The following is a 137,954-nucleotide window of genomic DNA, read 5'->3' as shown; positions in this document are numbered from 1 at the left end:
ACTGCTTAACTCATGTATGTCTCAGTCTTCCTGTTCACATAACAGTGTACCAGTAAACTTGATTTGGAATATTGGAATAGTATCAATCCAAGGCAATGGAGGAAGTTCTAAAGATTTCTGCAAGTAATATTGCTGAAAACAGAGTAGGAAAAAGTATTGTAAGATGCTTTATAGGAACAATCACTTATTGACAGATATTTTCTGATAAAAGCTTACATTTATTAAGTACTTACCAAATTCCGAGCATTGTGCTACTTTATTTGCATATCTCATCTAATTCTAAGAACTCTAGGACTATATGTTCTGTATGTGTGAGAATATTGGGATTCAGAAAGGTTAAGTGATTTGGCATTGGTCACCACCTAATAGGTGCCAGGCTGGGATTTGAACCTAAGCAATCTGCTTTAGAGTTCCTGTTCTGTGCTATAGTAAAGAATGATTTGGACTTGGTTACACAGTATTTTTTCCCATCGAGTCAGGAATCCTTTTTTAATATAGAGTAGCATTAGAGTCTTGGCATTTGGAAAGTAATTACTTTTAAATCTACTCTTTTTGATTGTTTTTTTCAGACGGTCTGTCAGTTCAAACTGTGGCAGGAATGCTCTACAACCCCTTATCAGGTTACTGGCATTGGAGTGAAAATACCAGCCTCAACTATGCCGCTCATGCTGTGAAATCCACAGGACAGGAACACCCAGTGCCTGCTGAGTTTGTTTTCAAGGGAGAAACAGAAGAGCTCAGAGATAAAGACTCCACCAACCCAGGTGTGCAGGAAGAGCTGAAGAAATGAATTGTTTCTAAGGACTGTATAATATGGCTTGGAAGTCTGATGTTTACATATGTAAAAAATATACACTTTGTCTTTTGTGAGTGGATCAAGAAGAAAAGAAAGTCAACAAAAGGGGCTAAAACGTTGGATAAAAGTTTTTGTTGTTTCATCTAATAGCCACTTTCAAGGGATTATTCTGTGGATAAAAAGTTTTGGCAAGGTATTGTGTAATCTAGGCATTTAAATTCCTCAGCCTTTGTTTTATAAATAGGGTCTGCATATTTGACTTCACTTTACAGATTATATATATTCCTCCAGCATGTATGCACATACGTATATGCCGAAATGTGTTTTAATTTAAAGGAATCTGCATTATCTATGTTCTTTATTGGGTTTTAGCTAAAGGCAGTTATGCTTCTAACTTATGAAAACCAAATATAGTTTTATGCCACTTATATTTGGGAAGACAAAATGTATTTTTTCCTTTAAATTTTAGTTTGTTGGAAAGCAAATGGATTGTTAAATATATGTCACATTTGGATTCAAACATTAAAATCAAGAAGTTCGGATAATGTTGGACATACTTCTATACAGTTCCATAAATGTTTTATTGTGACTTTTTTTTTTTTTTTTTTTTAGGTAGAAAGGACTTTTTAAAACTCAATTAAAAATTCAGTATGGAAATTTTCTTCTTTGGCTAACATTTTTATAATTGAGGGGACTGACTTGAAATGTATTTTTATGCTTCTTGAAGTATGTGAGTCTCTGGCTTTTTCTGAAAGTCCAGATGCTCTATATAAAGACATTCACAGAGGCCACTGACCCAGTGTGACAAACATGGATTGAATGCGTTGTGACCCAGGTGGAGGGTCGGCTTTTTACTTCCTATCATTTTTCACTTTTATACTCATGTTTCCTGTATTCCTTTGTCAGTGTCTATTAGAATTAGCTCCTCAGGCCAACAGTTCCCAGCCACCTTAGCTTATCATGTGCTCGTTCTCAGCAGCATTTCAGGGGAGGAACCTGAAATTTAAAGAATTAAAAGAGGAATTTTAACTTCAGTTGTTATTGTGTAATTAGGGTACTAAAATTTAGGAGCTTCCATTGGCCTCCATTTAAAAAGTTAGATTCTTAGTCCAAATTCTAGTAGTTTTATTACCAACACAAAGCTTCCTCATTCTATCTGTTAGAAAAAAAAAGTGTCGGTATGAAAGAGTAATCTAAGAACAATGTAATGGAATTGATTAAAAACAAGTGTCCCCCAAACAAGTGTATTTATCTTAGAGAGAAAAACACTAACTTTCAGTTGTTAAAAATATATTCGTTAAGTGCTGAAAATTCAGGGTGATTCAGTAATAGCTACTTCTGTTTCACTTGACTTCCAATGGGATGAAAGATGAAAATTTCATGCTTCCATGTATAATCTAATTTGATCTTTCAGGCCAATTTCAACCAAATTTCGGGAGAAATAGGTTCAGGAAGATAGTACAAAATCTTTTAAGTGTGTATTTGTAGATTGAGGATTGTTCAGCTGAAAATTATTAATTCTGAGCACTACCAACTTTTGAAAAGCAGTAATCTAGCAATTAGGGCTATGCTGGGGAGTTTCACCTGCAAGCCTTCCCTCAGGAACTCTGGGTTCATGAGAGTGCCCTGCAAGAAATGATGATGGAGACTTTATGCCTAATGATCCAGCAAAAGAGACTGTAAACATGACTTAGAACGAAAAAGAACAAGGCTCAGAAAGCAAGAAGGTGAATTTGCAGGCAATATTAATTTGGGGTGAGGGGAACAACCATGGGAAGCTGGGCAATGACCTTGACCACCTTGTGCTCATGAAGGGAGTCAGATTGCTCAATTGGGCTGTAATTATAAAAACTGCTGGACCATTTAAGGTTGGCTCAAAGGGCTAAAAGCACTAGGAGAGCAAAACTTTCAGCCCTTAGAAGTAGCTATGAATGGTGGTAGGAAGGGTCACACAGCAAGGCAGATGGTGACAAGAGAGAGATCAAGGTGTGTAGCTTTTCCCAAAACTTCTGCAAGGAACAGTGGGATCCAGCACCTAGCACGTACATGCAAAACTGCCTGGGAGCCTGGAGGAGCCTTCTGGAAGCAGGATTCTAGAAACTAGCCTGTTTAAGAGACTAGAATAAAAAGCAACTGCAGTTGTTACAAAAGCATCCGTTTTTTCCCAAAGTTGCCGTGTTCTGGGGAAAATAAGTGCCATGCAGACACATAAAACATTGTTATATTTGTGTGTTCTATATTTTTCCTGAAGACAAAACATCACAAAAGAATTGTCTTTAAGTCTTTTATTTTATGGGGCACCTGGTCAGTTGGGCATCTGCCTTCAGCTCAGGTCATGATCCCAGGACCCTTGGGATCAAGCCCCGAGTCAGGCTCCCTGCTAGTCGTGGAGCCTGCTTCTCCTTCTCCCTCTGCTGGCTGTTCACCTGCCTGTGCTCTCTCTCTCTCTCTGTCAAATCAATAAAATCTTAAAAAAAAAAATTTATTTTATGTCTAGACGTATACTTGAGGCACTAGAAATGCTATCACATTGACTTCCCTGTAAATCATGCCTGAGTGCTCTCAAATGAAAATGTCAATATCATTGCAACTTGTGATCTCAGGAAACTTTCTATTTTTTGATGAACATGTTTGAATTTGGAAAACGGGTGTCTTTTGGGTACTAAAGTTGAACATTTTATTTGATTATGATTGTTAACAGTGTCATTCTGTAGATAAGCTTAAGACTCAACAAAGAGCCATTCTTTGTAGTTGTGTTGCTTTGGAGAATTTGTTAAAGGTGTTCCCACTGTTCCAGATGATTTCACAATGGATAATTGGAAAGCTTACAGAACGACATGTGTCCTATGTTTCCCCTCTGCACCACAGCCAAACATATCAAAAGGGTTGTATCTATTTTGTCATTCTCTCACTTCTCCGCTCACTCTCGTGGGCCCTGCTCCATTATTGTTTCATTGAGACCACATGACTCTACCCAAAGGCTCTTATCTCACTCTTTGACATTGTTAATTACCTCCCTCCTTTAACCGTTCTCTATTTCCACGACTTTATCCTTTTTTGACTAACCTCTCCTTGTCAGCCTGAGTTCCCTTTTCTTGCTCTACCCACCCACCTGTTGGCTTTAATTGAATGGTTCCCTATACCCATACTTTTATAGTCTCCTCTAAATAATCTTCCTCAAATTATCTTATTTCAAGTGAGCCATATGCTTCCATTGGGGCCCTCACTGATAAACTGACCCACTCCCAACCTCTTCTTAAAACCCTTCAATGGTTTCTCATTACTCTGAAGGTAAAAGACCTAAGTCCCTTAACATGGCTACCAAGTCCTGACATTATCTGGCCTGCCTACTTCTCAAGCCTCATCATGTATTTTTGACAAGTATGCTGGATTATTTTTTAAAGATTTTTATTTATTTATTTTAGAGATATATGTACAGAGAGCACAAGTGGGGTGAGAAACAGAGGGAGAGGGACAAGTAGACTCAGCGATGAGTGCAGAGACTGATGGGGGCCTGGATCCCAGGACCCTGAGATCATGAGCTGAGCAGAAATCAAGAGTCGGATACGTAACTGACTGAGGCACCCAGGTGCTCCAAGTATGCTGGATTTTAATAACAGAAGAGTTCATTAGAGTTCTTTTGCATTATTTTAAACTTTATATTTAAAAATAATTATAAAATAATTTCAGATTTACAAAAAAAGGGCCAAAGGTAACTCAAAGGGTTCCCATATACCCTTCATTCAGCTTCCCAAATGTTATCTTTAACCACAATACAATGATAAAATGCAGAAAATTCACTTTGATACACCACAATTATCTAATGTACAAACCTTACTTAGTTTATTAATTATCCCACTAGTGTCTTTTTTAGGGGGAAACAAGATCCCACATTGCGTCAAATTGTCATGTCTTAGCCTCCTTTAATTTGGGACAGTTCCTCATTCTGTCTTTGTCATTCATGACTTTGACAGTGACAGAGCACTGGACATTTGTTTTAAATGTACCTCAACTTGTATTTTTTTTTCTTATTTTTCTTCACAATTAAATCCAGGTAATGCAATTTTGGCAAGAGCACCACAGAAGTGATGTTGTGCCCTTCTCAGTGCATCCTGTCAGGAGACTCGTGATGTCAATACGGCTTGTTACTGGGGTTGCTAAGTTTGATCACGTGCCTAAGGTGGTGTCTACCAGATTTCTTCACTGTAAGTTACTGTATTTTTCCCTTTATAATGAATAACTACCATATAGTAAGCTACTATGAGAATATGTAAATGCTGGTTTTTTTCGTGCTCTTGCCCACTAGTTTTATCATCTGGTGATGGTTATTGCTTGAAACAATTCTCACTGTGGTGTTTGTCTAGCAGTAATTCGCATCTTTCTTTCTACACTATTAATGGAATTCTGAAAGGAAGAACTGTCCCTTCTCCCCCATTTATTCCTTTATTTAATTACTTATTTTTATTAGAATGGACTCACGGATGTTATCTTCTATGGGTTATAACCCACTGCTATCATTTTCATTAGTCAGGTTGTCCCAGATTTGGCCATTGGGAACCCTTCCCATGTTCTTTCATGTCCCTATAATTTTTCAGGCACTTTCTTACTTTCTGGCATCACATGGTACTCCAGGCTCAACTTGTATTCGTCTTGATCCAGCCCAGGAATTCAAGGAACCCCATTTCCTTTTATTAGAGAATAATATTTAGAAACCAAGAGCTGAGCACTGAGTATCCTTCTCCTGCTGGGCTGACAGTGCTTCTAGGCCCTCTCTGCAGACAGAGCTAGGAGGCATATGAATGCACACACCTGCACACGTCTATACTTGTTTCTCCCCACCCCATGTGTGTGAGTGAATTCATACTGATACCTCTGATTGAGTCCAACATCACAGGGTTTATCCCACCATTCCTGCTTTCTTTATTTTACTTATTTGCTCAATCCTAGAATACTCATAGTTTCACAATTGCTAAGCAAATTTAATTTAACTTTAGTATATATAGTTAAAATACTGTGTTCCGAAGTTATATTGAGTTAATTCTTTTCTTCCTCATCCACGTCAATCTGGTTGTGTTGTTCATTGTAATTAGTTTGTAATTTGTAATTCATTTGTATTCAGTTAGGTTCATATGTTACTGTTTGTATTTCTTTTTGAATTCTCCCTTCTCAACAACCTGGCTGATTTAAATTTATTTACTTTTGGGTATGTACCACTAACAGGGTTCTGAAAGTCAGAAGTATACAAAAAGTTATACTCCGAGACCTGTCACTGCCCCATGTCTCTTCCACTCCCATATCCCTTACATCCTATTCTTTCCACTCCATTCCTCCTTACTTGCTGTAGGTAACCAATCTCATTCTTTTTCTGGTTTCTCACATATGTGTGCGCATGTGCATTTTGCACAAATAAACAGATACATGCGTAGTTTCTTATTTACTGTCTTGCTTACCAGAAAGGTAGCAAACCATAGTACCTTTTCATGCTTTTGTCTCAAGTCTTGTATTGTTATATTCTGCTATTGGAGCTTGCACAGTTCTCCTCCACTCAAGAATATTCAAACCCCCTATTAGCCAGCATCCTCCCTCCCCCCCACTTAGTTCCCTGTACTTCTCCTTCAGACCTCAGCCCAAGCATCACCTCCTCTGGGAAGGTTTCTTTGACTACCTTGCCTAGGGCAAATACCACTTTTAACTTTATACCATATTTCCCCCATCACTTATCACAATTACAGGTTTAGATTTATTTGTGTGAATAGTTGGTTAGAATCCGTCTCATACAAACACTATGTGGGCTGGACCATTGTTCTGTTTTCACTTTTTTTCACAATTATATCCCCCGACCAAGGTCAGTGCCTGGCACTTGATATTTGTTTGTTGAATGGGAAAATGAGTGAATGAAATGCTGGTAATATATTTCAGTGGCGTTTCAATAAAGTCAAGTAATTTGGATAATCCAATATGTTATTATAGGTTATTTTAAAATGATAGGCCACTTACATATATTTCACTATGGGACTGCTATCTTCATAAAAACCCAAAGAAATAAATTCAGTTTTTCTTGAAGTTCTGTAAAGTATTTAATCTGCTTGTCTTTATTCTCAATTCCCCTTTTTCTAAGAATAGGTCCATTTTCATCTTTTTAAACAGTAAGCCATGCCATTTCCAATGCCTGAAGAGCCTCCATTTTTTTTTGTTCCCCAATAATGACTTCTCAGTGACCCTTTTGACCACCTGCCTGATAATAGACTTGGCCAAGGCTGGTAGATGTCCCCTAATCTCTTCTTCCCTTCTGTAGCAACAGAGCCTCTTATTTTAGCTACATTTCTTGACCTTCCTTGAAGCTAGATGTGGCCATATAACTTAATTATGGCCAATGAGATGTGAGTGGAAATGGTCTGTGTACCTTTCAGGAAGTGTCAGTAGGGAGCGTGCCCTTTTCCTTCCCTTTCCTCCCTCCTGCTGGCTGAAAGGGGGACATGATAGCTTGAGTGGGAACCGTCAGCTCAGACTTAGAGCTGGAGCAACAAGACAGGAACCTGATACGTGCTTAGTACGTTACAGGAGGCTGTCTACCTCCAGACTTTGACAGAAAAGAAGGAGAGGGAGAAGGAGAGAGAGAGAGATGTAGGGAAGGAGAGAGGGAGAGAGAGAAAGAGAAAGAATGACTATCAGCTTGCTTAAGCTGTTGCTGTTTGGGTTTTCTATCACAGCCAAATCAAATCTTAACTTATTATAGTTTGTCTAACCACAACATCCAGATGTAGAGTCATTATTACCCTTTAGTGGATGGGGATAAATAACCTAAACAAACATGTATTGAATGGAAGATCACACAGAAAGGAAAGCAGTGATGTAGGGACCCTTACAAGAGTGGCCCACTTGAGGTATAGGAGGTCAGGACTCTGGGGGAAAGAGGAACTAGCTAAAAGAAACTTTCTACAAGGGAAAAGTTGGACAAATCTCAAATGTGAGACATACACAAGTTACCTGACCCAAACTGGGATGTGGATCAATGCAATGCAAGAACTTGGATCGGTTTCTGGGTAGAACAGCCACAAAACAGCTGTAAAATATTTTTGAGACCATTGCATAAATTTGAGCATAGACTAGATCTGAGATAACTTTGTGGAATTATTATAAACTTTCTTATGTGTGATAACACTGTGTTTATGAAAGACAATGTCCTTATTCTTAGGAACTGCATAGAGTTGGGAATGTAAGTACTGAAAAACAAGATATCTGCAACTCACGTTCAAAGGGTTTAAAAATGAAAACAGGCCATACTGTTAGAAAAGGATAAGGGGAAAATGAGAACAGTTAGATAAAGGTAGATTAAATACTTTTTAGGGCTTTGGAAACAGCTGTATTTATTTAGGTTTCTGGGAGAGTGTGTGTGCTTGTGTATAAACACAGAGAAAGTATATGCAGTAATGTTACTACTTGGTGAATTTTGGTGAAGGGTGCACATGCTTTCATTGTACTAGTCCATCAATTTTTCTGTTAAGTCTGAAAGTCTCAGACTAAAAAGAGAAAATGTTAGTGATATTGTGATACTGAATTGGCCTAGAAAAGAAGTACTGCATCAGTTAATGTAAATTCTGTCTTATACTGTTTTTTACAAAGATTTTGTAAGTAATATTGGCCACTTACTGTCTAATCTTTTGCCAGACCCTGTGCGAAGGGCTCTGCACGCCTTATCTCATTTAAACCTCACGGCAGCCCCGGGAGGTGGGGACGACTGTCCACTCCACTCCACAGGGCTGCTTAATGTGTTCAGCGTCACACAACTATTAAGACTCAACCAGGATCTGAACCCAGGCAGTCTGATTTGTGAGCCTGTGCAATTCACTGCTTTTTACTTGTACCCGGTGTCTGTGCCATCATATGGTCAGGGTAGTAGCCTGACCACACACATCTTAGCACATCTCTGAATTGTCTGTATGCAAGGGAACGTCTTCAGAGCATTTAAACCCAACAGAGCGTCACAAGGTTTACAGTCTGGGCTGTTCGCCTCCATTCTCTTAGAGTGTCGTTACTTTTCTATGGCTAAAACAACTACATGCTGCTAATTGCAATTTGATTAAATGCTTTAAAGACCCAGAATAAAATGATATCCTTACTTTCTATAGTATAGTCGTAGGTTTTGCTATTGCATTAATGATAAATTGAGGAAAAGAATCAAAATACTACACATCAAAAGTATCTCAGTCAAGCAAAAAAGTCAAAATGTTGGACACTATTTGAAGTGTATTTATGATGTCTACTAGGGACACTCCCGAGGGCTTCTGTGCTGTGGTCGACCAGGACCACACAGCATTGAGACGAATCAAATAGAGATTTAGAGAGATTGCTTGGTACTCAGGCACAGGGGCAAGTTGTGCTTCCTGGAAATATTTTTCAAACTTGGACTGGCGAGGCCCCTGTAATTCCATAAAACGTATTTTTATCATTATAAGCTTACAGAAATAGGCCTGAAAAATCTAAGAATCTTGAGAGAATATCTATGTAAGAATAAAGTTGGAAACAAGACCAAATGCAAGAAAGTGTTAGTATAACCAACGCATAATCGCTTTTATTAACTTACAGTGTGACTTTCTTAGAAGCTTCTTCATTGATTACTACTAATGAGATGCAAATGGCATGCTAGTCTTCTCTGTATCAAAAAATAAATAAATAAATAAAAAGTCCTGACACTGAAGGTTTGCATAGAAATCAAGCAAAATAATTTATTGTGATTTCAATAAACCTCTTGTATTCCAGCAAGAAAAGGATGAGCACTTATAAATGAGCCACTGTTTAGGAGCTGAAAGGCACCAGTTGGACCCAAAGAAAACAATATGTTCTCAAGATGATGTGGCAGAGCTGAGAATGGGGTGGGGAGGGAGAGTTACAAAGTAAATATGGACACCAAATGTTTCCATTTTGCTCAATCTGAATTTTTGTTTCTTTTTTCTCTTTATTTATTTTTTTAAAGTAGGCTCCGCACCCAATGTGGAGCTTGAACTCATGACCCTGAGACTAAGAGTCCCACACTCTATCAACTGATTCAGCCAGGCACCCCTTGAATTTTTGTTACTTGTTGACAGACGGAATCTAATGGACATAGAACTCACGGACATCATGTGAGATCTCCATTCATTTTCTGGGATCTACAGACAGGCTTCTGAGGTTCCAGAAATCCCTTGAAATAGGGAACAAAATTGTTGGGGCACCTGGCTGGCTTAGTTGGTAGAGCATTCAACTCTTGATCTTGGGGTCATGAGTTCAAGCTCCATTTGGGCATGGAACCTTTTTTCTTTTACCTTAAAAGAAATAAAAGTGTGTGTGCGCATGTATTTTTTTTTGCTGAGAACGTCCCATAGCTCTCATTAGAGTCTCAAAAGGATTTATGACCACACAAAAAGGTTAAAAATTACTGTACTAAAATACTGCAGTGGGAAATATAGTCTTCACTTGGCAGAGTATGTCAGGAAAAGAAAAATATGGTCACTCTATATTTTCCTGTGGTTTGTAAAAGTGAACATGAAGGCTGTCCAAAGTTGTGAAAGGCAAAAATTGGGATATTTAAATTGCCTCTTTTAGGTCATTTTTTTTTTAAGTAGGCTCTACACCCAACATGGGGCTTGAACTCATAATCCCTATATCAAGAGTCACAGGCTCTACTGACTGAACCAGCCAGGTGTCCCATTTTTGGTCATTCTTTTTTATATTGAGTTGGAGAGATGTTCTGGGATTCTGTTCTTAGACTTAGTTTTATCAGGATGGCATGGTGGAAGGCCAGCCTGAATTAATTAATAATCAGATTTATTCAATGTTTAAAGAATTTCAACTCATAGGGGTGCCTGGGTGTCACAGTCAGTTAAGCATCTGGTTTTGATCTCTGGGCCGTGGGATTGAACCCCATGTCAGGCTCTGCACTCAGCTCAGAGTCTGCTTGAGATTCTTTCTCCCTCTCCTTCTGCCCCTCCTCCCTGCTCTTTCTCTCTCTCCCAAATAAATAAATAAAATCTTTAAAAGAAAGAATTTCAACTCATAATGCTACTTTTAAATAGAGATAAATAGATTAATAAGTAGATGGCCTGGTGAATGATGGATGGATGATGGGTGGATGGATGGATAGATGGATGGATGATAAATATTCAACTATGTTATCAAAGAGCTTAAGGGAATGGCTTTAATCTAGTGGGATATCCAAGCAGTTTACCTCCCTGCCCTTAGCTACCCCCTCCCTCACACGTACCATGAGGTGGCCCCCAGACCCACCTCATAGTGACCAGGCCTTTGCCTTTACCGCCTTTGCTTATTTACTTGACCACCTGCAGACCTGGCAGTTTGCACCCAGAACTTTCCCTGAGAACCAGTCAAAGGAGGCTGAAACTTAACTCTTCTACAGGCAGATCTCTCTGTGCTCCTGAGATGACATCTTCCTTTGAAATCGATCAATTCAGGCCAGATGACTGGCACTTCAGGGACCTGCCAGGGCCCAGTGTTTCTGACATTCTTGTAGCCCAGTAAGGATCCCTGCTAACCATAGTCACTGAGCAAGATTTGGACACCCCATGCTGATTCTTTTCTACAATCTCTCCTTGAGACTCCTTCTTGAGTTCTTCTTACATGACTCTACCTCCCACTGCTCCCTTCTTCTACATTTCCTGCTGCAACCTCTAGAAGCCCCATTTCATGATTTACCAATGACACTACTTCTCAAGTCTTCATTGAAATTTTCTTTACCTGCTACCTTAACTGGCTGCTCTCTGAGGATATGATTTCATCTGGAGCCATTTTGAGAGGAAGTTTCAAATTCTCAGAATTGAGAGATGGGGTTTGTGTCCTCTTTACTCATAGACATACTCTTGTGTAAAAGCTATTGTGTCTCCAAGCCTCAAGTCTGGCTGTCCTGTCCTCTCCTTCTCTATTGCCAACCCTCTATTCTCATCACTCCCCTCAGTCACAGCATCTCTTTTGTTCTTCCCCTTCTCATGTTCTCCCATCTTTCTGAGAAACTCTAATGTCTACGTGGATGGTTTGTGTCCTGCATCGTCAGCAATGGGACCTTGTCTCTAGAGGTTTCTATCTTTATGGACATACCTAGCACTTGAGGTGACCTAAGAAAATCTGAAATGGTGGCTTGAAACACCCTACTCAGAAGAGGAAGGCTCTCTAAAACTATGATAGAAAACCAAGAAACCAGAGAAGGAAAAAATAGAAAAATAACAAGCTGGGGAAAATATTTGCAAATCAATTCACAGACAAAGAGTTGTTTTTCTCAATTAGAAGCTCATATAAATCACTAAAAAGTACTTGTACCCAGTAAAAAATGAACAGTTCACAAAAAAGTCAATACAAGTGCATTTTAAAGAAATGCACCCAAGTTCGCACATAACAAGAGAAGCACAAATTTAAAACTATAGTGAGACACTTTTCTCACCAAATTAGGAAAGATTAAACATTTAAGAATATGTGTGGTAAGGGTATGTATGAGGAAACAGACACTTTCAAAACTATTGAGAATGTAAATTAACCGCTACGAAGGGCAATATATATCATAATATATATACCACAACGCATGGCTCCTTTGACCCAGAAATTCCACTTCAAGAAATATATGTGTGTGTGTGTGTGTGTGTGTGTGTGTAACCACTATTTTCTATGCAGCTATAAAAAAATCAGGAAGCTTAGAAGTTCTATATTTAAGATAAGAAAGAAAAGAAAGTAATGTGCAGGACAGGCAGTTAATGATGCAATTTTGTGTAGAAATAATTTAAAACAATATATACATATGTATATATACAGGTACATGTGTATATAGAAAATGATTTTATAATGCATAGAATATCTCTGGGAATAAACACAGAAGCTGATGGCTGTATTTGTCTCTGGGGAGGAGAACTGGGTAACAAGAACAAAGCTAGGAGTCTCTTAGAGTCCCAGAAAGAAATTGAAGGCGCACTTACAGTGGGTATTTTGAAGAGGAGCAAAAAAAGACTATTTGCAAAATGGCAGCAGCAGAAGTCTGCTGAAGGAGGGGTGTATGGCCTTGGTTCCTGAAACCCACGGAAGGTGGCAATGTGGAGAGAGCTGTCTGATGGGAGCCATGGCCCAGGTGACTGGAGGAGAAGACCCTATGGCTTAGTCATCCCTTCCTTATTCTCCTCCTGTCCTCCAACCTCTGTCATGGGGCAAACTGCATGAGGGACGTTCCAGTGCATACAATCAGAAGCCACAGTGCAAGGAAATCACTAATGTCCTTCATGCAGTCCAGCCTCTGGGGCCAGGAGCAGGGTGGAGAGGAGTCAGAGCACATCTGGAGGCAAGGGGAGAGTATCGGGCACAGAGATCTACTTTTCATTGCATTCTTCTTTGTAGCCATTGAATTTTGTACTGTCTTCATATATTTATATTAAAAATAAATTACACAATCTCTTTTTTAAAGAATGAGCAACTATTTATATTGCCCCCTCCAACTATCTGTCACCTTTGGTTTCCTTTTCACAGCCAAATTCATGGCTGGTGTTATCAACACTTACCATCCTTCCCTTCATTTTTCAAGCCTAGCTTCCGTCCCCTTGACACTTGAATGTGCTCAGCCACCAAGGTCAGTAAGGCCAGCTAAATTTATTTTACTCTGCTTTTTGAGAGCATGTCACACTACTGATCCCACTTCACACTTTCTTGAGACATCTTGGTTTCTGTTACCTCAACACCCATCTGGCTTCCCTCCTGGCTCCCTCTCCTTCTCAATTTCCCAGGTGGGCCTCTCTTCCTTTGGCCACCCTCTAGATGTGGTGTTCTCAGGGTTCTGTCCTTGGCCCACTCCCCTCTCACAAAGCACTGACTCTCACATTCTCATGCCTACTCCCTTGTCTTTAATGACCCCCAGCCATCTCAATCCCGGGCCCAAATCTCTTCTTTAAACCTCACACTTGGAGACATCTCCATTTGGGCCTTCTATCAGCTGTCTGATAGGGGATGAATTGTTGCCCCCCTAAAATCCATATATTGAAGTATTTCAAACTGTGACTGTATTTGGCGATAGGCCTTCAAAGAGGCAATTAAAATAAAATGAGATCATTAGGGTGAACCTAATCCAATATGAATGGTGTTCTTATAAGAAAAAGACATATATATATAGGAAAAAAAAAGAAGAGGACATTAGGACACAGACATACAGAGGAAAGACCATCTCTGGGTACAGAGAGAAGATGGCCATCAGAAGTAATCAACCCTGCTAAAACCTTGATCATGGACTTCTAGCCTTTGGAACTGTGAAGAAATAAATTTCTGTTGTTTAAGCCATCCAGGCTATGGTACTTTGCTATGGCAGGCCTAGCAAACTCATGCACTGCTCAGGCTCAAAGTCTCCCAAACCCTTCTTATGACCCGCCTTCTCAACTTCCCCTCACTCATCTGAGCCTGATTATTATTTGCATATATTTTCTCAGCACCAACTCCATTTTGCAGGATATGTTTTCTAGTAGTTGGAAAAGGTGCACAAGGCCAGCCAATCAGAAAATAGATAGTCAAAGTCACCTTATGGCGATATACTAGCTGCCAGCTCTAATGTTGTGAGGATTCGGGATGCCTGAGTAGGGTAGTATTAGATCTATTCTCCACAAGTCAAGCCAAGAAAGCAGAAGCTTTACAATAAAATCCAGGGTAACATTATCAATTAAATTGTTTATTCTTTGAATAACATTTTAATTTTTAATATTTAGAGATATTTTAATAAAATGGCATCTTAAATTTTATTATATAAAACCAGCAATAGTACCAACATCAAATCCACTTATTATTACCACAGTAGCAAGGCCTTAAATCTTTTAAACTCTATTTTGAAACATGAAGTATAGTATAAATTTTTTCAAGTATCAATGAAATTTATAAAAGAATTGTATTCATTTGTTTATGCTCTTTGTGTTGGCACTTGGAAAGTTGCTATGCTAACACTCATCTCCCAGGATCCTCTGTCTTCTCCCCCCCACTCCCCTCCCCCACTCTCCTGCCCCATGGTTTCCTCTGTCAGCTCCTAGCACTTAGACTAGGATCTCTCAAAAGGGACATGCATTCCTGTCTCTTCTAATTGCTCCTCTTGAGTCTTGATTCATTTTCTCTCCATGTCCGATTCTGCTGCACCAACCCATTTATCTGTATGTCTGGTGTTCAAACTCATCAAGAACTGTGACTTGATTGGGCTGGTTAAGAACCATCCAACATGCAGTGTGTGTGTGTGTGGGGGGGTCCTTTTGGGCAGAGTCTTTGATCCTTTTCATAAGCTGGTGGTCTAGACCACTTTTTTTTTTTTTTAAGATTATTTATTTATTTATTCTACAGAGATAGAGACAGCCAGCGAGAGAGGGAACACAAGCAGGGGGAGTGGGAGAGGAAGAAGCAAGCTCATAGCGGAGGAGCCTGATGTGGGGCTTGATCCCATAACGCCGGGATCACGCCCTGAGCCAAAGGCAGACGCTTAACCGCTGTGCCACCCAGGCGCCCCGGTCTAGACCACTTTTATTTTTTTATTTTTTATTATTTTATTTAAATTCAATTAATTAACATATAGTGTATCATTAGTTTCAGTTGTAGAGTTCAGTTGGTCTAGACCCCCCCTTTTTTTTAAAGACTTTATTTATTTATCTGACACAGAGATAGAAAGAGCCAGAGAGCACAAGCGGGGAGGGAATGGTAGAGGGAGAGGAAGAAGCAGGTTTCCTGCTGAGCAGGGGGCCCAATGCCCGGCTGGATCCCAGGCCCCCGGGGATCATGACCCGAGCCAAAGGCAGATGCTTAACCAACTGAGCCACCTAGATGCCCCTGTCCAGACCACTTTTAATCAAAGTATGGTTTAATCTTACCAGGAAGCTTGTTAGAAATACAGAATTTCGAACTTCACACCAGAACTACTGAGTTAGAATTTGTGTGTTAGAAAGATCCCAAGTGATTCATACGCACACCAATATTTAAGTAGAACTGACCTAATTGTCCCTTATTTGATCATTATGGCAGAGCTGCCGCTGATACATGTACAAGTTTGGGAAGCACCAATTTACTTGTCCCTTGTTATATCATCATAGCCAGGCATAAATAGGCATAGCAGTATTAGCATAAGGAACTGTCTGAATCCACCTTTTTCTAAAGGTGACAGTATAACTGGTAGGTATTTGAGGCTTTATAGTTATGGGAGTTAGACATAGTTCAGAATAGAATGGTGCAAAGGCAGAATACCATGGACAGCGCTCTAGTTTGGGTATAGGAGAGATACTGTATGTAGATGGTGCAAAGCTCAAAGGGCTGCTGGTTTAAGACACAGTGGATTTGAACCCTGGCTATATCATTACTTAGCTCTAGGAATTGAACTTGTTAATTTACCTTCCTTAGCTTCACTTTCCTCATTTGTCAATGGGGATGGCAATACTTATCTATTATGGGTTGTTTTGAAAAGTTACTGAAAAAAAGATCACCAGACAGGCAGGTCTGGTGTACAATAACTGTTAGTCCCTTCCCTTTTCTTGACTTGTAAAACCTCAATTAGAGTTAATAAGACAAAGTCCTTGGAAAAGAAAAATGACAAGATCCCTCTAGGTTGGAGCTAATGTCCGTGGGTATGACATCAAGGCTGTCAGAATTGGTGGTGGTGGTCGAAGAGGTGGAGTGAAGATGCCCATCTGGCGTCTGTAGTCTTCATACCATTTCAGTAGCTGAAGGAGCGCTGGGAGGGGAGCTGGAGGGCAGACATACTTAGCTCCCTACACCTTCACCCTGCAGGGCAGGGGTCCCGCACAGCCACTGGGGGCTCAGCCTGGGATCTGCTCTACACAGGGGATTGTGAGGAGGCATTCGTGGAAGACTCAGTTGTTGACCCAGTTCCGTTCAGTTCCCCTCTGGCTGTGAGTTACACCACCACCACTCCTCTGGAGCTGAGCCCCTGCCTCCGAGCCATACTCTCCTTCTCTTTGTGGCTGGATTGCATCCCTTTGTGCAGCAGCTTGGCCACGTAGGGCTCGCCTAATCTCGCCTGGCTGGTGTGCCTTCACAGCTGTAGCTGTTTCCTTGTTCCGCATAGCTTTCTTCCGACATTCTCATACCAAACTTTTGTCCACCTCTTATGTCTACTGACTCCTCAGAGATTACTCTGCCTCCTTTCACTTTTATACAAGCTGAGTTTTCATAATCTTTCTTCTATGCCACATCATCATAGTCTAAAAGTTAAATTTTAATCCGCATCAGATTAAAATGACATTTTAACTTTTCTCGTGAAATTTTATTTTATTTACATGTGCACCTAAAAGACATTCACTTCAGGGCGTCTCTGAAGATCTAAACCACATTTGAACTAAAGACCAGGTAATGCTTGAAGATGATCTGATAGGACCAGGAAGCAGCAGTTGGCCACGGGAGTGGGTGGGGCAGGGCTGCCTCCCAGAAGAGCTGTGAGCCTAAAATGCAGCAAGTGGCTCTCTGGGATCAAAACATTAAATTCATCTGGTTTCTAACTTGTTTCCTGGACATCGAGTTTGCCAGTATTGATTCTCCCTTTTGCCTTCCATATTGTTTCACTGCAGGTAATTTATGCTTAGCCCCATGACTGAACCTGGGCACTCAGGCAAATAATTCAGTACCAAATAACAGTCACTCTTTAAATATTGTCTCAACATTGAATGAGAGCAAAGGCTTAGTGCTATGTGGGAAGGGCGTAGAAGAAGAAGGAAGAATCGCTGGTGCAGAGCTCCTTGTCTTATCTCTGCACAGAGCATTTCTTTCTTTCTTTCTTTTTTTTTACATTTATTTATTTAAAAAATTTAAAAAATAAAGTTTATTTAAGCAACTGCTACACCCAACGTGGAGATCGAACTCACCATCTGGAGATCAAGAGCCCTATGCTCTGCCCACAGAGCCAGCCAGGCACACTGGCACACAGCATTACTGCTCTGATTCCAAACTTGCCCACTCTGCTTCCTGAGAACAAGGCCCTGAAGCCTTCTGGTCCCTCTCCCTGGAAGAATCTGGTGACCACCTCCGTCACTCCAGCAGGCCCTTGGGTTCCTTGAAACCTGCTCATGAGAATTTCGCTTCCAAGCGCACACACTACTTCTTCCAGGCAGGTCACGCGTCCCGACGCGGTGGTGTATGGGACTCTGCAAGAGCTGGTGCATGGTTAGCACCTTCCGTAGCTCCTTCACACTGGCAAAAAGCCCATATTTTAGGAGCGTGACAGCATTCACTGCTGTTCTAAGGGCCTGGTGTGGTAGAATAGAAAGGGAGTCCCCCGTTACCCCAGTGTCGCCCCCTCACACAAAAGGCTGGAGGGTTCCTATATCTATCTTTCACCTTTGGAGTGATAGATAAATCCCTTACTTGATTTTTTTTTTCAGTTCCTCCAAACAATTTTAAGCTATTGATGCTCTTGCTAAAATGTGTGTGTGTATCATAAAACTATGAAACATGGCCCTATTGGTTTTTTTTTTTAATTTTTAAATTTTAAATTTTTATTAGAGAGAGAGAGAGAGAGAGAGAATGAACGGCGGGGAGGGGCAGAGAGAGAGAGAGAGAGAAGTAGACTCCCTGCTTAACGGGAAGCCAGACCCTGGGATCATGACCTGAGCAGAAGGCAGGAGCTTAACCGATTGAGGCCCCCAGGTGCCCTGGCCCTATTGTTTGGACTTACTAACTTTTCAAAATGAAATTAGAAATGAAGTTAAAGGGAAAAAAAAATTGAACACACACACGCACACACACACACTCACGTTTGGCAGATTTTCTGCACCAAAAAGAAAAGGAAAACAAACCCGAACACCCCACATCTACGAGTTTCCTGATAATTATTTCAAAGGGGAAAGCCTTGAGCGGGGTCAATCGGAGGGGAAATCTCTCTAGAGTACATTTTTGTTGTTATTTGTCAAACCAACCATCTCTCCGTGAGCACCCGGCCAAGACCCAGGTAACTGTGCACTGTAATAAGAGTGTTTTTATAAATTATGCAAATACACTTTCCTGATGGCCCGAACAATCTAATTCCCGACCTTAATCCGGGCCCTCGTTCCCAGCCCCCGCCGGGTGGCGTTTCCAGCCTGCCACTCCGCGTGGCCCCAGGTGAGTCCCGCGCGCTCCGCGCTCTCGGGCCTGCGGGAGGGGCTGGAGCGACAGCGGAGGGCGGGCCGGGGCTTGGGGGGGACGGAGATCCGGGCCCTGACTGCCGCTTCCTCCCGGTGGAGCCGCATTTTCAGGCACCTCCGCAGCCCTAGCCCTAGCGCGCCGAGCCGTTCCCGGGCGTGTCGCCCGGAGGCGCGGAGCCCGCCGGGCGCGCCCAGCCCTGCAGCTCCGGCCGGGGCGGAGGCCGCCGGACCGCGGAGATGCGGGGCGGGGGCAGGGCGCGGGGTAGGTGACTTTATCCCGCCTCTGTTTCCCTGCCCCGGGGAGCAATGACATCACGCGGCCTTCTCCAGGCGCCGACACAAAGAGCGGCGCGGAGAGGCCGCTGCGGGGGGAGCCGGCGGCCGCTGCTGCCGCCCCGGGCCCTGGGGCCCCGCCGGCCAGGCCCGCCGCCCGCGGCCCGCGTCCTTCCTGCTCCTCCTCCGCCGCCGCCGCCGCCGCCGCTGCCGCCTCGGTCGCCGCCGCCCGCGCCGCCCGCGCCCCCAGCGCGCCGCTGAGCCCGCGCCGGGCCGCTCCGGCCCCTTCCGATGCGGGCGGCGCGGGCCCTGGGAGGGGCGCCCGCAGCCAGCCGCGCAGCATGCACTGGGGGGTTGGCTTTGCCTCGTCCAGGCCGTGCGTGGTGGATCTGAGCTGGAACCAGAGCGTCTCCTTCTTCGGCTGGTGGGCCGGGTCCGAGGAGCCCTTCTCCTTTTATGGGGACATCATCGCTTTCCCTTTGCAGGATTACGGTGGGATCATGGCAGGGCTGGGCTCCGATCCCTGGTGGAAGAAAACACTTTACTTGACCGGGGGAGCTTTGCTGGCCGCAGCTGCGTATCTGCTCCACGAACTCCTGGTCATTAGGTGAGCCGGAGAGAGGGCCCCGCGCACGGGCGCCGAGAGGGGCACCTGGCCAGGGCAGGGCTGGCGCGAGGGGGGACCGTGCCAGCCTCTCGGTCACGCCGCGCAAATGCCCAAGAATCCTGCCCTTACCTTTCCCTAGAGGCAGTCCGTGGTCACCTGGCCTGAGGGGCAGTTTCCAGTTGACAGGAGAATTAAACTGGTAGTGGGAGGGGAAAACATTTGTCTCCCAGTCCTAAGGTGCTAAGAGCAAAAATTCTCCGGGTTGTTGTGGAACAAAATAGTCTATTAGGAAATGCCCTTAGTAAGATGCTAAGTGCAGTGTTTGCAACAATAGAATGAGGCCTGGTGAAGATACTAAGTTACACTTTTACGAAATGCCTTATTTGTTTATAGGTAATAATGCTGGAATATTAACCACTAACCTTATCTTTTAGTTAAGGGTTAGTTCTCCACCATCCCTACCCAAATTTCAACATCATCAAAAGGCTGAAATTGCAAAAGCTCCAGAGACCTCTGGGTCCCTGTTTAAGAGGCATGGTCAGGTAGAGTAGTGTGCGGTTTTGATGCAGCCTTAATCTGGTGATCGGCTGCTCAGGTATTTCAGGCTAAGCACCATCCTGGGGTTTCAGTGCCATTGTTGTGTGAACAGTAGGAGATCCGAGGACAGGACTAGCACATGGGCGTGTTTGACAAGAACACGGGAGTCACCCAGGGCCGTAAACAGTTGCATCGGCTGCCTGCCGCAGAATGTTTACAGGACTGACTGGGAAATGCCAGAAAATGGAGGCCCCTGCTGTTGGTACATCCAGAAGGACATGAGATCTTTGTTTGAATAGGGTAATGCCATAGGCTCCTGGGATGGTCCTTTGGCTCACTGATAACATCAATTTATGGTTAAAATTTCCATGCATTGGAGCCCTCTGTCCCTGGGAGATGACCAGAAGCGGGCAGCTTTCAATAGCTCAGTATATCCCTGTTGGCCAGTATTTTTTAAGTAGTGACAAATGTGTTCACAGTGTCCTACACAATAGCTTATAAACAAAGACAGTGATAGGTGACCTTTAACAGGCCTGCGGGGATTCCAGGACTTTGTGACAGGCTAACTTAGGTATTTTGAGTATTTCTAATCTCCGAGAGGGTGGGAGATCATTAGGATCTGAGGAAATGTATTGGCTTTCACTATTATTTAGCCATAATTGAGAAGTTTCATTTTAAGCTTATTATGTGCACTAAATTCTCTCACTTAGCAGGTGCCTCGAATCATCTAGTTGAACCACATAAAGATTTTCAAAGTGAATTTTGAGTGAATTTCTCTAGATTATTTCCTATTTTTGCTAGTTTTAGAACTCTATTTCAAGTTAGATTTTAAGCTGTATGAAAAAACCAAAACATTTGTGCAGTACTTTAAATGGTAACCCAGTTGTTTCTTAATTATATTTCAGTCCAGAACCTTTTCAGGATCCAGAACCATGTGGCTTCTTGCCGGTTTAACCCTTTCTGGAGGGAGTGAAGGCACAGCTTCATAGGACCAAGTCTAAACCTTGCTTAAATGACCTTGCAGAAACAGCAAGGAGCGCAGAGCTCATCCTGGGAGCAGGCCACGCCCTGGCAGGTGTGGTCGCTGGACACAGAAGAGCCCTCTGCCCACAGATGTGTCCTTCTCCGCTTAGCGGACTACTTGAATGTTTATTTAGATAGAGATGTTTTTAATCCTTGGCTTATTCGCTTTTGTTTCTTGACGGATGTCTAAAGCCTGGGTAGGAAATATGTTATAATGGAGTAGAAGACCCTGTTATCATGCAAACAATAGAAACGGCTGCCCACCTTTGATCCCTTAGTAGGGACTCCGTATAGATGTGCTTTACTTGCGTTTATCCCTCTCCGCTGTGGTTGGATGCTTGATTCCCCTTTCATAGAGAAGGCAGGTACAGCTGAGGGAGGGAGGTTAAACCACTTGCCCAAGATCACACAGCAAGCGTAGTAGGATCCAGACCTGGGAAGGTGTGTGCCGAGTCTGCACTTTTTCCCGCCGCCGCCACCACTGCCTCCTAGAAAGTAGCAATGACGAAATAAGCCTGGGGGGGGGGGCGGGGGAGAAGAAGAGAAACGTAAAGAATTGGGGCATGGCCCAGGGAAGACAGGCCTGTGGCAGGGACCTGAGTTTCTGACAGCCTCTAGAGGCACAGAAAGACAGGGGGAGAGACTGAGCAAGGTCTGGGACTGCCATTCAGAGGTTACCTGATGGGGACTTCCATTTAGGGTGAAATCTGAGTGTCAGTTGTCTCCATAGTTTAGGCAAAACAAAACAATCCCAAATCTGCAAGATGGAAAACACACCTTGAAATGATCACAGTGTCTGAGGATATGGACAATGGTAAAGTCGTTACCACTTGACTTGGATTTTCTGCCGGAGAGACTTAACCTGAGTGTGTGGCCAAGTCTCTAGCGTGTAAAGGACAGTTGCCTGGTGAGAATTACTTAGGAAGGTTCATGAAGGAGTAACACCAAAGGAGGTATTTTGGATTTTATGCTTGCTTTTCCCACGGCAGTATTTTTAACCCAATATTGCCTCAGCTCTCTCCTTTACTTCCTCTGAGTGGTGACAGCCTAGCAGCTGTCTTAAAGCCAATCCATTTGAAAATGTGTTGTTTGTAAATTGAATGACTAAATAATGGTTGTGGTGTTGGTAGCTCTTTTGCACTTGGGGCCCTTGGGCCCAGCCTGTCCTAGAGAACTTAGGGAATCTGAGCAGCCCCCAGTCAGCCAACCTCTGACCTCCATAAACTAACAGCTCGTCGGCCGCACACAGGAGCATGGTCCTCTGTGGTCTCCTTCATGATGGGAGTAGGGGCTGGTCTTGTTGCTCCATAGGTGTTCTCTTATATAACCCTCATTATAAAGCCACTTTGGAAAGTACAGCTGTCCAGGTATTTTATAAAACACCTGCTTCTCTGATCCTAAGTTAGAGAGTAGTTTCTGATGTGTGGGAGGAGGGCGCTGGAGCCAGAGTGGCTTCACATGCACTTTGCTTTTAACCATGGAACCTTGGACATGAGAATAAGCTTCTTGGCTACTTGGTTTTCTCGTCTATAAAATGGGGGTAATCATAGTAGCCTTCCTCATGGAGTCGACTGAGTTAGCACATGTGAATTGCTTAGAACGGTTTGACATGTCAGTGAGCATTCAGTAAAAGTTGGCCACCATTAGCTATTATAACTTTCATCAGAAAGTTGGAGACTTGAATGGCCCGGGTCAAACTGGCTGTTTGGATAGAATTAACTGAGAAATTGCCCATTTCAGTGTTGTTGAAAGGCTTAGAGCTTGGGATCTGGAGCTATTAATGGCCTGATCTTAGAGTGATATCCCTGGGACAAGTTATTTAACCTCCCTGAGCTTCACTTTCCTTATCTGCTGTATAATATAAACTAAATTCAGACTATCACAATATCCACGCTGTGGTGTTACTTCAGAATGAAATAGAGGAATATGCATCATGTACACAAAGTCATTGGCATACGCTTGTCACATCCATTCTTATTATGACATGGCCCAAGTTAACAGAATTAAATGTTTCTGGCAGTGGAGCAGATTTTATATTTATCTCCTCTCTTTCCAGTTCTTAAATTTTTGCCTGGCTACTTTACATGAAAATACCACTCTGTGACTTGAATTATTTGACTGGACAAAGTCAGTTAATTGCCAAATCTAGTTTGCGCTCTCTGGGAACAGTCTAAGAGGCGTCTTGGTTTTAGGATCTGACCTCCCCAACATTTCATCTAAATGGAAGTCTTTGTTTTATATAGCAAATATTGCTGGAAAACAGCAAATATTTGTATTCTTTTGACTTGAGCAGTGTTTTCAAAGTGAGTCATTCTGAACTCTAAGTGGAATGGGCGCTCTGGTGGTAAACTTCTCCGAAAGAGTTTGTTTTACTGAACACAGACGCTGCAGGAGGTGAGCTCCATGGGCGGAGGATAGAAAGAGCTTGCACTTGCTTGGGTGGAAGTAGGAGTGGGATTAAACTGGGAGTGATGTGAGATTTTTAAAATTTAATCCTCATGCTAATTGACGCAGAATGGGTACTGCTCTCGCTTGCTGTGGGTGAGAGGAAGAGAGGCCTAGGGTAATGTGGCTGGTAGGAAGCAGGGCTTGGATTTAACCCAGGTCTCCATACTTGGAATCTAGCATTTTCTCAATTATAAGGTATCCATTGAAAAGCTGGGAATCCTCCCAACCAGAAAAGTAGCCAAGGGAAAACTAGACGTGTGGCTGAGACAGAAGGGAAATCCTCCCACCCAGAAAAGTAGCCAAGGGAAAACTAGACGTGTGGCTGAGACAGAAGGGAAGAGGGAGGGGTATTAAGTTATATGCTGTGTGGCGAGAGTGGGGACCCTGGGAACCTAGAGAAGATGAAAGAGAGCCCGGAAGCCATCTTCCTTGGCATCACACAGGTGAAAGGCCAGGTGAGGGCACACGGAGTTTGGAAGGAGGACCAGAATATTCAGGGTCTCAGATTCCCTGCAGACTTGGTTCCTAGCAGAGTAAACCTGCGCTGTTATTCCTGGGGTCTAGGGACAATTTCATGGTGCAGTCCAGGGGTCAAGAACATAGACTCTGCTCGCCTGATTCAGTCCAGGGTCTGCTATATACTAGCAAGGTGACCTTGGGCAAGGGAATCCTCTCTGCCTCAGTTTCCTCATCTATCACCCATGGATGACAGTAGTAGGTCCCTTGTAAAGTTATTGTGAAGATTAAATGAAATAATACCCGTGAAGCCCTTAGAACAATGCCTGACACCCAGGAAGCACACACACTCTCATTTTTATCCTTTCGGCTTGTGCCTGGCCGCGAAGCATAGCCAGCTGGAGGAGGGATGGGCCTGTACAAGTGCTCTTCCTGCCCCAGAGGCTATAGTTATCCCAAGGAGGTTGATACATAGTTACTCTCTAAGCCCTTGGGGTCACCGTGATCATTTGTGCGGTTCTCTGGTGTTTTGGCTAAGCTTCCACTCTGCTTCTGGGTGGGGTGAGCCCCCGCAACAAACAGATCTGCTTCTTCATTGAGGAGATACAACCCACCGGGGACCTCTGGGGAACAGAGGGAATTGAATGTATAACACGTGGATTGCTGTTCATGTCTGTTTTGGTTTTGGCAGGAAACAGCAAGAGATTGACTCCAAAGATGCTATTATTTTGCATCAGTTTGCAAGACCTAACAATGGTGTCCCCAGTTTGTCTCCTTTCTGTTTGAAAATGGAAACTTACTTAAGGATGGCTGACTTACCCTACCAGGTACTTCTGTACACACGTGTCTTATTCTCACGACAGTAATGTCAGAGGGGGAGTTCCTCATCTCACACGGTGGGAAGGGTTTCCTCTTGGTGTTGGGGGAGTGGGTATGAAATTAGCAGTGCCTGGTCGTTAGCAGATACTTAGAGGAGAGACTGGATTCTAGGGTCTGTTGATTTTTACATCCAGTTTAATGGGGGATCCAGAGGGTGTGGACTTTTGTAGGTTTCAGGGTCATGTATTTTTTCCCTGTCGTAGAATTGGCCTAGGTTAAGCTGGGCTAGGCCTCCTAGGCAGCTATTCATAAAGGTGGGTGTACCATTGCTCTGCGTGGTTTTTCCCTTGAGATTTCTGTTAGAAAGCGTTATATTTTGTCTCTCTTGAATCCTGGGGGGCAGAGCACCCAGCAGGCCACAAGGGAGATAGCTGTAGATTTTGTGAGAGCTTTTCCACAGTGCTCCATGTTCTGTTTGGGTGACTTTTAGGGAAACATTCGCTCGTGTTGGCATCAAAGAATGAACAGAGCAGTGTACTTAACAGAGGAATGTTTTCCTGTGAGTTGTGTCTCACAAATTTGGTGAGTTGTGTTTTCATTGTTATTCAGTTCCTTGTTTGTTTGTTTTAATTTCCCCTTCTCTTTTTCTTTTTCACCTAATATCTAGCTATATACAAGTTTTTAAAGCTTTGATTTTTGTTACTGTTTTTAATTTTGTGATCAGAACAGATAGTCTCTGTGATATTAATTCCTTGAAATTGACTGAGGCTTTAGCCTAGAGTGTGGCTGGTTTTTATGAACGTTGAAAATCGTTCCGTATTCTCCGTTTGGGCGAAGAGCTGTCTAGATTTCCTTGCTTGAGCGTTTGTTTACTGGGTTATTTAGGTCTTGTATATCTCTGCTTATTTTTTGTTTGCCTGTTCTAGTAGTTTCTGAAAGAAGTGGATTCAAATATCCACGGGTATTTGTTGATTTATCTTTTCTTCCTGCCGTCAGTTCTTGCTTTATGTAAGAGATCACATGGTTAGCACATATCGTGTGAAAGATCACATTTGTACTCTTTTGTTTCTTTTCCCGGTACATATAGCACCCGGCTGTGTCCCTGCTTTTTTTTACTTCTTGAATTTTATATTATCAGATACTGAGATTGATTCTCCAGCTCTCTTGTGGTCCATATTTGCTTGGGATACCCTTCTCCATCCTCTTTCTCTATTTTTTTGTGTATCTGTCTCTCATAGGCAATGTATTACCTGTAGCCAATCTAAGAGTCCTTATTCGGTGCGTTTTTTCATTTACACTTGTAATTATTGCTTAACTATGAGTTATCTCTAACATCCTATTTATTTATTTAACTTATTTTTTCCTAACATCTTATTTAATATTTTTTCCTCCTTATTATACTTGGTTTTTAATTTTTTCCTTGTTTCCTGCTTTCTAATGGATAGATAAAAAGAAACTTTCTTATCATTTAAAACAAATTCTATTTTTGTTGTTAGGGTTTTTGCTCTTACGATCCAAATTTGAGTTTATTCATCCCTATTATCATTTCTCAAATGCTGTGTTGGTCCTCTGATAATATCAGGATCTTATAGGTTCACGTGAATCTTGGGTCTCTCTTTTCCCAGCCCGGATCCCAAGTGTGTTGTTGGCTAATTTTTTTTTTTTTTCTTGTTGTCTAATGTTTTAATTCTGGAATTTTGGAAATCCTTTCCTTTTCTTCTGGTTCTTTTTTTAGGCAACAAAGCTTACGAAGTTTCTGATTAGCCTTATTTCCCATATATCTTCTCCTCCAGGATTATTTATCCTTTTATTTGAGCACTTTCTTGATGCATATTTTCGCATTGAGACTTCATGCAGCAAACCTCCAGTGGCTTTGCACGCCTGATAGCGTCTTTATTACGCCCTCATGTTTGAAACATCTACGTTCAAAGTTCTTTTCCTTCAGGGCTTTAAAAATATCACTCCCTCTTTTTCTTCATCAGTATTGCTATTGAAAAATCTGATGTTAGCCTGATTTTCTTCTCTCTCTTTCTGGAAGCTTTTAGAATTTGCATTTAATCTCAGTGTACTTCAATTTCACTATGGTGTGCCTTGGTGTGGGTCTTTATGTATCTTGTTGGGTCCTTTCTAAACTCTTGTAGTATGAAGTCTTGAATCTTTTTTTAATTCTGGGGAATTATTAATTTTCTTCAAATAGTTCCATTTCTTTTTTGTTTTAGCCTTCTTCTTTCTTGTCCCTTATTACCTGGATACTGAAATCTCTGCTTTTATATTCTCTATCTCTGAACATACTCCTTCATTCTTTTCTTCTTCCTTCTGGGTGGATTTGTCTTTCTGACATTCCGTTGTGTCTCTCTATTCTCTTCTTGTGTCCATCGTGCTGCTTATCTGTTGTGTTCAACTTCTATATTTTTCTTCTTAATATTCCCCCTTGGTTTGTATTGCAATTTCTTCTTTTACACCTTACAGGATATCTGTTATGCTAATTAAAATGGGTCTGTCCCCATAATCCTGCTTCATGGTGTAGACATTCCGTCTGTTGCTCTTGTGTGATAGCGGTTGTATGAGTCCCATGTCAACTTTGGTCTGAGATTTCCTTTTTGCCAGAGATGTCTGCTCCCCTGCCTGGGGATTTGTACGGGACAAGGGCCAGAGCTTAGGCTACAGGTTGGGTGCCTCTGAGGGGATGTAAGAAAAGAGGTGAGCCCCAGGTACCCCAAGCCACTATAGTCCCTATGGTTTGCTGCCCCTTCTCCAAGTGGCTCCGACTGGTCAGGGGTTCACCCGTAGGCTCTGACAAATTAGCAGCTCCGGGAGGAGGTGGTCTCCCTTGCTGGTAACAGAGCAGCTGGGCCAGGCTTTTGGGTGCCGGGGTAATGATGTCAGCCCTGCAACTCCCGACGCCCCCGGCCTGTGCTTTCTGAGCCAGTTTCTCTGCAGCAGAGGGGATGGGGCGGCAGTGGCCCTCCTAAGGCAGTGCTGGGATGAGATGAGTGGCCTCGCCTTGGCTCGGTGGGTGCTATTATGGAGGCCCCACTGGCGGTACGATGGCGTGGCACCTAACGGGGCTGCGGGCGCAGGGCTCTGGGAGGGCACGGTGTTTCTGGGGACCAGAAGGAGGTTGTTGATGATTGGCGACTGGAACGCAAGGGCTGTCTGGAGAGAGGAACAGGGCGATTATTCAGGACTTTCTAAGTCAGGAACAGAGGAGAAAACAGCACTGAAGACGGACAAAGCCTGAAGCAGCTAGACGCAGTGGGTCACGTTTGAAAGCCCATCGTGGAGCTGGGCGTTGGCAGCCAGCGCTGGGAGATACGGTCACCCAGGGGCTCCCGTTGAGGAAGAGGCTGCCGCCCAGCAGCTGCCGTCTCTGTTGCGTCCCCACTCCTGACCCAGTCCTGTTGGTTAGCCTGACAGCTTTGGGGCAGTTAGGGCGCCGGACCGAATTTTGTGCTCTGGAGTCTGAGCGCTTTCTAGATCTCTCGCGCCCCCTCCCCTTGGTGAAGGGATCCCGCCGGCCGTTTGCAGGGGCCGGCCCAGCGGCCCGGGCTGTGCTCCCCTTTCCCCTCTTGCCTTCGAGCCTGCAGCCTGACTGCCGGCCCGCAGCCCTGCCTTTGCTGCAGCCGGGCCCTCTGTTCGTGTCGCAGAACCGCTGCTTTCAGTTCGCGTGACCCGAGCAGCAGGACGCACGTCTCCCCAGGAAGCCGGAAGCTAGTGCAGAGGCCTTCCAGGTGACCACTTACCCCCTTGCAAAATTACTATTTCTTATTAAGTGTGTGTGTGTGTGTGTGTGTGCGTGTGTGTATTTTTATTTTTTATTTTTTATTTTTTTAAAGAAAGGTGTAGGCGTGATTTTTCTTCTGTGAGGTCTCTGTGGAAAATAAATGAAGGGGGTGTTCAGCTCAGGGCAGAGATTTAGGTAAGAGAAAAATGGTTCTGTGGTTTAGAAGGCAGCTCTGTGCCTGCGCTGGGTGCCTTGGGCCCTGCGTGCCCTTGGTGAGGGTTTGGGTTGCTGCATGTGGCGCCTGGGAAGTGCTGGGGGGCGGGCATCGCCTGCGCTCTGAGTGCAGAGGCGTTTTGTCAGAGATCCAGAGAACTCTACGCTCTGCCCCTTCTTTCCCTGTGCCTAGAACAAGAAAACATTAAAGTGGTATATTCCTAAGGGCACGACTTTATATTTGAAGCTTTTTTTTTTCTTTTTACTTTTTGACCAAAGAGAGACTGGAATAAATATTTGATGGCCATTAGTAGAAACTCAAAGGCTTTTTAAAAAAACCTTGGTCTGTTGGTCACAGTTACTATCTTTGCATCTTTTTAAAATCAGAATACACATATTGCTAGGTCAATTTCGAAAACTCTTCATTTTGTAATAATTATAGATTCATAGGAAGTTGTAGAAAAGGTACAAGGAGGTCCTGCAGATATGGTTAATTTTTTTTTTTCAAAATGAAAATAGCTTTACCTTTTCTTTCTGATTACGTATAGGTGATGTTTTGTCCTTATAAGAATTTCAGACAATACAAAGTGTAAGTGGGAAATGAAAATCTCCTGGCATCTTACTCGGTAGAGATTGCCATCACTAATACTTCGGGCCGTCCTTCCGTACATTTCTCCAGACACACAGAAAGATACCTACATCGTTTGCTCTAACTGGTTGTATAAGGAGCCTGTATTTCACACAATAACTTTTTTTTAAATATGAAAAAGAAAAAGGCTCCTTTGCAACTCTCTGCTCTGGCTTTCAGCCCCCTTTTTTTTTCTTTTAAATATTTTATTTATTTGAGAGAGAGAGAGCACTAGAGAGAGAGAGAGCAAGTACGAATGGGGGGCAGAGGGAGAGGGAGAGGCAGGCAGGAGCCCTCTGTGGGGCTTGATCCCAGGACCTGGGGATCATGATCTGGGCTGAAGGAAGATGCTTAACGGACTGAGCCACCAAGGCGCCCCCAGCCCTAACTTTTGATGTTCTATTTATTTGCTGATCTTGGCTGTTCCCACCCCCCATCTTTTTGTGTTGAAATTTTCTAAGCTACAGACAAGTTGAGAGCCTGGCACTGGGAATACCCATATGCCCTTCCCCCAGATTCACCAATTATTGCCTTTCTTGCTTTATTTCTCTTTATAGAAACCTTTGTGAATATTTTTTTATGAACCATTTGAAAGTAAGCTGCAGAAATCATGACACTTCACCCCTTAATACTTCAGTATGAATCTCCAAAAAAGAAGGACATTTTTTTCTACAAAACTACAATACACAATTGTAAAGGGAAGTACTCTGTTTTTTTCCTGTCTACATGGGAGAAAACCCAGTTTTTCCCTACTGTGTGTTTCTTTCCTGTGAATTGCCTTTGGTACTAACATAAAACACTTCATTTCTGACACTTCTGGTCACCAAATGTGTGGATTTTTTCCCCCCACAGGAGGCAGCTGTCTGTGACACGATCCGGGTGTCCTACAGTTTCATTCAATTCTGATGCTCGCTACCCAGAGACAGTGTCATATCCCACAGGTTAAGGGCTCAGTCCCACAGACTGTATCCTTCCCCCTCCGCAGAATTCAGGGAAACACTTATGTTCACCAATTTATTAAAGAATACGTTAAAAGGTACAAATGAACAGCCAGATGAAGTGGTACATAGGGTGAGGCCTGGGAGGCTCCGAGCGTAGGAGCTTCTGTCCCTGTGGAGTTGGGGTGTGTCACCCTCCCCATATGGATGGATTTGGCCATCTGGAAGCTCTCTGAACCCCATACTTCTGGGATTTTATGGAGGTGTCCTCACATAGGCATGATCAATCATTAACTGCATTTCCAGCACCTCTCCTCTCTCTGGAGGAATGGGGGGGGGGCTGAAAGTTCCTGGCTGCTAATCAAGGGTTGGTCTTTCTGGTGACCAGCTACCACCCAGGAGCCATCCAAGGAGCCCACCCAGAGTCCCCTCATTAAGACAAAAGATGCTTCTAGTGCTTGTATCACTTAGGCATTTTCATAAGGCTTTTAGGGGCTCTGTGTTTGGAACTGGGGGCAGAGACCAGCATATGTATTTCTTATGTCATAACAGTGGATACATGGATTTTTTCCCCCAGTGTGTTATAATCCACTAAAGTTGCTCAAATTATCTCAAATATAGCCAGTGGGAGACCTTTCAAGATGGCTGCAGGGGTGCAGTGAATGTCATGGATATATATTTAGCTGAAAATTGAGGGGACCATGGCTAGTGTAGCAAGTCAGTGTCCCAAGACTTTGGGATTTCTTTTAAGGTCTCGCATTCTCCATTTCAGAATGCTGATGGTGGTGTTCATACTTCTGACGAAGGCGCTTGTCAAACACTTCATGTGCATTTTCTCACTTACTCCTGCAACTGTTGTTATCCCCATTCTGTAGATGAGGAACTGAGGCCCAGGAAAGATTAAGGGAGACCCAGGGAGGACCAGGGTCGCACTGAATAAATGATGGAATGAGATTTTTAAACTCGAAGCCTATGGCTTTCACTGCTGTGCTGATAATATAGTGTAAGTGTGAAATAATCTCACCTATGGCAGACTGACGGGGAAGCTTCAGCTTGGAAAAAATAGAGGATTTACCTCTTCATGTTTCTTCTCAAAATTACTTTCAGAAACTACCCTCAGTGGGCCAGTCAGACTCCAGTTGCTTGAATAAAACAGGCCAGGAGTTCCTGACTATATTTAAAGAAGTTAAGGAAAATTAAGGAAAGTGAAGTATTAAAAAGTATGTTTTGCTTTTAACAGTAATATAACCAATTCTGAAAAATTAAAGTTCATGGAAGGATCATCGGCATCTCATAGTCTTGCCAATTACTTGAAACATTTTTGTGTTTCTTTTTTAAATATTTTTTGAATTCATCTAATTTTTAGTTAGATACGATCACAGTGTCTCTAAAATGTTGTCTCCTACTTTTTTATCTGGGAAGCAAAATACATTTTTTTCAGTTGATCTTTTTTATTTTTATTTTTATTGCCGTGTAGTTGACATGCAGTGTTTTGTTAGTTTCACTTACCATAATACTCTCTGGCTCTATGAATGGTGCTGCAAATGGCAAAATTTCATTCTTTTTTATGCCTGAGTAATATTCCATTCTGTCTATCTATCTGTCTGTCCATCCCACATCTTATTTTTGCTTTCACCTATTGATGGACACTTGGGCTGCGTCCATACCTTGGCCATTGCAAATAATGCTGCAGTAAACATACGGGTGCATATATCTTTTCAAATGAGTGTTTCGTTTTCTTTGGGTAAATACCTAGTGGTGGAATCACTCGATTGTATGGTGTTTCTGTTTTTATTTTTTTTTAAAGATTTATTTATTATTTATTAGAGAGAGGGGGAGAGAGAGAGAGAGAGCACGCACATGGGGGGAGGGGCAGAGGGAGAGAAAAACTCAAGCAGACTCTGCAAAGAGCACGGAGCCTGACACAGGGCTCAATCTCATGACCCTGAGATCACTACCTGAGCTGAAACCAAGAGTCAGACACATAACTGACTGCGCCACCCAGGCGCCCCTGTTTTTAATTTTTTGAGGAACCTCCATATTGTTTTCCGTGGTGGGTCTACCAATTAACATTCCCACCAACAGTGCATGAGCGTTTCCTTTTTCCTACATTCTTGCCAACACTTGTTGTTTCTTTTTCTTTCTTTCTTCTTTTTTTTAAAGATTTTATTTATTTATTCGACAGAGACAGAGATAGCCAGCGAGAGAGGGAACACAAGCAGGGGAGTGGGAGAGGAAGAAGCAGGCTCATAGCGGAAAAGCGTGATGTGGGGCTCGACCCCAGAACACTGGGATCACGCCCTGAGCCGAAGGCAGATGCTTAACCGCAGTGCCACCCAGGCGCCCCAACACTTGTTGTTTCTTGACTTTCTGATACTATTCTGGCTGGTATGAAGTAATATCTCATTTAGTTTTGATTTGCATTTCCCTGATGATTAGTGACATTGAGCATCTTTTCATGCATCTGTTGGCCATCTACATGTCTTCTTTGGAAAAATGCCTGTGCTGGTCCATTGACCTTTTAAAACTCTTATTATTATTATTAATTATTATTTTAAAATGTTGAATTGTAGGAGTTCTTTATGTGTTTTGGACATTAACTCCTTATTGGATATATCATTTGCAAATATTTTTTCCCATTTGGTAGGTAGTCCTTTTGTTTTGTTGATGGTTTCCTTTGCTGTGCAAAAACTTTTTAGTTTGGTGTAGTCCCAATTGTTTATTTTTGCTTTTGTTTCCCTTGCCTGAGAAAACAGATCCAGAAAAATATTGTTAAGGCTGATGTCCAAGGGATTACTGTCTGTTTTCTTTTAGAAGTTTTATGGTCTCAGGTCTTACATTTAGGCATTTAATCTATTTTGAGTTTAGTTTTGTGTGTAGTGTAACAGAGTTGTCCAGGTTCATTCCTTTGCATGTAGTTCTCTAGGTTTCCCAGCACCATTTATTGAAGATACTGTCTTTTTTCCATTGTATATTCTTGCCTCCTTTCTCATAGATTAACTGACCATATAAGCATGAGTTTATTTTTGGTCACTCTATTCTGTTCCATTGATCACTGTGTCTATTTTTATGCCAGTTCCTATACTGTTTTGATTACTGTAGCTTTGTAGTATAGTTTGAAATCAGGGAGTGTGATACCTCCAGCTTCATTCTTCTTTCCCAAGATTGCTTTAGCTATTCAGGGTCTTTGATAGTTCTGTACAAATTAGGATTATTCATTCTAGTTCTTTGACAAATATTAATAGTATTTTGGTAGGGATTGCTATGGGTAGTATGGACATTTCAATAATATTATTTCTTCCAATCCATGAGCATGGTATATCTTTCTATTTATTTGTGTGGTCTTCAGTTTCTTTCATCAATGTCTTATAGTTTTCAGAGGTTCAGTCTTTCACCCCCTTGGTTAAATTTATTCCTATGTATTTTTTTCTCTTTTGATGCAATTGTCAATGGGATTGTTTTCCTAATATTTTTTTTCTGCAAGTTTATTATTAATGTATAGAAATGCAACAGGTTTCTGTGTATTAATGTTGTATTCTGTAATTTTACTGAATTCATTTATTCTAATAGATTTTTGGTGGAGCCTTTAGGGTTTTCTATATATAGTATCATGCCATCTACTAATAATGACAGTTTTACTTCTTCTTACCAATTTGGATGCCTTTTATTTCTTTTCCTTGTCTGATTGCTGTGGCTAGGACTTCCAGTACTATGTGGAATAAAAGTGGCAAGAGTGGACATCCTTGTTTGTTCTTGATTTTAGAGGAAAAGCTTTCAGCTTTTCACCATTGAGTATGATGTTAGCTGTGGGTTTTTCATATGGCATTTATTCTCTTGTGGAATGTTCCCTCTATACCCACTTTGTTGAGAGTTTTTATCATGAACGGATGTTGAGTTTTGTCAAATACTTTTTCTGCATCTAAAAATAAAATTTTTGATGACAAAAACTTACTGGAACTTTCATTTCCGTAACAATCAATTATTAATTTTTGTTACTCCAGTTTTCAAAAGGGGTCTAGATAAAAATGTACCAAGTACTCAGGGAGGGGGTGGTCTAGAGGGAAAGGCAGATGTACAAACAGTAGTATTATAAGAAGAGGGGAATATACACTGTACAGTGGAAGCATGGAGGAAAGGAGGTGATGGTTGCACCTTGGGGAAATAGTTCACCAACAAGATGAAATTTGAACTAAATGTTTTAGGGTGGATATAACTTGGCAGAGGTTGGGAAAAAGGATTCCTGTAAAAGGTAAGGCATGTACAAAGTCAGAGAGGTGGCAGAGACTCTGATGTGTTTGGGTGTGGGCAGTTGGAATTCATAAGTCTGGAGGGATTGATAACAAGGAGGCTGGGCAGGTGGGCAGTGGCTAGATGGTATAGGGCTGGACTGCTATGTGGAAGGGGTTAGAATAGACCCATTAAAAACCACTGGATAATTTTGGGCAGCAGAGATCTTGTGTCTCATTTGCACTGCAGACAGTTTCAGTGTGCAGGGTAGAATCCGTCTGCAGATGACAAGAGTCCTGAAGGGTATGTGTTAGGATGATATGGGTGGTATCAAGAGTTAACCTGAAACAGGTGCTATGTTATAGGGTAAATTGACATCTTTAGTGTACAAATTACAAGAATGTCTGATGTACTAACAACTTTTAGAGGTATGTGACATTTCTCCTGGTCACATCAGGGGGAATGTCTAGTGCCGGGCCAAGGAGTGGGGGCAGCAAATCCCACTCTAATTCCCAGTGTTCATAAAGTGTGTGACTCCCTCACCCCTGCTCCACCCCATATGGGACCGTGTCCTCTGAGACACCGTAAGATTCTAGCACGGGTGTGAATCAAAGGGGAACTTACCACGGATACAGAGTTCTGGGCACCATTCCCAGGATTCTGATGCAGAGGTCTGGGATGGGGCCCAGGAATCTACATTTTAACCCACATGGGACTTGAATCTATTGGATGCACTTTCTTACACCTAAGTGTTATAATTTCTGGGACCACTTGTTTGCAGTGTAGTGGTATTAAGCATTATTCAGGCATTAGCTGGTGGGTTTCAGATGAGGTCCTTGTAGTAGCCTGGCCAATGTGAGCCTCATCATGGTTTATTTTCACTGTTTTGCATCTATGGTTTGTTCTTACATTATAACTAGACCAACTGTTACCAGGATCATTTCAACACTACCTCTCCTCTCTGGTCTTTTTTGTAATATACCAGAGCTCATGATAAAATCTGTGGGAGCAAGTAATGTCTTCATGTGAGGTCAATCCTTTTTTTCTGTTCCTCCAAGAGTAACTTTATAGTCTTAAAGAGTTTATGTGCTGAGTTCATTCACTTCAACAGTACAGTCACTATCACATATAAGGTTGGAATGTTTGTTTCTGTTAACCATAGAGTGAATTTAAATAAAACATTGCTTTTCTCTTTTTAAAATTTACTCTGCTTAGAATTATTTTGGTGGAAAACTTTCTGCTCAAGGGAAAATGCCTTGGATTGAATATAATCATGAAAAAGTTTCTGGCACAGAATTCATAATTGACTTTCTGGAAGAGAAACTTGGAGTGAATTTAAACAAAAACCTTGGCCCTCACGAAAGAGCCATCTCCAGAGCAGTGACCAAGATGGTGGAGGAGCACTTCTACTGGTGAGTCCCCCGGGCATGCTGGGTGAGTGCCCAGGGCCTGTCCCCGGCCTTTGGACTAAGCCTAAGTTCTGTTTCACTTTTCAGACACTCCCCAGTCTTTTCAAAGTTTTCTACATTCTGACTGACTTTGGGGTCAAAGTCATGACCATTAAGTTTCCAGGAATCTCGACCAAAGGTTGACAGACATTTTCTGTGGAGGCCCAGCTATCACATAGTTAAGGCTTTGTGGGCCATGGCTCTGTTGCAGCTCCTTAAACTCTGCCATTGTTGTGCAAAAGCAGCCATGGATGACCTGGGAATGATGAGCAGGACTCTGTTTCACCCAAACAATAAAAACATTGACATTTGAATTTCATTTAATACAAAATATTATTCTTCTGATTTTTCCCCCCAGCCATTTAAAAATGTATTTTAAACAATTTTTTACCTTTAAAATTTTTATTATTTATTTATTTATTTATTTGAGAGGGAGAGCGCAGGTGAGCGGGGGGAGGGGCAGAGGGAGAGAGAGAGAGAATCTCAAGCAGACTCCCCACTGAACACAGAGCCCAATGTGGGGCTGGATCTCACGACCCTGAGATCATGACCTGAGCCAAAAGCAAGAGTTGGACACTTAACTGACGGGGCCACCCAGGCGCCCCTCCAACCGTTTAAAAATGTAGAAACTTCTTAACATTTGGGCTGTGTTTTGCTGGCCTTTGATCTAGACTGCAGCCCACTGAGGTGAGGAAGATATTTCAACGGACTCTGCTCTTCACCAGTACAAACCGCTGAAGTAAAATACTGTTACATCAGACACTCAGAGGAGGGAACAGAAGACTGAGTCAGGATAGAAATCTTGAGTGAAATGAATTACTCGAGCTTGTAAGATTATCGTCAGTTTTCCTTAGACGGCAAGAGCTTCTCTGTGTTCCAGAAGTCAGGTGTCCTAGAGCTTGCTGAGCGTCTTTGCCCCACCTGGCTGACTCCTGGTTAAGTCCCTTGTCTGAACCATCACCAGCTGTGTGGAGGGGTTGCCCGTGTTCTGCGTGTGACGTGGTGCGGGCTAGGACTGTGAGTTAAACAGCCACAGGTCTACTTGGTTGACAAACTCCTTGTCATGTGGGCTTTTTCTTTGCCTTTCATCCATTTTCTGGAGTTTTAGCACCTTTCTGGACACCCCAGTAGATAAGAGAAGTTTTCTCCCTGATTTCTCTAAACTTACCTTGTTTCAAAGATTTAATTAAGAATCATTAAACCCACTGTTCTGGCGTTCACTCTTGCTCCTGGGTCAGTTGCTCACCCAGTAGCTTTCCCCTCCCCCACTGAGAGATACACACTCAGTGTGGGGTTGATTGTAGAAGGTTCTTCCCCACCACCTTCTTTCTAAATGGAAACTAACTTGTTCTTTCTAAACGGAAAACTTGCTGTTCCCTCTCTTGGATTTTAAGTGACTCTCTATTTCTCTTTTCCTCTTTCTGCTTGCAGTTCTTGCTCAGTTTATTCCAGGGGAGACCTGAAGCACCGCTTCTCTTCCCCTTCTCACTGTAGAGGTGAGGGGGTGTGAACAAGGAGGGAACCTGGCAGAGAGTGGGGGCAGGGGTGCAGATTAGCCTGGAAGTCATCACAGACTCCATGTTCCTGGAATGAACCCGGGTCTTTTCTTGGGGATACCTGCGGAGAACTGTTGGGATTCCCATCTTCTAGAGGGCAGGGGTTGTGGTGTGGGCCAGATGGATGACTGCACGTGATGTGCTGGGCCTCAGGGAAAAGCCTGTGGCACAGAGCCCATCTCACCTCTTGCCAGGTTCTGGTCCCCACTTTGCAGCAATTGAGGGAAATGCAGAACCAGCACAGGGCCACCCTGACCCTCTGTGCCTTCTTCGGATGCAGCATTCCAAAGCACTACCTGGTTTGACTGATGGGCCCATTAATGCGGAGAGCTCTTGCTTTGTGAGCTGCCTGAAAAGAAGCTGCCTGACATTTCCCTTAGTACTTGTGCTACAACTCTTTGGTTTTTGTAGTGGTTCATAAAATGTGTGTTCCAGTTCGAAAGACTTTGATCCAGCAAGACTCCCAAGTACCACCTGTCCGTGGGTGTGCAGACGTTCTATATATGTATTCCCTGGTAGAAGTTTGTCTTCTGCTCTTTCCCTCCCCTTCTCTCCCTGCACCAGCCCCAGCTAATACTTGATGGGAGGCAGCTCCTGGTGGGGGAAGGGAGGGTGGGGAGGGGTGAGTGAAAAGTTGGGGGGTGGTACCCTGGTGGGGAACAATCTTAATTTTATGGACCATAAACACCCAAGTGCTTGGAGGACTTGCTTAGGTCTCATATAGACTCTAATAAGGATAATTTTGTTTCTCTAATCAAGTTTTTGATTACAAAATACATTTTCGGGGGTGGGAGTTAGCTACTGTGTCTCATGTGTGTCTCCTCAAAGGCTAATTTGAGAAAAAAATAGTGAAGGGGGGAGGTCGGGTCTTGATAGAGATACAAATATCTAGTGAACTTTCAAAGAAAAATTCTTAATTCCTTCAATTCCCTTTGGTCCCTAGCAGCAGAAGGAAAAATAAGCCTTCCTCTGTTTCATATGGTTTCCTAACTTTTAGCCATGTTCTTGCTTTGGGGAGACCTTGAACAGGCTTTCCTTAGAGCTCTGAATCCCAAAGTAGAAAAGACCGTTGTTCCCCTGATAAGACAATGCTTGAGACAGAGAGTCTGTGGACCCTTTTCATCAGGTTCCTCTCCTACTCCTTCCTTTCTTGTCTCAGAGGCCATACACAAAATGTGCACCCATGGAAACTGAGGCCAGCATGAGGAATGGACCACCATTTGTAGAAATATTACAAGGATGAGCTTTTCACGAGAGCTTGTTAAATTCTGACAATGCGTGAGCTCCAAGTTTGTGTCTGTGTTTACAGTGGTGGAGGAGACAAAATCAATTGTTTGACTTAATCGATTTGAATTATCTGGAGTTTTCAGATATGTTTATTTTGGTCTGAAACTGTAAAAACACTCCAGGTATGATTTTCTGAAAAGGAAAGACAATGGAAAGCTGGCACTGTCACATAAATCCCATCCTGTCATCCCAAGGTTCTGATTCTGCTTTGTTCAAATAAGCACACTCAGTAGAAGAAGGTTTGTCTTGAACTTGAAATCCATACCAGCATGTTCCACTTGCATAACTATTATTGAACTTGAAGAAGACAGGTTTTTGTCTTCTTTGTTCCACTGAGTGCTTAAGTTAGATCCAACGCAGGCAAGTTGGTATAAAGGGCAGTACGAGAGACACGGGGTCAAATTCGCAGAATGAAATGGAGCTTTGGGGACAGACACTATGGCTTCTTCTATATGACACACTAGTGTGGGAAGAGTCTTGTAGCCCCTTAGGGAGGCATGTAGGGCACTGTGGGCAAGCCATCTAGTCATACCACTTTGACCCATTAAAATATAGATGTTAGAACAGGGAATTCAAATTTGCTTCTAGGTTGGCCGTGATTTTTAAATTTTGCGTTTGGCCTTTGGTAGAGTGTCACTGAATGGGGGAGGTAGGATCCTTACTAAAACGACCTACCCAAGATCTTGTCTAAAAGCCAGGGGTCTCTCTTTCCCTGATGACAACTAGATTAATGTGTTCCCCTCTTCCCTGCTCCCCCTGCCCCAAATTTCAGATGTAGTGAGAGGTCCTGTTTGGAGGGGTTAGTCTAGGGCCTGTGCAACTTGGTGAAATCACAGAAGCTTATCATACGCTCGTGCACCCCCATGCGTTTAGAAGACAAGCAAACAATGATGGGATGGAGCAGGACACAGAGAAAGGCGCCCATGGTCAGGAAGGCCACAAACAGTAGACTGCCATGGTTTGCACTTCCCCACATGTTAATATCTCCGCTTTGGGCCAGGCCTCTTGCTAGGTTATAACGAGAGATATCTTCATCGAAACATCAGGGGTCGGCTCTTCTTTCCTGTCCTCTTGATCTCCTTTAAAAATGTTGAACAGTATTTATTCTTCTGTTCTGACTAAGATAATCAGTCTTCAAGAGAAGCCTTGAGCCCATTTTGCAGAAGAGATCAGGTACGTCAGTTGTTTAAAGGAAATGAGTATCAGCTTTCTGAAAGAGGTTCTCAGAATGATGACTTAATTGTTCAGCCTCATCTGGTTTCCAGACTGGCCCTCCCTGCCCTCGCCAGTTCATGATTCACGACTCCTTGTGCAGTGGGCCTCTTCCTAGTAGAGAGTGACACGGATCTCAGGAGAGAACAGTCAGCCCTTTCTTCATTCTTCAAAGGCATTTCTCCTTTTCCTTCATTCCATTTAAATTCCATTAAATATTGTGGAGCCACATAATGGTGGGTGCTGGGGGACAGTTTGAAGAACTGAGGACAGGCAGCCGGCACCTGCTGGAGTGATGAGGGAAAGGCTTTCCCAGAGGTGATGGCATCACAACCACAGCGAGGGACTGTCAGTGGTGGGTGAAGGGGCTGGGCGGCTGGGGAAGATTAGGATATCTAGGCAGAGGGGGAAGCATCTGCAAAAGTTCTGAGGCAAGACCGAGGAGCCTGGGGAGGCACATGTAATTCTGTGTGGCAGGTGCATAGGAGGCCATGCGGGGGCATGGGGCTGAAGAATGGCCAGCCGAGTGTGGGTCAGACCGTAGGGAGCAGGGGGTGTCGCGCCGAGCTCAGGAGCTAGGGGGAGTTCATGAATGACTCCGAGAAGCAGCCTAATAGGAATAGATTTGTGTTTTAGGAGCTCTTTGTGGCTGGCTTGGGACAAATGGATTTCTGGAGGGCCTTGAGGGGATGTCAGGAGACCTGCTAGGAGGCCACTGTGCTCAGGGTTGAGAAATGATGAAAGGCTAAACTACATGCTAATTGAGTGGGAGAAAAGGGCAAATTCACAGGGTGACTGGCTGTCAGGAGCGACGGATAGAGAGCAGTGAAGAATGAGTCCTGGAATTCATTCTGGCTTGGGTGAGGGGAAGCAGATTTGAAAGGAAGGAAGATCATGAGTCCAAGTTTGGAAATATGCTTTTTTTGCAGTTCCCGAGGACCCCTCACATGGATCCCTGGGTGTCAGGACAAAGGTCTGGGCTGGGAATGGTTTTGGGAGTCATCAGTTTAAAGTGATGGGTGTGAATTAGATCATACTGCAAGTGTGGGGTAAGAAGAAGGAAGAATAGCGATGAAAAGCAGTAGAGATGTAAGCTAAGGGAGAGCTCTTTTACCAAAGACATGGACAGTGTTACATGTTGCAGACAGTTCAAGAAAGATAAATACACAAAGAAAGAATGTTTAGGGACACCTGGGTGGCTCAGTCAGTTAAGCGTCTGACTCTTGATCTCAGCTTAGGTCTTGATCTCAAGTCATGAGTTCAAGCCCCAAGTTGGGCTCCATGCCCAGCATAGAGCCTACTGGGAAAAAAAATTATTTGGATTTTGCAGCAAGGAGGTGTTGTTGATTTGGTTGAGAGTAGTTTCGGTCAAGTGTTAATAGTTTGCCGGACGCTTGGTTATGGAAGGAGGTGGATTCTTGGTTGTAAGGATTTGGAAGCATGTGTAAATGAGGTTTGCTGCCTGTAGTGATTGATTTAGGATTCCATGAATTACCCATTTTCTTTGGTATTTAAAGTTTGTTCCCACTTCATAGGGGTTGACCGTTACAGAGCCTGGCTGGCTCATTTGCTTCTCTTCACTCACGCTGGGCTACAGTATTAGGCAACGGAAGTGAAAGAGAGGAGAAGTCAAGAGCAGGGTGGGAAAGAGAAGAGAGGAAGGCCAGACAGTTTCTTAGGTTACCTCTTGCTGCAAAATTCCAGATCAATCCATTGTTCCTCCCTCTGTGCCCTCCGTTCAGCCTGCTAATGGAGGCAGAGAACCTTATGCCGTTGCATTGGCGGGGTTTCCTCCAGCTCAGATGTGCGACCCAGAACAGCCACCTCTTCCATCCCCATCTGCTGCTTGAACCCATTAGTCGTGCAAGTTCTCTGTCCATCAGTGCATCCTCATCCTGTGCACAGGCCCCCATTTCCTGCTCTGCGGAGGAAACGGAAGTCACTAGGCAGGAACTCTGAACCGCTCTGCAGCCCCTCACCTCTCCTCCTCTCTATCTCAGAGCAAGTGGTGTCTCTGCTTCTCTCCAAGCTGGCCCTTCCAGCCTGGCCTTCTCACCTTCTAACTTGCCCTTGACCTGTGGATTTCCTAAGACCCCTCCTTACTCTAGCAACTTCCTTAGGTGACCCTCTCCCCTGACAGCTTTAGCACTCTCGCTGCCGTGTCCTCACCCACAAGTTCTCTGTCTTGAGTCTAAACCTATCTCCTGACTTCTCAACCTTCTGGACGTTCTCACTTGGGGGTTCCATGGGACCTTCAAGTGCAACAGCTTGATGCGTCTTTCATCATCTAAATCTGTCGCACCTGGTGTGTGCCTGCCCATAATGGTTAATGGCATTATCATCCACTCAAGTCATCAGCCTGAGAGAAAAGACTTAATCTCTCTTTATACCTAATCCATTGGTCAATAGACTCTTTTTCCCATATCCCAGAGTTTCCCCCCTGCATTCCTTGTACCCGCCACCCGCCACCCCTCCCATTGCCCTAGTTCTTAGGTCTTGCCAGAGTCTTCTAGCCAGTCTTCCTACTGGGGGATTCTCCATTTCCAGCCCTTCCTTCACAGTGCCACAAACCTGTTTATGTTTCTTGTCTGCTTAAAACCCTTCAGTGGTTCAATGTTGCTTCCAAAATAGAGTTCAGCACCCTTTGTCTCAGGCGCACCCAGATCTGGTCCTGGCCCACCCTTCCAGCCTCTGCCCCTACGTGCTCCCCAGGCATCCTGTGCCACCGGCCGGTGCTCCTCACACACACCCTTCCTCCTCTGCTCTGCCTGGTGAGCTTCTGCTCGTCCCTCAGAACCACTTAGGCTTATGATGAAACCTGTGTAATTCGTCTACAAAGAATATATATATTTTTTCACACCAATCTGTCAGTTTAGATCCACCACATTCCTCATTTTTACTCTTTAGACACTTTCTGGATGCTCTTAAGACCTGGTCATGCTTATTTTTGGATAATTTAGTTTTATTCTCAGTTCACGGACTTGCAAAAAAAATCAAGGATGGTCTAGCTCTTTTATGATGCTTTTCAATCCAGTACAATTTGAAGCAAAGTGCTGAATTATTCTAATGGAATGTGAACATTGATACCTTAATTACGGCAGGTGTAAAAAGAAGAACAAATAGGAAAGTTTTTGGTTTGCATGTTTTTAAAAAATTTACTAAAGTAAATAAGAGATCTTTTATGTCAAAATATCCATTGACTTCTCTGTCCGTATGTATTAGTTACCGTCGCGATATACTTTTTCCTATTTTCAGCAAAATCCATTTCTTGACTCAATACTTTATTTTGAAAGATTTATAAAAAAGAAGTACACAAAACTTTCTTTTTTTTTTTTTAAGATTTTATTTATTTATCAGAGAGAGAGATCACAGGCAGGGCTAGCTGCAAGCAGAGCGGGAAGCAGGCTCCCCGCTGAGCAAGGACCCTGGGATTATAACCTGAGCCAAAGGCAGCCACTTAACCAGTTGAGCCACCCAGGCATCCCTACACAAACCTTTCTAACAAGATTTGTAGGCATTATTTTAAAAATGTAATAAAGAAGAGTTATGGGTACAGTGCAGAGAGTTACGTTGAAATTGGTTGTAGGAGTTTTTAGTAAAAATCAGGAATGTTTAAAAACTTTCAGAAAAAAATCTGTTATTTTCTTTTTTATAGAGGAAACAGTGAAAAGAGTAGAACTATATAAAATAATCAACATCAAGGACTTTTTTTTCTTAAAATTTGAAGTGAGAAATAGCTATAAGATATTATAATTCCTTGTGTTTTCTCTGTAAAAATATTTTTCACTCTTTTGATTTTTTCGAAGTGGCCATTATTGCTCTATGAGTCAACACTAGGAGGAGAGACAACTGCTAGTACATCTTTTATTGCTTGTTATGGGGAAAAACCAAAATATCTTCTGTTGGCACTCCCACAGCTACATTCTTCTCAGCCCTCAGTAGGAAATCCTTTTAATTTCTGTCTACCGACACTATTAGCATAGAAACATTCCTGCAGTTGCAAAGGTTCAGAGCCCCAAATCAGCCCAGGCCCGAGTGTTGTAACCAGCAGCCCACAGGAACTGAATCACTGCTCAGCTGTCTCTGCGTGTCCCATGGCAACACCTGGACGGGAGAGCTGGCCACACGCACCACCCAGATGGGAAAAGTGACTCAACGGAGTTCCTGCGGTCTTTGTATTCACTTTAGAGTCCTGGAGCACAGACTGAAGCAGTTCTCCAGACTTTCTGGAGAGCAAATGATATACATAATATTTACGATTTATATTGTTTATGCTAACTTTGGACAGGTATATCTACTCCCTAATCCTCTGTCAAAAAGGCTAACGTTTTCTTTTTTAAACAACTCTTTGATATGGTAAAATCTAAAATGCATACACGAATTGTACAAAACAAAATGCAGCTTACTTCATGAACACAGAGCATATACCTGCGTAACCATTCCTTAGATCAAGAGTGAATGAAGCTAGCCCTGCAGTCACTGTGCCTGCTTCCGGGTGTCCCCCTAGGTACGCAAGGTCCTGCCTCAAAACCTTTGGAAGTGGGTTTCTACTGTTTTCCGTGGGGTTGCCTGACAGGAAGCGGAAGCGGAAGCGGAAGCGCGGCCTTGGAAGGTGGGCGGGGCGTGGATCTGAGGGCGGGGGCCAGGAGGCGTTTGCCGGCACTGTCGCATGGCCTCGTTACCTGGATTTGTTTGAGTTTCTCTTACAGACCCGAAGTCTAGGCATGGGCCAGAAGCTGTTTAATGTGTGCCCTGCAGAGTCTGCTCTTTGTAAAAGCTGCTCATTTCCTCCAGAGTGTGCCCCCTTCTGACGCACTCCCTGGAGCTGACGTGTGTCTGATGCCCAGTAGTAACCTGTTTCCACACAATTCCAGGACGTTAGCTTATTGCCAGTGGGTGGACAATCTCAATGAGACCCGGAAGATGCTCTCTCTTAGTGGTGGCGGTCCCTTCAGTAACCTGCTGAGGTGGGTCGTGTGCCACATAACGAAAGGAATTGTGAAACGCGAGATGCACGGCCACGGCATTGGCCGCTTCTCAGAGGAAGAGATTTACATGCTGATGGAGAAGGACATGCGGTCCTTGGCAGGGCTTTTGGGTAACGTACCACACCTTCTATTCTCTACTTTATAGCCGTACTTTTTGCATGATTAGTAAAGCGCTGTTAGTTGAATGATTTAAAGTTTTATTTTGGTTGGTTTCTTTGCTTCCACGTGTAGGTGGCAGTCCCACCGTGTAACCCGACCCCCTAATTTGCAGGAGCAGGCGTCCCTCCTTTTCATCACTAGTGCGAGCCAGGCTGGGGCGGCGGGGCCAGTACCCAGAGAACGCGGGGCGGGCGGTGGCCGGTCTGCCTGCTGCAAATGCCGCCGGCCGCGGGGACCGTGTTGTGAGCCAAGGCTGATTCTGAGCAAGGACGCTCTTCTGTTTACACACAGGCCAGGGTGGAAGGGCTGCTTGTGAACACTGCTGGAAGAGTCAGCTGGGTCTCCGTGGCCATCAAGCTGCTGCAAGGGCTGGCAGCGCTGGGTCTGACCCATTCCGCGTGCACCAGCCGCGTGTCATTTCTCACGCCTTTGTTTCCATTTGTGATCTCAGTGCGCTTCTTACGAGCGCACTGTAACTCTTCTGATTTTGCATTTACTGCACACAGTGGGTTTCTCTGTGCTTGGGAAGCCCCTCCAGGAGGAGCCCGGGCAGCTGACTGAGGGCGGAGTTGGGTGGCCTTGCTCCCCTTGTTGGCTGGAGGTGGCTGGGCTGATTTGACTCTGTGCAGGGCGGAGCTCCAGTCTTAACTATGTCAGTGCATAAACATCATTGGAGTTCAGGGGCTTCTGTGGGGAAACGATGGTTTCTCCTGGGGACGACTAGCGTATAGGGAGCCAAGCCTTCTATGTGACCAGTCATGTGACCTGGCCCTTTGGGACTGCTTATTTTGCCTGGGGGAAGGCAGGTTTATGCTAACTCTCTTTTGGCACCCTCACCTCCACTCTAGAGCATGTTACCTTCCTCACCTCCTCCAGGAAGTGGGATTGGGGGTTTGTTTTGTTGAAACCCATGTGGGGCTCCAGGAACTGGGGGCTGTGCTAGGTAGGCCCTGCCCCCTCCAGGGTGACTCGCTCTGACTGGCTCCTTCCCTCTTCTGTACTCCAGATGCTTACTGGACCTAGAGTCTGCCCCCCTCCACCCCCAACACTGACCTGTTGGGAGAGCCCAACAGCGTATCTAGCTCTCAGCCAGCTTTGTTTTGTGGGGGGGGGGGGGGGTTGATGCTGGCCAGACTTGCTGGTGCTTTGCCTTTCTAGGCCCACAGGGGCCTGCCTGACATAGGTATGAGTGGAATTGGCCTCAAGTTTGCCTTGTTCCCGTGGATACAGTACTGACTCACAGCCTCACAGAGCAGTCATGGCGTGGGCCATTTCCTTCTTAGTAATGGCACTACCTGCTCTCAGCCTCCTTTCCAGCTACACTGTGGGAGCCCCAGCAAGCCAGGCACTGAGCCCTCAGAGTTAAGCCAGAGATTATGCAGTAATGTGCTGCTCTTCTCTAAAAACCTTCACAGTGTTGGTTCCTTAACCAGGAAGGGGTGTTCGTCACTTTTCTGGAGCACTTCTGATTGGGAGAACCAGGGAGCAGGGGGACAGTGATAAGAACAGTAATAACTGCCTACATTTCTCTGGTACTTAATGACTTACCAGAATGCTTCTTCCCCAATCATGGTGAGATGGGAGGTAGCTCTATTGTCGGCAGCTAGGTTGGATACCTGGCAAGTATTCCAAACACCATCAAGTCTAGATCATTTCCTGAGATGAGAAATTGATTCGGCTATTTGAAAAGCAGGAGTTCACTGGAGTTCTATTCCATGTGTGAGCTTGGGGAACAGTCTAGGCTCTCATAAGAGAAGCACTTTCGCTGCGTTTGGGGAGGGAGAGGCTCTTTGGCTGAACATCAGAGGTTTTCTCACCTGGAGATATAGCTTATTTTTAAGGTCCAGATGCCTGAGAGACTCAAATGCATAATGACTTTTTGTTAAGTAGTTCAGGATTTGAAGAAATTGTTGAGGGATGTATTTGAGTCATCAGGATAAATTAATTATTTATGTTTCAGTTCAACTGGCTTCAAGGATTGAACACCTTCTTCGGGGCAGGAGCTGGGGAATACAAAAGTGAATAAGTGATGGTCCCCTCTCTCAGGTAGCTTGCTATCCAGTGGGAGAGACCAACTTATAAACCAGGAATAGGCAAATTACGGCCTGTAGCTGGTGGCCTGTTTTTTTTTTTTTTTTTTTTTTTTATGGCCTATGAGCTAAGAATAATTTTTACATTATTAAAATGTAAGGAAAAAAATGCAACAGAGATCAAATATGGCCCAGAAAGCCTAAAATATTTACCATCTGAAGCTCCATAGAAGTGTGATGACCTTTGCTCTAATTGGGTACCCATGTTCAAGTTGGGTTGTGACAGGTCCCATGACAGAGGTCTGTGCTGGGGCCCTGGAGACACAGCAGGTGTAGGGGTGAAATGGCAGGGAGAGCTCTGGAGGCCCAGAGAAGAGGCAGCAGTCCCCCAGAAATTAAACAGTTGTTCCAAGGAAGAAAATAGGGAAGGACTATTGGGGCAAATCATGAAAAAAGGAGTCAGGAGTGAGGGGCATTTTGGAATCATGGTCGAAATGAAGGTTAAAAGGTAGTTCGGGGCCATATTATAAAAGGTAACAATTACGCTGAGATAACTTCATCATACAGAAAACATGGAGGTGGTGCAGACTTCTGAGTAGCAGAGAGAAGGAGGCATATTCATGATTGAGAAAAGTGGCTCTGTTGGTGTCATGGTGGATGGCTTGGGCCTGAGGGGGAAGGTGGTAAAGAGAGACTAAAGATAGGCAGTACATATCTTTGGATGTAATTTAAAAAATTGTGATTAAATTCAAATTCAAATTAAAAAATTTAAACAAAATAAAAATTAGTGGAGAAAGATGATATCTTCATGTTAGAAAGGAGGAGACAAAATTATTATTTATAGAAATTAAGAGCTTATGTAGCTAAAATGGGGACTCCTGGGTGGCTCAGTCAGTTAAGCGTCTGCCTTTGGCTCAGGTCATGATCCCAGGGTCCTGGAATCAAGCCCTGCACTGGGTTCCCTGCTCTGCCGGGAGCCTGCTTCTCCCTGTCCCTCTGCCTGCTGCTCCCTGTGCTTTGCTCTTTCTCTCTCTCTCTGTCAAATAAGTAAATAAAATCTCAAAGGAGATTATGGAGCTAAAATAATGAAGAATCAAAATTACAGTTAATGAGAGAGTTCAGTAATTTTGCAAAGTTACAGACATCCAGATGGCCAACAGACACATGAAAAGATGCTCAACATCACTCATCATCAGGGAAATGCAAATCAAAACTACAATGAGATATCACCTCACACCTGTCAGAATGGCTAAAATCAACAACACAGGAAACAACAGATGTTGGTGAGGATGTGGAGAAAGGGGAATCCTCTTGTACTGTTGGAAGGAGTACAAATTGGTGCAGCCATTGTGGAAATCTGTATGGAAGTTCCTCAAGAAATTAAAAATGGAACTGCCCCCCCCTTTTTAAGATTTTAAGAAGGAAAGGGAGAGAGAGAGAAGCAGACTCCCTGCTGAGTAGAAAGCCCGATGCAGGGCTTGATTCCAGGACCCAGAGATCTGACCTGGGCCGAAGGCAGCCGCTTAATCTACTGAGCCACCCAGGCACCCCACAATAGAACTACCCTATGATCCAGGAATTGCAGTACTGCGTATTTACCCCAAAAACACAAAAACGCTAACTCAAAGGGATACATGCACCCTTATGTTTATTGCAGCATTATTTACAATAGCTAAACTATGGAAGCAGCCCAAGTGTCCACTGATGGATGAATGGATAAAGAAGATATATATATCTATATATATAATGGAATATTCAGCCATAAAAAAGAATGAAATCTTGCCATTTGCAACACCATTGATAGAGCTAGAGAGTATTATGGAAAGTGAAATAAGTCAGTCAGAGAAAGACAAATACCATAGGATCTCACTCATATGTGAAATTTAAGAAACAAAACAAACAAGCAAAGGAAACAGAGAGAGAGAGAGACAAACCAAGAAATAGACTCTTAACTATAGGGAACAAACTCATGGTTACTAGAGAGAAGGTGGGTGGGGGGATGGAGGAAATAGGGGATGGGGATTAAAGAGTACATTCATCATGATAAATTAAAATGATGAAAAGTTTACAAAGTTACAGGCATGTAAATCTTGATATCTCAACCGATTAGAAAATATAATTTAAAATTTCCACTTATAATAATAAAAAAATCAAACATTAGAAATATGATGTATTAGAAATATTCAGGTCCTGCAGAAATAAAATTTCCTTATGTGTAAAATGGGGACAATAATGGTGAAAAGGAAAGTACCACCTGTAAAGTACTCAGAATAGTGCCTGCAGGTAGTAAGCAATCAAGTAACAAGCAAGTGTGAAACACAGCTGTGATGAGGGCGGGAAGCAGAGGTTCGTGATGCTGTGAGAGCTGATCATGGGGGGAGGGTTGCCCAGTGGATAGTGTTAGTCTCCATTCAATTCTGTATGTTCCCATGTCCCTTGGGGCAGGTGTGTGCGTTGGAAGCAGAGATACGACTTGTAGTGGATGCCCGACTTTCACCTCGTGCAAGAAGTGCGAATACTATTTCTATCTCCTCCCCAAATGGTGAGAATCAGAAAAGCTTGGAAGACATAAAAATCAAGAACAGAAAGGTTAGGTTTTTGGGAGGCCTTGTGGCTGGAGACAGGAAGTCTAGTGGCCAATGAGAGAGGGATTTCTGGAGTCAGATCCCCGGGGTTTGCCTCTTGGGCTCCGTCACTTAGCAGCTGTGTGACTTCCATGAACAACCTGAACTTTTTCATCTACAAAATGGGGATTAGAACAATGCCTCCGTCATAGAGCGCGAGGACTCCATGAGCATTTCTGTAATGTACTTACTACAGCGTTTGGCACATAAACCATGCTGAAAAGTATTAGCTATTGTCATTATCACTGTCATAAGTTTTGTATGTAACACAACTCCTTCGAGAACACTGTTTTCTGAGAAAAAAGTCTAAAAAAACCTTTTCTCTGATTTTTAAATGTATTAGACAATTGTAAAAACTTGGGGAGGTTCAGAGGCACACAGAGAAGGGGGCGCCTGGGTGGCTCAGTCGTTAAGCATCTGCCTTTGGCTCAGGTTGTGATCCCAGTGTCCTGGGATCAAGCCCTACATTGGGCTCCCTGCTCCGTTGGGAGCCTGCTTCTTCCTCTCCCACTCCCCCTGCTTGTGTTCCCTCTCTCACTGGCTGTCTCTCTCTCTGTCAAATAAATAAATAAAATCTTAAAAAAAAAAAAAAAGCACACAGAGAAGGAAACTAAGTCACGGTAATCTAATAACTTACTGTTTGCTAACCACAGTTGTCCTTTTGGTACACATCTTTCCAATATTTTTATGCATAATTTTGAATTGTATAGATGCATTTGTGTAAATGCACACATACGCATAATTTTCCAACCTGTCTTTTCCTTACTTAAGAAATATTGTTTTCTATACCATATAATGCCATGTGCCTAATATCACACTTGAGACCGTAAAAACTGACATAAAACTCATCAGCCTTCTGCCTCTTTTACATTTCTGTGCTACCATAAATCCTGAGTCTACAGGTATGAACTCGAAGTGGAAGGGAAATAAGGCAGAATGAATATGAGAAAATAAGAATATAGCTGTGTCCTGCATTGGCACAGAGATCCCCAGCTGTGATCATTTGATAGGAGATTAAAGAAAGAAGATGGAGTCTGGTACTCAGTTGAAGTAACACCACCCATTTGGTAGATGAAGAAACTGAGGCACAGAAAGGTTGAGACTTGCCCGCAGTTACACAAACGGTAAAAAGAGATGTTGGTGAACAAGCTGGGCACAGGCCTGAACTGCTAGAGCTGCCACCAGATGGAGATACTGTTGCAAACATTTATGAAATGGCAAGACTTGGGAGAAGTGCCACCCGGAGAAGTACTAGGTGCAAGGAGGCACGTTTGCGGGACACACTAGTGTGGTCGGAGGGGTTGTACAAGCCTTCTCTGAGGACATGACACTTCCGGACTCTGAAAGATAAGCTGGAGTTAGGCAGGCATGTGTGTGAGGAGGAGGAACGGGGTGGGACGGGAGACCAGCTTGGAACATAGAAGGTACATCACATGTGAAGACTCTGACATGAAAAGCAGCTGGAAGCCTTCAAGGAATGGAAAGACGGCTAGCGTGTTAGCAGCTGTGTGAGCAGCGAGGTAGAAGAAGGGGGGGGCTAGATCACACAGGTCTTTTATATCACTTAAGTAATCTTGGCCTTTGTTCTAACAACAATGGAAGCTGTCAGAGGTTGAAAGTAGGGAAGCGGCATGACCTTATTTATATTTCATGCACTTGAGGGGCCAAGAGTGGATTTGGGGGCCCAGTGAGGAGGCTGTTGCCGTGCAGGAAAGGTAAGATGGTGTCGTGGATTACAGTCATAGTGATGGAGTTGGGCATACGGTGATGGTTTAGAACTATATTCTAGAGACAGAATTGACTACAGTTTGGTGACTTGATATATGTGTGTGTGGAGAGGCAGTGATGGAGAGGGCAGGGGTAAGGAATAACTAAGTTCTTGACATCAACATTTAGTAAACAAAGTAGCCATTCAGAGTTGGAGAATGCTGGAGTAGAGGGGAAGATCATGAATTTCAGGTGCGGGTACGCGGAGTCTCAGATCCCTGTGAGACAGACACGAGTGGAGACAAAGCATGTGGTAATTACCCTTTCTTTTAACTCATTAAAAAAAATTTTTTTTAAAGATTTTATTTGAGAGAGAGAGTGAGCATGAGCAGGGGGAGGGGCAGAGGGAGAAGGAGAAGTAGGGTCCCCCTTGATCAGGGAGCTGGATGTGGGGCTCAATCCCAGGACCCCAAGATCATGACCTGAGCCGAAGGCAGATGCTTAACTGAGCCACCCAGCTGCCCCATTTTAAGATTTTATTTATTTATTTGAGAGAGCATGAGCCTCTGGGGGAGGAAAAGCGCCTTTTTGAATCGGTACAAAAAAGACAAATTAATTCAGTAAATGGTGTTGGGACAGCTGGCTAACCATTTGGAACAAAACACAGTCCTCCTGACTTTATGTCATACACCTGAATAAATTCCAAATGGGTTAAGCATTTAAATGTAAAAAATAAAACCATAAAGGTGTAAGGATAAAATATGGGAAACTTTTATATACTTTTGAACTTGGGAAAGTTTTTCTAAATATGGTACCAAAAGGAGAAGTGACAAAAGAAAAGTTGGATTGCTAGATTTCTTGAGACCAATAAGACCACCTGATGTCAATAATCACCATAAATAAAGTTAACATTGAAATGGAAAGCCGGAAAAATGTTTGCAACATGTGACAAAAGAATTAATGTTACTATTTGAAGAACTTCTACAAATCATTAAGAAAAATGAATACTTGAAGGAGAAAACTGGACAAAAGACATAAAAGGAGAATTTGCAAAAATGACACAATTGATGAATATATGAAAAATGTTCAACCTCTTTAGTAATCAGAGCAATGCAAGTTAACAAATGAGGCACCACTCTGTCAATCAGATAGGCAAAGTTTTTTTGTTTGTTTTGTTTTTTTAATGTGATGTATTGGTGGGGTGTGAAGGAGGCACTGACATACTCTACTGAAAGGAATAAAAACTAGGACATACTTTCTGGAGTTGAGTTCTATAGTTTTAAAAGTCATAACATTTTACATATTTACTTATTAAATAATTCAGAAAATCATGGGGCGCCTCAGTTGTTAAGTGTGGCTTAGTCGTTAAGCGTTTGCCTTCAGCTTGAGTTGGGATCCCAGGGTCCTGGGATCGAGCCCCGCGTTGGGCACCCTGCTCAGCTGGGAGCCTGCTTCTCCCCCTGCCACTCCCCCTGCTTGTGTTCCCTCTCTCCCAGTCTCTCTCTCTGTCAAATAAATAAAATCTTTAAAAAAATTTAATAATTCAAAAAAAATGAGGAATCAAAACTTTGAACCTTAACAAGAAGAAATAGGGAGGAATGTCAAATTCTGTACTTAGGTCCCCAAATTGAATTGCATGAATACAGGCCCGGGGAGAGACATGTGAAAAAGAGACTCAGGATTTTAGTGGATTTCATTCTCTGGATGTCACCAGTGTGATGGGCTGTCAAAGAAGCTAATAAAAAACTTAGCCTGTTTAACACAGCATAGTGTCTATAGATTTATCTATAGAAAAGATTATAATACTGAAACATTGAAATCTTAACAGTTATTAATAGTATGGGTTTTCTATCTGGAGTCCCTGGTTTCTGTTTGTGATGGTAATGGGAAACAGAAGTTAAATTAGGCACTTGCTGCTGTCTTTCCCACTTTCTCCCTCCTTTTGTCAACTTTCACTTCTTTCAGCAGGGTGGTCTGAAGGTTTAACCAAGGCAGAATACATATAAATTAGTATACCTTTAGGTGCCCACTTGTAGGTCATTTGTGAGTAATTTGCATTTTTCTCTAGAATGATATCATCAGTTCTCTTTGGTCACAGACATACCTTTAAGAAATTATTATTACTTCAAAGGATGTTCTAAAGGGCTAAGCAGTGAGCTGTGGTATCAGGAGTTGGGAGTCCAGTGGACTGAGTGTCCTAGTTTGTAAAACAGCTTGGGACAACTGAAGGGTTTTTTTAAGGGTACAAAGTTAAATGACAACAAGGGGAAGGTCAAAACACTCGACTCGTAAGTTGCTTCTATATAGGTAAGAATTGAAATCCAAAACTAGGTGAGAAGGTCACAAGAGAGCACTTCAGTATTTTCAAACAACTATAAGACTAACAAGCAACTGAATTATTTGAATATTATTTTCATATTAGTCACACACTAAGTGTAATGTTAGGCTATTGGGTAACAAAGATGAATAAGAATGGTCTCTACCTTGAAGAAGCTTATAAACCAGTAGTGCTCAAGTCTCTAGGTCCAAACAATGGCCTAGGGTATGAAAAATTTTCCATGTGATCTTGGAATTTTGAATGTAATCCTTCAGAAATGGGAAGAATAGGAACATATCAGAAGATAGAGATAGGAAATTGTCCCTGTTTCCAAAAGGGGAGGGAGAAGTAGATTCTGATAATGAAATAAAATACTAGAATGAATTATTAAATAGATGGTTAGTTTTCATAAAGAACTATCTTGGTTCATTGTGAATAAATCATACCAAAAAGTGACTACTGTGTCTTCTTGACTTGTTGGACTTACTGATTGGATAGACCATGTCTTGATTTATTCAAATCATTGGATATCATCTCTCATGATATTCTTGTGGGCAAGATGGCTGGTTTTCAAAGGGGGCTTCCATGGGTGCATATGGTGTTGCCAGGGTTCCTTGAGTGCTCTGGTGGGGAGGAGAGGGAGCCCTGGCAGGTTGGACTCTCTCCACCCCTGTTTTTACCTAGAATAGCTCCCTTGTTATCTGTTTATATATTGGGAATCTGTTGCATTTTGGTTTGATAGAGAACTTTCCCTACCAAAGAAAAAAAAAAAATTGAAAGCCCCTGGATTAACTAGTGGATTTGTGGCTGATTGAGTGACTGTACCTTTACAGTGCTGACCAACGGCTTGATATCACTTAAAGAGAGCACTCCAGGGACCCTGCTCTAGACTTTTCTCAATGACCAGTTGACAACTTCAAAGTCATGCTTAGTGGTTTTTGAATGACCCTAGGTGGAAGGATAGCTAAAAAACTGGGTGGGAAAATCAGGAATCAAAGCTTTGAACCTTAACAGGAAGCAACCTAATAGGGAGAAAAGTCGGATTCTGTACTTAACCTGTTTAATATAGTGTAGTGTTTCAGCTTGAAAGTTGTTTTCTTAAGGAAACCTTTCTCCCAGTGTGTCAGGCAAACCTGTTCCTTGCCCCCCGGCACTTGGTGTATGCTTCCTCAGAGCACTCCTTGAACCTTTGAATGATTTGGTTTGACTGTCTCAGCTTAACTGCACCAGGCCAGGTGTTTTCATTTCTGTCTCTAGGGCGTGACTGAGGGCCTGGCACACATCTAGCAAGTGTTTGTTGAACAAAGGAGTTCAATGTTAAGTTCTGGGATCCATCTTTTAAAGGAACTTCATCAAACTAGGGTGTATCCAGAGAACAGTGGTTAGGAAGGTGGTTAGTCTCAAAATAATTTCGTGCAAGGAATTTGAGGACCCTGGGGGAGGATGGTCTGCAGAAGTGAAGATGTTTGGGTCATATACTGGCGTTTTTCCAGTATTGGAAGTGGGTGCTGACTTAGGTGTTGTGGCAGATGATGGACATATTTGGGGAAGAGGTAGGGGAACAGAGGAGAGGGTGGAGTGCATATGTGGGAGAATGACAACAGATTACAACTCAGGGCAAGGCAGCACTTTAAAACAGACTGATCCTAAATGGGAAGGGCTTGTCTTGTGATGTGGTAGGAGTGGTTGTTCTTTGGAATTACTCCAAGGTGAGGTTGAGACCACCATCAACCATCATCAGCCATCAACACAGGTGGTGAGATCCTTAAGTAGAAATGGTCTCTGGTGGGTCCTTCCAGTTCCATTTCATGGTGGTTTCATGATTTTTTTTTTTTTTAAGAATTTATTTATTTATTTGAGAGAGAGGGCACAGTGAGAGAGAGAGCACAAGTGGGGGAAGGGGCAGACGGAGAGGGAGAAGCAGACGCCCCGCGGAGCAGGGAGCCGGATGTGGGGCTGTATCCCAGGACCTGGGATCATGACCTGAGCTGAAGGCAGACACTTAACTGACTGAGCCACCAGGTGCCCCTAGTTTCATGGTTTTATATTTATTCTCTAGAGAGGAGAGCAGAGATGGCTTTCCAAGTTACAAAACAAGGCAGAGGCCCAAGTAGAGATCACTCGAGTTCTGGTTGGTCTCTTGGGCCGTGAGTTACATCAGGCTGCCACTCCTGCCTTCTGCAGGCCCCGTGCTTTCAACGATGTGTTTCCATCTCCTGTTAGTGAATCTACTTTATGAACAACAGTTGGTTCCCAGTAAACCTCTCCTAATCTTCCACTCTTTTTAAAGTTATTTTTACTTGAAGGCTTTTGGACAGGGGATTTTGTTTTATTTTTAAGCAAGCTTGGGAATAGGCTATTTTAATAGCTGCTCTTCCTACCCTGTGTAATCATATTATGCAAACAGCACTGTCTCACAGGTGTTTAGGCCTAGTCTGGGAGCCACCGGGGACACAGCAGCCACACACAGTGCCTCCCAGTGAAAGTGACTGGGTGGGGTGGGGAAGCCTTCAGGACTAGGAACTAGAAGACGACGAGAAGTGTTAGGTTTCTTCAACTACATAAGAGCACATTTAGCATGTGTTGAGTAACTGAACACAGGGCAGAGGAATAAAGACGTAGAAGGAATTTTGCCTGTCCATCTAGCTAGAAAGAGAAACACACAGATGAAAGAAGAAAATAATAGACACTAAGAGCAATGTTTTGGAAACTCAAGGCAGTGTTTCCTAATGGGGGCTCTAAGCCCTTTCCAAATTATCGGCACTACCTAGCATAATGGTGGTTCTCAGCCCTGATTGCTCATTAGGTCACCTCAGGGGCTTATAAAACACAGCTGCACAGGCCCTATGCCAGCCAAATAATTCAGATCTCTGAGAGTGGGGTCTGGAGAAAGGTATTTTTTAAACTGAGCAGGTGATTCAAATGTGTCTGTAATCCAATATAAGGCAGCCGGGTAGGTCAGAAGGGCTGGCCTGTGTGCTGGGGGGGTGTTGGGTGAAGACCATAGAAGGGGCCCCGAGAGGGCGCTGGGCCTTGGTCTGGGCAGCTATCAAAAGGGAGAAAATTCAGAACAAGCCAAGCCTACTTGATTTTTGTCTCGAGGGTAACGCTGGTTGGGTCCGTGGGCACCGTGCTTAGCACAGGCTTTCCTTCTTTCCACGTCAAAAACCTAGTAGGTTGATTTTTCATGTGGATAAATTTCAGACACTTAGATACATTTAAAATCTTTAACGCATCTTCGAGATGTTGTATCTGACAACATGCCCGAGGGCTAGTTATTTTACAGATGAGAAAGCCCAGCCAGGGTCAGAGAGGTGAGGGAGTGGGTCTCCGGCCGCTCAGCCCGACACTTCTCCTTGGCTCTAGTACTACTTCTGTATGTTTGCATTGGTGGCTTGTTAAGATCACACGCAGGGACAGTAATAATTTGACTTGGAAAGCACAAATCCTAGTTTTACCTGTACTGATTAGGTTCTAGGGAGTGCCTAAGCTTTTTACAAGTTCCTCCTGGAGTCCTATACTCCCCTCCTGGAGTGGAAGCAATTTACTCTGCAAGGGCTATGCGTATTATCCAGTAACTCTCCATTGCTTGCAGCCCACGACTAGGCATCCACTCCTCTTTTCAGGCCTCCTCCCCAGTCTGTATTTCCAGGGGGAGGAGGGAGGAATGGCCGGCCAGGGGCTGCATGTGGGGTTTGCCCCCGCACTGGAACGAGGCCGTTGGGGCCCAGACTGTGCCTTGTTCCTTTTCCATTCTCGTTGCTATCTCAGTGGGTACAAATATGTTGGTTATTCATGAAAACAACAAAAAAGGACTCTTAGCACAATAAAATTAAATGCTAATGAGTACCGAGTTTTTAGAAATCACCGTGGCTTATTTCGCAAAACAAATTGGTTGGTTGAATTCTGAGGGAAGCAACCTGATCTCTATCCTGGGGGCATTCTGTCTGTTTCTTTCTCTGAGAGAAGTAGAAGTGTCTGTGACTCTGTTTAAAATGTCAGGGTTCCAATTCCTGAGTCATTAGAATAAAAGAACGAAAAATTCTCAAGATAGCACCCTGTGGATAACAGGCTTTTAAAATCTTCACCAGTACGCGTCCTTTCCTGGTGTTGCCAGATACGGAAGCCCTTCCACATTTGTGTTCTGTTTGGGCTGATTTTTGCCTGGATAAAATTTGCTGAGTAGACTGCCTAAGTCAGGGAAGAATTCTAGAACAGTAATGACCTGATATATCATAATACATTAAGTCCTTTGTGAACCCAACCACATTTTTATTTGAAATCTTCAATTTGTATTAAAAAGACTAATCAACATTTAAAAGATTAGGAAAAATGCAGGTATCTTTCATCATTCTGTCACCTAACTCACGATTTTCTATTTTCCTGTATCTTCCACATGCATATTTTTAGGAAATATCATTTCTGATGGACACATCTTTGTATTCTGTTCACTTTTTAAAAGCAAATGCTAAAATTAAATGTGCTTTGCTTTTGAGGAATTGCTTTAAATAGACTCATAGGAGTGACATTACTGGGTGAAAGATTGAACATTGTTAGGTCTGTTCCTAGGCATTGCCATGGTGTTTCCCAAAAGAGAAGCACAGATTTACAAAGTGACCAGTAGAAGACTGAGGTATCAGTTTCACTGAAGTCCTACCAGTCACCATTCTGAATACCAAAATAAATAATCATTTACCACTTTATTCTTATAAACTTTTATCTTCAGGTTAGTCTGCATTCTGAATCTTTAATCACCTGTAAGAAATATTTTTTCCTTTTTATTTTTCCTAATTGTTTATGTGAATCAGCTGTTCCAATTCTTTGTGCATTTTCCACCTGAATTTGGGGTTTCCTTTAAAATGTAATTGATCTATGTATATCTCACAGATCTACTCTCAGTGCTGTCTGAGGCAAATATTTTCTCAGTCTCACGTGAAATCTTAGAGATGTATGCAGATGGACAGTCTGACTCATGGTTATCCTCGGCCATCCTGACCCCGCTGCAGTCATCCACAGTGCTCGTGTGGGCGTTTGTCCAACACCTCCCAGCCTCGAACCCAACCCTGCAGGGACCGCTGTTGCTTTCTCTCCCAGAAGCTGGCTCCAGACTCAGGGCACCTGGGGCTGTTGACTTCTGACCAGGACCTCACAGTAGGCTGGCACTCCCTGAGTAGCCCACCTCACTCCCACACTTGATCACTGACTGCCTCTCAATCTCAGGCTCCTTTCTCCTTTGCCTTCTCCCCACCCCGCCATTTCGTTAGCCCCTCTTCCCCTTTTTACTTCGCTGTCACTCCACCTCGCCTGACATCCGTCATGGAAGCTACTCTCATCCCTAGTGTCCCCCATTCGCTCACCTTCCCCATCCAGCAGTGCTCCGGGAGGCCTGCTCAGCCTCGCTCTGTGGAGTCCCGCCCACTCCCTTCTCTTTTCAGGAGTTTGAGTTCAAAGTCTTTCCTCTCTTCAACCTTTATTTCTTTACCGATTCCTCCTACTTACGATATAAGTCTCTCCCTTTAAAAATACTACTCCAGTTCTGTCCTGTGTCTTGCCTTCCCTTCACACAGCTTATCTGAAAAGCAACAACAGTCCCACTCACCTCCCATTTGCTCCTTGTGCCGCTGCACCTGGACTCCCAGCCCCTGCCCCACGATGGCTCTTGAAAGGGTAAATAGCAACCTGCCGGTTCACCAGATCTACTTAAGAGCCTTATTTTTATGTCCGTTTTTTATTTTGATCTTTTGGAAGTAGGAAACGTCTGCCTGAGGGAGAGACTCTGAGGAGACTCTCTTGCCTGCTGGAGGCTTAAAGGAAATGAGGTTTCTTGGGTGTGTTGAATAACAAAGGATTGGGGTGCCTGGGTGGTGCAGTTGGTTAAGTGGCCAACTCTTGGTTTTGGCTCAGGGCATGATCTCAGGGATCTGGGATCCAGCCCCACCTTGGGCTCCGTGCTCAGCCTGCTGGAGATTCTCTCTCTCTCCCCCTTTATTCTTCCCCTGTGCTCATATTTGCACTCCTCTTTCTCTCTCTCAAGTAATTAATCAATCAATCAATCAATCAATTAAAAAATCTTTTAAAAAAAGAACAAAGGATTCAGGCTTTCTCTTTCTCTGGAGGCTTCATCCCCCATTTTCAACTCCACAGATTTCCAGGCATCCCCTGAGGAGGCATTAGTCTCTTGCTGTTTCAGGTGGTGCCCCTGTTCTTGGCTGTAACCTACCAACACATGCAGGCACTTCGTTTTTATCAACTCATTAGTGCTCACAAAGATCTTTTTTCCATGAAGAAATTTAGACACAAAGAGGTACCTTCCCAAGAAACACCCAGCTAGTAAATGGTGGAGCTTAGATTTGAACTAAGTGGTCTGGGAGAAGCCAGAAGTCCTTTGCTGAACACTTTTTTAGCCTTTATCTTACTTCCCAGATCTGTGTGACCCTTTGCAGGTTCCTTAAATACTGATGGTGAAGGGAATGAGAAATTCTTTGCTATCCTTTAAGGTCTTCTAGCTGGACTAAAAATTAAATTTGCTAAGATGAACAGGAGAAAAGGAAAAGTTTTATTACATGTGCAGAGAGGCCCAATAATGAAATTGAGAGCTAAAGAAATGACCAAAGCAGGAAGTTTTTTTATTTTTTAGACAAAGAGACAATACATCTATGAGGAACTGATAGGAAAAAGAAAACTTTGGAAGCTTCAGTTAGTAAGGAATTCTAAACAGAATTTGGGCTGGGGTAGTAAATTAGTAAAAAGTAACACGGGTTGTTTATATAGCCTTCTCGGCTCTAAATTTCCCGTCTGTTTAGCTCGTGGTACAGAGAGGACACCTTCCACAAGGGAGATTTATTTCCTGTCTTCAGGGGGACAGGAGCGGCTGAGTGTGCTTGCACAGGCTGTCTCTAGGTCACTTTTATACAAAATAATCAATATGCCAAAGCAGCACATGTTGGGGCAGCCTGCCCTTGGCCCCTGAAAGGGTTCCTAGGATTCCATGCCCCACCCTCCAGAGTCCAGCCTTTCTCTGTCTTCACTGAGATGTCCCACAGCCGCCTCAAATTCAGCATCCTGAAAGAACTCACCCTCCCACCAGACCAACACGCCTTCCCATGACCTCTCTCATCGTCATCCATTCAGTTATTCAGGTTGGATGTTAAAAAGTCCTTCTAGATTTTTCCTTTTCCAGGAGGTCCTCTAGATCTTTGTATTGCTAGATCCTCCTTGACCTTTGTATCTCTGGGTAAATATCACCTCCACAGAGAGGCCGTCCCTGACTAACATAGCTGTGTAATGTAGCTGTCAGTCACCTGCTATCACAGCACCTTACTTTAACTCTGCATGCCCTTATCACTTATTGATTGATTTGTTTATCGTCACTCCCTGTGATATAAACTCTGTGAGAACAGTGACCTTGTCTGTTCTGTTAGTCCCTGTATCCCAAGCATCGAGAGCTGTCTTGCATATCATCAAAATAATATTGATAAGAGCTGACATGTAGGGAGCATTGCCAATGTGCTTAAGCAAATAGTAACACAATATATAACACCCTCATATGGTAATCCCTACTTTCTTAATATACATAATGTATATTCTACATTGATTATATAATTTAACATTATACATATTATATATATCTATGATATATAATATATGGCATGTACATATGTGTATGCATGTGTGTGTGTGTGTGTGTGTGTATCCTCACAGTAATAATATCTATGCTCCTATGATTTTGACAAGAATTACACGAGGCAGGAACTATTCTCATTAATTCTCACCCAATGTAGATGAGGATAGGTGTATTACTATCAGTAGTATCGTGCCTGGTTTGTCAGTGAGGAAAGTGAGGTACATAGTGGTTAATTGACCTAAGATCACAGAGCTAATAAGCAGCAGGGTCGGGCTTGGACCCAGGCGTCCAGCTCTAGAGCTGGAGATTCTGTCAGTGCTCGCTGAAGGATTGGGTATACCTCATCACTGGGGTGCTCCCCAAGTCCCTTCATCTCCTGCGTCCTTTCTGCCCCACAGCTGGAGGAGGGGCACCCAATGTCTCTTGCCTGGATTTTGCCATAGCTTCTTAGCTGATGTCCCAACCTCCAGGTTTGGTTTTTATTTATTATTTTATTTTATTTTTTTATTATTATTTTTTATTATGTTAGTCACCATACAGTACATTCCTGGTTTTTGATGTAAAGTTCGGTGATTCCTTAGTTGCGTATAACACCCAGTGCACCATGCAATACGTGCCCTCCTCACTACCCATCACCAGCCCATCCCATTCCCCCACCCCCTCCCCTCTGAAGCCCTCAGTTTGTTTCTCAGAGTCCATAGTCTCTCATGCTTCATTCCCCCTTCTGATTACCCCCCTTTCTTTATCCCTTTCTTCCCCTACCGATCTTCCTAGTTCTTATGGAGGAGACAATGCTAAGTGAAGTAAGTCAAGCAGAGAAAGACAATTATCATATGATTTCTCTCATCTATGGAACAGGTTTGGTTTTTAATTCTACTAGTGTTTAATCTAAAATGCAAATCAGAACTGTAGGCTCCCGATCTTGTAGACTAAAACCCAAACTCCTTTTCTTTACAATGAATTCTGCTCACATCTCTATCCTCATTTCCCACGTCTCCTCATGCACATTTATTTCTCCTACGCCAAATGACCGTGGGATTGCTGAAGCACACGCTGCTGTTTGGCAGTTTCGTGCCTTTGCATAGACTGTTCCCCTTGCCTTGCTTCATCCCACAAATTCTCAAGTTTTATCTCTACTTAGAAACTTTCTTAATGTTCTCCTCAGTCTCCTCCAGGCCCATGGGGTCTTTCTCTTCTCTCCTGTTTCATTTTGTGCAGACTTCCGTCATGGAAATACTATATTGAACTTGTCTAAGCCCCCCCCCCCCCAACACCTGAACTTTCCCCCCTCTTTGCTTGGGAACATTATTATTTTGAAGGAATTGGCTGACTGGCTTCCCTCTGACCCTGGTACCTAACAGAAGGCCTGGTAAATAGTAGGCACTCTATAACTGTCTGCTGAGTGAATACTAACTTCCGAAAGGAATTTGAGGCAATCCACAGATAAGAGAGGACATAGTCCACTGTAATATAAAACTTTCAGAAACCAAGTGAAAAAAATCACGTTCTTGGAATGAGTTTTTTCCTGGAATTGGGCACGATTTATCTTTGAGTTCTTTTGGCTACCGAGATAAAAGGGGAAACTTGAACTCACAGCCCTGAGATCAAGAGTTGCATGCTCTATGGGCTGAGCCAGCCAGGTGCCCCTTATAGTGTTTTTGAATGTAAACATTTGTAAGTTTTCCTTAATAAAAGCTCAAGATTTAGCACTGAATTACTGTTCCAAAGGCATTTTTCTGGGGACAACTTTAATGTAGTTCCTATATATTTTTTTCTGATACAACTTATTATAGGGATGGAGCTTTGAGAGCCTAGAGGTTTTGATAACTTACCCTACAACCATAGCACAGGCATCTCAGAGACCCACCTTTTAATGTAAGTTAGTTTTAGGGGGAGAAGTTGAGGGCAAATTTCAGCTAGTTCTGAGTCAGCTATTTTACATTTAATTCTGTGCTGACTATAGCTCTCCCATGTTGTTGGTTAAAGAGGGTTCTCCCTCCATTAGAAACCAGGTGGTCCAGGCTTGGAAGTTCTCTCATGAGAACCTAAGGACCTGACTTTTTGGGCTGCCTGGTTGGAAGGCCCTCTTGCCTCCATGGAGCAGTGAGCTGTAGCTGTCTGGGACAGGGCCAAAATAGCTCAGATACAACACCTTGGTTGAGCTCCAGAGCTCTAGATCCTAGAGTTCTGTGCCATCAAATATGGGAGGGATGACTCTCGTCCAAAAGAGTTAAGGGCAAGGTATTATAAAATAGTTGTTATTCACTGAAAAATACATTTAGTGGTATTTACTATGTGCAGGGCCCTGGGCTAGGTACTGGGGGTACTGTGTTAGCACTTGAGCAGGGCTCTTTGTCTAGTATGATTTTGTTCTTCACTGAGTTCACAATCTAGACAAAGTCACAAGGAACCATTCCATTTTTTTAAATGTTTTTTATTACATTATGTTAGTCACCATACAGTACATCCCTGGTTTCTGATGCAAGGTTCGATGATTCATTAGTTGTATATAACACCCAGTGCACCATGCAATACGTGCCCTCCTTACTACCCATCACCAGTCTATCCCATTCCCCCACCCCCTTCCTCTCTGAAGGAACCATTCCAATGATACTGTCAGGGCCCCTAGGTGCCCATAACCCCCCCAGGTAGCTGAGTTCATACACCTGTTGGATGAGGGGGTTAGTATTGTCCATTTAAACATCGAGGGACATCTGCCAAATGTTATAATTTAACATAATATAAGATTTAGCCTAGTTGATGCAATTTTCCCCCTTGATCCATTGTTAGGGAAAAAGATCAAGTAATTTTGATTTTTTTAATTAAGAAATTTTTCAAACACACAGAAAAGTACAGTAGTAGTCCAATGAATAACTTTATAATCATCGCCTTGATTTCATAGTTGTTTATATTTTGTCATATTTGCTTCAGCTGTTTTTTTTGTTTTGGTGTGCATTTTAGAGTAAATTACAGTTATCATGACATTTACCCTCCAGACACTTGAATGTAGCTCCAATAATTCCTTCTGTAGTAGGCAGCCTCCGAGATGGCCCCGAGTGTTCCCTGCCTCCTGGTGTTCATCCTCTTGTGGAATCCCCTCCCTTTGAGTGTAAGCTGGACTTATTGATTTGTTTCCAACAAACAGAATATGGCAAAAGCAATGGGATATCCTTTCCAAGATGAGGTTATAAAAAGACTGTGGCTTCCATCTTGGGCATCCTCTCTCTCCTGCTCTTGCTCTCACTCGCTTGCTTTGATGGAAGCCAGCACTTTTATGAGCTGCTCTATAGAGAGGTCCATGTGGTAGGGAATGGATATCTTTGATCAAGAGCCAGCGAGAACCTGAGGCTTGTTGACAGCCATGTGAGTGAGTTTGGAAACACTCTCGCCGAGTCAAGCCTTGAGGTAATTGCAACCCTGGACAACTTCTTGATTAAATCCTGTGAGAGACCCTGAGCCAAAGGCACCCTGCTGCGGCTGCCAGGATTCTTGACCCATAGAAACTGTGACGTAATAAATGTTTGTTGTTTTAAGCTGCTAAATTTTGGGGGTAATTTGGTATTCGGCGATAATAAGCACACCTACAGAGCTCCGATCCTATTAATCCCGGTAGGAGACTCAGCTGCTGCGGAGCTGTGAAGAGTGAGGCCAGGTTGTCAGCAGAGGAAAGAGTGGTGGGTGGCAGGCATCGGATCTCAGTTGCCTCAAGTTATTTAAATGAAAGGTTTTACATCTTCTAGAAGTAGAATCTTATCTTTTTCTCTCTCAAGATACTATTATTATTGCCCATTCTGATTTTTAAAGGCTTATTTTCATCTTGGCTCTGAAGAAATTTGTATCTATGCCAAAGTAATAGAGCTTGGCACATGGGAGGTTTCTGTCTCTGGATTCAGTGATCTTTGAGAAAGCAGTCTGCTCTGAGGAGAGAGCTATGTGGCACATTTTAACCCATTTAATGGTCAGGAGACATGGACAAAAGCATTCAGTCTAGGAGTGATAAGTCTCCTATAAAGTAGAATAAAGACTCAGTCCTGTGCTAAGCATCAACAGAATTCTGATGTGATGTTTAGCATAGTCATGGGTATGTCATTTGAGAATGTATAGGATTCCTCTGTTAGTTAGTTAGTTTGTTTGTTTATTTATAGAGGGGAAGTGGAGGGGCAAAGGGAAAGGGAGAGAGACCCTCAAGCAGGCTCCACACTCAGTGTGGAGCGCAGTGTGAGGCTCAATCTCACAACGCTGAGATCATGACCTGAGCTGAAATCAAGGGTCAGATGCTTAACTGAGCCACTCAGGCGCCCTAAGATTCCCATTCTGTAGTAACTTGATTTCACCCCAAGGGATCTGTGCTTATTGAGTGAATTTGAGTAAGATCTGTCACTGGGCAGGCCTTAAACAGTTCTGGTGGTTAAAGATCTTTACCCGTTTTTGGTGTTGCTCCGATGTTTGAAAATGATTGAGGATCCTGGGTTCCCAACTAATGTGAAACCTGAGATCCATAAAATGAACAAAAGTTCTTCAGGATTGTGGAGTCTGCTTCCATGGCCCTGATGGCCAAACACAAAACCTCCCATGGGACTGTATTACTAGTCTGCTTTCTTAGAAGGATGAGTTCCTTACAGAAGGATTTGAACTTAAATTTCGACGTGACATTGAGTTCTGCCTGAGATGTTGTCTCATCAACCAAACCGGAATGTGGGAGCTACCAGATAGTCTTTATTGAATAAAGAGATAGGACAACTGGTTCCTTTGCCCAAATACAGGGCAGCCAAGACTGAAATGAAATTAAGGGGAAAGCCTCTCCTGGGATGTCATTTGAGTTGAGGGCTCTGTATTCTTTACCCTCAGAAGGTGTACTTTGGAAGGGGAGACTGGGGAGAACCATGTGACTTTTATACAGATTTCAGTCCAATGTGTAGTCAGACTCAGAAGCAACAATATTGCAGCAACTTCAAGGAGAGAGAAATCAGGCCGATCATTGGTGAGTCAGTAACATTACGCCACTGTTAGAGATGTTAGTTGTAGTTCGTGCCGACTTCCAGGAGCTGCTGTTGATATTAAATTAGAATGTGAGTCTGAGCAGACATTTGCCTCCTCCTGAGGAATACTTTCCTAATCTAGATTTCCCATGTGTGGAGTTCGTCCACCACAGGTGCAAATGCTTCATCCCGTTTTCTAAAGTTATAGTATATGCCTCTGGGGGCTTTGGGTGTGTGGAGGTCAGAAGGTGCTCAGGCACATTAAGAGGACTGAAGTATAGAAGAGCAAGTGCAACTCCTTGTCGTGGGGAAGGGATGTACTTCCTGTCTCATCCTAGGGAATCTGAAGAGCTGGGACATCAGCGAAGAGGAAGAGGTGAGGTGATTGGTTTTGGTCAGTGGGGACAAGGTTAAGATAGTTCATGCAAGCTGAGAAAAATTCTTTCCGTGGGTTCTTTCAGAAAATCTTACAGAAAATTAATTGCAGGAGTATCTGGTTGCTTTCCAAAAATTAAGTCTGAGGAAGGATTAAATTTAGGTGCTTCTTCTGGTGTGTCTTCCAATGGTTAATAACCTCACATAAGATAGCAACCCCTTTCTCCCCCATAACTGAAAGAATCACGTACACAGTAATTTTTAGAATATGCTGGGAATAGGAACAAGAGCTCTGTAAAGGAAGTGGCCTGACAAAGAGCCTGATGAGGGGTGTAAGAGAGAACAGAAAGTAGATTTTATTTTTCCTTTTCCTTTTCCTAGCTTTGCTCTCTTGGAGATTCACACGCAGAAAAAGACTTTAACATGTGTTCTTTGAAGGTTGGCTGGTAAGATTCTGTGACTTGTGCTATCCTTGGGGAAAGTGCTGAAAAATCTTTGTTTCCCAATTTTCCTCAAATTCCCATTTAATTAAAGGTAAGAGAAGGAGACTAGAAACATGGGTGATGCCCTCTTTGACTTCACTGGAATTCTCTGCTTATAAGTCATATCAGTGCTCAAGTATAAGGAACCCCATAGTTGAAATACACAATTACTCTTTATTTCTTAGACTAATAGAAAAATGAGTACTTGAAAATTTGACTGTTTTCTTTAATTTCTCTCTTGAACTTACTTTTTCTAGCAAAGCCCTTTCTCTTCTGCCATGTACAGGAAATTTAGCGAAATGGCAGAAGCAGAGTTGACAGTGACCAGTGGAAAACAGGAACAAAATTAGTCAAGGAGGGAACAGATGTGAGTCAGAGGTTCATTTCTGTGGCTATTTCCAAAGCCCTGAAGTAAACTTTCTACCCACAATTCCATAGTGATATATGTGCACGTGGTCAGCTTTTACTTAGAAGTATGTTAGGGGAGATTTTCTTTCCTAGGAGCAGGTAGAGTAAATATGGCCATAAATTCTTTGTGTGATCCCGCAGGAGGGAACCTGGATCAGTGATGGGAGTTCTAAGGAGTCATATTTTGTCTCCGTGTAAGGAACTGTTTAACCATAGACTAGTCTGTCCTGCTCAAGAAGTGATAGAGACGTCTCTAGCAGGGTTGGGGCTGGAAAGTATGTGGAGGGAAGTGGGAGAAGGGATTTCTACCCTGGGAGAGATGTTGGACTGGTTCTGTCCATGGTCAGTACTTGTTCTGATTACTGGTGATGAGTAGAAGAGCATTTCTAATGTTAAAATAGCACTTCTGGTTTGCGGAGTACTCCCACATTATTCTATCTTCTAATACTTACAATAGCTTGCCATTTTAAGAAAGGACAGAGATCACACATAATTAAAGCTATTATCACCTAATTGACAATTTCTACTGTGATAGGTACCCGATGGACAGAAAAGTAAAACTGAGGGTTATTTGCCTTCAAAGAAGCTGAAAAACTACTTGAGGAGATAGCGCAGACACACAAATCAGACTATGAGATAGCACGTGTGAATAACCTAATGGTGCACCAGATTGGTGGTTCTCAAAGGGTGGTCTCTGGACCAGCAACATCAGCATTATCTGGGATCTATTAGAAATGCATTTTTTTTTAAGTAGTCTCCATGCCCAGCATGGAGCCCAGTGCAGGGCTTGAACTCATGACCCTGAGATCAAGACCTGAGTTGAGATCAAGAGTTGGATGCTTTACTGACTGAGTCACCCAGGCGCCCCATAGAAATGCACTCTTGAGTCCCACTCCATACCTGCTGAATCAGAAATTCCTGCAGGGATGTGGGGGCATCAATCAGTGTTTTTAAAAAGGCCTCCAGGTGATTATGATGCGTGCTTGAATTTAAGACCACTGATCTAGTCCAGACCAATACTTCCCAACTCTGGCATGACAAGAGTCACCTGGAACAGTGCTATTCGTTTTTAATTTTTTTTTCAAGTTTTTATTTAAATTTAGTTAGTTAACAAAGATGGTAAAGTTGCACCTCAAACAGTGCTATTTGAAATATGGCCCAAGAACTGCAGACTCTGCAGGTGAGTTTTACTGACCTGAAAGCTTGTTAAAACACAGATTTTCTAGTCCCACTCCCAGACATTGTAATTCAGTAGATGGGACCTGAGAATCTGTGATGCTGATGGGCTCAGACTGTTCTCTGAGCAGCCTTGCTCTAAGCGCTTGTGCCTTTGGGGTTTAGCAGAGGAGGTGGCAGTGAGAGGAACTTGTACACCAGGACTGACCGTGTATTGGTCGTTGCAGAGTGGAGGAAGGAGGACTTGATCTGAGCCTGATGGGAAGGTTTAGGTTGGGTAAGAGGACATATTATTTGAGGCCAGGGGGGATGGGATGAACACCCAGCATGTTTGACTAAAGTAGAGCATTCATGCCAGCTAGACCTTGGCTCGTCCTGCCTGGGATTGGGGAAAGTTAGCAGCTGTCAGCTCTCACGCATCCTCCCCAAGGAGAGGAGGCTGAGAGCCAGGCACAAGGCCAACATCCTAGGATCGGGAGTACTTTCTTAGTTGTGCTGTTACATGGTCCCACCCTCTAAGTGGGACTTTTAAGACCCATTATTGCTCTCTTCTTTTCTCCTCTTCCCTTGGTTCCCCTGCTCACCAAAACCTGGCTTGCTTCAACTAACTTTACAGTTTGTTCTCTCAGTTTGTCCTCAATCATCAGGCTTGGATTCTGACCATTCTTCTAAGACTCCATGTTGATTTAGTTCTCCCTGGACTGCTATGTGGCTTTGCTCTCCATATTCACCCTTTGCCATCCTCTCCCACCCAACACCTCAGTCAGTCCTTAATGGGGGTGAAGAAGCTGGCCGACATGCTCCATCTTCTTCCATGTACTCTCATCTGTGTTGTGCCCTGGTGTCTCCTGGTCAGCCCTGTGTTGCTGTCCATGATAGGAGAAGCAGATAGCGTGGCAAGAGCCGGATCAGGCTTGGAGATCAGGATAAGCAGCCTTGGATTAATGTGGTCAGTTAAGATTTTGATCAGTGATCTTGTAAAATCCAATCACAGTTCAAGTCCGAGGGCTCTGGAATGTTTTTGTTATTCTTGACTTAGCACTCCCCACTCAATTTGTGGTCCTCCTTGGGTGTCCCAGTGGTTACTGCATCTGTATCATGACTTTTGCCATGGACAAGAGCTGCCCAAACCACCCAAGAGAGGTAGGATCAGATTCTAGAAACACCCAGGACCAGCTAGTATTCCCTAGCTTTCCGTGAAGCCAACTCTTACTGCCCCTGCCGTGGGCTCTTCTCCATGGCCCTTCTCCCCTGGCTGTTTGGTCACTGTCCTTGCATTTCCTCACTGGTCTCTGTTCCCTAATGGCCACTTGAAGATTCAGACATGGAGTTCTGTGAAATCAGCCTGGGCCCCTGAAGCCCGCCTGCCTTCATTGGCTGGATGTACTTCACACTCTCCTGTGCTGTGGGCTTGCCCTCATGGTCAGGAGGGCTCCGCACCCTCACGGAGCTGTTGTGGCTACTTGGACACTGGTCTCTAGTGGAGCATCCCTCAGGGAGTCTGCTCTCCCTCCCCTCCTGGGGTTTCTGGTATTTGCAACCTTCATTTGCCCTCACCAGTGGTTCTGGTCCCCACTCCCAACCTGGAGGCTGGCAGGGAGTCATGGGTGCTCAGGTATCTTGTAGCTGCTTCTGTCCCTCCCTATAGAAGCCAGAGGGGATAGTTTATCTACTGAAAATGAAGCTTGATTTGCCTTGTCCCCCAAGCCTTTTCCTTCAGTGCCCTTCAAAAGTGCCCTTAGTGTTTTGCTTTTGCAACGTCTGGCTGCAAGATCTGGAACTACTTGGTGAAAGCTGGGAGTGCTGCAGTCTTGAGACCTTAGCCTGGCCTCTTTGTCTCTAAGCAGAGTCAAATCTTAATTCAATTTCCCTCTTAAAATTACTTCCTGCCAATGCCCAAAAGGCCAAAGCTAGAACAATTTGAGCGATAAAATATATAATGAAAGTATTGGATTATAAGCCATAGAGTAAAATCAGTATTGATGAATACCTACTTGCATAAATAAATAATTGAATACATGAGTAAATGGGGGATGTAGGGAATAGTAGAATTCTAATCAATACATGTAGAAGGAAAATAGAAAATCCTGATGAGGCAAACATCTTAGTAATAATTGTCTCAGAAAACATCCACCAGTGGGTGCTGAAATCAGTAGGCCAGAGTTTGCAGAGAAACACGATATGCATACAGTTTCAAAAGATCTGTTAGTTGCAAAGGAAAAGTAGTGCCATTACGGTGAAGAAACCTCACGGGCACCACCTTTACCACATATTCAAGGTTAACATCCCCAACGATAAGACACATGGACATTAGGGACCCTCTGATAGGATGCCCCGAGAAGGTGTATTAGTCAGGTTTCCTTAGAGAAACAGACCAATAAGATCTATGTAAATACATACATATATATTCGGGATGTATATATTTAGTATGAAAATGTAATATAAGGAATTGGCTCCTGCAGTTATAGAGGCTGGCATGTCCCAAGATGTGCAGGGTGAGTGTGCAGGCTGGAGACCCGGGAGAGCTGACGGTGTGGTTCAGTCCAATGGTCAGCAGGCTCAACACCCAGAAAGAGCTGATGTTTCACGTTGAGAGTCCAAAGACCAGAAAAAGCCCACATTCCCCTTTGAAGGCAGAAGGAATTCTCCCTTACTCTGGGGAGAGTCAGCCCCCCCACTTTTTTTAAAATTAAGGCCTTCAACAAATTGGATGAGGCCCACCCACATTAGAGAGGGTAATCTGTGATACACAGTCTGCCACCGAAATGTAACCTCATCCAAAACACCCTCACAAAAACACCTGGAGTTATGTTTGGCCAAATAACTTAGCACTCCGGGGCCCAGTCACATGGACGCATAAAAAACCTTAGGCAAACTCAAATTAATGAACGCCCTAGAAAATAACTGACCAGTATTTAAAAGTGTCAGGGTTATGCAAGCCAAGGGAAGACAGAGGAATTTACAGATTGGAGGAGAGAATAAGGATACGTGACACCTACAAGCAATGTGGGATCCTAGATTGGATCCTGCAACACAAAAGGGCATTAGTTGAAAAATGAATAAAATGTGAATGGAGTCTATAGTGCAGTTAATAGTATTGTATTCATGCTAATTTCTTAGTTTGCTACATGGACTGTGGTTGTATAAAATGTTGATATTGGGAGAAGCCGGTTGAGGGGTATACAGGAGCTCTGCTATTTTTGCAACTTTTCTGTAAGTCTAAAATCATTTCAAATAAAAAGTTTTTAAAAATCTTCCTGCCATTTGGTACTTGAGGACTTTTTGATAAGAATATATTTTGATATTCTTTAAATTTATAACTGATGTGTGTGTGTGTGTATACGCTTGTGATTTTGTATCTACCATTCAACATTTTCCACAAATACTAAGTTCCATCAGTTTTTTTTTTGGAAGCACCTTTAAGAAGCCCTAGACTTCTTTTCTTTCTTTTTTTCTAAATTCCGTATTTCTTCCTCTCTAAAGCATTGTTTTTGGTAAATGATTACAGCTCAACCCTCCAGGGGGTGTTTATCTCTGAGATGATGAACTGCTCTATTACAGAGTAAGGAGCCCGAGGCCAGAGTGCTGAAGACCTGGGAGCCAGCCTTCCTAGTCGGGTTCTATTACTAACTAAATCCAGGAGCTTTCAGTGTTAATGTTCTGATACCAAATGAGAAATTCAGGCTGAATAGTCTATGCACTAGTTGATGTATGGATTCAAATAATTATATATGTACTTTTTAAAGATTTTATTCATTTATTTGTCAGAGAGAGAGCACAAGCAGGGGGAGGGGCAGAGGGAGAAGCAGGCTCCCCTTTGAGCAAGGAGCCCAATGCAGGGGTTCATCCCAGGACCCCGGGATCATGACCTGAGCCAAAGGCAGATGCTTAATGGACTGAGCCACCCAGGCACCTCAGAAGGAGAGAATCTCGAGCAGACTCTGCACTCAGCACAGCGCCGGAGACGGGGCTCGATCTCACGACCTTGAGACCATGATCTGAGCTGAAACCAGGAGTTGTATGCTTAACCGACTGAGCCACATAGGCACCCCAAGAAAATAACTGACCCTCTTGAGAAGAAATGATTTACCCAGGTTTGCTTTGTTATTTTTGCCCAGGTATGGCCAACTTGCTTGTCCTCACCAGAGTAGACAGTTTGGTTAGGTTCAGCATATTGTAGGGTATTCCTTGGTCCCTGTGGTATAATACAGAGTAGAAATGATTTTTTTAAAGATAATCTCCAGCTCCATTTTTTGTTGTTGTTGTTGTTGTTTTCAACTTATTTTTAAAATTGAAATATAATTGACATAAAATATTATGTAAGTTTAAGGTCTACAAAATGTTGATTTGATACATATCCATAGGCTCATATTGTGCTCTGTTGGTCTGTTAACTGGCATTCCCAACTCCAGCCATTTCTCCTTCTAGCTTGTTTATATGCAGTCATCAGATAGTTAATTTTGTCAGCTTGCCATTTGAAAACAGTGAAATGGGTAGATATTTGTGGAATACAGCATTTAGAACCATGCCTGGTATGTATGTAGTAAACATTGCATTAGAATTTGTTTAATAAAAATAAGAAATTATTCTTACTTTCAAAGAACTTACCATTTCATTGGGAAGATAAAATGCACAAACAGAAACCAACCAGCACATAGCACAGTATGGAAGAAATACACTCGAGACTGGGCGAGAAGAGGCAAGACCTCTCTGCCGTGTACTCTCCTCGAGTCACCTCACTTATTCACCAGCAATAACCAGCAACCAGCAATTCCTAAACAACCAGCAGTTCTTCCCATTTTATGGTTCAAGAAATTGCGGTTAGTAGGCATAAAAGGCCTTACAGTCCTACAAGGTCCTATGTGTAACAGCAACATTTGAGCACAAGGCTGTTGAACTGAAGAGTCCCATTACCACCAGATAGACAGAGAAAGTTTTGGAAGGAGGCTCGTGCTGGACCTCGAAGGATGGATAGAATTTACCAGATGGAGAGAAGTGGGGAGCACATACAGGTAGTGGGGGGCAGGGAAAGGGATGGGCACAGCCTGGGCAAAGATGTGACCTTGGGAAGCATGAAGTATGCAGGGGAATGGGAAGTGTTCCCCAAGTTTGCTAGAGTAAGGGAGGAGCGGCAGAGAAAGCCAGAACATGGGTCGGAGGTAGAGCATAATGAGCCTTGAATTCCGAGTTTGGACTTTTTTTCATAACCCATTTCATAGCCCATTGACGGTATTGGTGAAGGGGAGTGACATGGTGAGAGGAGTACTGTAGTGATTTAAGTCAGGTGGGCTATGGAACGGGCTGGAGAAACGGAGGGGCTGCTATTATGAAAGCCAATGCTTGAGGTACCGACACATGGTGCCAAGTGCTTCATGTGCATGATGCCATTCATCCTCGCGATAGCCCTGAGAATGAGCACTGTTACTATCATCCCCATTTTTCAGATGGGCAAACTGAGGCTCTGAGAGGTTAAGTACTGACCAGGCTCCCACAGTGAATAATGCTGTCGCCAGGACGTGAACGAGGTGGATCCAGTTCACCTGTGTTGCCTCTGTTTGCTGCAGCGCCTGACAGTGGCTCGGGAGATGACTTGGGACAATTTTAATAGGTCAGATAGGACGGTCCAGGTGATGAGGACTGAGGTAGTTCAGTAGTGATGGGAAAGGAGAGATGGGAGCAGCAGTGTGACACGTCGTTGCGCGAGAGCCCGATCGCAGGGCTGGGCCTGTAATTTCATAGTTTCTCTTGCTGTAGTGCTTCCTGTGGAAGCTGGTGCTCAGTGGTGAGAATATTGCCAAGACCATGGTGCAGCATGGAAAACCTTGCCACGTAGCTTAGGCTTCTTGAGTTTTTCCTGAGGTGGTGTATTAATTTAATAAAATAAGTGCTGAGGTTAGTGTGCTTGGTGTGGGTTATTTTTGAGACGGGTTAAGCAAATTTCCAGGTGTTCTCAGCATCTCAAGTTTTAATTACTTTAATTCAAGACAAGGAGGTGCCCCCAGAAGTCTGTGGGTGATCAGATCTCCTTTTGCCCCGTGAACCCTCCTCCCTTACCTGCTTTTCTTGATATGTTCCCAGTTTCTCCCCTGTTTTGCTATTGTATGGGTTGATCCATCACAAATTAATTTGTTTTACTTTTGTTTCTTTCTTTTTCTTTCTTTTTTTTTTTTTTAAGAAAAAGGGGGTGCATGCATTTTAAATTTGCAAAGCTTTTGACACACAATTAAATGAACCTATAATTTGAGTGTTCTGAATGCCATGGTGACCACATGGGGCAGTGCAGGCCAGCCCAATGACCTCTCTGCTCTGTCTGCTGCAGGTGATAAGAAGTACATCATGGGGCCCAAGCTTTCTACTCTCGACGCCACTGTCTTTGGACACTTGGCACAGGCAATGTGGACCTTACCTGGGACAAGACCAGAGCGGCTGATCAAAGGCAAGCCCTACAAACCTCTTCAAGCCTTAGGAGTTACTGTGGGGTGAAGGGTAGGGATAACACAATGGAGAATTCTAGGCCAATGCCTGTGAACTTGAGTGTGCTTTATGGAGACACCAGGCTGTGGTGGCCAGGGCTGGGGTCAGTTTATTATGCTCTGGATGTGTGGGGGTTGAGGAGAGACCAGGCTTCTCACATGCGCTCTTGCCTAGACTATGTTCTCAACAAAGTTGACACAAATTGTACTGTGTACTACACCAGCTCCTTACATAGTGGACTAATACTTGTTGATACAAGGCTTGAATTCCCCCTAATGCCCTTGTTTTGCTGGTCTTCCTTAATTTCCTTGGGACGTTGGTGCCACACCTCACCACTTTCTGATCTAGTGTGGCAGCAAACAGGGTGGGCTGGGGCTGATGGCCTCACTGCCCATCTTGATGCTGTTTTTGAGTCTGAACTGGTCTCACATATTTCACATGTGGGTATAAGTACCTATGTTTCTACATCATTTGAGTTCAAAACATTCTTTTCTCCTTTCCAGTGGGTATCTGTAGATCATACACTGAGAGTAGTAGAGCTAGTAAGTTCAAGATTGTGAAAAGTGGGGGAAGTGTCAACAAATGTTTTATAAGTCTGATACTATGTACAATGTTAGTATTGTTACTATTAGTAGTAGTAATTGTTGTATATTTTGGCCAAAGAAACACAATCTTGTGTCTTTGTAGTACGGTCTTGGCTGTAAGGCCTGTCAGAATTACATTATTGACTGGAGGGGTTGAAGTGGGGATGAATGGGACCAGACCTAGGGGATGAATGACTATATGTGTGGGGTGGAGGTAGGGGTGGTAAGCCAAGAGTAAAAGTCATGTTGGCAAGGGGGCGGGGAAGGTAAGCTCAACGTGAGTTGATGTCAAGAGACCAGATCTTGGTGTATGCATGTGTTGGGGGGCAGACTGAAGGGGTGGGATGTACAGGGAAGCTGGCCTCCGGGAGAGGCTTCCCCTGTGTTGGTGAATGGGAACTGTTTAGAGTCATCGCCAATTTTTTTTTTAAAGATTTTATTTATTTGAGAGAAAGCAGAGAGAGTGCAGAAGTGAGGGCATGGGGGCAGAGGGAGAGGGAGAAGTAGACTCCCCACTAAGCAGGGAACCTGATGCAAAGCTTGATCCCAGGACCCTGGGATCACGACCTGAGCTGAAGGCAGACATTTAACCAAGGTGCCCCGAGTCATCTCCAATTTGAGGAAGTACCTAAGCAAGTGCCCGGGGCCTGGGGATATCGGGATCAAAGTCTAACATTTGGGTTTGGGAAGGGGAGTGACAGAGTTGACCAAGGTATTTAAGCCCCAACTGAGAAGGCTGGGGGTGTAGATGAGATCACCAGTGAACAGCATATAGAATGTTTTTAATGTTGATGGATGGATGGTTGGAACCAAGTAAGGCAGAATCATACAGGAAACTGAGGCAGGTGAACACTGATGTGTGGTGGTCACAGGTGGGTGGATAGGAAGGTTGGTGAAGGCTGTATTACTGTGTGTGTATGTATGTGTATTCATGTGCATGCCCAGAGGCTCAGACCATGCTAAGGACAGGAGGAATCATTCTCTGGATCTCCTGTTGGTGGGGATGGGGCTTCAGACACGTTACCAAACTTCATTGGAATGGATCAGGCATTGTCTGAAGGTCTTCCAGAACTTCAGCTGAGTGAGGCTAGGGACAGTATGGACTGATATTTAATTTCCTATATGATCAACATAGAGATAGATGTTCCTTGTCTTGCAATATGTTGGAAATTACCTACATTGTTCTTATTGGTGATGTTTGTAGCATTTAAAATTAATAGTTTCCCTTCATTTTAATCATCTAAAATGTATTGGTTCCCTTTAGTTCATTTTGAAGTGTGTTTTATATCTACACTCTATTCCTGTTACTTCCTACTCCCTCCCTCCCTTTCCCTAGCACACCACTCTTACACACCTATGAGCACACACACTGCCACATCTTCTCACTTACTTCTATACACACAAACCCCATACACACTCATTTGTACACACTTATATTTGTACCCAAGCATGTGTGTGTGCGTGCACACAAACACACACACGCACACACACACAGCTGATGTCATCTGTTATTAGTCAGAAGCATTTAGGTGTCCATTATGAGTAGAACTATCAAGTTCTATAGAATCCCTTCTTGCAGGAATGAGGCATCTTTTGTTAAATTATTTATGACTTGGCCCTTTTCACTTTTACTTCCTGGAAGGACTCAAGACATTTAGTGTTCTTTTTAAAGAAATGGGTCAGCCTTTTTGGAGGATTGATTTTGAGTCCCACACATTTGGGGGAATCTGACACCATCGTCTGCGAGGGACTTTGGCACACAGTTGCATGTACTTTGGTTCTTAAACAAGTTAGCAGCTTCCAGCTCTCCCTGGGGACTGGTGTAGCATGATTCATTAGAGTCCACAGAGGGTCTCTAATCTCATCTTGGTCATTGGTTCCATGCCCTTCCAAACCTTCTGGTTGTAGCTGCTAATAGACAGGCAAACTACTCCTTTGGTCTCCTCTTCTTTCTCTGCCTTTGCTCTTTCTGTGGTAGAGTCTTTCCCAAGAAGTAACAAGAGGAAGGAGACGCAGAAAAACAAAGCACCTGTATGCTTTAGAACTGGCTCAAATCCAGGAGCGGGAATGCTTGGATCAGGCAGTTTTCTGCCTTAGCTTTGGAACAGCCAGAGCACTGTCGGCCTTGCCACACGTGTGAGTGTGTGAGTGTATATGTATATAATATTAGCTTTTGGTCCTAGATAGTAGGTACGATATCTAGCTACATAGTATACTGGAGCCATCTGAGCTAGTGAGAAATTTTCCTTAATTTAGGTAAGATGACAGACTTCGAATATTCAGCAATTCTTAAAATATACTTAGGTGTTTGTGTATTATAGATGTAGATATATGAAATATTATTCCTTGCTGGAGAGAATTTAGAAAAGATAGAAAAATTAAAAAATATAACTTGTGCCCCCTGTCACCCACAGAGAACTGTTAATATTGTGGTTTGTGTTCTCATCTTTCATCAAGTACATGTATGTGTGTATTTTCAAAAATTGGGATCAAGATGTTGATACAGTTATAAACGTATAGTTTTCATTAACTATGTGTCATGGCCGTTTCCCTTGTCATTAAATATGCCTTAAAACAACATATTTAGCAGTTGGGTCATATCCTATCGTATGGCTACATTGTAATTGATATGATTAATCTTCTTTTTCTGGACTTGTGGCTTGTTTCACATAATTTTTTAAACTACTGTTCTGTAGTGAATATTGTATAAATACATATTCTTGCTTATCTCTGGTTATTTCCTTAAGCCAAATTTCTAGTTGGGGAATTTCTATCTCAAAAGGTCTAAGCTCTTGGTCTGTATGGCTAAGTTGCTTTCTAGAAAGACTTGTAGCAGTGCGTATGCTTATGAGCAGTGTCTGAAAGCCCCTCAAATTTTATTCCTCAATTAGGATTGAATATTTATTTTGAAATTTTTGCCATTTTTACAGTTAAAAAAAAATCTCAGTGTTACTATCAGCAAGTTCGTCATGTAGAGTCTCATTTGACATTTTGTTGAGAGTGTCCTTCTTGGAGAATTGCGTGTGGATCCGGGCACTCTTTGAAACAGGCGCAGGGAACGGCAGAGGCCAGAAAAGTGGAACAGAAGTGCCAGGAGGGCAGGCGTTGTGCAGCGGGTCCCCCCTCCTGGTAGTGCCACGGCAGAGCCACACAACCTGATGCTCTTTTTCGGAAGCCGTGAGAACCACACCTTCTGTGTGCTTCTGAAAAACTTTATTCCAACAGTTATTTATTTCTCTTGGATGTCTTTTTTGCTTATTATCTGATTGTTTGAGAAGTGGAAAACATGCTGGATATCTTTGAGAAACCGTTGAGTCTATCCCCGCCCCCACACTTACTGTTCTCCATCTGGAATGTTTGGGAAGAGGTGGCTGTGGGTCATTCGGGGCTCGGGGAGGGGCTGGCTCAGGTGACTCTGGTGGGTATTTGTATTTTGGGATCTGTGAGTGAGTACCCTTTAGCTTCAAGGAGATGAAGGGAAGGTGGTGTCCTCATCACACCATTCAAGTTTGTTTCTACCTTCTCTGAAGAGGACATGCTCCGTGCCCTCCCTGCCGTGTGGCAGAATGCTGAAGAGAGCAAGCATGGGCTCTCTGTGGGGTTAGCACCTCACACAGGCCTGCAGCAGGGAGGTGCCGAAGAACTGCCTGTAGATGATGAGGGTGTGTGGGTGCCGACCCCACGTTTTCCAAAACCTGGCTGGTTCATGACCGAGGGCTGGGCAGGTGGTCTGGGCCATGCTGGCGAGCTCCCTCCTTGCTTCTCCCTCACTCATTCCTGCTGCACGATTGGCAGCTGGGAGAAACAGACTCCTGGGTTCTGGGGCTGGTTGACAACGTTTTCAGTGTCACATTGTACAAGATGTTTTTGAATATTAGAGAAATTGCAGTGATACAGGAAAATGAAGTGAGTCACTTTTTCTTTCAAAGAGCAGTGGAGGATATTTCCATTTGGAGAAACTCTAAGAGAAAAGCTCTTTATTCTTTTTGGGGGTGACCTCTGGGTCGAGGACCATTTGGCTTTCTGATAAACAGCCTCTCAAGCTGTCTGAAGATATCACTAATCACTCCTTAGTATTTCACTAATGTACTTTATTGGAACTTTAAATTTAAAAATACATGATTGTCATAATAAGTTGAATTATATAGGAATATTTTAAAAGACTTATGACTTCCCCCTCATCCATGTCTGATATTGCCCCCATGGAATAACCAATATTAAGAATTTGGAATGACTCTTTCTATGCCTTTCTTTCTTGTGCAAATTTACATACGTGTATATAGTAGTTTTGGTTTGTTTTTACTATTTTTAAACTAAACAATAGAATTGCATTATACACATTACTTTATAACTTGCTTTTTTCACTTAATAGAATATCATGCCTTTGTAACAGCTGCAAAATATATAGAACTGATATACCATAATTTATTCAATAATCCCTATTGATGGACATTCAGGCCATTTTCATCTTTCTTTTATTTTTTACTGACACAATGCTATTGACATCCATATACATATATCTTTACATACTGGTGCTTTTATTTTAGTAGAATAGAGAAATAAAAGTGGAGTTCTAGGCCACAGATAGGTACATTTAAAATTTCAACAGATGACATTGGATTGCTTTCCAAAAATGTTATAGCAATTTATAATTCCACCAGACATGTAGTTATAATGCCTGACCCTCCACATTGGATGTTATCAGATTTTAATTTTTACCAGTTTGATACATGAAATTGTTATCTGATTATTGTGTATACTTTGAAAAAAAATGCTGTTTTTCTATTATTTCACAAAGTTCACACATTCAACATAGGCATTTATGTTAACACAGGCATATCACACACACACACACACACACACACATGCACACACACACAGAGCCTGTTTCTACTGTCAACTTATTTCTATTCTTTTGGCAGGTAGTGTGCCGAGTGGGTCAGCTGATGGAGAATCTGGGCACAGAAGGGATTGGCAAAGCCAGACAGGGGTAGAACTCAACCATAAAATTTCATTCTTCATTCCACCATTTTTATCAGTGGCAGGATATGAGGATGGGTATGTGGGCTCCCAGATTTTGCTTATCAAAAGCAGTCCCTTTCTGGACTACATGATAGAATGATCACTTCTTCCTGACAGCTCATTATCTTTGAAGGGCAGCACCTGTCCCCTCACAATTCTTGAGACCCCAGAAAGAAAATCTTCTGTGACAGGGAGTATGCAGCTATTAATTACCAAGCCAGGCTGTCAGCTCATCAGTAGAGAGAGAGAGAGAGAGAGAATGGATTCGTGGTGGAGGGCATGGAGTCTGGAGACTGTGGGTGTTTGAATCCTGGCTCTGCCACTTTCTAGCTATGTGACCTTAGGCAAGTTAATTAACCTCTCTGTTGCTTCAGTGTTCCCGTGACAGATGGGGATAATAATAGTTCCTGTCTCATAGGATTGTTGCAAGGACTAATTCAACAGATGAATAAAGCACTTCAAACAGTGCCTGGTACATAGTAAGGATTATATGCATGTTTGCTATTATTATTATTATTATTATTATCAATTTCTATTGCACACTGAAGGGGTATTCATGTCACACAGGATGAAGGCAGGGCAGCTCTTCTGCAAGAAAAGCAAAGAAACAGGCAGTAGAAAAAACAGCCACAGAAGCAGTTAGAACCTTATATGGTGTAGATCCTGTGAATACTGTGAATAGATTCTGACTTTATCTAGCTGCTCGCTAACCAGCTCACAGTGAATGGTCTTGATTGAGGCAAACACAGCTGCCTCAGACCCTGCTGTGAAGTGACCATAATCCATCTTCGATCACCCCCTTCCATATTCCCTCTCCCCACACACCTTGGGGCTGCCTCACAGCTTTGTCCAAGTCTTGGTTTCCTGGGACCAGCAGCAATACCTGGTGAGGTGTTTGCTGACTGCTTCCTTGAGGGAGAATCTAAGTGAAGGTTTAGTCTGCATCTTTTCAAGGAGCACTGATGTTGGCGCCTTGGCTTCTGGCTCTCAGGCATGCATGTAAAATCCTTGAGTGGGGGGCCATCAGGATGGACTCTTAGTATGAGTGGAACTGTTGTGATCTGAGGCAACCGAAAATGGTCACCTGGAACCAATATTAGGCCACCGGTTTGTGGGATCCATGGAGTAGGGGATTTGCTTCTTTATGTTTTATAGGGAATGTGCTTATTGAAGCAGAGCAGCAGTCAAGTTTTGAAAAATTTTCATGGCAAAATGTATATAATAATGTTATGCAAAGTAACAGGAAGTAGCAATAATGACCATAAATAAATAGAAAATATGCTGAAATAAATTGCACCAAAATGTTAATTGTGATGACCTTGGGTTGATGAGATTTATAGGTGCCTTTTGTTTTCTTCCTTATCTATTTATGCCATTTTTATATACAGACTTCTAATTTTCCAAAATGAGAATGTATTATCTTCTTTGATAGAAAATAAAACAAGAGTAGTTAAAGACTATGATCAATAGACCCATTAATATAGAAACAACCTATATGGCCATAAAAGGGGGTGTGGTAAAAACAAGATGAAACTATGGTACATCTGAATAATGAACTTTTGTGCAGTTATCAAGGTGCTGGTGTGAAACTGGAAGTTTATTATAGGTTGTTAAGTGGGAAAAAGTAGCATAAGAAACAGAATATATAGTAAATGCTAAATAGCAAGTGTAAATATATGGAAATGTACATACGAGTATATACATTTCTGGACAACATAAAAATGTTATTACAGTGGATGTGATTATTGGTAATTCTTTTATTTTTTGCATATGTATTATTTTCTAATTTTCTGCCATAAGACATGGATTACCTCTGTAATAAGTAGATGTTTATATAACTTTTAAAAAACAAACATCCAAAGAATATTCTTAGGGCAATGAAATCCTGTAAGGGATAGTGACAAATTATGTATTTGTAAGCAATGTTGCCATCTGGTGGATCAAAAGCAAAAACTCAAGCTCTTCATTTTTCACTGGGAATTAGGAAATAAATGTCAAATTCTGTGTCATGTTTCAGACGAATGCCTGGACAATTTTAGCAACTTAACAAAAGTGTTCCTTTGATTCACATGAAAAAGAAATAACCCAGTGACTGAGTGGGAACGTAATTATGGGTGTAGCTGTTCAATTTTATTTAAAAAAATTTAAAAAAAAATACCTGTTCTAAATGCGCCTGTGGGCACACTCATCCATAGACAATACTGAGTTATCCATTTTATTTAGGATTATTTAGGGCAAAATTTACATCTTAACATAACTTTTTCCAACTACTTGGCATAGTACCCAGTCCTTAATAACACTACAAATATTTGTGGAACGAATAATTACTTCTGGCTGACTTAACCCAACTAACAGTTGGTGTATTTTCATGGGCTATAAATTAATTTAAATGTGAACCAGTCGAAGCACCAGTTCTCTTGATAAGCAAACATAAAATTATAAAATGCTTTACACAGCCAAGTGATGGCAGTTTAGTTGCCATTTTCGATAAGCTACCCACCCCCCTCGTCACCATAAGACTCTCTCCTAAATCTCACTCAGCCCACTCACGAATTTAACTTTAACCACTCACCTTTCTTATGTGCATGAAAACCTAAACATTTGATGGTCCCTCTGCGGAAAAACATTGTAAACGTGTCCTCCACCACATTCTTCCCAATTCTCCAAAAAGCCAAGCGGCTAGCTGGTAGACTGCTGCCTTTGAGAAGTAACCCTGGCTTTCCTTACCCCCTCCCCACCCCGCAGGTGAGCTGATCAACCTTGCCATGTACTGTGAGAGGATAAGGAGGAAATTCTGGCCTGAGTGGCACCATGATGATGACAACACCATCTACGAGTCTGAGGAGAGCAGCGAAGGCAGCAAAACCCACACGCCTCTGCTGGATTTCAGCTTTTACTCAAGGACAGAGACCTTTGAAGATGAGGGAGCAGAGAACAGTTTTTCCAGAACCCCAGATACAGATTTCACTGGACACTCGCTCTTCGATTCTGACGTGGACATGGATGACTACACAGACCACGAACAGTGCAAGTGATGTTCAGCCTCGCTGACCCTCTTCTGCCGGAGCTGCCACTCCCTGGGCTTGGTCCACTTTCCCAGGTAGAAATCCATCTCGGCTGGAGGAGATCTTCGTGCTTGGCACACTTCTCACAAGCTAACTGGACTATAGCAGCCTTATTTCTTTTTGTACAAACAGGACACAGAACCATTCAGATGGCTCCATTTAAAACAGGCAAAAAAGAGAAGAAATGTCAGCATGGTTCCTGAAATGCATTTTTGTTTTCATTAGAAAACTAACATTGTGTGGTAGAGCAGGTGCAAGAATAGGTTGTCTGTGGATCGTGTTTACGTAGAGCCTCTTCAGCCCGAGAGCTCAGTTGTGAGACGGATTCTCGAGCATCCTTCATCCACGTGGGTTCGAAGTCGTGAGAGAAGTCATCAGGAGAAATGTAGGAGACAAATGTTCTATGGTGGCTGCTTGTATTTTATGTGTGTATATTATATGTTGAGATAATTCAAATAAAATCCATAGATATTCAGTGAACACCTACTATGTGCAAAGCACTGTGCTAGGTGCTAATCAGTATAAGTTTTCTTCTCGGTCCTGCCAGTGACTAGCTGTGTGATTTCGGGCAAGTCCCTTAATTCTTGTGTGCCTCATTTCCCCCACCTGTCAGGTGGGGATAACAATACTCTCCACCTACCTACCTCACAGGGGTGTTGTGAGGATTCATGTGGTAACATTCGGCGCTTTAAACCTCTTGGAAGAGCTGTGACATGAACACAACATTTTATTCTTGATTGTGCTTCCTACGTATGAAGATCCGAGGGCAAAGGAATTCCATATCCAGCCAACAGCAGCCACAGTCACTCGCGAAAGCCGAGCAGACGAAACACATGCAAAGGCACAGCTAGGACTCTGTCCTTGTTCTTCCCTGTGATCTCACTTGAATCGAAATCTTTTGTTGAAAGAACCTTGAACATATTTTTACAGATCATCAACAGCTACAAACAGTCTTCAATTCTGTGTATCTGCAGAAGTCTTTCTTTCGTTGCCTGAACGCACACTGGAATGTGTCCTTTGTTGACTCCTGAGGGTTACGTTGCCTGTGTTTGGTTTATTTGAAGGGAATAAAGCTCAGGAACATGATGGGTTTCATAGCGGTGAAGGGGAAAGGATCTGACTGATTTTTCTAAGCAGATGCTTGCCAGCTTGTAATGTCTTTTTGAAAACAAACCTTGCAAGATGTATTGAAAAGATGAAGTATGAAGAGGATCACGTTTCTGGTATCAAAGCACTTTGTGCAGTGTAGACTCTATGCAGTTTTACTAATGCAACTTTTCCGGTGTTCTCAGCCATTGCCCCGTGAGAGGAAGGCAATGCTGAGGACGAATCTTAATGTTCCTTAAGGATCTCCCGTAGCCTCCCTGTGCTCCCTCTCCTTCCCCGTAGAGCACATGGACCCTTGGGGTTTCTGTATTTACTAAGGCACTCTGTCTCTGAAGACATCATTTTTCTTGTCTTAGAACATTTTCCAGTGAAATACGGGGTGAAGATGCTGGGGTGATGGCCGTGGATTTGGGTTAGGAGGGTCAGTGATAAGATTTACAGCTGCGACCAGAACTGCCTGGCTTCTGATCACAACGGACTCGCTGGGTAATGGTCATGCATTGCGGGGCTAAAGAGGCACTGCTTCAAAGATGGCAACGTGTGCTGAGAAGTTCACGCACCTGGCTTGAAAAAGACTCTCTTTGAATATGGCTTTTGCAAAAACAATCCTACAATGCTGTGGACTCAACAGAGAGGTAAAGGGGGAGAGTTGCTGAGGCTGTTTACCATTGAAGCAACCATGTAGGACATATGTAACTGGGAGGAAATGCGGAGATGTCCTGAGTTAGGAATGCTTACTGCACAGGAAACCCACTTGTCATTAATCTTTGAGAGGACTGTTTGGCGCCTAATGAAAATGTGGTGGAGAACATATGAATGGATGAGCATGTTTTATCTGCAGTGTCACTTGGGAGGACTGTTCATCTCTTTTGACTCTAACAAATAAGCGTGTTCCAAGGTCAGCTGGTGGTAGTTCTGTGTGACTAGGGAAACTTCGGGCTTGAAAATGTGAATGCAATAAACGAATGGACTGTAGACCTATCCACATGAAGACTGAGTTGCCCTGTCCCTACGCTTAGCTGGAAAGAGTTGTGTTTGAAATTTTGTCTACAATTTATTCTTCCTATATAGCACCAGGTTGTATCTTTACTTCAAGAATGATTAAGTTTTGACTGTGTAAAGTCACATGTTTTTTTATTGTGCATTGCCTGGAGGGCAAGTACATGGAGAGCCAGTGTTCATTGTGAAATTGTAAAGTAAGTCATTCTATCCAGGTACCTCTCACAGGGGCTTGAATGGACATTACCACTTGGAGTCTTGGGTACTAGGCTGACAGCTCATGACTGGGTAGTCAACATTTTGTAGGTGTAACTTGATTTGGAATCCTGGAATAATATCCCCAGGTTTTACCTTTCCAGCGTGGGTTATGGAAACAAAATGGCCAAGACAGAATCGATGTGTGGATGTCCTGGGTAGTCTTTATTGGGAGGGCTTTGATTTTATTTTTTAAATTTTAATTTTATCTTTCATTCTTAAGCTCCCCAGATTTGAAGTGTTCTCCAATATGGTGAACAGGTGCTACTTGTAAGAAAAATAACAAGAAATTAGGGGACATTTTGGTTATCTGGCTTACTTGTTCAAGTTGTAGTTCTTTTTTACTGGAAAGTAACTTAGGGAAAGTGTGATCTTTAATGTTAACAGATGTTCTCAGTTGGGCAGAAGACCTGCTAGCCACCTGTTCTTTTTTATCTGTCATTGTAAAAATAAATTGTGCCCCTCTATCCCTCTCCCTTTGCGCCTCATCCCCACTCATCAGGATTGAGGCACAGCAGCAGTATGATTTAATCTGCATATGTCAGAGTAGATATAAGGGCAATATAAATTTATGCAGAGGTAAACTATATTGTCAGAGTTTACCATTTTGTTGTTGTGACATAATGAATTGTTGCCGAGGCCATGGGCTACTACCCAGGTGATGCTGCTGAGGCCATGGGCTACCCAGGTGACTGATCATAGACTTAGAACAACTTGGACTTGAACCTCAACTACAGTCTGGCTCTCCAGTGAGCCCTGCCTGTGGATACTGTCGTATTAGGTATTAGGATATGTTTTCCCGAAATAGAGTTCAAGGAAAGGAAGAGCTAGGGATTTTAGCTTCATGGGTCTTGCCTAGATTATTTGAGAGAAAGTGTAGAATCATAGCAATGTGTAGCTGGGCCATGAATTAGTTGTAGAAAGCTCCTTACAAGAGAGCCTCAGAGGTTGTTATTGGCTCTGTGTCACACGCGCATTCATTGGCAGGGCAGGACCCAAACTGAAGTCTTTTCACCTTGCCTTAGATAGTTCTTGCCATTACACCACTTTGACTTGGTTTCCTTTTCCACGTCCCCTGAGAAATCACTCCATGCTCGTGGAAACAGCACGTCCCCAGCCTCTCTTAAAGAGTGCTTGGAGTCTTCCACTCTTGTCCTCCATGTCTATTCAGCCCGGCCCAGACCAATTCAAGAGATCTTTCGTTAGAATTTACTCTCTACAAGGTACTGGTAGGCTCTGTGAATGATACCAAGTCACCAAGACTCCTTATTCTTTGTTATGTATCTTTTACGAATCCATGCCCATATGCTCACTCATTGCATGTTTACTGAGCACCTACCCTGTGCCTGGCCCCGGGATCCACGCTGGATATAGAGTGGTGAACAGAACAGACATGGCGCCCTGATTTTAGAGCACCCTCTTTTGCCTAGACCTCTGTGATAGCCTGTTGTAAATGCTTGGTCAGGTCCCTGATCTGTTCTACCCATAACCATTAATTTTTTTAAAAAAGCTCTGGCCCTAAGGGGGTGCCATATTGCCTCAGGGTGAGGGCCACTCCCTGGGGCCTGGTATTCTCACTTCTTCCTTCATCGTGTTTCCTGGGGTGTCTCCCAGGGCTCCTCCATGTGAGCCATCCAGTGCATCCAGATTGGTCTGCTTACCATTGCCTAAACAAGCCTCATGTCCCCACTCTGCCTCTGCTTATGCTAGCCTCTCTCCCAAAATGGCTGCCCATCCTGTCCAGTGGCCCAACTCATACCCACCTCTCAAGGCTCAGCTTTATCAGTTCTGCAAGATGTTCCTGTTCATTATAATCTCCCTTTCCTCTAGAAACAGTACTCATCATTTCCTTCCCTGATGGCTGCACAGGAAAGGTATGCCCAAAAGCAGGCCACGCACTAAAAAGTAGTTGTTTTAAACTGGTGTCAGAGCCGCTACTGATAATCCTATGAAAGTCCTCTACCTTATTACCAGAAAAATATATGTATGCAAATATACAAAATTTCACATATAAGTTCAGATTTAGAGACCTGAAATCATCCGTGGATTCCTTGGGGGCTCACGGACCCCAGTTGAAGAAGCCTTCTGTATAAAGAGTCTTTAAAAGTTACTATTGTTAGTGTTCATTCTTTCTTGCCTTTGACCTATTCAGAGAGGAGAAAAATTGGTATGGGACTTGCTTGCAAAAGCAGCGTCTTATTTTCTATGTCGAGTGTGTGTTGAGTGACAGAGAAGGAAGGAAGAAGAGCTGTCTTACATTAATTGAGAAAATAGCTTTGTTTTGACAGATTGGGCATTTTGGAAACTGACAAGGTTTTATTGTTATTGTTTTCGTTGGTTATCTTTAAACCATCCAAAAAGTTGGTTTATCAAAATCAATTCAGGGCCAGGTGAGCTTCATTTTAGCTCTCGAACCCACCACTTCTGCATGGGTAGGCTGACTGGCTGGGGGCTTCAGGTAGGAGAGAAGAGGCCGGATTTTTCCTTATAGGAAAAATGTCGGCACGATCACATTTTCCTGTATTCATCTATTCATTTATTCATTCATAGGATAATTGTTGAGTGTATTTTCAATAAAAGGACGGTGCCTTTGTCGATAGGTAACTACTCAGGTTCTTCTTTGTCGTTGTTGTGGTCTTTTTTTTTTTTTTTTCTTGCAGGGTGAAGTTATTTTTATTGCTCCTGACTATGATCCAAGATCCTTTGCTCTCCTTTATGTGCAGTGCTGTTTAAGTTGAACAAGAACCGATGAAAGTACATTTGATGACAAATACTTCCAAGTCTGAATGCTGAACTCTGGCAACCCATCTTTAATAGGTCCAGCCATCAATTATGTATGATTGTGGAGTGCTTGACCTTTTTCCAGTTGCTTCCAGATGAAACTTGGCTAAGTGTGAAAGGATCCTCTGGCCTGGAGCGCTCTTGCTAATGCCGGGAGTAAATGCGAACACATCGTGGGTGTTTTCTTCGTTTGAATTCCTTACCAGAAACTTGGGTTTTTAGCCCTGACTTTAAAGAATATCTGAAAGATACTTAAGGTTCCTTAACCTTTAGGATAAGATAACTGGAATGAGTCACGTATTGGCCTTGGTCTTTGGAGATGGTTACAAAGGAAACTGAAAAATAGCTTAGAGGAAAGTGACTCAGCTCTTTTGGGGCTGACAGTGTGACCCTGCTCAAGCCTTCTGGCTCTTGCTAAGGCAGGACTTGTCCCCAGAACAAGGTTCTCTGAAACTTCTGTTGCGGGCTAGATTATGACAAAGTGGGATGCGCAAATTTCAAGAAGATTATTGCCCTAAACTGTAAAACTTATAGATAAATAGAGGGGCCCATTGCAATAATAAATTAACTTATGAATGTGGTCTAGCCAGCACCAACACTCGTGATCATTTTAGTGCGAGAAACAAGTTACCTAGAATGAAAGATTGGTAGAGACTTTAGTGGTCTTACACAATTAAATTATGTCAGCAATGAACTTGATGGCCTTCTTGGATTTAAAAAAAATTGTTGTTGTCCCTAATTGCAGCTTTAAATATTTTGAAACAATCCCCCAATTGTAGAGCGATATATATTTCTGATAATGGCTAATTTTATAAAAAGTAATATTACTAAATATAACTAATTCACCTTAACCTGTGGCAAGCATCTTTTTTTTTTTTTTTTTACTTTGTGGTTGGAATAGAGTAACTCATTTATCAATGATAGTTAAACCTTTTCCTTCCTTTAGTATTTTTAAAAATTACCTATAACTTTAAAAACAATAGGTTTCAGCTCCTGAATTGCCCTGTTAATTAGCCATGGCTAAACAGATAGCAGAGAGAATACAGTTATTGAGTGGAGGGCTAGGAAAGAGAAATGCTTTGGGTATTTACCATCTCCCTCCTCTTAAAAAATAAAACAGAACAGCAGTCTGTGGACTTTTCCCTTTAACAGTTGTTCAGAATTGGAAGTGTTGTGTCCTATTTGCTTCTCTCTTGCTCGATAAGAGATCCCATTTGGCTTATTCAAACACAAACCATGTCCAAAAGATCGTATTTTTACTTTAAACAAATTGTATCTGAATTTTCTCGCAGCAATAAGATTAAAAACAGTGCTCAAATTTTTGAGGACTCTCTGGTTCAGGAGGGGCGATATGTTTGTGTTCCTCCTGTCAAAGTGATTACCTCCAGTAATCAGTTGCACGGGATCATGCTTATTGTAAACATGTGTTTTCCCCAGGGATGTGCATCGTGCAGACTGTCTGACAACTCACACGGTGCTGATGGTTGGGAAGATGAGGGTCTGGATCCCTCATTTGGTGGCGGTAGGATTTCACAGAGTGGGAGGAGAGGAGGAAGGGGTGACAGATGCGACAGCTTCAGGCAGCCGTGTGGTGTGGCTGTGTTATAACGTGTCAGGCACATCAGAAGTTGTCTCAGTGGTGGCGTTAGTACCACCGTACAAAATCCAGGCTCATAAATCCAAAACACATGCAATTTGTAGGGAAGGGTTGTTGATAGGAAACACGGGTGCAGGAGTCACTGAAGTCACATTGCCTTCATTTACAGGCTCAAGCTCTGGGGCTGTCGCAACCAAAGCCAAGCTCGGGAAGTGGGGGGGGGGGGCAGCTGAGAGCAGAGCGCTGGCCCCCACCCAGTTCCTTTGACTCTGGAACTTCCTCCTAGTTTCTCAAAAGGGTTTGTGGCATATGGTTTCCATTTTATAAATATAAAATGTACAAAGTAATGTATATTTGTTTTATAGATGTCCTTTAAAGGGAGACACCCAAAATCATCCATATTTAGGTAGTGGTCTCCAAACCTTTGTGTTCATTCACCCCACAGTAAAACTTGCTGAGCTTGCCCTTCAGTATATTTATTTGTAAACACACACACACACTGCTCACACTGCTGTACTGATATGTACATTAAAAACCATGGCAAACATAGAACTTTTCAAAGACTATTCTCCTGTACACAATAGTGTTTAGGCAACAGGGCAAGTAGGGGTAGCGCCTAGAAGGCTGCAATTGATTCAAGAATGTGTATGTAACATTTGTGGCAACGTGGATGTAAAATAGGCATGGGCGCATGATCGTAGGTCAAGGAATGTATGTATGTGTGCATTTATTTTTACTTAAAATGGGCATTTTTGGTTGGGGAAGAGAATAGTAAAGAAAGAGATGTCGCCTTTACAAGAGCTATTTTGAATTCTGTTTTTGGGACCACCTGATCTAGAATGTTTTGAAAATTTCTGAAAGATTTCACAGTCCACGGATTTAAGCAAAATAAGAAAAGAAAGGATGGGGGAAAAAACCAAATAGCGCAAATACAGGATGTATTGCTTGAGAATTTCTGTACCCATCTGAAAAGCATGTTCTGATAATTCCTGGTAACCAGCATCTCACTGATTATATATGTCTCTTCTATTTGTTTATAACCCCACGTCTCCAAATGTGTGGAAGATGCACAGATTCATTTTCAGCTATCTGAGGTAGGAAGGACTGATGTTGGTATCCTTCGAACCCACATTTCAGCTGCTTGGGGGCTGATGGGTGGACACGGCCTGGAAGCATTTACCTGCACCATCTGTTCTGCAAACACAATGACTAGCATCTTGCCGAACAAGGGCCTCAATGTGGAGGTGGCATTCCAGGGTTTATTTCTGGACCTATGAGTTACTTTAGCACAGTTATTGTTAGTAGTTTATAAAGCCATATTTAAACTTGTACACTTGATTGTAAGATAGATTTGAATTGTGCACTATGTTGATTACTGTATAGAAATGTGGAAATTCTGTACATTCGGTCTCAATGCTGTATGTATTTGATGTGTAAATGATAACTAGTGGTTATGAAATAGCTTGCTGTGAATGTCTTTATTCCCATTGGCTTCTCCTTGGCAAATCTGAACGTTTAAATTTTACACTCAAGAGGAAAATCTGAAATTTTTGCAGCTAACCTACTGTTAAGTGGTGGTCTCTTAGATGCTTGGGAAGCTCCTTTCTTGTAAGGCTCTTGCATAATTAAAACAGAGGTAATGAATTTTTTAGGCATATAACTTTTGGATCAGAATTTCAAATGAATATTTTTAAAGTAGAAAAACAGTTCTCTGAATATGCAGTCCTACCCTCTCCTGCCTTCTGTTCTTGCCCAGAGCTTTTGGGAAGTGATGTCCTCTAGTAGAGAGAAGAAGAGGAGAGGGTGAAAGTGGGACACATGTTAAGACCTTCACCCTGGGCACTAGGCCTGATGAGAGAGCAATTTCCCCTTCTATTAACAGTGTCTAAATTAGTTTTTGTACCTCTTCAATAAAGTAATTGTGATTCCCAGTTTGTAGATGAGGAAGGAGATTTGGGGAGGTAAATTAGGGTAAAGTGGCTAAGATGTGCTTAAGTCATAGATTCGCAGTGAGGTTTTTAGAAATACAAGTGTTACTAAGTGTTCCACCCAGATGTGCCTGAAAATGCACCATGAAAGAGAGCTGGGCCTCAGGGCATGTCAGGATTGAGAGAGCCATTTAGGATATTTGAAATCCTATCTAGAAATTTGACCAACTGTTATTCTCATATTAGCATCTCAGCATTTAGAGCAAATTGCAATAAGGTAACATCCAAAATCCAAAACTTCCCAAACCATGGGAATACCTATTAAGTAGAAATTGAGAGAATACCCTAATCCCACATTCTAGAGATAATAGTTTGGTTTTTAGACCCCCTTTTTCTCTTGACTTGATAAATCCCAACTAGTTAACCCTGCTTACTGACGTAGACCCTTATTAACATAGGCCCATAATTGAAAATGCCTTGGGACAAATCTATATTTATTTCAACTTAAGTTAGCTCCAGACCCTTCTAGAACTTGTGTGGCAGTCCTGGACTCAAGCCTGGTGTCTGTCCCCTTAGGGAAGCTTGCTCTCCTTGCTTTCAGAGGCATCAGAAGGAAGAGGTTTGTTTGCCTTTCCAACGCACTGTGCTCTCAGAAGTGTTAAGAGAAGTGTCTTACTGTCGGTTGTACTGAATAACCCATGACTTGATTTTTCATCATTTTGTCCTTCTTTCCTCTTAGAGAAGAGGCAGAGCAGTTGGTGTCCTTGCTCTCCCAGGGGCTGTCTATTTTGTTTGTACACGATGCCACTGTCAGCACCCATGAAACACTTGCCAGTTGGGTTGGTTCCCATAAGCCACAGGCTTTCCTTTTAAAACCCACCAAGGTTAAAGTAGCTGATCTGGTGGATGAAAGAAAATTCTGGAAAACAAAGGAAAGAGGACCAGCTTCCTCCCTCACAGTAATGACTGTGTTGCTGTCCTGTGTGCCCATGAGGTACCTGGTCTGTTTTTGTGGTTGTGCGCTCCTCGTGAAGCCTTAGGGGGTCATCTCCAGCTGCGGGCCTGTTAGATTAAGGGTTCACCTACCTGGGGGTGTTTGGCCTGGGCAAGCACACCAGGTAACGCATGCTCAACTTGTGGACATCCAGGTGAACCCTGATTAAAACAATGCCACGGGCAGCCTTGAAAGGGAGGAGGAGAGTGAAGGGAAAGGCTGTAGGTGTCAGGGAGCAGCCCGGGCCCCTCCCCCAGCCCTCCTGTGTCCCGTGTTTAGTGCATGGAAGCCCTGCTGCTTCCTTCTCCACCCTCACAGACCTCCCTCCAGCTAGCCGGCGCATTCCAGGGCCAAGAATGGACATTTTAGGGCTGCTCGGGGGTGTCAAAGAGTCCAGATTCATTGGTGGCCCAAGCATAAGAAGGGGGGAGGTGGGGAGGAAGACTGGGCGGCAGGGTTTGGAAGTCATCCCTCTGAAGGTAAGGAGGGCTTCTGAGCAGGGGACAAACACAAGGAGAGTATTTAAATAAGATGTGTCTGATGACAGCCTGGCTGCAGGGCGAGTCAGACAGGCGGCAGCAGAGCAGCTGGGCCGGGTCTCAGTGGCTCCCAGTGAAGTTAGAGGCGAGAAGTGGGGCAGGGGTGCAGGGGGAACCGGGAGGGGGAGCCGCCAGCCACAGAGCGCAAGGAAATGCTGACTCCTGGATGTGGGGAAGGAGAGGACCAAGGTGAGGAGGTAATGCTGGGAGACTGGGGACTCCCGCTGCCAGGTGTAGGAAATGTGGAGAAGGGGACCGGTGTGGGGGGAAAGTGGTGTTTGGGGTTAGCCACCCTACACATGAGGAAGTGGTAGGAGATGCCGGACTGGAACTTGTGAAGGGGGGAAAAGGGACGCTGCAGCCCCCAAAGAATCGTGGAAGCAAATGGACTGGAGAGAGATGATACATCTTTAGTACCTGCCTTTGTATGATGTTTCACCGCTTTAGGACACTGGCGCAGTCACTCCCTGGCCCGTTCACCTGGTGTCCTCATATACAAAACGAGGGGTCTTGCGGATTGATCTTCTCGGTACCTTCCAGGTCAAACCTCCTTTCCTCATTCCCGACGGTTGGACACCACTTCTCCATCAACACTGAGTCCGCCTCCTGCTCTGTGGACTGGCATCGTGTCGGAAGGAGGAATTCCGTGCCCCGCTCAGCTACTGACAGCTGACATTTACATATCACTTACTCTGTGCTGCACATGGTGTTCTTGGCAACCCACGTCCCTTAACTTGTTTAATCTTCACAACGACCCAGCGGGACAGGTACTGTCACTGTCACCGCGGCTGCCACCGTCATCACCACCGCCTTCCTCAGCATCATCACCGTCAGCACCATGTCTAGTGTATAGATGAGGAAACTGAGGCGAAGAGAGGTGAACTGACTTGTCCCGGGTCTCCGTCGAGGGAACAGCAGAGCTGGGGTTTAAGAGCCTAGCGTTGAGCCCGCTGTGCGCCGCCGGCTCTGCGTCAGTCTAGTGGGCGCGTTGCTAGACCGCTCGAGCTCTTGAGGGGAAGGCTGTGAGGCTGGAGGGTGCTTGTGTTGAGGCCGAAATGCCTTGACTTAGTTAACTTCTGCCGAATCATTCTCAGCCAGCCGTGCGGCCTTGCTTCCTATAGAACCCACGCAGACCTGTCACCGGTCCTCGATCCGTGTTCAGGCAGAGCCTGGCTCTCTGGTGGGGGCTGAGTTGTGGGTCATCCCTGGTTCACTCACTTCACTTCTGGTGGTCATGGCCATTGGCGCCACACACTTCATTCACCTTGACTCCTTAGAGAGGGAATTCCTGGGGGAAGGCCTGAAAAAGAAGGAGAAAACACCCTAAGGGGCAGGGCTCTTAGGGTTGCTCCTGCCTGCTGCCCAGAGGAGCTCCCCGTGCACACTGCTGGCCCCCGTCTAGAAGCAGATGCTGCACACTTGCCCGCCCCTACCCCAGACCCTCCTGTACACATGCCCACGGGATGCCGCCCGTGCGTTCTCCATCTGTCCAGATGTGAGCTGATAAGCCTCTTTCCCCCTGTGTTTCTGAGCCTCTCAGTGCCTAAGCAAGACCCCTGGAGTCACCCAGTCCTGCGGATTCTGCCTCCTGCAGCCAGTTTGAATTCATCTCCTCCTCAGCTCCGCCTCAGCTTCCGGGCTGCCGCCTTCTACCCAGGTTCCTTCTGTCTGGTCCGCCTCCCTCAAACCCATTCTCCGCCTTGCTGCCAAGCTATTCCCGAATTTGCATGTCATCCTTGTGCAGGGGCCATGCTAATCTTCTCCGTATCGTTCCGGTTTTAGTATCTGTGCTGCCGAGGCGAGCCTGCCAAGCTACTCGAAAAGGGAAAGTGTCCACGTGGCTTCTGTAGCATTCAGCATAGAGGACAGGCAGGAAAGGCTTTCCGTGACCTGGAACCTGCCTCCTCACGTGCCGTATTTCCCACCGCCGCCCTTCCCGTCTTCACACACCAAACTCCAGAGCTACCAAACTATGAATTTGCCTCTTTGTTTTTCCTGTCATTCCACACTGAAGGGATGAGGCTGTTGTAAAAAAAAAATTTTATTGACATTTTCTTCCCTCTTCTATTCATATAGATAACCAATGGTTGACTAGAGTTGATTTTTTCTGTTCTCTCTGCTGAATGCCTTCTTTTCGCCAGACTTCCCCCAAGGAGAGACAGCCAAAGAGAAAGGTGTTCTCTTTCATTTCTTTGACATGGTGGGGGATAGAAAGATAAATCAGACACTGACTACTCTCAATGGCAGGTAAGACATAAAACTCTGGTAAAAGATAGGTGCTGATACAACAAGAAAGGGACAAATAAGGTGGCTTAGACCCTGTGGTGGGGAGAGTCCTACCAGCTCAGGAATGCAAGAGAGGGAGCCTTTTGTGCCTCTGTCCTGTTCTCCTGCTTTTGCTGTACTGAAGCTATAACTTACCTTTCCAACTCGTCACACTTCCAGATGTGCCCTCTCTCTGGCACAGAAAGGAGGAAATGTGTCTTTCTTTGGTGAAAAAGACTTTCAGAAGTCTGGGTGTTTAAAAATGGTGGTCCAGAGACCACGTGATGTGAGCTGTGATAAGCGTAGGGTACTGCTGGAGCCTCATCTTTCTGAGATGACCCTCACTGTCAGGGATCCCCTCTCCACAGGTAAATACCATTAACACAGAAGGGATAAAGGAGGCAAAGAGGTGTCTTGAAAGGGTTAAAATGGACATGGCACCCATCTGTGGTAGGGAAGGACAAGGCTCTCCAGCAGCTGCTTGGGGGCAGGTGGTATGGGCTGATTGGGTGTATGTTCCTTATGTCTTAGCATCGGCTAGATCAAGCCCTTTCTCCTTAAAAGCAGCTTCTGCAAGTCACTGTGCAGCAGCTTTTCCTAGGAGCACATGTTAGCTTCGGGAAACTCTTAGATGGGATGGAACACTCTGGGAACGCCACCCACAAACACGTGGAGTTGCACCCTCTTCAAGCATTTGCTTCACTCATGGGGTATTTATTCCCCAGGGAGGGCTCTTTAGCTGGCTGTAGGATGTCTGATTTCTGGTGTTGGATAACTGTAAGGGTTTAGGGTTCCCACAACACAGTACATGTAGTTAATGCTCAGTAAAGATTGGTTACAGGAATGGACAGATTCTCCAGTAAAAGACAGATCAAATTGCAAAGAAATCTGCAAAGTTTGAAGTTTGACCTGACACACTGTGCAGAGGCAGCCGGTAAATTACTCATAGAACAAACCACAGGTGACTGAAATATGGGGTAGTAATTTTTGTAAGCTCAAGTGGTTTATGCAGTCCTCAGGATCTCTCGATGGAGTTATAGCCCCGTAATTCAAATAGCTCCCATTTCCTTGACACACACAGACCATGGATCTGAATCCCAAATCCTGCCCAGGGTGGGCACTGTGTTTTTCTCCACCCCTGCAGTCTTATGCTGCCCAATAAAACCTTGTGTTGGAGCCTCTAGTGTGAGGTACATTCACCTATTATTTGTTTTATACCGTTTCTATGTATTATAGTGCATTTAACTTATGAATAAGACTACATCCATTAAAGCTGTGTATGGCTTTCTTTGGGAGCCTTGGAAGTGTATTCCTTTTAGCTCTCAGTTTTTGCATCCTATAGGAAGCAGAGTGATGTTGGTGATACTTTCTTTGCTTAAGTGTTGGCATGTATGGATTTAGCCCGATCTCCGCACACAAAAATAGAGGGAGAAATCCCTCGTAGGTAGGAGATAAGACTTCTTTTTTTACTTTGTCCTCCTCCTGCTTCAACTCTTCCCTGATATGAGGAATTTGAACTCATGCTATTGTTGTTAGCTCTCTTTCCTATACAGTCTTATATATGCAACCAGTACTTTACATATATTAATATACATATAGTTAATATTAATATATTAATATATATGTTTATATTATATATGTGTGTTTTAACAACTTATTTGAGAGAGAGAGAGAAAGAGAGAGCACAAGCAGGGAGGAGGTAGAGGGAGAAGCAGACCCCCCCACTGAGCAGGGAGCCCAATATGGGGTGTTATCCCAGGACCCTGGGATCATAACCTGAGCTGAAGGCAGGCGCTTAACTGACTGAGCCACCCAACCCGGCAACCAGCACTTTAAAAGCAGACATGTCAGGTATGATTATAAAGCAACTTATTATTGGTTTTTCAACTGCCCCTGCAAAGTGAGTCTCTGTAGGGCTAGTTTGCCCCCTATATTGGATGACATTTTAGGAAGCCTCATTGTTTATCTGCTTACTTTTGGATAGTGAAAAGTTGGGGATCTCTTTAGTCTCTCAAAGCAGGGGCAGCTCTGTCATGAATATGTGCAGTTGTGTAATAATCAAAATTCTGAATTGCATTCAGCAGGGAAGCTGCTCCCTTGCTTTGCTTGAGTCTCCATCAGAAGGGCATGGAACCTTTATTTTGTGTCTTCTGTCAACCTCTACCTCATTATTCCTTCCCTACTCCATACACGCATTGGCTAGCTGTAACTTCTGGCCGTTATGGGGTTAGAACAGAGAAGGCAGAAGAAAGCATGTCTAACTTGAGTTTGCCACCAAAATGTTTGTAGATATTTGTAGATGGTTTTCTTAAAAAGATTTTGTTTATTTCTTCATTTGAGAGAGGGAGGGAGAGAGAGAGGGAGAGTGAGAGAGCGCAAGCAGGGGGAGTGGCAGAGGGAGAGGGAGAAGCAGGCCCCCTGCTGAGCAGGAAGCCCTGTGTGGGGCTGATCCCAGAACTCTTGCTTAAGCAACTGAGCCACCCAGGTGCCCCTAGTTGTAGATGTTTAAAGATGACTCTGTGCTGGGCGTGTTCACAGAAACTCTGGAGACCTCCTAGTACCAGAGATCTTTCATCTGGTGGTTCCCATGACACAGGCAAATGCATCTCCCCTGGCTCACCCTTTATGACTCTGCCATTTCCCCTTGATTGGAATCTACCACTTTCCCAAAAGTCCTCTTGGGCAAAGTAAGATGGTGCCATTAGCTGCCTCTTTTAATGCTGAAAGGTAGACCTTTCCAGTAAAATGTTGAGCTCTCCACCAAACCCCATTCACTAAGCTGGCGGTGATTGGAAACTACCCTCACCCTTCCCCCACCTCTGCTAGACCTGCCTCAGTGATTTGAGTCCCCGCTGCAGAGTGGGATTAGTTGGAGCCTATTGTCCTGGGGACTCAGTAGAAGGTGAGAGTACATTCCCAATTTTACTTCCTGTAAAAGGTAGCATATACATGTGAAAGAGAACCAGATAATTTTTACGTGGGTTTGATAGTCATAAGTCTGTGGAGAGCCACTGATGTCCTCACCTAAATGGGCAGGACTTTGGTGTCTTTTCACAGGGTAGATGTGGGAGGCTCTTACCACAGCGGCTCTGCTCCAAGCAACTGCACCTTTCCTTGTTCCTTCTCATGGGCTTCTATTTCTTCCATTATCATTGCAAAATAAGAGAGTGAAATATTCTGTTAGTCCAGTGAACTGGTTGTTCTTGCCCTCAGATCTTGAGGCACTCTGAACTTATCCCTTGGCATGTAGGAATGTTTCCAAATGTCCTTCTGTTTTAGTAACCTAGGATGAAACTAACATCCACATATAAAAATCAATCATATAATCAATCGGTCAATGGATAATCATGGCTCACCTTGTGAGCACAAGTGATGTGCTGTGCTAGTGATTTGGAGGGACTTAATAAGATCATTTTTTATACGGGAATATAAACTACATAGATGTGACAAGGTATCTGGCAAGTGCGTAAGTGCTGTCAAGGGGCCTGGCTTGGAGATTGACTAGTAGGAGGCCTTGGCCTTATGGAAAGCTAGTGGAATTTGATGGAAAAGTTTAGTGGTTTTGTTTTGTTTTGTCTTTGTTTTTCTTAGAGGGAGAAATGGAGTGGGGAAGGGCAGAGGGAGAGAGAGAACCTTGAGCAGATTCCATGCCCCCCACAGAGCCTGACATGGGGCTCGGTCTCACCACCCTGAGATCATGACCTGACCTGAAATCAAGAGTTGGATGCTTAACCGACAGAGCCACCCAGGTGCCCAGGGAAAGATTGGTTACCAAAATTTCTCATCTAAAACCAAAAATGGAGGGTAAATTCTTCATAGAGGTTTATTCCTGAATTGTGATTCAGGGACGTTGTAATGATTTGTGTTTTGATTCTGCCTATGTTTAAGATAAGGGTTAATCTAAGACTTAAAAAATAGTAGGAATCTATGCTTTTGAGGTCTGGCTGCTCTGTGCTGGGTGCTATAGTTGTGCTCCTGACTGCTCGAACGCAGTGGAGGGGTCCTGTTGTAAGTGGCAAGTGAGTTTGTAACCAGATCTGTGCAAGACACTGGAAGAGCATGGCGGGGGCCAAAAGGAGGAGTTTGGACTTTGTGTGGGATGCAATGAGGACTTTCAAGTGGAAGACCAGCAAGATGATAAAGGAAGATGAATCCTGCAGCAGTGGGCATTAGAAGGGAAGAGCAGAGTGTCTTCTAAATTTGTTCCTTCCTTTTTAATTTCCTCTGAGTCTTCAGTAAATGTATGTTGTCCAAGGTAAAGGCAGTGGAAGTAGAGGGGACGAGGTGGATTCATGAATGATTTTGGAGGAAGAATTCACAGAACTTTGTGATTACTGACTTATCGAGATGCTTCTTGGGGACTTATTTTTATTTGTATGCTGTTTAAACTCTTGAGATAATGGGTTCCATTTACATCCATACTCCTGTGCAAAGAAATTCTTCCTTTTATTTGTCCTAAATTGCCCTTTATACTGATGATCCTATTTAAAGCATAAGGTCTATATGCCTTTTAAAGGTTAGGGCACTGTTTAGCCAGACGCCCAAATATTTATATACTGAGACCTACACGAGTGTTGTCTGATTAATACCTGTCTTCTTGGGAAAGCTGTGAATAATGTCAACATGAACTACATTATTCCTGCTAAAAATTCATCCATTTAGTTTAACTTGCATGTAATGACACCTGAAAGTCAGGAGCTGTTTGCCAAGTGCTGTTGCAATACTGTTGGAGCTCATTCATAACGAATGGCAATGAAGTACCTTCGGCATACCAAAATGGGAGCATCAGCATAAATGGGAAATTTAGGGGCTCCTGGAAACTTTAATATGTGATGAATATAAAAGGAAAATGCAATGCGTCTCAGAGAAATCCTTGTTTGGAAAAAAAAAAAGACACCTTCAGTAATAAAATTGAATTGGAAGTTAAAACTATGGTATTAACCACATGCTCTATGTTAATGCCAGCCGAAATTAATCAAAACAGCTGAACAATAAAGAAGGTGGAGATGGAGCTACTAAATAGGCCTAGGAGGGGCTGGGGAAGGGCAGAACCCCTTCATTTTCTTTTCATCTTTCTCTTTCCTCCCTTTGATTCCTTCTCTTTTCTCCCATTACAAACGTCAGCCTCTCCTCCTTCCTGTAAAGGCAGCCTCCTTTCTCTCTCCCTCCTCTTTCCTACTCTCTGAACCTACCCTCCCTCCTCCGCTGTCCTGTTCCCTCTCCATGGTGAGTTACAGGGCTTTGCAATTTGAGGGAGGGTCTAATTTAGTCTCCTCCTTCTTATAGATAAGGCTGAAAAAGCCCAAGAGGAATTAACGTACTTGCTTAAGTCACCCAGACAGTGAGTGAGAGGATCTTCCCAGGAAGCACCACATTTTTGTCTTGAAAGGGACTGGGATGTCCTCTGTGCCACTCATCCATCCAACGCGGTAGCACTTTCTAAATTAGCCGGAAACAGCTTGTTTGAGAATATTTCCAGGAAGGGTAGCCTACTTCTTGGTTAGGTGGCTTATTATATCGTTGGAAAATTGTGATAGCAAGCTATTCTTTAGGTTAAATTCTACCTCCCTCCAATTTTTTTCTACTGTTCCTACTTCTGTCTCCTGAGTTTCAATGAAGGTCTTCTTTCATGTGCTTGTTCTTTAAATATGTGATGAAGCAACTGGACTCTCTTAAGCCTTTTCTTCTGTAAACCAAACATCCCTGATTCTGTAAACGGTTCCTCATGTCACATGGTTTACCCGTCTCTTACCGCTTTAGAGCCCTCCCCTGGGTGATCTCTAATCAGTGTCATCCTTATAGAATGACAACCGATTTAGACACCATACTTCAAATAACATTTAATCCACACAAGCTGCAGTGTCATTATTACCTATTGAGATCTGGAAATGGGATCAGTTTATTAGTGCTCATCATGATGTCTTATCAGGAGATTAGACTCAGCTGAAACCCTGCGTCTCCTCCATTTACACTGCCAACAAGCCAGATTTTTCCAGCTCCTCGTATCTGATTATGTAGATGACTATAACATTATGTCTTAATCGCTATTCCCATAAAGTTTGATCATTTTGGTTTTGTACCATTTTCCCCAGCAACCTGGGTTCTTTCTGGGTTGGTAGCTTTTGTCCACATTCCTGCATTTCACAGTGCACCAGCAGCCTCCTACTGGCGAGCGGCCACTTCGATCAAGGTGTAAGTTTATTTTAACTACAACCAAATGCCCGTACTGTCACAGTGATATCTGTCAGATAGGGTGTTGTGACAGTGTCACTTGCTATGGAGTGGAATGGAGTACTCCTTTGCTTGTATCAGTTAAGGTTCATTTGATGACAAGTGATAGAATCAATTAGAAAAATGCCTGGGGCACCTGGGTGGCTCGGTCAGTTGAGCGTCCGACTGCTGGTTCTGGCTCAGGTCATGATCTCAGGGTTGTGAGATTGAGCCCCACGTCGGGTTCCACACTAGTAGGGAGTCTGCTTGAGATTCTCTCTCTCTCTCTCTCTCTCTCTCTCTCTCTCCCTTTCCCTCCTCCCCTCTAAAATAAATAAATAAGTCTCTGGAAAAAACCTTATATCTCACAGAGCTAAAGGAAGAATGGGGTGAGCAAATCTTGGAATGGGCAATTCTACAGGTAAGTGTTCAATGTCTTCTAGAGACTGGTGACTCCTCGTATTTGGGTTTTTTCATTCTACCTTTCAAGATTCTTGGTGAAAAAAATCTGATTGATCCTACTTGGGTGCCACTGAGGTCCCTGGAGCTGTCTTTGTCCCTGCTTCTCCTACTCTTGGTTGTCTCACTTTGCTCTGAGTCACGTAGTCAGAGGTACAAAGTTTTGTTACATATACACGACCCCGCTCCTGAGCCCCTGATTTCCTAGCAAAGAGGAAATAGTCTAAGCTGGTAAACCCCACCGATGCCTACCAAGGGCATAGCAAAGTACAAAGTGTAAAGAGAGTGCCAAAGGAAGAGAATGTGTTCACTGGAACATGGGAGAATAGAGCCTCATTAGTATAGAACACAGCAAGGTCAGGACAGGCAAGAGATTTTTCTCAAACAGCTATGCAATGCTGAAGGGCAAACATGGGAACAGTGGCAGGTTTAAAGACACTACCAAATGTGATTTTACTGTAGGGGTGATTCTGCCGTCATTTTGCTGACCTCATTTGCCCAGCAAATAGTCATCAAACACTTATTCTGTGTTTACCGTGTGTGACTCATTCTCAGGGGTTAGGGAAGCTATGGTGAATAAGGCAGATACAGTCTTGCTCTGGGGGGACTTGTCATTCAGTGTGTGCGTGGGCACATTACAGACAGGGTAACAAGAAAGATAGTTTCAGGTAACTGAAGTAAGTTAGTAAGTTTTATAAAGAACACAAAATGGGGTAGTGTGAAGGAGAATGACTGGCCTGATGCACGGTCAGGGAAAGCCATTCTGAGAAGATGACGGCTGAGCAGAGGTCTGAACGTCTCCAGAGACTGCCATGTATTGATTTGGGGGGTTAGTGACATCTGACTTGTTTCGTGTCATTTTGACACTAAAGGACACATAGTACCTTTCCATATCCCCGATAATTCCGGTATTTGTAAGTGAATCACAAACACAGCAAGTCTGAGAGCCCAGCCCCAGGTAGATTGCTGTCAGGTGATGACTCAACATGGCTCTGAGAATCTGGCGGCTCTGGGGGTGCGGGTGAGGCAGTAGTCCTTAGAGTAACCCAGCTTGGTATGGATATGTGCAGAATAGGTAGAAATTTAGATTTTGTTTCCAAAAGCTTCATAATGAAGACTGGGAGGTTCTGGCCCCTCCCATTGGCTCCCTCCTTAGACACAGGTCCTGGAAGGACTCAGAGTTCTCAGAGATCAGCAGACCAAAATCTGCATTTGAAACAGGAGAACACGTAGAGGTCAGGTGCCTTGTCTAGGATCACACAGGTAGTTAGGGCTTCTCCTGAGGTTCTGACCCAGGTTCCTTGTTCCCTGGTTCAGTCCTCATTCTTCCAAATCACCCCAGCCCTGAAGACAGAGGAGGTGTTTTTTGAGAACTATATTTCAAACTAGGGTGGGATCAAAGTTCACATTTAGTGTTAAAATAATTACTTCATAAAACTTCTAAAGATGAAATTATCAGTAGATAAGAAAATATTTTATAATTATAGTATGTATCAGTAAGATATATTAAGAAAAATTAACAAGTGACAAATATTTTATAAAAATAATAAACAGTTATGGAATTACTCACAAAAGGCCAATTAACCTTATAGTCGTAGGGAAGGGGAAGGTGGAGCATGGGAAACTGCAAGGAGGAGCTGATATTGAACCTGAGTCTTACAGGGTGAGTAGTAATTCACTAGGAGTGGAGGTGGGAAGTACAGGGGAGCCGTCCCAGGGAGATTAGCATAAGTGGTAGGTTAGGGGACCATGTAGTGGGACAGATTGGAGAGAGGCCAGAGAGCAGAGTAAGAAGGCAAAGAGGGTGTTAAGGGTGTCAAGAGCCTTGTTTGCTTTGCAGAAGGTTTTTAGCCAGCCTATAGAAAAATGCCATTCAAGAGCACTTTCTGTGATCTCGGATGTGTTTGACATTTGCACTGTCCAATATGGTAGCCATGGGTACCTACTGAGCACTTGAAATGTGACTAGTGCAAAGGAGGTCTTTAATTTTAATGAATTAAAGTGTAAATTTAAATAGACACACACAGCTAATGGCTACTGTATTGGAGAGCACAGCTTTAGAACCCTGGGGGGCCCTGAGAGGTTCTAGATAGGTGAGTGGTGCAATTAGATATGTGTTTACTGATTCCTCAAATGGAGGGATTCTTAATATGAAGCCGTATTTATGCAATTCTAGGACAGTCAACCATATAACAAAAAAATAAATTTCATTGATTTCTGCATGGACTAGCCTTAGAATAAAACAATGTGATTTGGGGATGGAGGATGTTCACAAAACAGGCTTTTCTAATGTGCATACCCCTGGGATCAGAAGGATTGCTCCAGTCCTAGTGTTCGAGCCACTGCATTGTGACATATCCATAAAAAGATAATAGTAAATAAAGTACTGTTTTATTAAGGTTCTCCTCTTTCCTTAGATTGCTAGAATATGCGATTGCATTTCTGTAAGATTTCTGAAATTTCATGTATATATTAAGAATGTAATAATTAAATCCATTCTGGTTCATTTATCTGTCACTAGTTAAGTTGCAAATTACGTGGCGGCTAACAGGGAAATCTTAAATCTTTCATTAGCATGGGGTAGTCTCCAGAGAGCCTGTGACTTCAACACACATTTTGGATATATTCCAAGCTAGGGAGGATATCTTTCACCATTCCTAAAAACAAAACAAAACAAAAAATCCTTTTCGCTCCTGAAGGGCTGAAGGCTGGCTTGGCCCCCTCGGGATGAGACTCGGGCTGCAGTGCGGGGCATAGCATCTGCTCCCTGCCGGGCCACTCCGTGTGAATTCCCCTCCCCTCCTGCTCCCTAGAGCCTGGTTTGGTTGATGTGGTGCAGGATTTGATGACAGGCCTAAGCCCCTGATCTCAGCTACTCTAGAGAAGATGTAACTCTCAGAATTGGTCCTGGAATACCTCATCCTGCTCTCTGTCCCCACCCCAGCCCCCTTGACTGATCCAGGGTTGGGTCAAGAGCCCAGATCCGGATTTGCACCATAGGAAAATTATAAACCATGACAAGTCAGACCTTTTATTGTTTCTCCTCCTTCCCCTTCCAAGGCTAAGGATGTACCCAGACTTCCTTTGAGTACCCCAGGCTGTGGCCAGAACTAGACTGCTTTCCTGGCACACGGGATGGTTGGGACCAGGCAGACATGCAGTTTTTCCAGGTCCTTTGCAGAGGCGAGCAGGGCTTCTGGACATCATGTCTATTCCCCACCCCCCCTTTTACGTGTCTCTAAGTCTTGAAAAGCAGAGGGGAAGGTTACTGAGTCACCCACAAGAGGGCAGCAAATGATTTCCATTCTAGTTTGGTTTCTCCTCCGCAGAGCTTCTACTTAGCCAAGAAATAAACATTTGATGCTGATGGGAGGAATGGGGCCCAGGTTTCCTTTCCCTGCACAGCTTTTGCACATTTCTCGTGTACCCTTGTTAGTACAGCTTATCGATGGAGTGTGGCAAGTCCCGGCTGGTGGTCTCCCGGCCCAGGCAGGCAGGATAGGGAGGCCCGTGCGGACCAGGCCTTCCTGTCTGCTCAGCTTTCAAGGTTGGGATATATTCCCAAGGAAAGGAACATCACAGACCTGCATTCAGGATTTATGTTCTTGTTCCAACCTCCTTCTCTGAAAGAGTCCTCAGACTGTGCCTCTGCCCGAGTTATCAGATGCGGCTTAGTTGCCAGTTTGCACACATGGGAGACGGGACAGGTGGCGATGTCTCCTGGGCTGAGGAAGTTCCCTCATGGGTCGTCATGAGGCATGCTGCCCTACTGGTGGACAGAGAGCGTTTATTCTTGTGTGCCCATGATGCAAGCTTCAGACAGGCTTAGGCTCAGTTGTGAGATGGCCCTCCCCGACACCCTTTGACCACCTCCTTCTCCCTGCCCTTCTTTCCCACGAGAGAGGCTTTCTGTGGTCTCCAAATCCCAACCAACAAATATTTTTAAGCACCCCCGCTCCCCGGTAGATGCTCAAATGACACTAACAACAACTGATTTCTTAAATGTGTGTGCTCAGCTGTTATCGTGATATTTAATGAATCCCCTAAGCAACCCTATGAGGTAGGCATTCTTCCCAATTTCTAGATGAAGAGATCGAGGCTGTGAGAAGTTAAGCCGTTTGTCACTTAGCCAGTCAGGGGGAGGAGGAGGAATTTGAACCCATGTGTGGCTGAGTCCAGGACCCTGACTGTGGCACTCCATTGGTTTTCTTCCTAGAAAGACCGTTAGTCTCAAAGACCTTGTAATTTAATGCAGTGGTTTTCCATTTGGGTGCACATCAGAATCACCTAGAGAGCTTTTAAAAAACCCCAATGCCAGGGTCTTAGCCCAGGCCAGTGACAGGGATGTGTGTGTGTGTGTATGTGTGCACACGTGTGTGTGTGTGTGCGCGCGTGCAGGGGTGCGATGTCATAGGCACTGGCACCCCACCAGGGGGTGCCCGGTTGGCTCAGTCAGTTAGGTGTCCGATTCTTGGTTTGGGCTCAGGGGGATCTCAGGGTCGTGAGCTCAAACGAACCCTGCATCAGGCTCAGCGCTCAGCGTGGAGTCTGCTTGAGGTTCTGTCTCTCCCGCTCCCTCTGCCCTTTCCCCCATTTATACTCTCTCTCTAAAATAAATAAATAAAATCTTAAAAAAAAAAAGCTCCCCAGGTGATTCCTCTAAGAAAGCAGAGTTGAGGAGCCCTGCCCTTGTGGAGGGGACGGGAAGGGCGATGTGAAGTCCAGGCAGCAAAATGAAGAGAGGCACATACTTGCTTTGGTTGGGACCGCCCGTCCGTGTTGCTCACCCCTCTCTAGCAGACAGTTGACTGTTCCTGTCGAGATGGGCACTTACCTGCAAAAATCTCCCATTTGGTAGCAGTTACGATAACTCACATTTTTTCCAGCCCTTGCCCCCTGTAAGGCAGTTTTACGTTTTGACCAATATTAATTCCTTTAATCCTCTCCACAACCTAACACAGTAGGTCCTACCTCTTCATCACGTCTAAGATGCCGTGGGTTCTAAATGCACCATCATTTTATGTACCTAAGAAAGAAAGAAAAAAACACTACCAGTTAAGAGCAAGTCACTGTAAACGATGATTTGTTTTTTTCACAGATGTTAAAATGTGAGACATTTGCATGACACATGCATCTTAAAATTAATGACACCCGGGGTTGGTATCTCGGTTAGTAGAGGAGAACACAGAGGCACAGGCGGCAGAGAAATGCAGCCAGGGCCGCCCAGCGGGGCAGGCACGCGAGCATCTACCAGGCCGTCAATATTCTGCCTCCACGTAATTTGTAATGGCAACATTAAGTTTCATATAAATATGCCCTAATTACTTTAATTGCTCCCCTAATTTTAGTTGATTATATCTTGATGTGGGTTTTTATATGTGTCTTTTCCCAGGGCGTTGCCAACTGTACATTAGGTGCTGACTGTTTTACAGCCAATCATGCAGTTAAACCACCCCCACTGATTCTCCGCGTGTCTCCTGTGAGATCGATGCTGGGACATCCCAGGCCTCTCGTGGAGCTTTCTCTTTCACCCCTCGCTCTTTTCTCCACAGTGGAAGTCTGCGGATGGCGGGGTGCCGATGGGCGCCCACGGCTGGTTTCTTTATCCAGCATCTCGGGTCTGTCAGCCTCGGATCGGCCTCCGCTCTGCACTCACCCTGCTGCTCTCTGGGACCTCATGACCCACGGTTGTACAATGAGTCAGGTCTCGGGAGCGCTGCTCCCCGTCAGCATCGGGAAGCGAGTGGATGGTGATCACCTGAGGGGTGAGCACGCTTGATGATCAGGAAAAAGTTGCTGGGGCTTTTTGATTCTGGGAGATCCAACCCTTTTCTCTGCAGACATCTGCAGACATTTCTCATGCATGATCCCTGATAAGATATTGGCATTTCTACAAGAAGCCTGTTTTTAGTAGAGACTTTCCTTCTCTTCAGCAGGGTGATGCAGTTGGGAGTTTAGACATTAAGGAAAGCGACAAAATTTATAGTTTATGGGGGCAGGTGGCAGGTTATCTCAGCTGCTTCAGAGTTTGGTTGGTCATACGTGAGAACAGTCATCACCTCACTTTGAAGAAAGTACAGCTGGACCCTGACTTCCTGGCCTTTATCAATCGTCCTCTTCTAGCTGGATATTCGTGCTCTTCCACATGCAGTGGGACCACAGCTGAAACAGCAGTTGACCGCTGGTTGGTCACACGGCCATATTGCTTATTTTCTCTCACATGAGGCAGATTTCTAGTAGGCAAGGCTAGTGTCTTGGGATTCCAAGATCATTCCCGAGTTACCAGAAGTACATTGTTTCTGTTATTTATTGTTGTGTAACAACCTTCCCCCCAAATTTAGTAGCTCAAATAAAGGCCAATTTATTAGTTCTCTTTTGGCTCTGTAGGCTGACTGGACTCAGCTGAGCAGTTCTGCTTGTGTCCCTCGGAGTCTCCCATGTGACCGCACTCAGATGGTAAGTGGGACCGGGAGCATCCGAGGCTGGACTGGGATGCTGGGAGAGCTGAGCCTGCCTTCCCCTCCATAGTCTCAGAGCCTCACCAGTTCGTGGAGTTTCTCCACCAGGATGGTCAGATTACCTACATGGTGCCTCAGGGATCCGGAAAGAGCAAAGATGGACGTTCTCAGGCTTTCTCCAGGTTCAGGCCTGACACTGGCATAGTGTCATGTCTCTTCATTAGAAAGTCACAGGGCCAGGCCAGAGGCAAGGGGAGGGTTAATAAATGACACCTTTATGGAGGGAGTTACAAAGAATTTGCGGCATCTGTAGTCTCCCACATATGCTCACATTTTGGGTGGTCGTTTCAGTGAAAGTAGGCTAAGAGATAGATCCGACCCCAAGGACTTTAGGGTGTGCAGTTGTTTCCCTACCGTTGCTTTGATAAGATGTCAGATGAGTCTGTGTGTATTGGCGAATGTTTTCTTAGGAAGAAACAGGAAAGTGTAGTGGACAGAAAAGGGTGTTTGGTGTCTATGCTTTGGGCATTGACCATCTAACCAAGTACAGAAAGGGGAGGGAGGTATGTTACCTAATTAACAATGAAATTTGATTTTACCTTTAATAGCTATAATTTGTTTGTTGTCATCTTTGCTCCGTTTTGGCTGATGAAGCCCTTTTCTCAAGTGTGGGTGCCCTTGGAGAGCTCACAGCAGAACCCACTGTTAGGGTGAATGAGAAGAGTCTAGCTCTCCCCATTTAGACTGCGTCTCTTGGAGGACAGGGCCTGTCTCTCACCTACCTTTGTGACTATAGCACCTGGCTCAGGATCCAGCACAGAGTAGACAAGCAGTTAATTGGTTTTCATTGAGCTACAAATATAAGGAATGAGACAGGGAAAATCTAGGTGGGCTTGGATAATGAAAAGCACAGGAGCCAAAAGAGGAAAGTAATGTCTTCCTATATACAGCTTCATATACTGTGAGAGATAGAGCAGAAAGGGAGCTACTTGAGACTGAAATTGGGGCAGGATCACTAAGAAAACCTTCAGTGATGCTAGTAGAAAGAGAGAGAACTCAGAAGGGCCAAGTGGGTTTAGGAATAGGGAGTACGTAATGGAGCACAGGCTTCCAAAGTTTTAGGTGCAGGGAGATCACGTGGAAGTCCTGATAAAAAGTGAATTCTTTTAAAAAGATTTTATTTATTTATTCGACAGAGAGAGTGAGGGAGAGAGAAAGAGAGAGAGAGAGAGAGAGAGAGAGAGAGAAAGAGACAACAAGCAGGGGGAGCAGAAGAAGGAGAAGGAGACTCCCCGCTGAGCAGGGAGCCTGATGCGGGGCTCGATCCCAGGACCCTGGGACCACGACCTGAGCTGAAGGCAGTTGCTTAACCAACCAGCCACCCTGGCACCCCAAAAAGTGAATTCTTATTTAGCGGTTTTGGGTGGAGTCTCGGAGTCTGCATTTCTAACAAGCTCCCAGCTATTGCTGACGCTGGCTGTCCAAGAAGGATCTAGTTAGTGGAAAGAAGAAACATTAGAAAAGTATTCAGAATGGAGAAAAGTAGGTGAGGCTTGGAGGTGGTGCTAGAGGATGCTGCTAATGAAATCTAGGGTTTCTCTGGATAACTTAGCATAGGAACATTGCTGTAGCAGGACTGTGAAAGATTAGGAGGCAATGCCCTTCTAGAAGAAAGCTGTGTGGGAGTAAATGGGAGAGAACTGTGTTAGGTTTTTGTCTATTTATTTTGTATAAGAGCAGCAGGTTGAATTCAGATACTTTCTTAAACAAACAATTCTCCACTCAGCACTCCCCTCCCCCCAGTATATTGGGATTCGGTTTTTCTAGCATCACCTGTAAAGTGGTCTCAGCGATTCATTCCTGGGGGAAGTAGGGAATTTGCTAATTTTGAAACTGCTGTGAGATTATGGGCAGATGCTGTGATGGCCCAAAATTCATTTGAAGATGAAAATGATGTACAAAGATCTCAGGTGATCAAAAAAGATGAGACATACTTGAAAAATCAATCAAAAGACTATTTCCAACTTAAGATTATTATTTATTTTCATTTTTCCTACATGGCAAGACTTTACCTTTTCCAGTTCAACATGGTAACCATTTGAAGTAATGTGGGGTTACTTCTACTTCTAAGAATATATGCTTCTAGTCTCCCAGTAAAATCCTGTTGATCCTAGGGCCACTTGATACTGATGAACTAAAGGGGCTATTATACCTGAGAAACCACTGGCCTCCACTGTAGCTACCCAGAGTTCTGTGTCTCCATTGCATCTGAGATGGATGGGCACATGGCCGCCATTACTTCCCTGGTGAGAGCTGTTCTAGACTGTAATGGGAGGTTAACACCTGTGCAGATTTATGACCCCCAGCCACCCCAAGTGACTGTTCAGACAGACAATATCTCCCCTTATCACATCTCTTCTGTCATAACGTTGGAGATAGTGCCCGGGGTCCAGATAAATAATACCACTGGAGTTCAGTTAGTGATTTTTCTATCTTAGTAGTTATTTTGGGTGGATTCTCCCAAACTCTGTGAAATGTGGTCTCGTGTCTTTTCTGTATAGGAACTGCTGATTTGTAACACTCATTTTCCAGATAATTGTTTTCCTTGGTTTTGTATTGCTGCAAACCACTCCCTAGAAAGCTGATACTGTATCTTCTTCTTTTAAAGTGGCCCAGTTTAGATAAGGCAACATGATTTCAGATTGGTATCCAAAGCCTATGCAAACCACTTAGGTTGAGAAAATTGGTCTGTAAATCTTACAGGTCCAGGATCTTCTTAGGCACTTATATGAGTGCAGGTGTGTCAGAAATATTGATGCCATCTGTCCACCCAATTACAGCACTGCTCCTTGAACTCAGCCTGTAATTGCAAATACTGGGCAGTGGTATGAAATGGAAAGGAGAGATACCTGGGCGTTCTGAACTCTAAAAAGAACTTCTGTTTAATTTCCATTTCAGCTTAAAGGTTAGTCCTCTCCAAAGGTGAAGCTTAGTTTGTCCTCTGGGGCTCACCTGGCCTTGATAAGAAAGAGGGCCACGGCTCCAGGGACTACAGCTAAAGGCAGTGGGGTTGAAGTCATGGTCCATCTGCCTTGTTCGGCAAAGCTGAATTGTGTGGGCTGCTTGCGGTGGCCGGTTATAGGGACAGGGACAATGGTGTACAGGTGGCTGATGTGCATGACTTGTCAGGGGAGGACACAGTGATAACTGCTCCCATTTATTGTGCACCTACTGCACGCGGGGCTCTGTGTACTCATCGTATCATTTAATTCCCTCAGTAGCCCTTTAATTCCCTCAGAGGGCCATTGTCTTTCCCACTTCCCAGTAGAGGAAGCCACAGCCTGGGGAAGAGAGAGCTTCAACTTTCTGCCAGGATGACAATGGAAGGTTCTGGTGATACAGCTAGCTTTAACAGTGGCAGAATAGTAATTGGTCTTCACCTCCAGCCTCATCTATAGGTTTAGCTTCTTTGTCCTGCCCACACCTCCCCCACCCCCAACCCTGCTTTTCCCCTTCGGGAATCCAAGGAGGGCGAGAGGGGAGGAGGGGGAAGGAGCAGAACATGAGGATGATATTAGTGGTTTAAATTAAGAAAAGGACTGCACAGACTGAGAATGGAGGTGAATGGAATAAAGTTGCCCCATCGGGGTCTCCTAGGCACTGACATGTGAATATTTTTTTCACAGGAAGGAGGCAGGAGTCTCCTTCTTTGACTTCTTTGGATTCATCTTTGATTCCTCGAATAGTAAGGAGAGCAGGAGTGGAGGAGAGGCTCCCCGGGGCCAGCTCTCTCTGGCATTATTGCCAGCACCAACGATGCTATGAAATCTTCCATTAGTGTTGGAGGTGCTCTCCTATTCTCTAACTCTGGGCCACTGGCTTCTATCTTATTAACATTCAGAATTCAGATAGTTTTTCACTTTTTTCCTCCCCAATACAGGGAGTCAGACTTTGGGGGAAGCATTTCCTTTCCTTTGTCAGATCTCCAGTCTGCCCCAGGGGGACGCTGCATGGTGCCTCACAGAGCCGTGGGATGAGGGACCACAGACCCTGGTTCTGAAAAGTCGTGTCTTCCTTCTGGAATTCTCCATAGCAGCTCTGGATTTGCAAGGCAGCTTGTCTCCCTTCTTTGAAAGTGGGATTATTTGCTAAGCAAAGGCAGCACCATCACATCTTGCTGATGCTCGGAGCAAACATCAGTAGCAAATGATCCTCTTAAGCAAGTGCAAGTGGCTGGAGGCAATGCTGGGGGCTAAAAATACGGAATGGACTAAAACCAAAACAACCGCTCAGTCTCAATGCCACCGCATCAGAGGACCCCTTCAGAATACTGATGGGGGGAAGGTGCCTTGAAACTGCAGGCTGATGGAATGGGAAAAGGGGCTTCTTTTCCTAGGAGCAAAACTGGGGCCCTGAGTCAGGCACTTTCAGCTCTCCTGCTTTGTCTTTCTGGCTGGAGAGAGGCGCAGGCTCCGAGACCAGCTTGGATGAGGGTATAAGAGGACTATTGAGTGGAAAGGCAAATGCCTTCTGTACATTCTGGCTTCTTGATTTCAGTAAGCAGCATTCGTGCGAGCCCAATGGACCGTTTCCCGTCTCTTTCAGTGGATGGCAGAAGTCCCTGCTACTTGAGTGAATGGTCTGTGTCTCGATTCTGGAAAAGAAAATCTTTGGATATTTTTCACATAATCTTTGCTCTGTTGTAGCATTCCTGTCTGTGGTTTATTCTAAATTATGGGAATTCTCTTTTCTGACAGAGGCCTGGGACTGAGCTCTTTGCACAGAAGGGAGTCAGGGAATGTTGAGAGCTGGTGGCACTTGTGTTATTAGGTTATTAGTACTAATACTAGATTACTGACATAATTGGAGCACTTAGAAGTGGGCTCACACGAGGGTTCAAGCGTCTCAACTGTAGAGCTATTTGTCTGCGAGGCGGGTATGTTTTCAGATGCTTGTTGGAATTGTCCATGCTGTTTGATGTTTGCATTTTTCTGTAACCCCATCTCAGTTCTCTTTTACTGGAGTCATTAGGATCCTGTTTGCTGCCCAGGTCGATTTCCAGCCTCTGTTGTCTCCTCTCCCCAAGGCTGGATCTTCCTGGAACATCCATAGTCTCAGCTCTGCCCTGGGCTCTAGCACTAATCCCATTTCCACGTAGGAGAGATTTAACAGTTTTTCACATCTCAGTACCAGTGGTCTTTGGTGCTAGTGAAGCCTTGACCTTATGAAGCCCCAATTCTGATAAATTGAAGTTGTGTGCTGGTCCCAAGACAACGTCTCGCTCTGTGCCTTAGGTCTGGTGCTCGAAACCCAATTGTTGTTGTTGCTTTTTCATTGGAGAGTTTAGTTTTTGTGTTACTTGCCTCTTATAAATGATTATGTTGACGATTTTCCATTTATTCTGGTTTTTCCAGGATGGAGGTTCTGCTCTTATTAGCTGCCTCCCTGTTCTTTCTCCCTGAATACCTTCCACCTGCTGATGGGCAGCTCTGGTGTTGCCTGCCTGTTGGGGCTGCTGAGTTTCTTCGGTGTCCCTCATGTCCCTTAATTGGGTGCCTTTAGAGGTAACACGCGATCTCTTTATGGACTTTGACTAAATGCCCATCCATCCTTCCATCTGCCTACCCAACCACCTGTGCATCCACTTGTCCATCCAACTCCCCATCCCTTCATCCACCCACGAGCTACTGAGTGCCTATGGCATGCCAGGCATTGTCTTCTGTGATGATATGCTTTAAAGACCACTTTGCACCTGGCAGGCCCTGTTTCCTTCCAGTGCGTAGAACTAGGATCATCTGTCAACTGCATGGAGCAGATGCAGTCATGGGACATTCTTCCCTGATGTCAGGGCCTTCCTGCTGCTCTGTCTAGTTATACTTTACTGCGATTTCTTACTTGCCCCTATATGACAGTCTTTAACTCAGCTTTTTCTTTCTTTTATGATTCTGATCACCTATAAAAATATTTAGTTTAACATTTTAAATTCAATGATTATAAATTCCATAGTATTCCTGAAAGTTTGTTTATTAAGACTCAGGATCTGGTCAATGTAAACATGATTCTCTTGTTCCGGAGATGTTCCAGTTCCTTCTAAGCTGTATAATGAGTTCATATTAATTCCACTCCTACTTTCATCTTGATAAATTTTAATGTGTCCTTCTGAGAAATTTGGTACTATTTTATCAAGATCGCTCATATTTTGAAGACACTTCTGGAGCAGTTGTTGAGAACACTTACAGAAAAAACAAGGTGAGAAAGAGTACGTGTGTTGCCCCACTCAGGCAACCTCAGAGAGCGACGAGATCAGAGAGAAAGCCACTCAGTGCTCTCTCTTCAGACTCCTCAAAGGTAATTATTGTTCAGCTTTGCAAATCAATCGTTTAAAATTATTTCCTTTGAAGTGGTAGATTTGTTCTGCAAAACAGCAAAATGGTAGAAAAGAGTTAAGAAATTAGGGAGACATAATAAAATTATTTGGTTTGAAGGAGTACGAAAAGACACTTAATGATCTGAAAATACAGTGGAGGGATTTTTTTTTTAAACTTAAAAATTAGCGGCATGTATAACAAATTAGTCCAATAGCGAGTGCTCAAATGCAAATTAAGTGCTAAACTCAGCGAACTGGTAGAATACATAAATCTCTCGGAGGGAGGAGATTGGTGCTTTCGGAGGAAGACAGTTGGACTACGGGTGACATTCTCGGGAAGGTCGGAGGTCCCGGGGATCAGGGCGGAGACATTTAAAGCGAGCAGACCCCGCTGGAATCCCGCGCACTTTGATTTAAGCTTCCGGACGGTGTGTTCTGAACAAGCACTTGAATAGCTCCTCTGGGCCAAGTCCTTAGATGTGGTGGCTGAAAGCCAGTTCTATTATCTCCACAGTCCTCCTTCTCTCTGTTAACTTGATAACAATTCACTTGATTCCCCAATGAAATGTTTCTCACCCGTCAGAGTCTTTGATCTGACATGTCAGCGTCACATCAGATCGCGTCACCTGCTCTCTTCTCTCTTTGCTATATCATCTGACTCTGTTTCTTCTCAACTGCATGTCCCTTCACATTTGGATGATTATGTTTGAAAACGCTGCCTAGACATTTTCCCTATTGTATCATGTGTTTTGCGCTCCCACTCTCTGTTGGAAATGAAAATGCATGGTTAAAAGAAACCCAAGCATTTTAGTTAATAAGATAGGACAGAAACGTCCCTATTTGTGCCACGCACTGGAATACATCTGAAGAGACACCCTTAAAAACAAGCCTCTTCTCTAAAGTGTTGCATCTAATTCATTGAGAGTAGTTGGATTTCTAGTATCAAGGACCCTGAAGTCTGCACAGACTCTGATTGGTTTATTCTCTTCTGCTTTTTTGCCAATTATTTAGCTAAGACCTACCTGCTAAGTTATAGGGTTGTCTCTGCTCTTTATTACAACGCAATATGTATTACTTAGTACAGAATAGTGTGAGAGTCCGTCATAGGTTACCAGGTGTAAGCACAATCATCTGGACCCTCATCAGACTTATAATTACCATAGGTCCTACTTACTAAGCACGTACTATATGAAATAGTGGTTTTCAAGCTTGGGTGCACCTCAGAATCACCTAGGGAGCTTTTAAAAATCCCAGTGCCCGGGCCACATGGGCAGACCAATTAAATGAGAATCTCTGGGACTGGGACCCAGTCATTAGTATTTTTAAAAGTGCCTTGGCAAGGTTCCAAAGTCAGGTTTGAGAACCAGGGGTATAAAGTCTACTCAAGTTTTGGTCTGTGTACCAGCAGTACTGGTGTCCCCTGGGAGCCGGTGAGAACTCTCGAGCCCCACCCCAGACTTACTGAATCAGAATCTGCATTTTATCAAGATCCCAAGATGCTTCACATGTACTTTAAAATTTGGGAGGCACTGATGGACATGGAAGGGCACTCTCCTAAGCATCTTTTTTTAAAGATTTTATTTATTTAAGAGAGAGAGAGAGCAAGCAAGGGGAGGGAGAGGGACAAGCAAACTCAGTGCTCAGTGCGGAGCCTAACTCGGGGCTCCATATCACGACCCTGAGATCATGACCTGAACCGAAATCAGAAGTCGGACGCTTAATGGACTGAGCCACCCAGACAGCCCGTCTCCTGAGCATTTTCAGGTCATTCATTCACAAACAATTTATGATGTTTCCATAGCATGCCAGGCACTGCACCGGGCTCAAATTTGTCATTACCCAGTCAAAGGGTAATGCATTATTTTATGAGGAAATTGAGGTGTGGTTAGGCTCAATATCTCAAAAGAGGCTCAGCCAGGATTTGAGCTCTGGTTTCTGTTACTCTAAAACACAAGCTTTTCCCGCAACGCCAAGCTGCTTCTCACTATAATCTTGGATATTTGCTACAGTAAACCAAGTACATAGTACCTCCTAAATCTTTACCTTATTAATGACCTCTTTAATCTATTTATCAAGAACAGAACTCAAGGTGAGATTCCCTGGTAAAACATGTAGTTCCTGGCAGAGAAACATAGGAAGGTGGTGAGTTGTGTGTCAGTCACTGATGCAGAAAGCAGGAAGCAGGACAAAAATATTCCCCTTTGGTTATAAGTGAGTCCCAGGGGACCCACTGAATATTCATTTTAAAGAGGAAACATCCTGAGTTAGTTCTGTGGGGGCTCTCGTGTGCCTGACTTCGGGGAACTGGTCTGGAAGAACCAAAATTGCCCGTGGGGTAGCTTCCTGTAATTCGACATACATTTTTGTCATCTCGTTGCTTGCCTCAAGGGCATCATTCTGGGGCTACTTGTTCCAAGATTTTGTGTAAACAATTCACAGGGACTCTAGTAGCTGGGATGTGAGGGATATTTGATATGACTGAAAATGTACTCAACGATGTATATTGCATGTACTCATATTATTTCAACTAAATAATAATAATGATCTGCTGCTGTAGTTCTCTTCCACAAATCTAACTCTTGGCCATCTTGTGTCAGTTTCCTTCCCAAATTAGAGAGGGTTTCGTGGAACACTTCTAATATATATTAGATGGAATAAAATGGAATAGGTAAAATAAACCCTACCTTTTCACTTAATCTTAAGTATTTTTTCCTGTCATTAAAAACCATAAACATGCAATAGATTTTTAAAATTACTGTTCAATATTCCTCATAAATAATAACCTAGGGTAAAAGACATGAAGTCCTCTTCCCCCAAATCCATACCAATTCCTGAAAATGATTCTAATGGACTGGGTTTATGTCATATTTCCATCCCTGAACCAAGCCCTATGTCCTGGGAGATGTATATTGTGATTGGTCAGCCAGAACCATGTACCCATTTCTGGGTTTGAAAATTCCATCAGATAGAAGGGAAGCTACCCAAAGAAAAAGTTGGACAGCCAAAAAGGTAAATGTGGAAGACAAATTATTCATTGTTTGCCAATCTGGGCTCCAGTTTTTTCAATAATAAGATAAATTGGATGAGATAAATCTCTAAATAAAAAACAAACAAACCTTTATTGACTTACCTGATTCTCAAAGTAATATATGTTGGTGTAAAAATTAAAGCATAAAAATTTATAATGCAAAAGAGGAAAACCACCTAATCTCCAATTTAGTAGCTGTTTTCTAGACTTTCCCCCCTAATATTTATTTTATAACATTTTATCTACTATTGAGCTGCTATAGTAAAATACCACAGAATGGGTGGCATATAAAGAGCAGAAATTTATTGCTTACAGTTCTGGAGGCTGGAAAGCCCAAGATCAGGGGGTCAGCATGGTCTGGGGAGGGACTCTTTTGGACTGCAGATTTTTTGTTGTATCCTCACATGATAGAAGGCATCTAGGGATCTTTCTGGAGCCTCTTTCATATAGAAAACACTGATCCCGTTCACAAGGCCTCCATCCTTATGACCGAATTACCTAATATAATCACCAAAAGCCCCACCTCCTAATACCATCACACTGGGGGGTTAGGATTTCAAAAATGACCTTTGGGAGAACACAAGCATTCAGTCCATCACAGAGTATGTACACTTCGTATATAAATATATGATGTCGAGTGATTCACCGAGAAGTTGTATGAATTTATATTCCCTCCGGCAATGATTGAGAGGGTTTGCTTACCTGTAGCTTCATCAGCATGAAGCAGTGTCTGTTTTCTTAGTCTCTGCCAATTCAATAGATAAAATACATTTTCATGTTCTAATCATAATCACCATGGACCAAGTTCTTCAATTTATCTTCAAGGCTTGCCGTAAGGCGGTCCTGCGTTATATAGCCAATGATCACTTCTGTAATTTCATGTAAGTTTGGGTTAATACGGTAGATTTTTAAGGATTTTGAAGGGTTGCACATGGGTCACAACAGAACAGTGCATGGCTATAGCAGACATTTCTGCATTTATGAATTCATTCAGCAACAATTCACTGAGCACCTACCATGTGCAAGGCACTATGTTTGGTAGTGAATGTGTAGAAGTGATTACGATAGATGCGATTCCTTTTTTTTTTTTAATGATTTTTTATTATATTATGTTAGTCACCATACAGTACATCCCCGGTTTCCGATGTAAGCCTCGATGATTCATTAGTTGTGTATAACACCCAGTGCACCATGCAATACGTGCCCTCCTTACTACCCATCACCAGTCTATCCCATTCCCCCACCCCCCGCCCCTCTGAGGTCCTCAGTTTGTTTCTCATAGTCCGTAGTCTCTCATGTTTCATTCCCCCTTCTGATTACCCCCCCTTTCTTTATCCCTTTCTTCCCCTACCGATCTTCCTAGTTCTTATGTTCCATAGATGAGAGAAATCATATGATAGTTGTCTTTCTCTGCTTGACTTATTTCACTTAGCATTGATAGATACAATTCCTGTCCTTTTCCTCTAGGAGGGGCAATGGATACTGCACAATTGATTACCAAAAGGAAAATAGGATGCATTGGGATTTAAAATAAGAGGACCAGGCCTTCTCTGGAGAATTAATTAAGCTTGTTTGAGAAAGTGGCATATCTGTTGAAACCCAAATGATAAGTTGGCTATAGGAGTAAAGACAGAGAGTATTCCAGGCAGAGGAAGTAGCTTGTGAGAAACACGGGGAAGACTGGAATTGAGAAGGGTGGTAGCCCATTTAAAGAAATCCAGTTTAGCTGGGGCAGGGAGCCAGATCATGTGGGTCTTATAGGCCATGGTAGAGAGTTTGGGTCTTTTTCTAAAGGCATGGGGTATTACCTTAAGGTTTTAAAAAGCAAATGACAGGATTATATTTGCATTTAAAAAGACCACTCTAGCCGAGGTATAGATAATGGGTAGGAAATGAGCAGGACTAGAGCGTAGAGTTCAGCAGGAGGCTCTTGCAGCGGTCCCGCAAGGAAGGGTGGTGTCTGGACCAGATGAGAACAGTGGAGGAATAGAGAAGTGGTGAGAAATATGGGAGACGGGCAGGAGAGAGAATCAACAGGACTTGGGTGCAGGGATGGGAGAAGAGTAATGGGTGCATTTGAAAGAGGGTTGGCCTAGATGACATTTGGAGTCCTTTGCTCCTCTGAAATGATAACATTTCATGAGCCTTGGGCATATACAAGATCACACAAACTTGAAAATTTTTTGTTCAGAAATGCACTCGGCTCTAGGGAGAAAATGACAATCCTCAAACCCTGGGGGAATCTTCAAAGCCAGCATAAAAATAAGCATAACAATGATAATAATAACATTCGTATATTACTTTTTCAATATTTAAAGCTTATTTATTTCTATACAGCTTTATTAATGTATAAATGACATTCAAGGACGCCTGAGTGGCTCAGTTGATTAAGTGTCCAACTCTTGATTTTGGCTTAGGTCATGATCTCAGGGTCATGAGACAGAATGCTCTCCTCCATCAGTGGGAGGTCTGCTTGAGATTCTCTCTCTCCTTCTGCCCCTCCCCCTTGATGGTGCTCCCTCTTTCTCTCTCTCTAAAAAAAGTAATAATGAAACAAAAATAAAAAAATAATAAATGGCGTTCAGTAAACTGCATGTAATTAAAGACTATCCATTTCATAAGTTTTGACACATATATATACAACCACAACACCACAACAAGCAGGATACTGGACATATCCATCACCCCCAAACCTTTCCTCATTCCTCTTGGTAGCGCCTTCCTGCCACCCCAATCCCCAGGCAACCACTCATCTACTTTTTGTTAGTATGGATTAGTTTGCATTTTTTAGAGTTTTAGGTCAATGGAATCATACAGTAGTGTACTCTTTTTTGGGGGAAATTCTGGCTTCCTTAGTTCATGAAGCTCTTTTATATACATTATCTTATCTAGTTACTGTGCCAATCACCCTGTTCTCACGAAACAGTTATTCAGAGAGGCCACGTCTCAGGGTGACCCAGTTAAACAGCGGCAGCATCCGTCTTGGAGCCGAGGCTTTCCCAATTGGCACGCATAGCCTGCTGGGACAGCCCCCAGACTGTACGTAGTCTCTGAAGTGCTACCCCGCCATGGCACGAGTCTAAGAGGAGAGGCCCAGCCCATGTCTCATGGGTTTGGAGGTTGGGATCATGACCTAAAGAACAGATGACGAGCCCTGTACCTTCCACAGCAGTGTACATGTGAAGGATCCTAGTGGCAGAACAGACAGACGTGAGTGGCCCGAAGTTTTGCAAGATCTTCCTTCGCGAAGGCCACCGGAAACTGGGTTGCTGGAGACAGAAGGGATTGGAGGGTGGGGCAGATGAGACTCCCGTGGCTTTGAAGCAGAAACCAGGGCAGGCCTGAGGAGGAAGGAGGGCTCTGGCTGCCCCCCTCTGCCTCGACCACACCACCTCTGTTCTTACCTATTTCAGTTACTGCGCTTCCAGGTAAGCGTTCTCTTGACAGAAGACCGTTGTCCTTAAACAAGTTTGGAAATCACTAATCTGGCTTAATATTCCATTTAGAGGAGGAAACTGAGGCCTTGGTAGGGTTGCCAGATAAAATGTAGGCTAGCCAATCAACTTTGAATTTCAAATGAACAAAGAATAATTTCTTTTAGTATATCTCAAATATTGCACGGCACCTATGTGTGTTAAAAATCATTCATTTTTACTGGAGCCGATAACCCTGGGTCTAGGGAGCATGAGTGCCCGGCCCAAGAGGTGGTCAGATCCGCGGCGGGGGGTAGCAGGAGGTGTGTGGCTGACTCCAGTGAATAGCCTCCTGCCCAGAAGTGGCCCTTGGCTGACTATGTTGTACAGAAGTGCAAAGCCTCCCTTTGCTGGAGGCCTAAACGTTTTTGGCAGAGCCACACCTGTTCAGGTGCTGGAAGTGAGAGAGGCTAGTGGAGGCAGGCCTGGGTGCGGCCAGCAGCCCTGCCGCCGTCCACCGTGCCTGCCCCTTCTCTGTGCGTCATCCCGTCCTCCCTTCCCAGCCGTGCCCTGGGGGATGGGGCCCCAGCAGCCCATGACACTCGGGGTGATGAACCTTGTGATGGACGAGCCCTGGTGCCTAGTGAAGGGGGACACCGAGTCCTCATCCTGAAAGCTTCCAGCGTTCTCTCTGGAGCACGGGCGAGAGGACAGGCCTGAAAGTTAACAAGCAAACTCACTCAAATGATCTCCCGTCTTACTCTTCCTCGACTGGGCCTCATTAACACAAGGAGGCTAATATTTGGCTCTGGAGTGAAGGCAGGACGGAAGCTCTCCCCAGGGGCTCTGTTAAATGTCATAAATTGCGAGAGCACAGCTTGAGGAGTTTGTGAATGGCATCTGAGCCTGAGGCCATCTAGTAATATTTATACTGTGGAAGTTCAGCCTTTTTCCCCCTTTAAAAAAAGTTTCTGATTTGTTTCAGAGGATGTCCATCTTAATCACTGTTTCTGGCACTCTAATGGGCAAGATTCTCAGGTCCTGGGTGCCAGGGGAAGGCCATGGAAGAAGCAAGCCTTCGTACTTGGGGAGGTGCTCACTGGAGCCCAGATTCTGGACCTTTTATTCCATCCAATGCCTTCTTTCTGTTTGGGGTACAGTTAGGAAACAGGTCTCTAGCTGTTCTGGTCAAAGGGAATCAATCTTATTTTTAGTCTATAAAATCCAAAGAATGAATTAAATATGCCTGTTTAGCCATTTCCAAAGGGCATGAAACTCCTCAGCAGGAATGATGGAATATTGCCAAAAATAAAAAAATAATAATGTACACATACCTAGAATTTATTATTTACCAGGTTCCCTGTTTTAATGAATATATATTGCATATATATATATGAGATATAGATATATTACATATATATGAAATGTATATATATATGAGATAATATACATATCAGAGAGAGCTTATATAAACATATATATATGTGTATTTTTTCATTTTATTCTTGGAACAATACTATGAGGTAGGTACTGTTGTTATCCCCATTTTAAAGGCTAAGAAACTGAGGCTGAGGTCTTGACCACTAATCTCTGTACAGATCCAAGCAGAGGATCATACTAGCTGCTCACACCTAGAATGGCGTCTGAACCCCAAAGTCTAGTATACCAGGCCCCTCACAATTGCCTCCAACCTGTCTTTTCTATCCTATCTTGCATGACTCATCTTTGGGCACGATTTGGATGTGGCAGGTCTCATTGTCCCTGAGCTCACCAGGCACATCCCTCCTCGGAGACTCTGGGTTTACTGAGTATATTGGGAATGTTGTCCGCCCATCGCTTCATAAAGAAAAAAAGAAACCCATTCACCCTTGGCTCATGTTCTACCTCTACCCAGGCATCCTCAGGGCCATTCCAGGCCATTGAGATTTCTCTCTTGCTCTGCATTATTGAAGAGCTGCTCCTCTGTTGGTTAAGCCTCTACAACCTTGACGTTGCTTTGTATTGCCACTCAAGCCTGGTGTTCTATCTTAATGACTCATCTCTCTGTCTTGTTTCCTAACTAGATTATAAGTTTCAGGAGGAAAGAAGCTTTATATGAACATAATTGTCCCTCTGTCAGAGATACTAAGGGATAAAGGGGCTGAGAGGTTATTTCGCACTGGTTGACTTTTAAAAGAATCACTGAAGAGGCAAATGTTTCTTCACAAGCAATTGGGATGCTCATGGTGTCTCATGGAATAGGCTAGGTCTGAGATTTAAGAGTAAGTATAAGTGGACACTTATGTCTTACACAAATTCTGCTTTCCTAAAATTATTCCATAAAACCCATAATATGACTTTAGAGCTGCAGAAAGTTTGTGGTGTGCAGAAAGAGTCAACTGTTGCAAGCAGCAGCCCCTGTGAACAGGCCTTTCCATTTCTTTCTGACGTGATTTTGGGGACCAGAGGACTCACGGTGCATTGGCCTGTGGTATGTCACTGTTCTTGTGTCGTTCTGCCATAAGAGGCCCGGAGTGCCCACTAATTGCCTTCCCGTTAACTGCAGGGCAGAGATTCCAAAGAGGCTGGAAGTCTGATTGAAGATGTAAGGGTGCAGTCAGAGATGCCGACACGGACTCTGTGTCCCGCCATGGGTGGGTCAGCAGATTGTGCCTGTGCTTCTTTTTATGACGTAAAAGTGTGCTCTGACAGGGATGAAAGGAAGAGAAAATAATGCCGAAGTGATTTTGACTTTTGCAAAATTTGAGTTTTGCAAGACCTTTTTAAACGAACAGGTGGGTGTCTCAGGGAGCATTTGTCACTTGTGAATCCAGAGAAGATAAAGCAACAGTTGAAATATTTCTGGACATGGTAAGCATTTTGTGTCTTTACCCTTTGTGAGATCTCCAAGCTCGCACCTATGGTACTTCTGGCCTCTAAGCCTGTTCTCATCTTTCCTCTTTGCCCAGGGAAAGCTCTTTGTCCTCACGACAAGAGGGAGGAGACCCTGTGGGGACAGAGTCATGACTGCTTTTCTTTTATATTCGTCATAAAGATTGATACTCCACATACAATCTCCACATTGGGTCATGAGTATGAGTAATTATGGAGTAATTATGTGTGCTAAGGGTGGCCAGGACGTGAAAAGAGCAATTATGTAGCTAACTCCTCTGGGCTGACTTCACTCTGAGTTGAAGTGAAATAATTTGAAATATAACATCAAGTTTCCGAAGGACAATTTCAAAGCCCTCTTCTGTTACACACTGTTTACCTGTAATAAAACTTCCTTTTTCCTTCTCAAAATTTAGTGTACAGCTACAAGGACAGAGACAATGTGAATTCAAGATGAGGCCAAGGTAGGGCTGTCCCCATCTGCCTGTGTGCGTGTTTCCACTAGGAGCTTGCTGATCTTTCAATGTCTAGTTCAAATGCTACTTTCTCTTAAAGAAATTCTGTGTGATCTGAGTTACCTTGGGTCCCTCCCTGACTCTAGAGTAGAATCCCTTCGACTTCTGTAGTAGAACTCTGTAAAATCTGTCTTATTTTATGGCTTTTTGATAATAAAAGTAATAAAAACCTTTCCATAGTACTTTGTGATTTATAAAGCATTTTTCACATATTTTATCTCACAGCAACCTGCTAGTGTGAGTAGGATTGCAAATTTATAGACGAAGAAACTAAAGCTCAAATAACTTAAAACAGACATTTAAACTCAAATGCCCGTAGGGGCCAAGCAAATACAAATACAAAATAATGTGTTCAGGTGTGTATCAGTCAGCACAAGCTAAAGTATTTGCAGTAATAAAGCAATCCCCAAATCTTGGTGGCCTGTATCCACAAAGGTTTATTTCACAATCAGGTTTCATGTTCATTGCAGTTGACTGTGGTCCTGCTTCATATGTTTTCCCTCTGGGATCCAGACTCACTAGCAGGCACATTGCTAGGAGTGAGACAAAAGATAATATGGTGCAATCATGTGATAGCTTCTAAAGATCCTACTTACAAGTGGTGCACATGTCTTCTGCTCACAAATCAAAACATGTCCTTTACCTCAGACCTCTCTAGAAGATCTGTATGGACCAGACATTCATCCTGCATTAGGGGTTGGCAAACTCATGCTCATGGGCTACCCCTTGTTTTTGTATGGCTTGTGAAGTAAGAATGGTGTTTAGATTTGTAAAAGGTTGAAAAAACTCGAAAGAAAAATATTTTGTGATGCATGAAAATTACGTGAAAGTCAGGCTGTAGTGTTTTTGTAAATAAAGTTTCACTTGGACAAAGCCACTTGTTTGTTTGTGTTTTATCTGTGGCTGCTTTCATGCTACGATGGCAGAAATGAATGGTGGTGACAGAGACCGTATGGCCTGCGAAGCCTCAAATATTTACTGTCTGGCCCTTTACAGGAAAAGTTGGCTGCACCCTGTCCTGTATCAGTTGTCAAAAGTCAGCTCGGTCAGGTGGGAGCTCAGGCTAAGTCTCAGCTGCTTTTCGTTGTTTGCAATCTCTATGGACATTGTGTTTGGGATCCAGGACCACCACTCACCCCTGTGCGTCCCGGCGCTGTTCCTGTAGCTTCCAGCATGGCTAAAGCCCTTGAACTTGGGTGATGGGGCTCCCACCAGTGGATGTTAGTGTTCTTACCTCTTTCTTGGAACACTTTCAAAATGGCATATAAATAGTAACTAACACACACACACAAAGCCCCCCAAAAAGCAAAACAAAAACAAAACCAAAAAAACACCCCAAGTGATATTAAAAAGTAGATGTTAGTGTTCTTACCTCTTTCTTGGAACACTTTCAAAATGGCATATAAATATTAACTAACACACACACACAAACCCCCCAAAAAGCAAACAAACAAACAAACAAACAAACAAACCACACACACCAAAAAAACACCCCAAGTGATATTAAAAAGCAAAGCAAATGACAGCCTGTGGGAAATATTGGCAACAATGTGGTAGACCAAAGATGGAGGTTTGTAATGCATAAAGAGCTCTTCCAAATAAAGATAAATACTGCAATATAAAACATAGATAAAAGTTTTAAATATTTAAATGTCCAAAAATATATGATAAAATATTTAATCTCACTAGTAAAGAAATGCCAATTAAAACAGTGTCCTCTCGATTTCACCTATTAAATTGGCAAAAAAAAAAAAAAAAAAAAAAAAAAAAAAAATGGCCACTATTGGCAAAGGTATAAATAGGGCATATTCTACAAATGTGTATAATTTGGGGTTGACAATTTGTTAATATAAATCTAATGTTTAAAAGCATTCATATTTCTCGACTTTGTCTACTTCAAGGAATTTATCTTAAGGAACTAATAAGTAGAGATGCACAAAGAAAATTACGCGCAAGAACTTTTACTACTGATGTTATTTCTAACAGAAATATGTAACAGTAAATACTATATGAGCCTTAAAGTTATTTTATAGAAGAAAAATTGAGGATGGCTGGGTGGCGCAGTTGGTTGAGCGGCCGACTCTTCATTTCAGCTCAGGGCAGGATCTCAGGGTCCTGGGATCGAGCCCCACATGGGGCTCCCTGCTCAGCAGGGAGTCTGCTTCAGGATGTTCTCTCTTTCTCAAATAAATAAATAAATAAACAAATAAATAAATAAATCTTTTAAAAATGAAGAAAAATTGATGTCATAGGAAAATGTTTAAGATTTATCATTAAGGGAAATAAACCGGATACAAATAGTATAGGCAAGATGTTTCCAGTTTTGTAAAGAACAAAACCAGAATGGACAAATGTATATGTGAGGATAGGAGATTGGAATATATTCACTAAAATGCTAAGAGCAGTTATCTCTGAGTTACTGGATAATGATTGATTTCAAGTTTTACCTTTGTGCTTTTCCATACTTTTCTAATTTTCTCCCATAAATATATATTTGGTCGTCAGAAAAGAAAATGAAACCTATTTGGACTGAGGACATGTTGTACTTACAGAGGCTCCCGAGTATAGTAGGGGCCAGATAATTGTTTTCATTATTTTCTTCAACTTGGAGAAATTCATTTTGAACTACTTTTTGCATGAATCATGGGCTTTGTTTTCCTTGATATACTAGAAAATGTGTGATTACTGATCATGCTGGAAAAGGGACATCCTGCTTTGGTCTTTCTTACCTGGGTATTAAAGAGAAATTTCTGGGGTGCTCTGAAGTATTTAGAGAATTGCCTCAGTTCAACAGACCACTTGATTACTACAGCGATGGCTCAAGACAATCAGGGGCCAGAGTGCTTCTGAGACGAGACGAGCCAGCTCTGAACAGAAACATCTTCTAAATTGGGGTAGGACCCTGCAGCATGTGGTTTTCATTGAGAGTCAGCATGCTCCCCAGCCCCCTGAGATGAGTGGGAGCCTCCTCATCCCGGCCCAGGCATGCCTCAACGTCAGCGGGGAGCAGCCCGGTGTGGGGCCTCACTTGGAAAGGTTGCTGACCGCTACTCAAGAAAATTGCTTTCATTCTCTAGTTCTCGTTACTGCTAGTCTGGCCCTGGCTGTCTGTGGTAAATGCAATTCTAAGCAAAGTTTGGAGAAAGTTGAATACTTTTCTTGAGTCTGAGGCTAGAAATCTAGAAAGTTCTGGGCACAAGCCTCTTCATTGTTTTTGGAACTCCGCTTTTGCTTGGCCTCTTGGACATGTTGCTATCTCAGAGGCCATTACCTGACCTCTCTGGTGTCCTGATGTTTCCTGCCTTTTTTTTTTTTTTTTTTTTTTGAGACTCACACTGCCCAGGAGTGTGATCAGATGCTCATGTGCAGATGGGGCAGACTGAGGGGAACCGGGAAGAGGTCAGGAATGGCTCCTGGTCAGCTTCAGGGGCTGAGAGAGGATTGGTCTGGCCAGAGCGGCAGAGATTCCAAGGAGAAGGGAAACGGCCTGGCACAGCCCAGTCATGCAGTCAGCAATGGGGATCCGAGACAAAGTAGCTGGAGCTGGGGGCCCCTGCAGAGAGGCCCATCCCAGCAGGAGTTATTCAGTGTTCTGAATTCTCAGCGAGTAGCCAGTCAATGGGTAGCGGGGTGCTAGCCCCCAGGTGAGGGTTCAGAGATGCTGGGCACTTAGCAGATCCAGCATTTGAGCATGGAAAGGGTCTAGCTGTGCCCGCGTGGTACAGCTGAAGGGGCATGGACTTCGGAGCCAGACAGACCTCAGTTCCATCTGGCTTCTCCGCTGACTAGCTGTGTGCTGTTGGTAAAAGCCTCAGGGGTTCTACCTTCAAGTAGAGCTAACGTCATCTAGCTCTGAGGGGTGTTGGGAGAATTACATGAGATAAGTTGAGACAAATTGTATAATGCATTCAGAGCAGAGAAGGCACACAAAGGGACCTTCTTAGATCTCTTTTGCCCCAGTTTGGAATTAGAACCAGGAATGGGACTGGGCTTGCAAATGGAGAAGCAGTGGCCCAGCCAAGGTGAACTGTCGTGCTGAGGCTGAGAGCCAGCTTGGGGCTTAGGCTGTTGAAGGGACCTAGCAAAGTGTTGCTACCGGGTTCCCTACTTTCTTTTTTAAATGATTAAAAAAAAAAAAAAGGTTTTATTTATTAGAGAGAGCACAAGTAGTGGGGGGGGGCTAGAGGAAGAAGGAGAAGCAGACTCCCCCCCAACCAGGGAGCCTGATGTGGGGCTCAATCCCAGGACCCTGAGATCATGACCTGAGCCCAAGGCAGACGATTAACTGACTGAGCCATCTAGGCACCCCCCTACTTTATTTTCTAATAGCTTCCCTTTGGAAGGTCAAGGACTTTGATCTGATTGATTATGTCTGAGACGATTAGACAAGAATGAGGATGGTCTAAAGAGCAGCTGAAGTTGGACTTGTGGGCAGAATTCCAAGATGCAGCAGAAATTCTTGCAAAGAAATAAAGTTACAAATGTCTGTGGAGAGAGACAATAAAAATGTAGATTATTGTTCATCTGACACATTGCCTTCTAATTTCAGTTAAGGAAAATGAGTGGGGACCTCTTTTTATGGTTTTAGATCCTTTGCAAATAATTTGAAAAGACTTATTGAGGTCAATATTTTTTTCATTAGTTTGTAGAATTACTACCATTGTCACCCTTTCAGCACTGCACTAAAAGATTCTGGCTTTTCTATCGTCACGACATAATGCCCACTATGACATTTGCTGCAAATAAAATAACGATGCCAACCCCTTGCGGCCTCTGGGAACTGTGCCGCCTCGACCTCTGCCTCTCTGCCTCAGCCCAGGGCTGCCCTCCTCCCCGCAGGCCTGCAGCGAAGGGGTGTGGAGCTGAACTGAATGACGAACAGCATCATTTTCTTTTCTTTTCTTTTCTTTTCTTTTCTTTTCTTTTCTTTTCTTTTCTTTTCTTTTTTTTCTTTTCTTTTCTTTTCTTATTATTTTTTTAAGAAATAATTTCTTTTTTTTTTTTTTAAGATTTTATTTATTTATTTGACAGAGAGAGAGACAGCCAGCGAGAGAGGGAACACAGGCAGGGGGAGTGGGAGAGGAAGAAGCAGGCTCCCAGCAGAAGAGCCTGATGTGGGGCTCGATCCCAGAACGCTGGGATCACGCCCTGAGCCGAAGGCAGACGCTCAACGACTGAGTCGCCCAGGCGCCCCTCTTTTATTCTATTTTAATTAATTAATTAAATTTCACTTATTTGTATTGATGTTATTTTCCAGCTGTAGAGAGGTATGGTTGATACACAAACCCTGCACGTATTTAATGTATACAACTTGAGTTTGGACATATATGCCTGTGATGCCATCACCACAATCAAGGTCATAAACACATCCATCACCTTCAAAAGTTCCTTGATAAACAACATTTTTAATCGAATGTGCTCCACTTTAAGAAAACCCAAAGACAATCGAGGTTTATGAAACAGATACATAAGATGGTGGGGGTCGTTTGCATGTGAGGGAAGTTAAAATTTAGACTAAAAATGGTTTCTTACTTATGTAGCAAAAATGCCTTTTTTTTTTTTAAAGTAGGCTCCACACTCAGCATGGAGTCCAACACAGGGCTTGAACTCACGACCCTGAGATCAAGACCTGAGCTGAGATCGAGAGTCCGATTATTAACTGACTGAGCCAACCAGGTGCCCAATAGAAATATCTTTAAAGAGAAAATTCCCATGTTGAATTAAAAATAAGACTTAACTTTGGGAAATTCATCTTTATGTCTCTTTCTGGGGACATGTTAGTTTTATGAACTGAGGACCATAGATACTTCAGTTTCTATTGACATCATTAAAAAAAGTTTGATTTTCCTTGAGGCGTCAGAAAATGTGTGTTTCTCTGACCCCGAAGGAGAAGAGCCTGCCTAATTTTGCTATGGACCTAAACCCTAAATTCCCAAGACCGTAATTCTAAGCAATTCTCTAACTCACCTACTCATATCCGTGTTCTGGGTCATGTGGTAGAACAACAGTCATGGGGACAGGAAATCCCTGGACGGTAGGTGTTGCTGTGTCTGAGTCCTTGGCCTTCCAGTACTGGTCATTCTTGGTGCGAGAGCTCTCTGCAGAGAGCTGAATCTCCCTGTGCATGCTTGGGCTCTTGGAAGAGGCTCTGGTTCCAGAGTAGCCGAGGGGCAGAGGCAAGTCCTCAGTAGAAAGATGATACTCCCGGAGAAGACAATTCCTAAAATATGAGTGGGTTATTTACTGTTTGGCTATAAAATTCAACCTTGTTTCATTGCTTTGAAGTCCTAATTTACCAATGCTGAGAGCCATGCCACTGAGATATTTGAAACATCTTTTGTGAATTATAAAGATAAGTGTAGTTGATAAACAGGAGCATGTCACAATCAATATGGGAGGCCATTCACAGACACAAAAGCAAATTAGATTCCATTTGAGCTGGTCTCTTGGTCAAGGCAAGTAGTTTGTCACTGAGATAGAATAAGGTTCTTTATGCAGGGATTGAATTTTTAAAATGTCATTCATATTTTAAATTTTTGAGATTTTTATTTATTTGAGAGAGAGAGAGAGAAAGAATGAGTATGTGTGGGGGGGAAGGACAGAGGGAGAGGGAGAAGCAGGCTCCCCACTGAGCAGGGAGCCCAACGCAGGCCTCGATTCCAGGACCCTGAGATCATGACCATAGTCGAGGGCAGACGCTTAACCAACTGAGCCACCCAAGTGCCCCAAAATCTCATCCATATTTTAAAAATTATTTCAAACTATCCATGCTATATCTTATAGTATTTTGGTGTATAATCCAGCTCTCTCCTGCCTCATTTCTCCCACTATGTGGACCCTGAGGTCCAACTTTGCTGAATTACTCACTCATCCCTTTATACTGCCTGTGGTTATTTGCCTCTGTGCCTTTGTTCAGACTGTTCCTTCACCTGAAATCCCTACTCTCCACAAGCCAAATCTTATCTTTCTTTTATGGACTATTTGTGTCATCTCCAATTTCATATGTGGAAACGTCATGCCCAACATGACAGTATTGTGAGGTGGGACCTTTGGGAGATGAACAGGTCAAGGGTGGAGCCTCACGAATGGAATTAGTGTCCTCATAAAAGAGGTCTGACAGAACTCCCTAGTCCTTCCCAGGCGAGGACACAGTGAGAAGATGGCTGCCTAGGAGCCAGGAAGTGGGCTCTCACCAGACGTCAAATCTGCAGACACCTTGATCTTGGACTTCTCCGCCTTCAAAACTGTGAGAAGTAAATGTTTGTTGTTTATAAGCCACTCAGTTTGTGGTGGTATTATTATCGCAGCCCGAAAGGACTAAGACAGGCCCAGTTCAAGTACTGATTCTCCATGAAGACTTTCATAGAATAGGCTGGGTGTACCACCCACATTTTTCTTAACCCACGCAGGGGACCCACAGTCAGGTTCTGCCAGCATGGGAACTTCCTGCCCCCTGACTCTGGAGAGTCCTCTCTGGCCACACACTGGGGTCTGGGCTGCCATGCAAAAGGAGTTCATGTCCTAGGAGCGTGCCCTGACACCGAGATGGGAGTTGGGGGATGAACACTCCAGCCTCCTCCCCCCTCACCAGGACGATTCTGAGGCATGTTCAGGGCTCCCCCCGGAGCTCCCCGTGGGGGTGAGACCCAGTTGCACATATCATTAACCTACTCATTAAAGTACTCTCTTTTGGCTTTCCTCCCTTCACTGCCTTGTGCTTCCTGAGATCCTCTCCCTCCCAAATACACTGCTTGCACTCAGACCCTTGTCTCGGGATCTGCTTTTGGGGAAACAAACTCCAGACAACTTGCCTGATACTCCAAGTGCCAGTGATTTCTTTCCTTTCCTGAGACACACTCTACTTGTACTGTTTACATTACATCTGTTGTCTTTTACCTCGGCTTAGAGAATTCTGTGACGTATCTCCCCGGCTAAAGCATAACCTTTTTGAGGGCAGGATACCTGGTGAGTGCTGCTTTCATTTCCCACATTGCCTCACACAGTCCTTTTCGCGGAGTATCTATCTACTGAGCAAGGGAATCAGCAAATGACGAATGACTGAACGAACAAATGGCAAAGCTCCTTTGCATGTTACGCTTTGTCAGCGCACGTGTAGACAGCACATTCCAGATGCTCTGTGTCCCCGGTCTCTGCACGTGGGAGGAGCTCAAAAGATGTTACTAGAATGAAGGAAAAGCATATTTGGCAGAAGCAAAGCAATCTGCAGTAGGGGCCAGAGTCTTTTACCAGACTCGTGTCCGTTTCATGGTAACCTGATCCAGCGGTATTCGAGAAACCTGCGTGTTCTGCCATTGGCAGCCGAACCCAGTTTGCTGCGGCCTCACTGAAACAGCCAAAATGGTCTGTCAGCCCGGGCTCTGTCCCTGTCTCAGTGAATGAGCCTCAGGACTGGCCGGCGGCAAGAGGGAGACCTGCCTCCCTGACAGCTGTCAGCTGCCCACGGATGGTAGGAAACCAACTCAAGTTGCAGCCTATCAAATTCAGACTGCTCTGAACCACCGAGGGGAAGTCTTAAAACCCCTCAGATAGTGCCCTAGGGCCTGATCTCAGCCTGGAGGAACCCCCGTGGGGCCCAGGGCTTGGCTGGACTCCACTGGGATAGATGGGAGGGGGAGCCCAGAAAATTCTTTGGATTGCGGTGGTGTTGAGGAGACGACGAGGCCCCGATTCAGACTGCCCGCTTCCTGAAGTGTTTTCGTGCTGGTGGACTGTGGGGAAACCCAGGGTCCGGGTGTTGGAAGGGGGACACCTACTCCCCATGTCAAGGGAATTGCTTAGTGTGCTAGGACGAGACCTCACCAAAAAGGAGGGGTGGGGGCAAGGGTGCTCCCATGCATTCAGGCACCTCCAGCGTCACCGCTTGCCAGGAGTAGACTCGGGAGCTGAAGTCACGGAGGGACGGTAGGACAAGACAGAACTCTCTGGGATGCTTATTAGTCCCGGGCCATGTGCAAGTCGTAGAAACATGTTCAGCCGCAGCCTCCTTCCCTGCTCTCGGGAGCAATAGTGACGACCGAGGACAAGTAGAAGGATGGTGAGGGACGAGGTGTGTAAAGCACCCACTTCACGGGGGACGCCTAAACCACCTTCTCTCTATTCCTGCCCTCCTCCCCTTTCTCTTCCTTTCCATTTCTTTCTCAGTTCCCTGACATCTTGAAAGGGTAAGAAACTAGAAAATATTCCTAAAGCGTCTAGTATTTTATCCATATCTTGAAAAAATGGAATTGACGGGCCTGTGTTTTGAATGCCGCAGAGGCACACGCGGGAACACGCAGGTTCCAGTCACTTGTCGCGAGCGGCCCCAGCAGGGAGCCCTTCCTGGGGGTCTTCTCCCGGCCTGTCCAGGTGCCGGGCTTCTGGCGCAGCCCCGTCAGGCCGGCCCCGTGCCTTGGCTGGGGCTCTCTGAGGGAGCTGATGCTCCCACGTCCATCTCTGTCACCTGAGGCAGGCCCTTTGGTAGGACTTGGGAGACCCCCAAAGTGGAAAAACTCAGAAGTAATCCCTTTGAGAGAGGAGGTCTTGTATGTTCCTGCCTCCTGAAAGGAAGCAGAGAGACATACTTAGTTAAAAAAAATAAGAAGAAAGGTCTCCTGGGAGCATCCCAGACAACTAAGAAAAGAGATTAAAACGAAAAACTTTGTAATTTTCGGTGTTAAAAAGCCTGTATTTTAATGGGGTATATTTGATAACAGACCAACAGGAATGGTGCATGGATAATGACCTTTAACACTTTCATTGGGAGGTTGAGAATCATGAGGGGAAGGTAAACATTTGAAAGCCAAATCAGTTTTGTGAAGGAGAGAAAACAATTTTTTTGGCAATCTTTTATTACAGATAAGTGAGAACTCTCTTCTGTCACAGCTTTGTTTATGACGTTGGCATCTATACTTTCTATGACTTTATTAATTAATTTACCTTCATATCCTTTTTAAAGGAGTCATGTTTCAACAAAGCAACAAAGGGCTGTGTGTTTCTATAATCTGTCTATTATGCTGAGGGAAAATACATTTTGGTGTAAAGATAGTGTTATCGTTCTATCTTGGTATACAAATCTATTAATCAAGCATTATGCTTTATATTTGTATATTTTACTGGCACAAAGTTCCAATGAAAATAATGATGTTGACATTCCAAATACTCTTTCTTATTTTGGAGAGTGGAATGACCTTAAATGCTTATGTATTAAAAAAATGAAGTGTCCGGAAAAAAATATTCCATCTCTTCTCGGCTTCTGCCTGTAAATTTAGTTGGTGCTTAAAGCTATTGACCACCTTGAGTGGGACATGGGTGTGTGCACCTGTGGTTGCCGTGGGGCTTCGGGTGGCGTTGGCGAGAGGAGTTGAGGCAGGCACGCAGATGGGCAAGGGGCTGGGGAGCCATTTCCACTGGAAGGTCGTTAGACACTCAGGCTGGGATGAGGGAAGTTTATGTCTCCTTTGATGTATAGAACCAGAGATCAGTGCAGCCTTATATAGGAGGAGGTATGGGAGACTGGGTGGGTCCAATCTAAGCACATAGGTTCCTAAAAGTGGGGGATCTTTCCAGATCATCATCAGAGGGTGATGTGACTACAGAAAACTGATCAGGGAGCTACAGCATTGCTGCCTGGAAGATGGGGGAAGGGAGCCTCAAGCTAAGGAATGCAGGTGGCCTCTGGAAGCTGGAGAAGGCAAGGAGATGGATTCTCTCCTAGAGCTTCCAGAAAGGAATGCGCTGCCGCAGATACCTTGATTTTAACCCACGGAGACCCACCTCAGATTTCTGACCTACAGAGTTGTAAGGGAATCCACTCGTGTTGTGTTAAGGCACCCAGATCGCAGCTTGTTACGGCAGCAGCAGGAAATTAGTGCAAGAGTAGAGAAGGCGCTAATGACTACAGACCTCTCAGCGCGTGTCCGGTGCTGGAACTCAATGGTCCAAACTGGCTTAGTCAGCACCTCCTCCTAGACGAGTATTTTCCCTGCAGCCTCACTTATTTCCAGACAATGTGACAGCGTAAATATTGAAGTCAAGACTCGAGTTGGATTATCTTGACTTTTATAATCATTTTCTCATTGATTAAAGGCAGTCTTTTTTTTTTTTTTAAATTCCATTCACTCAGAACACTCCATTTCAAACACGCTTTGTTTGAAAGCAGTTTGCATGTATATCTCCTGCACATTGTCAGGGTTTCGTGCTGTGGGACCTGAGGAAATTAACTTTTACGTGTTACCTCTTAGCTGCCAAGAAGAGTCACTGACACCTTAACAGACAAGGTTTAATTAAAGCTTAAACGAAAAGGTACCAAGATGCCACCGGAGCAAACCAGTCCTGGCTGAAGAGGGTTCCGGAAGGCATGGATTGTGAGAGTCAGTTAGTGAGAGCTAAGAAGTCGGGGATCGCAGAGCAGGCAGGTACCCAGCTCTCGCTGTGCGGCGGACTCCCTGGGACTGAAACGGGAAGGGATCGCCCCTGAAAAGCAGTCATTAGGCAAACGTCCTAAAACGATTGTTTTTAAGGATTAAAATGAATATTTATACTCACAAGACGAAAAGATTTTGAAAAGGTCATTGGATCTTATTCTTTCCCAGAGTGTCCTTGCTTGCCCTGTTTTGAGCTCAGAAAGAAAGAGAAAGTGCAGAGTGGAGAGGCATCCACTTTTCAAAGATGAAAATGAATTAAATTTCCACTTTTCAATGGGTGAGAGGGTCACAGCCACTGAATCACAATTTTTTTTTGAACCACTATTCCCTAGACCCCTTTTTATCTTAAGGGTTTCTGAAACCTATGGACAAGAAGATAAATCTAAGGCATACCATCGTACTCTGTTTTTTTCCATTACACTGAATTAA

At 43.7% G+C, this 137,954-nt stretch overlaps 2 protein-coding genes, 1 long non-coding RNA gene and 1 other non-coding gene across 4 annotated transcripts in view; 2 read left to right on the top strand and 2 right to left on the bottom strand.

Annotated features, from left to right (window-relative positions):
* The window catches only part of COQ3 (coenzyme Q3, methyltransferase), a 27,481-nt gene extending 20,628 nt beyond the window's left edge, over nucleotides 1–6,853 (top strand). Inside the window, exons 7-8 of the mRNA XM_040627564.1 lie at nucleotides 570–764; nucleotides 4,851–6,853. Coding sequence (XP_040483498.1) covers nucleotides 570–764; nucleotides 4,851–4,885 — 230 coding nt within the window. The 3' untranslated portion in view covers nucleotides 4,886–6,853. The remainder of the gene's footprint in view (nucleotides 1–569; nucleotides 765–4,850) is intronic.
* A 12,632-nt stretch (nucleotides 6,854–19,485) lies between these two features.
* FAXC (failed axon connections homolog, metaxin like GST domain containing) lies at nucleotides 19,486–92,516 on the top strand. Its single transcript, XM_008705012.2, has 6 exons — nucleotides 19,486–19,786; nucleotides 24,942–25,077; nucleotides 36,015–36,211; nucleotides 45,177–45,400; nucleotides 75,491–75,607; nucleotides 83,997–92,516. The coding sequence occupies exons 1-6, from the start codon at nucleotides 19,521–19,523 to the stop codon at nucleotides 84,284–84,286; spliced, it is 1,230 nt and encodes a 409-aa protein (XP_008703234.1). The 5' UTR covers nucleotides 19,486–19,520; the 3' UTR covers nucleotides 84,287–92,516.
* Nucleotides 92,517–94,354: 1,838 nt separating this feature from the next.
* Nucleotides 94,355–96,305, bottom strand: LOC121102250. Its single transcript, XR_005834299.1, has 2 exons — nucleotides 96,083–96,305; nucleotides 94,355–95,816 (listed from the first exon to the last, which is right to left on the bottom strand). It is a non-coding gene; the product is annotated as an uncharacterized LOC121102250 (long non-coding RNA).
* LOC121102340 lies at nucleotides 96,216–96,320 on the bottom strand. Its single transcript, XR_005834458.1, has one exon. It is a non-coding gene; the product is annotated as a U6 spliceosomal RNA (small nuclear RNA).
* Nucleotides 96,321–137,954: the final 41,634 nt, after the last annotated feature.

The sequence above is a fragment of the Ursus maritimus genome, unplaced genomic scaffold (assembly GCF_017311325.1).
Source record: "Ursus maritimus isolate PB19 unplaced genomic scaffold, ASM1731132v1 scaffold_13, whole genome shotgun sequence".
In the NCBI taxonomy this organism is placed as follows: domain Eukaryota; kingdom Metazoa; phylum Chordata; class Mammalia; order Carnivora; family Ursidae; genus Ursus; species Ursus maritimus.
This window is presented reverse-complemented; position numbering and strand designations above follow the sequence as displayed.

Bases quoted from the DNA above. Each gene is read 5' to 3' on its own strand.
- FAXC (XM_008705012.2), top strand. From the start codon at position 19,521: ATGCACTGGGGGGTTGGCTTTGCCTCGTCCAGGCCGTGCGTGGTGGAT. The intron at 25,078-36,014 runs GTACTTCTGTAC...TACTCTGCTTAG, and splicing joins TGGCTGACTTACCCTACCAG to AATTATTTTGGTGGAAAACT. The intron at 75,608-83,996 runs GCAAGCCCTACA...CCCACCCCGCAG, and splicing joins ACCAGAGCGGCTGATCAAAG to GTGAGCTGATCAACCTTGCC.